Below are 121,896 nucleotides of genomic sequence, written 5' to 3' on the forward strand. Positions count from 1 at the left end.
CACTGTAAAAATTGTACTAGACTGTATTCCCGTCATTCCACTCTTGGAGGTATACCTGACCACTGTAAAGATGTACTAGACTGTATTTCCGTCATTCCTACTGGGAGGTATACCTGACCACTGTAAAGATGTACTAGACTGTGTTTCCGTCATTCCTACTTGGAGGTATACCTGACCACTGTAAAGATGTAATACACTGTTTTCCCGTCATTCCTACTTGGAGGTATACCTGACCACTGTAAAGATGTACTAGACTGTGTTTCCGTCATTCCTACTTGGAGGTATACCTGACCACTGTAAAGATGTACTAGACTGTATTTCCGTCATTCCTGCTTGGAGGTATACCTGACCACTGTAAAGATGTACTAAACTGTGTTCCCGTCATTCCTACTTGAAGGTATACCTGACCATTGCAAAGATGTACTAGACTGTATTCCCGTCATTCCACTCTTGGAGGTATACCTGACCACTGTAAAGATGTACTAGACTGTATTCCCGTCATTCCTACTTGGAGGTATATCTGACCACTGTAAAGATGTGCTAGACTGTATTCCTGTCATTCCTACTTGGAGGTATACCTGACCACTGTAAAGATGCACTAGACTGTATTTCCGTCATTCTACTCTTGGAGGTATACTTGACCACTGTAAAGATGTACTAGACTGTATTTCCGTCATTCCTACTTGGAGGTATACCTGACCACTGTAAAGATGTAATAGACTGTATTTCCGTCATTCCTACTTGGAGGTATACCTGACCACTGTAAAGATGTACTAGACTGTATTCCCGTCATTCCTACTTGGTGGTATACCTGACCACTGTAAAGATGTACTAGACTGTATTCCCGCCATTCCACTCTTGGAGGTATACCTGACCACTGTAAAGATGTACTAGACTGTATTCCCGTGATTCCACTCTTGGAGGTATACCTGACCACTGTGAAGGTGTACTAGACTGTATTCCTGTCATTCCTACTTGGAGGTATACCTGACCACTGTAAAGATGTACTAGACTGTATTTCCGTCATTCCTACTTGGAGGTATACCTGACCACTGTCAAGATGTACTAGACTGTATTTCCGTTATTCCTAATTGGAAGTATACCTGACCACTGTAAAGATGTACTAGACTGTATTCCCGTCATTCCTACTTGGAGGTATACCTGACCATTGTAAAAATTGTACTAGACTGTATTCCCGTCATTCCTACTTGGAGGTATACCTGACCACTGTAAAGATGTACTAGACTGTATTTCCGTCATTCCTACTTGGAGGTATACCTGACCACTGTAAAGATGTACTAGACTGTGTTTCCCTCATTCCTACTTGGAGGTATACCTGACCACTGTAAAGATGTACTAGACTGTATTCCCGCCATTCCACTCTTGGAGGTATACCTGACCACTGTAAAGATGTACTAGACTGTATTCCCGTGATTCCACTCTTGGAGGTATACCTGACCACTGTGAAGGTGTACTAGACTGTATTCCTGTCATTCCTACTTGGAGGTATACCTGACCACTGTAAAGATGTACTAGACTGTATTTCCGTCATTCCTACTTGGAGGTATACCTGACCACTGTAAAGATGTACTAGACTGTATTTCCGTCATTCCTACTTGGAAGTATACCTGACCACTGTAAAGATGTACTAGACTGTATTCCCGTCATTCCTACTTGGAGGTATACCTGACCATTGTAAAAATTGTACTAGACTGTATTCCCGTCATTCCTACTTGGAGGTATACCTGACCACTGTAAAAATTGTACTAGACTGTATTCCCGTCATTCCTACTTGGAGGTATACCTGACCACTGTAAAGATGTACTAGACTGTATTCCCGTCATTCCTACTTGGAGGTATACATGACCACTGTAAAGATGTACTAGACTGTGTTTCCCTCATTCCTACTTGGAGGTATACCTGACCACTGTAAAGATGTACTAGACTGTATTCCCGTCATTCCACTCTTAGAGGTATACCTGACCACTGTGAAGGTGTACTAGACTGTATTCCTGTCATTCCTACTTGGAGGTATACCTGACCACTGTAAAGATGTACTAGACTGTATTTCCGTCATTCCTACTTGGAGGTATACCTGACCACTGTAAAGATGTACTAGACTGTATTTCCGTCATTCCTACTTGGAAGTATACCTGACCACTGTAAAGATGTACTAGACTGTATTCCCGTCATTCCTACTTGGAGGTATACCTGACCATTGTAAAAATTGTACTAGACTGTATTCCCGTCATTCCTACTTGGAGGTATACCTGACCACTGTAAAGATGTACTAGACTGTATTTCCGTCATTCCTACTTGGAGGTATACCTGACCACTGTAAAGATGTACTAGACTGTGTTTCCCTCATTCCTACTTGGAGGTATACCTGACCACTGTAAAGATGTACTAGACTGTATTCCCGTCATTCCACTCTTAGAGGTATACCTGACCACTGTAAAGGTGTACTAGACTGTATTCCTGTCATTCCTACTTGGAGGTATACCTGACCACTGTAAAGATGTACTAGACTGTGTTTCCGTCATTCCTACTTGGAGGTATACCTGTCCACTGTAAAGATGTACTAGACTGTATTCCCGTCATTCCTACTTGGAGGTATACCTGACCACTGTAAAGATGTACTAGACTGTATTCCCGTCATTCCTACTTGGAGGTATACCTGACCACTGTAAAAATTGTACTAGACTGTATTCCCGTCATTCCTACTTGGAGGTATACCTGACCACTGTAAAGATGTACTAGACTGTATTTGCGTCATTCCTACTTGGAGGTATACCTGACCACTGTAGAGATGTACTAGACTGTATTTCCGTCATTCCTACTTGGAGGTATACCTGACCACTGTAAAGATGTACTAGACTGTATTTCCGTCATTCCTACTTGGAGGTATACCTGACCACTGTAAAGATGTACTAGACTGTATTCCCGTCATTCCTACTTGGAGGTATACCTGACCACTGTAAAGATGTACTAGACTGTATTGCCGTCATTCTACTCTTGGAGGTATACCTGACCACTGTAAAGATGTACTAGACTGTACTCCCGTCATTCCACTCTTGGAGGTATACTTGACCACTGTAAAGATTTACTAGACTGTATTCCCGTCATTCCACTCATGGAGGTATACCTGACCACTGTAAAGATTATACTAGACTGTATTCCCGTCATTCCTACTTGGAGGTATACCTGACCACTGTAAAGATGTACTAGACTGTATTCCCGTCATTCCTACTTGGAGGTATACCTGACCACTGTAAAGATGTACTAGACTGTATTGCCGTCATTCTACTCTTGGAGGTATACCTGACCACTGTAAAGATGTACTAGACTGTACTCCCGTCATTCCACTCTTGGAGGTATACTTGACCACTGTAAAGATTTACTAGACTGTATTCCCGTCATTCCACTCATGGAGGTATACCTGACCACTGTAAAGATTATACTAGACTGTATTCCCGTCATTCCTACTTGGATTTATACCTGACCACTGTATAGTAAAGATGTACTAGACTGTATTTCCGTCATTCCTACTTGGAGGTATACCTGACCACTGTAAAGATGTACTAGACTGTATTTCCGTCATTCCTACTTGGAGGTATACCTGACCACTGTAAAAATTGTACTAGACTGTATTCCCGTCATTCCTACTTGGAGGTATACCTGACCACTGTAAAGATGTACTAGACTGTATTCCCGTCATTCCTACTTGGAGGTATACATGACCACTGTAAAGATGTACTAGACTGTGTTTCCGTTTTTCCTACTTGGGGGTATACCTGACCACTGTAAAGATGTACTAGACTGTATTCCCGTCATTCCTACTTGGAGGTATACCTGACCACTGTAAAGATGTACTAGACTGTATTTCCGTCATTCCTACTTTGACGTATACCTGACCACTGTAAAGATGTACTAGACTGTATTTCCGTCATTCCTACTTGGAGGTATACCTGACCACTGTAAAGATATACTAGACTGTATTTCCGTCATTCCTACTTGGAGGTATACCTGACCACTGTAAAGATGTACTAGACTGTATTTCCGTCATTCCCACTTGGAGGTATACCTGACCACTGTAAAGATTGTACTAGACTGTATTCCCGTCATTCCTACTTGGAGGTATACCTGACCACTGTAAAAATGTACTAGACTGTATTGCCGTATTTCTACTCTTGGAGGTATACCTGACCACTGTAAAGATGTACTATACTGTATTCCCGTCATTCCACTCTTTGAGGTATACTTGACCACTGTAAAGATGTACTAGACTGCATTCCCGTCATTCCACTCATGGAGGTATACCTGACCACTGTAGAGATTGTACTGGACTGTATTCCCGTCATTCCTACTTGGAGGTATACCTGACCACTGTAAAGATGTACTAGACTGTATTCCCGTCATTCCAATCTTGGAGGTATACCTGACCACTCTAAAGATGAACTAGACTGTATTCCCGTCATTCCTACTTGGATTTATACCTGACCACTGTAGAGTGAAGATGTACTAGACTGTATTTCCGTCATTCCTACTTGGAGGTATACCTGACCACTGTAAAGATGTACTAGACTGTATTTCTGTCATTCCTACTTGGAGGTATACCTGACCACTGTAAAGATGTACTAGACTGTATTCCCGTCATTCCTACTTGGAGGTATACCTGACCACTGTAAAGATGTACTAGACTGTATTCCTGTCATTCCTACTTGGAGGTATACCTGACCACTGTAAAGATGTACTAGACTGTATTTCCGTCATTCCTACTGGGAGGTATACCTGACCACTGTAAAGATGTACTAGACTGTATTCCCGTCATTCCTACTTGGAGGTATACCTGACCACTGTAAAGATGTACTAGACTGTATTTCTGTCATTCCTACTTGGAGGTATACCTGACCACTGTAAAGATGTACTAGACTGTATTTCCGTCATTCCTACTTGGAGGTATACCTGACCACTGTAAAGATGTACTAGACTGTATTTCCGTCATTCCTACTTGGAGGTATACCTGACCACTGTAAAGATGTACTGGACTGTATTCCCGTCATTCCTACTTGGAGGTACACATGACCACTGTAAAGATGTACTAGACTGTGTTTCCGTTTTTCCTACTTGGGGGTATACCTGACCACTGTAAAGATGTACTAGACTGTATTCCCGTCATTCCTACTTGGAGGTATACCTGACCACTGTAAAGATGTACTAGACTGTATTTCCGTCATTCCAATCTTGGAGGTATACCTGACCACTGTAAAGATGTACTAGACTGTATTTCCGTCATTCCTACTTGGAGGTATACCTGACCACTGTAAAAATGTACTAGACTGTATTGCCGTCATTCTACTCTTGGAGGTATACCTGACCACTGTAAAGATGTACTAGACTGTATTTCCGTCATTCCACTCTTTGAGGTATACTTGACCACTGTAAAGATTTACTAGACTGTATTCCCGTCATTCCACTCATGGAGGTATACCTGACCACTGTAGAGATTGTACTGGACTGTATTCCCGTCATTCCTACTTGGAGGTATACCTGACCACTGTAAAGATGTACTAGACTGTATTCCCGTCATTCCAATCTTGGAGGTATACCTGACCACTGTAAAGATGTACTAGACTGTATTCCCGTCATTCCTACTTGGATTTATACCTGACCACTGTATAGTGAAGATGTACTAGACTGTATTTCCGTCATTCCTACTTGGAGGTATACCTGACCACTGTAAAGATGTACTAGACTGTATTTCCGTCATTCCTACTTGGAGGTATACCTGACCACTGTAAAGATGTACTAGACTGTATTTCCGTCATTCTACTCTTGGAGGTATACCTGACCACTGTAAAGATGTACTAGACTGTATTCCCGTCATTCTTACTTGGAGGTATACCTGACCACTGTAAAGATGTACTAGACTGTTTTCCCGTCATTCCTACTTAGAGGTATACCTGACCACTGTAAAGATGTACTAGACTGTATTTCCGTCATTCCACTCTTGGAGGTATACCTGACCACTGTTAAGATGTACTAGACTGTATTTCCGTCATTCCTACTTGGAGGTATACCTGACCACTGTAAAGATGTACTAGACTGTATTTCCGTCATTCCTACTTGGAGGTATACCTGACCACTGTAAAGATGTACTAGACTGTATTTCTGTCATTCCTACTTCGAGGTATACCTGACCACTGTAAAGATGTACTAGACTGTATTCCCGCCATTCCTACTTGGAGGTATACCTGACCACTGTAAAGATGTACTAGACTGTATTCCCGTCATTCCTACTTGGAGGTATACCTGACCACTGTAAAGATGTACTAGACTGTATTTCCGTCATTCCTACTTGGAGGTATACCTGACCACTGTAAAGATGTACTAGACTGTATTTCCGTCATTCCTACTTGGAGATATACCTGACCACTGTAAAGATGTACTAGACTGTATTTCCGTCATTCCTACTTGGAGGTATACTTGACCACTGTAAAGATGTACTAGACTGCATTCCCGTCATTCCACTCATGGAGGTATGCCTGACCACTGTAAAGATTGTACTAGACTGTATTCCCGTCATTCCACTCTTGGAGGTATACTTGACCACTGTAAAGATGTACTAGACTGTATTCCCGTCATTCCACTCATGGAGGTATACCTGACCACTGTAAAGATTGTACTAGACTGTATTCCCGTCATTCCAATCTTGGAGGTATACCTGACCACTGTAAAGATGTACTAGACAGTATTCCCGTCATTCCTACTTGGATTTATACCTGACCACTGTAAAGATGTACTAGACTGTATTTCCGTCATTGCTACTTGGAGGTATACCTGACCACTGTAAAGATGTGCTAGACTGTATTCCCGTCATTCCTACTTGGAGGAATACCTGACCACTGTAAAGATGTACTAGACTGTATTGCCGTCATTCCACTCTTGGAGGTATACCTGACCACTGTAAAGATGTACTAGACTGTATTTCCGTCATTCCTACTTGGAGGTATACCTGACCACTGTAAAGATGTACTAGACTGTATTTCCGTCATTCCTACTTGGAGATATACCTGACCACTGTAAAGATGTACTAGACTGTATTTCCGTCATTCCTACTTGGAGGTATACCTGACCACTGTAAAGATGTACTAGACTGTATTTCCGTCATTCCTACTTGGAGGTATACCTGACCACTGTAAAGATGCACTAGACTGTATTTCCGTCATTCCTACTTGGAGGTATACCTGACCACTGTAAAGATGTACTAGACTGTATTCCCGTCATTCCTACTTGGAGGTATACCTGACCACTGTAAAGATGTACTAGACTGAATTCCCGTCATTCCTACTTGGAGGTGTACCTGACCACTGTAAAGATGTACTAGACTGTATTTCCGTCATTCCTACTTGGAGGTATACCTGACCACTGTAAAGATGTACTAGACTGTATTTCCGTCATTCCTACTTGGAGATATACCTGACCACTGTAAAGATGTACTAGACTGTATTTCCGTCATTCCTACTTGGAGGTATACCTGACCACTGTAAAGATGTACTAGACTGTATTCCCGTCATTCCTACTTGGAGGTATACCTGACCACTGTAAAGATGTACTAGACTGTATTTCCGTCATTCCTACTTGGAGGTTTACCTGACCACTGTAAAGATGTACTAGACTGTATTCCCGTCATTCCTACTTGGAGGTATACCTGACCACTGTAAAGATGTACTAGACTGTATTTCCGTCATTCCTACTTGGAGGTTTACCTGACCACTGTAAAGATGTACTAGACTGTATTCCCGTCATTCCTACTTGGTGGTGTACCTGACCACTGTAAAGATGTACTAGACTGTATTTCCGTCATTCCTACTTGGAGGTATACCTGACCACTGTAAAGATGTACTAGACTGTATTTCCGTCATTCCTACTTGGAGATATACCTGACCACTGTAGAGATGTACTAGACTGTATTCCCGTCATTCCACTCTTGGAGGTATACTTGACCACTGTAAAGATGTACTAGACTGCATTCCCGTCATTCCACTCATGGAGGTATGCCTGACCACTGTAAAGATTGTACTAGACTGTATTCCCGTCATTCCACTCTTGGAGGTATACTTGACCACTGTAAAGATGTACTAGACTGTATTCCCGTCATTCCACTCATGGAGGTATACCTGACCACTGTAAAGATTGTACTAGACTGTATTCCCGTCATTCCAATCTTGGAGGTACACCTGACCACTGTAAAGATGTACTAGACTGTATTCCCGTCATTCCTACTTGGATTTATACCTGACCACTGTAAAGATGTACTAGACTGTATTTCCGTCATTGCTACTTGGAGGTATACCTGACCACTGTAAAGATGTACTAGACTGTATTCCCGTCATTCCTACTTGGAGGTATACCTGACCACTGTAAAGATATACTAGACTGTATTGCCGTCATTCTACTCTTGGAGGTATACCTGACCACTGTAAAGATGTACTAGACTGTATTCCCGTCATTCCTACTTGGAGGTATACCTGACCACTGTAAAGATGTACTAGACTGTATTCCCGTCATTCCTACTTGGAGGTATACCTGACCACTGTAAAGATGTACTAGACTGTATTTCCGTCATTCTACTCTTGGAGGTATACCTGACCACTGTAAAGATGTACTAGACTGTATTCCCGTCATTCCACTCTTGGAGGTATACTTGACCACTGTAAAGATGTACTAGACTGTATTCCCGTCATTCCACTCATGGAGGTATACCTGACCACTGTAAAGATTGTACTAGACTGTATTCCCGTCATTCCAATCTTGGAGGTATACCTGACCACTGTAAAGATGTACTAGACTGTATTCCCGTCATTCCTACTTGGATTTATACCTGACCACTGTAAAGATGTACTAGACTGTATTTCCGTCATTCCTACTTGGAGGTATACCTGACCACTGTAAAGATGTACTAGACTGTATTCCCGTCATTCCTACTTGGAGGTATACCTGACCACTGTAAAGATGTACTAGACTGTATTGCCGTCATTCTACTCTTGGAGGTATACCTGACCACTGTAAAGATGTACTAGACTGTATTTCCGTCATTCCTACTTGGAGGTATACCTGACCACTGTAAAGATGTACTAGACTGTATTTCCGTCATTCCTACTTGGAGGTATACCTGACCACTGTAAAGATGTACTAGACTGTATTTCCGTCATTCCTACTTGGAGGTATACCTGACCACTGTAAAGATGTACTAGACTGTATTTCCGTCATTCCTACTTGGAGGTATACCTGACCACTGTAAAGATGTACTAGACTGTATTTCCGTCATTCCTTCTTGGAGGTATACCTGACCACTGTAAAGATGTACTAGACTGTATTTCAGTCATTCCTACTTGGAGGTATACCTGACCACTGTAATGATGTACTAGACTGTATTTCCGTCATTCCTACTTGGAGGTATACCTGACCACTGTAATGATGTACTAGACTGTATTGCCGTCATTCTACTCTTGGAGGTATACCTGACCACTGTAGAGATGTACTAGACTGTATTCCCGTCATTCCACTCTTGGAGGTATACTTGACCACTGTAAAGATGTACTAGACTGCATTCCCGTCATTCCACTCATGGAGGTATGCCTGACCACTGTAAAGATTGTACTAGACTGTATTCCCGTCATTCCACTCTTTTAGGTATACCTGACCACTGTAAAGATGTACTAGACTGTATTCCCGTCATTCCAATCTTGGAGGTATACCTGACCACTGTAAAGATGTACTAGACTGTATTCCCGTACCTGACCACTGTAAAGATGTACTAGACTGTATTCCCGTCATTCCTACTTGGAGGTATACCTGACCACTGTAAAGATGTACTAGACTGTATTGCCGTCATTCTACTCTTGGAGGTATACCTGACCACTGTAAAGATGTACTAGACTGTATTCCCGTTATTCCTACTTGGAGGTATACCTGACCACTGTAAAGATGTACTAGACTGTATTCCAGCCATTCCTACTTGGAGGTGTACCTGACCACTGTAAAGATGTACTAGACTGTATTTCCGTCATTCCTACTTGGAGGTATACCTGACCACTGTAAAGATGTACTAGACTGTATTTCCGTCATTCCTACTTGGACGTATACCTGACCACTGTAAAGATGTACTAGACTGTATTTCCGTCACTCCTACTTGGAGGTGTACCTGACCACTGTAAAGATGTACTAGACTGTATTTCCGTCATTTCTACTTGGAGGTATACCTGACCACTGTAAAGATGTACTAGACTGTATTTCCGTCATTCCTACTTGGAGGTATACCTGACCACTGTAAAGATGTACTAGACTGTATTTCCGTCATTCCTACTTGGAGGTATACCTGACCACTGTAGAGATGTACTAGACTGTATTCGCGCCATTCCACTCTTGGAGGTATACCTGACCACTGTAAAGATGTACTAGACTGTATTCCCGTCATTCCTACTTGGAGGTATACCTGACCACTGTAAAGATGTACTAGACTGTATTTCCGTCATTCCTACTTGGAGGTATTCCTGACCACTGTAAAGATGTACTAGACTGTATTTCCGTCATTCCTACTTGGAGATATACCTGACCACTGTAAAGATGTACTAGACTGTATTTCCGTCATTCCTACTTGGAGGTATACCTGACCACTGTAAAGATGTACTAGACTGTATTTCCGTCATTCCTACTTGGAGGTATACCTGAACACTGTAAAGATGTACTAGACTGTATTTCTGTCATTCCTACTTGGAGGTATTCCTGACCACTGTAAAGATGTACTAGACTGTATTCCCGTGATTCCTACTTGGAGGTATACCTGACCACTGTAAAGATGTACTAGACTGTATTCCCGTCATTCCTACTTGGAGGTATACCTGACCACTGTAAAGATGTACTAGACTGTATGTCCGTCATTCTACTCTTGGAGGTATACCTGACCACTGTAAAGATGTACTAGACTGCATTCCCGTCATTCCACTCTTGGAGGTATACTTGACCTCTGTAAAGATGTACTAGACTGTATTCCCGTCATTCCACTCATGGAGGTATACCTGACCACTGTAAAGATTGTACTAGACTGTATTCCCGTCATTCCAATCTTGGAGGTATACCTGACCACTGTAAAGATGTACTAGACTGTATTCCCGTCATTCCTACTTGGATTTATACCTGACCACTGTAAAGATGTACTAGACTGTATTTCCGTCATTGCTACTAGGAGGTATACCTGACCACTGTAAAGATGTACTAGACTGTATTCCCGTCATTCCTACTTGGAGGTATACCTGACCACTGTAAAGATGTACTAGACTGTATTGCCGTCACTCTACTCTTGGAGGTATACCTGACCACTGTAAAGATGTACTAGACTGTATTCCCGTCATTCCTACTTGGAGGTATACCTGACCACTGTAAAGATGTACTAGACTGTATTCCCGTCATTTCTACTTGGAGGTGTGCCTGACCACTGTAAAGATGTACTAGACTGTATTTCCGTCATTCCTACTTGGAGGTATACCTGACCACTGTAAAGATGTACTAGACTGCATTTCCGTCATTCCTACTTGGAGGTGTACCTGACCACTGTAAAGATATACTAGACTGTATTCCCGTACCTGACTACTGTAAAGATGTACTAGACTGTATTCCCGTCATTCCTACTTGGAGGTATACCTGACCACTGTAAAGATTGTACTAGACTGTATTCCCGTCATTCCAATCTTGGAGGTATACCTGACCACTGTAAAGATGTACTAGACTGTATTCCCGTCATTCCTACTTGGATTTATACCTGACCACTGTAAAGATGTACTAGACTGTATTTCCGTCATTGCTACTAGGAGGTATACCTGACCACAGTAAAGATGTACTAGACTGTATTCCCGTCATTCCTACTTGGAGGTATACCTGACCACTGTAAAGATGTACTAGACTGTATTGCCGTCATTCTACTCTTGGAGGTATACCTGACCACTGTAAAGATGTACTAGACTGTATTCCCGTCATTCCTACTTGGAGGTATACCTGACCACTGTAAAGATGTACTAGACTGTATTCCCGTCATTTCTACTTGGAGGTGTGCCTGACCACTGTAAAGATGTACTAGACTGTATTTCCGTCATTCCTACTTGGAGGTATACCTGACCACTGTAAAGATGTACTAGACTGCATTTCCGTCATTCCTACTTGGAGGTGTACCTGACCACTGTAAAGATATACTAGACTGTATTCCCGTACCTGACCGCTGTAAAGATGTACTAGACTGTATTCCCGTCATTCCTACTTGGAGGTATACCTGACCACTGTAAAGATGTACTAGACTGTATGTCCGTCATTCTACTCTTGGAGGTATACCTGACCACTGTAAAGATGTACTAGACTGCATTCCCGTCATTCCACTCTTGGAGGTATACTTGACCTCTGTAAAGATGTACTAGACTGTATTCCCGTCATTCCACTCATGGAGGTATACCTGACCACTGTAAAGATTGTACTAGACTGTATTCCCGTCATTGCAATCTTGGAGGTATACCTGACCACTGTAAAGATGTACTAGACTGTATTCCCGTCATTCCTACTTGGATTTATACCTGACCACTGTAAAGATGTACTAGACTGTATTTCCGTCATTGCTACTAGGAGGTATACCTGACCACTGTAAAGATGTACTAGACTGTATTCCCGTCATTCCTACTTGGAGGTATACCTGACCACTGTAAAGATGTACTAGACTGTATTTCCGTCATTCTACTCTTGGAGGTATACCTGACCACTGTAAAGATGTACTAGACTGTATTCCCGTCATTCCTACTTGGAGGTATACCTGACCACTGTAAAGATGTACTAGACTGCATTTCCGTCATTCCTACTTGGAGGTGTACCTGACCACTGTAAAGATGTACTAGACTGTATTCCCGTACCTGACCACTGTAAAGATGTACTAGACTGTATTCCCGTCATTCCTACTTGGAGGTATACCTGACCACTGTAAAGATGTACTAGACTGTATTGCCGTCATTCTACTCTTGGAGGTATACCTGACCACTGTAAAGATGTACTAGACTGTATTCCCGTTATTCCTACTTGGAGGTATACCTGACCACTGTAAAGATGTACTAGACTGTATTCCCGTCATTCCTACTTGGAGGTATACCTGACCACTGTAATGATGTACTAGACTGTATTTCCGTCATTCCTACTTGGAGGTATACCTGACCACTGTAATGATGTACTAGACTGTATTGCCGTCATTCTACTCTTGGAGGTATACCTGACCACTGTAGAGATGTACTAGACTGTATTCCCGTCATTCCACTCTTGGAGGTATACTTGACCACTGTAAAGATGTACTAGACTGCATTCCCGTCATTCCACTCATGGAGGTATGCCTGACCACTGTAAAGATTGTACTAGACTGTATTCCCGTCATTCCACTCTTTTAGGTATACCTGACCACTGTAAAGATGTACTAGACTGTATTCCCGTCATTCCAATCTTGGAGGTATACCTGACCACTGTAAAGATGTACTAGACTGTATTCCCGTACCTGACCACTGTAAAGATGTACTAGACTGTATTCCCGTCATTCCTACTTGGAGGTATACCTGACCACTGTAAAGATGTACTAGACTGTATTGCCGTCATTCTACTCTTGGAGGTATACCTGACCACTGTAAAGATGTACTAGACTGTATTCCCGTTATTCCTACTTGGAGGTATACCTGACCACTGTAAAGATGTACTAGACTGTATTCCCGCCATTCCTACTTGGAGGTGTACCTGACCACTGTAAAGATGTACTAGACTGTATTTCCGTCATTCCTACTTGGAGGTATACCTGACCACTGTAAAGATGTACTAGACTGTATTTCCGTCATTCCTACTTGGACGTATACCTGACCACTGTAAAGATGTACTAGACTGTATTTCCGTCACTCCTACTTGGAGGTGTACCTGACCACTGTAAAGATGTACTAGACTGTATTTCCGTCATTTCTACTTGGAGGTATACCTGACCACTGTAAAGATGTACTAGACTGTATTTCCGTCATTCCTACTTGGAGGTATACCTGACCACTGTAAAGATGTACTAGACTGTATTTCCGTCATTCCTACTTGGAGGTATACCTGACCACTGTAAAGATGTACTAGACTGTATTTCCGTCATTCCTACTTGGAGGTATACCTGACCACTGTAGAGATGTACTAGACTGTATTCGCGCCATTCCACTCTTGGAGGTATACCTGACCACTGTAAAGATGTACTAGACTGTATTCCCGTCATTCCTACTTGGAGGTATACCTGACCACTGTAAAGATGTACTAGACTGTATTTCCGTCATTCCTACTTGGAGGTATTCCTGACCACTGTAAAGATGTACTAGACTGTATTTCCGTCATTCCTACTTGGAGATATACCTGACCACTGTAAAGATGTACTAGACTGTATTTCCGTCATTCCTACTTGGAGGTATACCTGACCACTGTAAAGATGTACTAGACTGTATTTCCGTCATTCCTACTTGGAGGTATACCTGACCACTGTAAAGATGTACTAGACTGTATTTCCGTCATTCCTACTTGGAGGTATTCCTGACCACTGTAAAGATGTACTAGACTGTATTCCCGTGATTCCTACTTGGAGGTATACCTGACCACTGTTAAGATGTACTAGACTGTATTCCCGTCATTCCTACTTGGAGGTATACCTGACCACTGTAAAGATGTACTAGACTGTATGTCCGTCATTCTACTCTTGGAGGTATACCTGACCACTGTAAAGATGTACTAGACTGCATTCCCGTCATTCCACTCTTGGAGGTATACTTGACCTCTGTAAAGATGTACTAGACTGTATTCCCGTCATTCCACTCATGGAGGTATACCTGACCACTGTAAAGATTGTACTAGACTGTATTCCCGTCATTCCAATCTTGGAGGTATACCTGACCACTGTAAAGATGTACTAGACTGTATTCCCGTCATTCCTACTTGGATTTATACCTGACCACTGTAAAGATGTACTAGACTGTATTTCCGTCATTGCTACTAGGAGGTATACCTGACCACTGTAAAGATGTACTAGACTGTATTCCCGTCATTCCTACTTGGAGGTATACCTGACCACTGTAAAGATGTACTAGACTGTATTGCCGTCATTCTACTCTTGGAGGTATACCTGACCACTGTAAAGATGTACTAGACTGTATTCCCGTCATTCCTACTTGGAGGTATACCTGACCACTGTAAAGATGTACTAGACTGTATTCCCGTCATTTCTACTTGGAGGTGTGCCTGACCACTGTAAAGATGTACTAGACTGTATTTCCGTCATTCCTACTTGGAGGTATACCTGACCACTGTAAAGATGTACTAGACTGCATTTCCGTCATTCCTACTTGGAGGTGTACCTGACCACTGTAAAGATATACTAGACTGTATTCCCGTACCTGACCACTGTAAAGATGTACTAGACTGTATTCCCGTCATTCCTACTTGGAGGTATACCTGACCACTGTAAAGATTGTACTAGACTGTATTCCCGTCATTCCAATCTTGGAGGTATACCTGACCACTGTAAAGATGTACTAGACTGTATTCCCGTCATTCCTACTTGGATTTATACCTGACCACTGTAAAGATGTACTAGACTGTATTTCCGTCATTGCTACTAGGAGGTATACCTGACCACTGTAAAGATGTACTAGACTGTATTCCCGTCATTCCTACTTGGAGGTATACCTGACCACTGTAAAGATGTACTAGACTGTATTGCCGTCATTCTACTCTTGGAGGTATACCTGACCACTGTAAAGATGTACTAGACTGTATTCCCGTCATTCCTACTTGGAGGTATACCTGACCACTGTAAAGATGTACTAGACTGTATTCCCGTCATTTCTACTTGGAGGTGTGCCTGACCACTGTAAAGATGTACTAGACTGTATTTCCGTCATTCCTACTTGGAGGTATACCTGACCACTGTAAAGATGTACTAGACTGCATTTCCGTCATTCCTACTTGGAGGTGTACCTGACCACTGTAAAGATATACTAGACTGTATTCCCGTACCTGACCGCTGTAAAGATGTACTAGACTGTATTCCCGTCATTCCTACTTGGAGGTATACCTGACCACTGTAAAGATGTACTAGACTGTATGTCCGTCATTCTACTCTTGGAGGTATACCTGACCACTGTAAAGATGTACTAGACTGCATTCCCGTCATTCCACTCTTGGAGGTATACTTGACCTCTGTAAAGATGTACTAGACTGTATTCCCGTCATTCCACTCATGGAGGTATACCTGACCACTGTAAAGATTGTACTAGACTGTATTCCCGTCATTGCAATCTTGGAGGTATACCTGACCACTGTAAAGATGTACTAGACTGTATTCCCGTCATTCCTACTTGGATTTATACCTGACCACTGTAAAGATGTACTAGACTGTATTTCCGTCATTGCTACTAGGAGGTATACCTGACCACTGTAAAGATGTACTAGACTGTATTCCCGTCATTCCTACTTGGAGGTATACCTGACCACTGTAAAGATGTACTAGACTGTATTTCCGTCATTCTACTCTTGGAGGTATACCTGACCACTGTAAAGATGTACTAGACTGTATTCCCGTCATTCCTACTTGGAGGTATACCTGACCACTGTAAAGATGTACTAGACTGCATTTCCGTCATTCCTACTTGGAGGTGTACCTGACCACTGTAAAGATGTACTAGACTGTATTCCCGTACCTGACCACTGTAAAGATGTACTAGACTGTATTCCCGTCATTCCTACTTGGAGGTATACCTGACCACTGTAAAGATGTACTAGACTGTATTGCCGTCATTCTACTCTTGGAGGTATACCTGACCACTGTAAAGATGTACTAGACTGTATTCCCGTTATTCCTACTTGGAGGTATACCTGACCACTGTAAAGATGTACTAGACTGTATTCCCGCCATTCCTACTTGGAGGTGTACCTGACCACTGTAAAGATGTACTAGACTGTATTTCCGTCATTCCTACTTGGAGGTATACCTGACCACTGTAAAGATGTACTAGACTGTATTTCCGTCATTCCTACTTGGACGTATACCTGACCACTGTAAAGATGTACTAGACTGTATTTCCGTCACTCCTACTTGGAGGTGTACCTGACCACTGTAAAGATGTACTAGACTGTATTTCCGTCATTTCTACTTGGAGGTATACCTGACCACTGTAAAGATGTACTAGACTGTATTTCCGTCATTCCTACTTGGAGGTATACCTGACCACTGTAAAGATGTACTAGACTGTATTTCCGTCATTCCTACTTGGAGGTATACCTGACCACTGTAAAGATGTACTAGACTGTATTTCCGTCATTCCTACTTGGAGGTATACCTGACCACTGTAGAGATGTACTAGACTGTATTCGCGCCATTCCACTCTTGGAGGTATACCTGACCACTGTAAAGATGTACTAGACTGTATTCCCGTCATTCCTACTTGGAGGTATACCTGACCACTGTAAAGATGTACTAGACTGTATTTCCGTCATTCCTACTTGGAGGTATTCCTGACCACTGTAAAGATGTACTAGACTGTATTTCCGTCATTCCTACTTGGAGATATACCTGACCACTGTAAAGATGTACTAGACTGTATTTCCGTCATTCCTACTTGGAGGTATACCTGACCACTGTAAAGATGTACTAGACTGTATTTCCGTCATTCCTACTTGGAGGTATACCTGACCACTGTAAAGATGTACTAGACTGTATTTCCGTCATTCCTACTTGGAGGTATTCCTGACCACTGTAAAGATGTACTAGACTGTATTCCCGTGATTCCTACTTGGAGGTATACCTGACCACTGTTAAGATGTACTAGACTGTATTCCCGTCATTCCTACTTGGAGGTATACCTGACCACTGTAAAGATGTACTAGACTGTATGTCCGTCATTCTACTCTTGGAGGTATACCTGACCACTGTAAAGATGTACTAGACTGCATTCCCGTCATTCCACTCTTGGAGGTATACTTGACCTCTGTAAAGATGTACTAGACTGTATTCCCGTCATTCCACTCATGGAGGTATACCTGACCACTGTAAAGATTGTACTAGACTGTATTCCCGTCATTCCAATCTTGGAGGTATACCTGACCACTGTAAAGATGTACTAGACTGTATTCCCGTCATTCCTACTTGGATTTATACCTGACCACTGTAAAGATGTACTAGACTGTATTTCCGTCATTGCTACTAGGAGGTATACCTGACCACTGTAAAGATGTACTAGACTGTATTCCCGTCATTCCTACTTGGAGGTATACCTGACCACTGTAAAGATGTACTAGACTGTATTGCCGTCATTCTACTCTTGGAGGTATACCTGACCACTGTAAAGATGTACTAGACTGTATTCCCGTCATTCCTACTTGGAGGTATACCTGACCACTGTAAAGATGTACTAGACTGTATTCCCGTCATTTCTACTTGGAGGTGTGCCTGACCACTGTAAAGATGTACTAGACTGTATTTCCGTCATTCCTACTTGGAGGTATACCTGACCACTGTAAAGATGTACTAGACTGCATTTCCGTCATTCCTACTTGGAGGTATATCTGACCACTGTAAAGATATACTAGACTGTATTCCCGTACCTGACCACTGTAAAGATGTACTAGACTGTATTCCCGTCATTCCTACTTGGAGGTATACCTGACCACTGTAAAGATTGTACTAGACTGTATTCCCGTCATTCCAATCTTGGAGGTATACCTGACCACTGTAAAGATGTACTAGACTGTATTCCCGTCATTCCTACTTGGATTTATACCTGACCACTGTAAAGATGTACTAGACTGTATTTCCGTCATTGCTACTAGGAGGTATACCTGACCACTGTAAAGATGTACTAGACTGTATTCCCGTCATTCCTACTTGGAGGTATACCTGACCACTGTAAAGATGTACTAGACTGTATTGCCGTCATTCTACTCTTGGAGGTATACCTGACCACTGTAAAGATGTACTAGACTGTTTTCCCGTCATTCCTACTTGGAGGTATACCTGACCACTGTAAAGATGTACTAGACTGTATTCCCGTCATTTCTACTTGGAGGTGTGCCTGACCACTGTAAAGATGTACTAGACTGTATTTCCGTCATTCCTACTTGGAGGTATACCTGACCACTGTAAAGATGTACTAGACTGCATTTCCGTCATTCCTACTTGGAGGTGTACCTGACCACTGTAAAGATATACTAGACTGTATTCCCGTACCTGACCGCTGTAAAGATGTACTAGACTGTATTCCCGTCATTCCTACTTGGAGGTATACCTGACCACTGTAAAGATGTACTAGACTGTATGTCCGTCATTCTACTCTTGGAGGTATACCTGACCACTGTAAAGATGTACTAGACTGCATTCCCGTCATTCCACTCTTGGAGGTATACTTGACCTCTGTAAAGATGTACTAGACTGTATTCCCGTCATTCCACTCATGGAGGTATACCTGACCACTGTAAAGATTGTACTAGACTGTATTCCCGTCATTGCAATCTTGGAGGTATACCTGACCACTGTAAAGATGTACTAGACTGTATTCCCGTCATTCCTACTTGGATTTATACCTGACCACTGTAAAGATGTACTAGACTGTATTTCCGTCATTGCTACTAGGAGTTATACCTGACCACTGTAAAGATGTACTAGACTGTATTCCCGTCATTCCTACTTGGAGGTATACCTGACCACTGTAAAGATGTACTAGACTGTATTTCCGTCATTCTACTCTTGGAGGTATACCTGACCACTGTAAAGATGTACTAGACTGTATTCCCGTCATTCCTACTTGGAGGTATACCTGACCACTGTAAAGATGTACTAGACTGCATTTCCGTCATTCCTACTTGGAGGTGTACCTGACCACTGTAAAGATGTACTAGACTGTATTCCCGTACCTGACCACTGTAAAGATGTACTAGACTGTATTCCCGTCATTCCTACTTGGAGGTATACCTGACCACTGTAAAGATGTACTAGACTGTATTGCCGTCATTCTACTCTTGGAGGTATACCTGACCACTGTAAAGATGTACTAGACTGTATTCCCGTTATTCCTACTTGGAGGTATACCTGACCACTGTAAAGATGTACTAGACTGTATTCCCGTCATTCCTACTTGGAGGTGTACCTGACCACTGTAAAGATGTACTAGACTGTATTTCCGTCATTCCTACTTGGAGGTATACCTGACCACTGTAAAGATGTACTAGACTGTATTTCCGTCATTCCTACTTGGACGTATACCTGACCACTGTAAAGATGTACTAGACTGTATTTCCGTCACTCCTACTTGGAGGTATACCTGACCACTGTAAAGATGTACTAGACTGTATTTCCGTCATTTCTACTTGGAGGTATACCTGACCACTGTAAAGATGTACTAGACTGTATTTCCGTCATTCCTACTTGGAGGTATACCTGACCACTATAAAGATGTACTAGACTGTATTTCCGTCATTCCTACTTGGAGGTATACCTGACCACTGTAAAGATGTACTAGACTGTATTTCCGTCATTCCTACTTGGAGGTATACCTGACCACTGTAGAGATGTACTAGACTGTATTCGCGCCATTCCACTCTTGGAGGTATACCTGACCACTGTAAAGATGTACTAGACTGTATTCCCGTCATTCCTACTTGGAGGTATACCTGACCACTGTAAAGATGTACTAGACTGTATTTCCGTCATTCCTACTTGGAGGTATTCCTGACCACTGTAAAGATGTACTAGACTGTATTTCCGTCATTCCTACTTGGAGATATACCTGACCACTGTAAAGATGTACTAGACTGTATTTCCGTCATTCCTACTTGGAGGTATACCTGACCACTGTAAAGATGTACTAGACTGTATTTCCGTCATTCCTACTTGGAGGTATTCCTGACCACTGTAAAGATGTACTAGACTGTATTCCCGTGATTCCTACTTGGAGGTATACCTGACCACTGTAAAGATGTACTAGACTGTATTGCCGTCATTCCTACTTGGAGGTATACCTGACCACTGTAAAGATGTACTAGACTGTATGTCCGTCATTCTACTCTTGGAGGTGTACCTGACCACTGTAAAGATGTACTAGACTGTATTCCCGTACCTGACCACTGTAAAGATGTACTAGACTGTATTCCCGTCATTCCTACTTGGAGGTATACCTGACCACTGTAAAGATGTACTAGACTGTATTGCCGTCATTCTACTCTTGGAGGTATACCTGACCACTGTAAAGATGTACTAGACTGTATTCCCGTTATTCCTACTTGGAGGTATACCTGACCACTGTAAAGATGTACTAGACTGTATTCCCGTCATTCCTACTTGGAGGTGTACCTGACCACTGTAAAGATGTACTAGACTGTATTTCCGTCATTCCTACTTGGAGGTATACCTGACCACTGTAAAGATGTACTAGACTGTATTTCCGTCATTCCTACTTGGACGTATACCTGACCACTGTAAAGATGTACTAGACTGTATTTCCGTCACTCCTACTTGGAGGTATACCTGACCACTGTAAAGATGTACTAGACTGTATTTCCGTCATTTCTACTTGGAGGTATACCTGACCACTGTAAAGATGTACTAGACTGTATTTCCGTCATTCCTACTTGGAGGTATACCTGACCACTATAAAGATGTACTAGACTGTATTTCCGTCATTCCTACTTGGAGGTATACCTGACCACTGTAAAGATGTACTAGACTATATTTCCGTCATTCCTACTTGGAGGTATACCTGACCACTGTAGAGATGTACTAGACTGTATTCGCGCCATTCCACTCTTGGAGGTATACCTGACCACTGTAAAGATGTACTAGACTGTATTCCCGTCATTCCTACTTGGAGGTATACCTGACCACTGTAAAGATGTACTAGACTGTATTTCCGTCATTCCTACTTGGAGGTATTCCTGACCACTGTAAAGATGTACTAGACTGTATTTCCGTCATTCCTACTTGGAGATATACCTGACCACTGTAAAGATGTACTAGACTGTATTTCCGTCATTCCTACTTGGAGGTATACCTGACCACTGTAAAGATGTACTAGACTGTATTTCCGTCATTCCTACTTGGAGGTATTCCTGACCACTGTAAAGATGTACTAGACTGTATTCCCGTGATTCCTACTTGGAGGTATACCTGACCACTGTAAAGATGTACTAGACTGTATTGCCGTCATTCCTACTTGGAGGTATACCTGACCACTGTAAAGATGTACTAGACTGTATGTCCGTCATTCTACTCTTGGAGGTGTACCTGACCACTGTAAAGATGTACTAGACTGCATTCCCGTCATTCCACTCTTGGAGGTATACTTGACCTCTGTAAAGATGTACTAGACTGTATTCCCGTCATTCCACTCATGGAGGTATACCTGACCACTGTAAAGATTGTACTAGACTGTATTCCCGTCATTCCAATCTTGGAGGTATACCTGACCACTGTAAAGATGTACTAGACTGTATTCCCGTCATTCCTACTTGGATTTATACCTGACCACTGTAAAGATGTACTAGACTGTATTTCCGTCATTGCTACTAGGAGGTATACCTGACCACTGTAAAGATGTACTAGACTGTATTCCCGTCATTCCTACTTGGAGGTATACCTGACCACTGTAAAGATGTACTAGACTGTATTGCCGTCATTCTACTCTTGGAGGTATACCTGACCACTGTAAAGATGTACTAGACTGTATTCCCGTCATTCCTACTTGGAGGTATACCTGACCACTGTAAAGATGTACTAGACTGTATTCCCGTCATTTCTACTTGGAGGTGTGCCTGACCACTGTAAAGATGTACTAGACTGTATTTCCGTCATTCCTACTTGGAGGTATACCTGACCACTGTAAAGATGTACTAGACTGCATTTCCGTCATTCCTACTTGGAGGTGTACCTGACCACTGTAAAGATGTACTAGACTGTATTTCCGTCATTCCTACTTGGAGGTATACCTGACCACTGTAAAGATGTACTAGACTGTATTTCCGTCATTCCTTCTTGGAGGTATACCTGACCACTGTAAAGATGTACTAGACTGTGTTTCCGTCATTCCTACTTGGAGGTATACCTGACCACTGTAATGATGTACTAGACTGTATTTCCGTCATTCCTACTTGGAGGTATACCTGACCACTGTAAAGATGTACTAGACTGTATTGCCGTCATTCTACTCTTGGAGGTATACCTGACCACTGTAAAGATGTACTAGACTGTATTCCCGTCATTCCACTCTTGGAGGTATACTTGACCACTGTAAAGATGTACTAGACTGCATTCCCGTCATTCCACTCATGGAGGTATGCCTGACCACTGTAGAGATTGTACTAGACTGTATTCCCGTCATTCCTACTTGGAGGTATACCTGACCACTGTAAAGATGTACTAGACTGTATTCCCGTCATTCCAATCTTGGAGGTATACCTGACCACTGTAAAGATGTACTAGACTGTATTCCCGTACCTGACCACTGTAAAGATGTACTAGACTGTATTCCCGTCATTCCTACTTGGAGGTATACCTGACCACTGTAAAGATGTACTAGACTGTATTGCCGTCATTCTACTCTTGGAGGTATACCTGACCACTGTAAAGATGTACTAGACTGTATTCCCGTCATTCCTACTTGGAGGTATACCTGACCACTGTAAAGATGTACTAGACTGTATTCCCGTCATTCCTACTTGGAGGTGTACCTGACCACTGTAAAGATGTACTAGACTGTATTTCCGTCATTCCTACTTGGAGGTATACCTGACCACTGTAAAGATGTACCAGACTGTATTTCCGTCATTCCTACTTGGAGGTATACCTGACCACTGTAAAGATGTACTAGACTGTATTTCCGTCATTCCAATCTTGGAGGTATACCTGACCACTGTAAAGATGTACTAGACTGTATTTCCGTCATTTCTACTTGGAGGTATACCTGACCACTGTAAAGATGTACTAGACTGTATTTCCGTCATTCCTACTTGGAGGTATACCTGACCACTGTAAAGATGTACTAGACTGTATTTCCGTCATTCCTACTTGGAGGTATACCTGACCACTGTAAAGATGTACTAGACTGTATTGCCGTCATTCTACTCTTGGAGGTATACCTGACCACTGTAGAGATGTACTAGACTGTATTCCCGTCATTCCACTCTTGGAGGTATACCTGACCACTGTAAAGATGTACTAGACTGTATTCCCGTCATTCCTACTTGGATTTATACCTGACCACTGTAAAGATGTACTAGACTGTATTTCCGTCATTCCTACTTGGAGGTGTACCTGACCACTGTAAAGATGTACTAGATTGTATTCCCGTCATTCCTACTTGGAGGTATACCTGACCACTGTAAAGATGTACTAGACTGTATTCCCGTCATTCCAATCTTGGAGGTATACCTGACCACTGTAAAGATGTACTAGACTGCATTCCCGTCATTCCTACTTGAATTTATACCTGACCACTGTAAAGAGATACTAGACTGTACTTCCGTCATTGCTACTTGGAGGTATACCTGACCACTGTAAAGATGTACTAGACTGTATTTCCGTCATTCCTACTTGGAGGTATACCTGACCACTGTAAAGATGTACTAGACTGTATTGCCGTCATTCCTACTTGGAGGTGTACCTGACCACTGTAAAGATGTACTAGACTGTATTTCCGTCATTCCTACTTGGAGGTATACCTGACCACTGTAAAGATGTACTAGACTGTATTTCCGTCATTCCTACTTGGAGGTATACCTGACCACTGTAAAGATGTACTAGACTGTATTTCCGTCATTCCTACTTGGAGGTATACCTGACCACTGTAAAGATGTACTAGACTGTTTTTCCGTCATTCCTACTTGGAGGTATACCTGACCACTGTAAAGATGTACTAGACTGTATTTCCGTCATTCCTACTTGGAGGTATACCTGACCACTGTAAAGATGTACTAGACTGTATTTCCGTCATTCCTACTTGGAGGTATACCTGACCACTGTAAAGATGTACTAGACTGTATTTCCGTCATTCCTACTTGGAGGTATACCTGACCACTGTAAAGATGTACTAGACTGTATTCCCGTCATTCCTACTTGGAGGTATACCTGACCACTGTAAAGATGTACTAGACTGTATTGCCGTCATCCTACTCTTGGAGGTATACCTGAACACTGTAAAGATGTACTAGACTGTATTCCCGTCATTCTACTCATGGAGGTATGCCTGACCACTGTAAAGATTGTACTAGACTGTATTCCCGTCATTCCTACTTGGAGGTATACCTGACCACTGTAAAGATGTACTAGACTGTTTTCCCGTCATTCCAATCTTGGAGGTATACCTGACCACTGTAAAGATGTACTAGACTGTATTCCCGTCATTCCTACTTGGATTTACACCTGACCACTGTAAAGATGTACTAGACTGTATTCCCGTCATTCCTACTTGGAGGTATACCTGACCACTGTAAAGATGTACTAGACTGTATTGCCGTCATTCTACTCTTGGAGGTATACCTGACCACTGTAAAGATGTACTAGACTGTATTCCCGTCATTCCTACTTGGAGGTATACCTGACCACTGTAAAGATGTACTAGACTGTATTCCCGTCATTCCTACTTGGAGGTGTACCTGACCACTGTAAAGATGTACTAGACTGTATTTCCGTCATTCCTACTTGGAGGTATACCTGACCACTGTAAAGATGTACTAGACTGTATTTCCGTCATTCCTACTTGGAGGTATACCTGACCACTGTAAAGATGTACTAGACTGTATTTCCGTCATTCCTACTTCGAGGTATACCTGACCACTGTAAAGATGTACTAGACTGTATTTCCGTCATTCCTACTTGGAGGTATACCTGACCACTGTAAAGATGTACTAGACTGTATTTCCGTCATTCCTACTTGGAGGTATACCTGACCACTGTAGAGATGTACTAGACTGTATTTCCGTCATTCCTACTTGGAGGTATACCTGACCACTGTAAAGATGTACTAGAAATTTATTTCCGTCATTCCTACTTGGAGGTATACCTGACCACTGTAAAGATGTACTAGACTGTATTCCCGTCATTCCACTCTTGGAGGTATACTTGACCACTGTAAAGATGTACTAGACTGTATTCCCGTCATTCCACTCATGGAGGTATGCCTGACCACTGTAAAGATTGTACTAGACTGTATTCCCGTCATTCCTACTTGGAGGTATACCTGACCACTGTAAAGATGTACTAGACTGTATTCCCGTCATTCCAATCTTGGAGGTATACCTGACCACTGTAAAGATGTACTAGACTGTATTCCCGTCATTCCTACTTGGATTTATACCTGACCACTGTAAAGATGTACTAGACTGTATTTCCGTCATTCCACTCTTGGAGGTATTCCTGACCACTGTAAAGATGTACTAGATTGTATTCCCGTCATTCCTACTTGGAGGTATACCTGACCACTGTAAAGATGTACTAGACTGTATTCCCGTCATTCCAATCTTATAGGTATACCTGACCACTGTAAAGATGTACTAGACTGTATTCCTGTCATTCCACTCATGGAGGTATACCTGACCACTGTTAAGATGTACTAGACTGTTTTTCCGTCATTCCTGCTTGAAGGTATACCTGAGCACTGTAAAGATGTACTAGACTGTATTCCCGTCATTCCTACTTGGAGGTATACCTGACCACTGTAAAGATGTTCTAGACTGTATTCCCGTCATTCCAATCTTGGAGGTATACCTGACCACTGTAAAGATGTACTAGACTGTATTCCTGTCATTCCTACTTGGAGGTGTACCTGACCACTGTAAATATGTACTAGACTGTATTCCCGTCATTCCTACTTGGTGGTATACCTGACCACTGTAAAGATGTACTAGACTGTATTCCCGTCATTCCTACTTGGAGGTATACCTGACCACTGTAAAGATGTACTAGACTGTATTTCCGTCATTCCACTCATGGAGGTATACCTGACCACTGTTAAGATGTACTAGACTGTATTTCCGTCATTCCTACTTGGAGGTATACCTGACCACTGTAAAGATGTACTAGACTGTATTTCCGTCATTCCTACTTGGAGGTATACCTGACCACTGTAAAGATGTACTAGACTGTATTTCCGTCATTCCTACTTGGAGGTATACCTGACCACTGTAAAGATGTACTAGACTGTATTCCCGTCATTCCAATCTTGGAGGTATACCTGACCACTGTAAAGATGTACTAGACTGTATTCCTGTCATTCCACTCTTGGAGGTATACCTGACCACTGTAAAGATGTACTAGACTGTATTCCCGTCATTCCTACTTGGAGGTATACCTGACCACTGTAAAGATGTACTAGACTGTATTCCTGTCATTCCAATCTTGGAGGTATACCTGACCACTGTAAAGATGTACTAGACTGTATTCCTGTCATTCCTACTTGGAGGTATACCTTACCACTGTAAAGATGTACTAGACTGTATTCCCGTCATTCCTACTTGGAGGTATACCTGACCACTGTAAAGATGTACTAGACTGTATTCCCGTCATTCCTACTTGGAGGTATACCTGACCACTGTAAAGATGTACTAGACTGTATTTCCGTCATTCCTTCTTGGAGGTATACCTGACCACTGTTAAGATGTACTAGACTGTATTTCCGTCATTCCTACTTGGAGGTATACCTGACCACTGTAAAGATGTACTAGACTGTATTTCCGTCATTCCTACTTGGAGGTATACCTGACCACTGTAAAGATGTACTAAACTGTATTTCCGTCATTCCTACTTGGAGGTATACCTGACCACTGTAAAGATGTACTAGACTGTATTCCCGTCATTCCAATCTTGAAGGTATACCTGACCACTGTAAAGATGTACTAGACTGTTTTCCTGTCATTCCACTCTTGGAGGTATACCTGACCACTGTGAAGATGTACGAGACTGTATTCCCGTCATTCCTACTTGGAGGTATACCTGACCACTGTAAAGATGTACTAGACTGTATTTCCGTCATTCCTACTTGGAGGTATACCTGACCACTGTAAAGATGTACTTGACTGTATTCCCGTCATTCCTACTTGGAGGTGTACCTGACCACTGTAAAGATGTACTAGACTGTATTTCCGTCATTCCTACTTCGAGGTATACCTGACCACTGTAAAGATGTACTAGACTGTATTCCCGTCATTCCTACTTGGAGGTATACCTGACCACTGTAAAGATGTACTAGACTGTATTTCCGTCATTCCTACTTGGAGGTTTACCTGACCACTGTAAAGATGTACTAGACTGTATTGCCGTCATTCCTACTTGGAGGTATACCTGACCACTGTAAAGATGTACTAGACTGTATTCCTGTCATTCCTACTTGGAGGTATACCTGACCACTGTTAAGATGTACTAGACTGTATTCCCGTCATTCCTACTTGGAGGTATACCTGACCACTGTAAAGATGTACTAGACTGTATTTTCGTCATTCCACTCATGGAGGTATACCTGACCACTGTTAAGATGTACTAGACTGTATTTCCGTCATTCCTACTTGGAGGTATACCTGACCACTGTAAAGATGTACTAGACTGTATTCCCGTCATTCCTACTTGGAGGTATACCTGACCACTGTAAAGATGTACTAGACTGTATTTCCGTCATTCCTACTTGGAGGTATACCTGACCACTGTAAAGATGTACTAGACTGTATTCCCGTCATTCCAATCTTGGAGGTATACCTGACCACTGTAAAGATGTACTAGACTGTATTCCTGTCATTCCACTCTTGGAGGTATACCTGACCACTGTAAAGATGTACTAGACTGTATTCCCGTCATTCCTACTTGGAGGTATACCTGACCACTGTAAAGATGTACTAGACTGTATTTCCGTCATTCCTACCTTGAGGTGTACCTGACCACTGTAAAGATGTACTAGACTGTATTCCCGTCATTCCTACATGGAGGTGTACCTGACCACTGTAAAGATGTACTAGACTGTATTTCCGTCATTCCTACTTCGAGGTATACCTGACCACTGTAAAGATGTACTAGACTGTATTCCCGTCATTCCTACTTGGAGGTATACCTGACCACTGTAAAGATGTACTAGACTGTATTTCCGTCATTCCTACTTGGAAGTTTACCTGACCACTGTAAAGATGTACTAGACTGTATTCCCGTCATTCCTACTTGGAGGTATACCTGACCACTGTAAAGATGTACCTTTATCAGATAACCATATCACATTATAATTTTTCTTGGACCCCGTAAGCGATGTGAAGGCATAATTAACAGTATTATCCAGTGTTTAGTAACCTTAATGCGTGATAGAATGTGTATTGGATACCTAGATAATTCACCATAACTCACTGCGTTAATTAATAGTGTTAATTTTAACGCCGAGAAACTTGGTCGCAGGCTTGAAAATGGAAATCTTCAATTCCGTCAAACTGTGTTAGTTCCCATATTTCGGCTTCATATGATAGCATTGTACTTGCTTTCGCATCCAGTATTTTTAAGAGTGAAGAGTAGTTAATATTACCAAGTACAATCAACTGTTTCATAATGATGTGCATGACAGGCCACTGGTGGAACAGAATCCCAAATATTTATAATAGCACTCTAGCTTCATATCCTTAAATGACCAGTTTTCCTCTTTAGACAATTTGTTCAATACAACAATTTTCGTTTTTTTCTCTATTCACAGTTAATTTCCATTTTTCGCAGTAACTTTCAAGTTCATTTATTTGATTCTGTATTCCACTGATCGTGCTTGAAAACAAAACAAGAATGTCATCTGCAATGAACAAGATGATAATATGAATTATATCAAGGTGAAGTTGAATCCCATAGACACAAGTACTTGTCGTGCTAACTTATCTATGGAAAAGGAAAGTAGAAATGGTCTCAGTTTATAGCCTGGTCTGACACCAAGTCAAATGTATCTGAGAAATCATGATTGCTTGTTATTCAGGTCATTTTCATACATATTACATACAAGTTTTCTCTTTTTACCATTGCAGCCACGGGTAAGTGGTATTCGTTGTACTGAATCCAAAGCTTTTGAAAAATCTATAAATACTGCATAGGATTTCCCTCCATTAGAGTTTAAGTACCATTTACTAATACTTTGTACTATAAACATATTATCTAATGTCGTATATCCCAGCTTGCGCTTCGATAATCTTATCCATTGAGTCTCCCAAGTTCTATTCTTTTTATTTATAAAAAAGTGCAGGTGAAGGTTTCACTAAATATACCAGTAGCGTTATGCTTCTGCAGTTTGCATTATTTACGTTACCTTGTTTATGGATAGGGACACCTTCATCTGTGACACCCCCATATATGACACACCCATCTGTGACGCAACAAGGGCAGCAAGAAGTTCATCTGAGCAGTAGATATACTATCTCCTAAAAGAAACGCATAGACCCTAACAAAAAATCTGTTAATTACCTATTGTTTTCAAACAATATGTAACAAAAGTGTTGGTAAGAGTTTACACAACTGAACAAGTAAAAAGTCGATCGTACCTGAAAATGTTGATCTTTATGAGATTTCTTACAAAGATTAGAAAGGCATCGTCATAACGCAACAAAATCACCTTCCAGTTGAAAGTGTGCATCCAAGAGCATTCACTGTCTGGCAATAAAACCCAGATTACGTTCAGAAATTGGCATTCGTTTTGAAGGAATTTCATGGTCAAATCGCTACGTCAGGTCTTGACTCTGTGACACGGAACATCGTTATTGAAAGAGTGCACGCTGGAGATTACCAATCGCCTGTTGCCAGGCATCTGAATGTTAGTCTGAGCAAGATAGCATGGCTTGCAGCTGGTTGCAGTCAAACAGGTATAACAAATGACCGTCAGACCCCGCACAGGCAGACCTCGAGTTACCACTGCAGCCCAAGATCGGTACATTCGGGTATCACCCACAGGTGCAAGATCGTACTGCCACGGATGAGAGCACAACAGTCAGATCGCCTGTATTTCAGAGGATATCCGGTCAAACAGGTTGAAAGAGATTGGTATGAGAGCCAGGAAACTAGACGTCGGTGTCTTGCTACATCGTCACAATCGCGTTTAACGTCTCCGTTATCTAAAAGTATCCACTTGTTTGTATAAACATTACCTTCTTCTAAACTGGTGTAAAATTTCATGCATTAAAGTCTATTTGTGGACGAGTAATACATGTCTGAAAAAACAACATTTTGGCAGCAGATTTCTTGGCTATGCGTTTCTTTTTTGATAGTATATTACATGTTCTTGGTCCATTAACAAATAGACGAACTGGTCCCTGCGATGACGTGTAATGCGATCACGTATTTACGGACCTTTCGGCCTGGGTCTAGTTTACAGAGACATTCACATTTTTACCGTGCAACATATGTGTCGGAGGTATCAACAGTTTTATTGCCTGAGATTCACCATAATGACGTCATTAAACAGGGTACATCATATCCAGTTGAAATAACGCTGTGGAGGAATTTAAGCAAACTGTTGTCCTTTCTATTGTCACTTACCATTTGTCAGTAATGACCGTCTGCTAGTTAACACTGCATGCTAAGTGATAATTACAGGTAAGAGTCAGTGGGTTATGTTCTCAGTGATGACTGTCCACGTCAGAGTGGGGTAAGAGTCTGCGGGTTATGTTCTCCGTGATGACTGGCCACGTTAGAGTGAGGTAAGTGTCAGCGGGTTATGTTCTCCGTGATGACTGGCCACGTTAGAGTGAGGTAAGTGAGTGAGTGAGTGAGTGAGTTTAGTTTTACGCCGCTTTTAGCAATATTCCAGCAATATCACGGCGGGGGACACCAGAAAATGGGCTTCACACATTGTACCCATGTGGGGAATCGAACGCGGGTCTTCGGCGTGACGAGCGAACGCTTTAACCACTAGGCAACCCCACCGCCCCGAGTGGGGTAAGAGTCAGCGGGCTATGTTCTCCGTGATGACTGGCCACGTTAGAGCTGGGGAGGAGTCAGTGGGCTACATTATCAGTGATGATGTGTTGTGTGTGTAAAGTGGGGTGATACTTTGTGGTGATTGACTTTCTCGAAGAGTATAGGGAATTAGGGGATTTTTACTGGTTACCACGGATAATGGTAAGAGTCACCATGACATTGCTTAATGGTGACAGGCTGACAAAGCGAGATAGCAGGTATTGTGTCCAGCTGAATTATGACACATGACTGAATATGAATTAATTGCCCTCGTAGGATGTGTCTGGACCACCTTGTATTAATCACAGCCAGTTTGTCAGAGAATTGACTGCGTATTGTCCGTATGTTCCACTTTAATTTCAACGTTGCTCTGCGACCTCTTCCAACAAGGGCAGAATATGGGCCGGCACTCCTGTCTGAACCTGGCGTTGCAGAAGCTGTAGATGACGGGGTTGGCCGCGTTGCTCAACAGGTAGGAGCGCACGAAGATGTTGAAAAGTATAACGTCAGTGGTGTCAGTTAAAGTCACAAGGAACATTTCACGCTTTGCTCCACGAATCAAGGCAGTGATGAAGAAAGGCAGGAAACTGAGCATAAAGATAAGTGTGATGATGAATAACATGAGGGTAGACTTTGCTGGCTTGTAGGCCGTCTTCCTGGTGTGGAGATCTTTCAGCAGAGCTTGAGCCAGCTTTACGGCGTGTTGGTTGACCCGCGGCGAGGGAGGCCGTAACTCAGTGTCACTTGTAACTGCAAGTGTGTTATTGTCTAAAACACTGGCTTCACTATGTTCTGGGTTTTCCACATACCCTGATATCCGTCTATGGACAGGACTGCTTCGGATACGTTCTTCCTGTCGGTTCCTGAGTATCCTTATCTGTCTTGCAATTTTCACATAAAGTGAGATAATTGCTGCTGCAATAGCAAGAAAACAGATGCAAAATATGGAATAGAATATGACTGGATACCAGGTGTTTTCGTAGTCGTCTTCTATAAGGCAGGTTGTACCGTTCTTTGCACCGCCGATAGTGAGAGTTTTATTTCCGTAGATAAGGAGTGACGGCCATGACATGACCAGTGACAGTATGACAGCCAACATACACATTCTTCTCGCTCTCACTTTGGTAAAACAGACTTTCAAAGGTCTGCACACCTTACAGTATCTGTCTACAGCTATAGCTAATAGTATCAATGACGTAGAACCATTTAGTGTATAGGTTAAAAAACGCGACACCTTGCACCAAACAGGAGCATTAAATGACACAATCCTGAACATTACAGCCATCTCTGTTGGTGCGCAGATCAAGCAGTTTGCAAGGTCAAGAACGGCTAGGACCAGTATGAACTGTTTGGTGACTGTCAGGCGCAACCGGTAACCGTAGACGTAGCAGACAACAATGTTTCCAACCGTTCCTGTCACAATGATCAGTCCGACGTACAGTAATGCCGGCCAGAGGGCCATGTTTCTCTCCTCGTCGGTAGAAGGCACGTCCTGCGCCATCTTGAAATCTCTGTCCTGCTGGAAGCCATAACTCTGTGTTGTTGTGTTCATTGGTGGTAACTGTTACCACGGTAACGGCACGATTCTGTAAATATCAGTGCATTTAACTGGTTAGCAATCTTAAAAGAACATCGCATATACTTTGATGATCTGAAGTCGAGAAAAACGTCAATGGACAAATGAATAAGCATTAAACATCCTCTTGTCCAGTTATCTATTTTGTTTATACTGCATTTTATAAATACTATCAAACTTTCATCGATAGTATGTAGTATGAATAGTATGAAAAATCAATTCAAGAGCAATTGTTACAAAAAAATATTCACTTTCAAATTTCTGATTCTATGACATACTTCCCAACTCTACCAACATAATTCCCAGTTCTACTGACATCCCTCACAGCTCTACTGACACGCCTCACAGCTCTACTGACACCCCTCACAGCTCTACTGACACCCCTAACAGCTCTACTGACAACCGTGACAACTCTACTGACATCCCTGACAACTCCACTGACATCCCCCACAGCTCTACTGACATCCCTCACAGCTCTACTGACATCGCTCACAGTTCTACTGACTTACTTCCCAGCTCTACTGATATCCCTCCCAAATATACTGACATACTTACCAACTCTTCTGACATCCCTCACAGCTCTACTGACATCCCTCGCAGCTCTACTGACATGCTTCCCAGCTCTACTGACATCCCTCACAGCTCTACTGACACCACTCAAAGCTCTACTGACATGCTTCCCAGCTCTACTGACAACCCTCCCAGCTCTACTGACATCCCTCACAGCTCTACTGATATCCTCCAAAGCTCTACTGACATCCCTCCCAAATATACTGACATACTTCCCAACTCTACTAACATACTTCCCAGCTCTACTGACACCCCTCACAGCTCTACTGACATCCCTCCCAACTCTACTGACATACTTACCAACTCTTCTGACATCCATCACAGCTCTACTGACATCCCTGGCAACTCTACTGACATCCCTCACAGCTCAACTGACATCCCTCACAGCTCTACTGACACCCCTAATAGCTCTTCTGACCTACTTCCCAGCGCTACTGACATCCCTCCCAAATATACTGACATACTTACCAACTCTTCTGACATCCCTCCCAGTTCTACTGACATCCCTCCCAACTCTACTGACATGCTTCCCAGCTCTACTGACAACCCTCCCAGCTCTACTGACATCCCTCACAGCTCTACTGACATACTTCCCAACTCTACTAACATACTTCCCAGCTCTATTGACACCCCTCACAGCTCTACTGACACCCTCTCACCTCTACTGACACACTTACCAACTCTACTGACATCCCTCACAGCTCTACTGACACCCCTCACAGCTCTACCTACATCCCTCCTGACTGTATAGTTAGCCTTCCCAGCTCTAATGACAATTCTGCAGTATTCGGAGCCTGTGTGTTTAATTGTGTATATGGGGTGTTCTTAGTACTGTAGATATATATGGGTGGTTTGTGTTTTGTGTTTTGTGTTTTGTGTGTGTTTGAGTTGTTCTGTGTGTGTCTGGTGTTGCTTGTTCATGTGTGCATCGACGGGTAGATTAAGATGTTTTGCGTATTATCGTAATATGTGTATTGAGGCACTGGGCCGATTAAGGTGTTCGTGTGTAATGTGCTGTGTTATGTCAGTGTGTGTATTGTGGTACATTGTTGTGTGTGTGTGTGTGTGTGTGTGTGTGTGTGTGTGTGTGTGTGTGTGTGTGTGTGTGTGTTTTGTTTTATTTTGTATGAAACGTCATGAAATCCTCTTACACGTGCCCCATCTCGTTGATACTGTTCTTCCTGTTATGACATTAGCAGACGGCTCCCATGTTCAGAAGTCCTGTATGTTTCCGCTTTGTTTACGGCGTGACATTCCCCACACTTGATCATTGCCCCCGCTGACAAAAGGCCTGCTCAATGAAGGGCTTTAAATCCTTCACGCACGCTGTCATTGACGGACCCACGTGACCATGACCATAAAGTTGTATCACAACAAAACCAGTCCTGACCCAGGTGTCGATGTGTCTGGGCTTGACCGCGCTAGTGGGCTTACAAACACACATAAACTTGCTCTTTTCTTTCGTGGCATGGCGTATACATTTCTACTCTGTTCAAGACACATAAATACAAATTGTAATCTACCTATTGAGACACGTCTTAGGCATTATAGAACATGCATATCGCATCGTCAGAACGCGCCAGTAACTGAAGATAAACATTGGCAAATAGTCTAACAGTACTTCCCACATCACAAGCAAATTTATAAGACTACATATATACAGGTGTATAAGACTATCTATATGACAGACAGGTGTATAGGACTACCTATATCACAGACAGGTGTATAGGAGTACCTATATCACAGACAGGTGTATAGGACTATCTATATCACAGTCAGGTGTATAGGACTACCTATATCACAGACAGGTACATAGGACTACCTATATCACAGGCAAGGGTATAGGACTACCTATATCACAGACAGGTACATAGGACTACCTATATCACAGGCAAGCGTATAGGACTACCTATATCACAGGCAAGGGTATAGGACTACCTATATCACAGACAGGTGTATAGGACTACCTATATCACAGACAGGTACATAGGACTATCTATATCACAGTCAGGTGTATAGGACTACCTATATCACAGGCAAGGGTATAGGACTACCTATATCACAGACAGGTACATAGGACTACCTATATCACAGGCAAGCGTATAGGACTACCTATATCACAGGCAAGGGTATAGGACTACCTATATCACAGACAGGTGTATAGGACTACCTATATCACAGACAGGTACATAGGACTATCTATATCACAGTCAGGTGTATAGGACTACCTATATCACAGGCAAGGGTATAGGACTACCTATATCACAGACAGGTGTATAGGACTACCTATATCACAGGCAAGCGTATAGGACTACCTATATCACAGGCAAGGGTATAGGACTACCTATATCACAGACAGGTGTATAGGACTACCTATATCACAGGCAAGCGTATAGGACTACCTATATCCCAGGCAAGCGTATAAGACTACCTATATCACAGACAGGTGTATAGGAGTACCTACCTATATCACAGGCAAGCGTATAGGACTACCTATATCGCAGACAGGTGTACAGGACTACCTATATCACAGGCAAATGTATAGGACCATCTGCATCCGTTCATGACCACCGAGGTGTAACATACTTCCGTGCTACAGATGGCGTGTTGATAGTTACAACAGGGAAGTAAATAGTGTCACATATGCTTGCCATTGGCCTGCCATTGACGACTGCCGCCGAGCATCTCTACATTGATCATATACTTAACAAATGATATGATCAAATTATTAAGCACGTTCGAAACTTTACATGAATAAAATGCTTGGAATAGATTGGAAACTGTAACTGCGATATCGCATGTCAAGCGACTGGGTCCGCGAGGATTGTTAACAATAAGTATCGAGCCCGCCTCACCTCACACTACACCGACTCTTACCTTGGAAGTAAGAGGAAAATGTCAGCATACGTACCTCCACTCTCCACCCGTAGCGTTAGGCCAGGACTGGTGTGGCGTAATGTCATACGTAAAGCCAGGCCTGCAAATGTACACAGTTCCTTCCTACACGAGATGGACTCACATGAATCATATCCTGAGCACAGAGCTCACATTCCGATGCTCACAGTTAACCCTTAACACTTACTCTCCACCTATTACTGGGGAAAGAGGGTTGGGTTAACCCTAACACTGTCAAATGTGCATCATACCGGACTCGATGCCTATTGTTAAACTCATCATCGAAACGTAAATAACAGGCCAGTGTTTTTACCCTGGCTTGACCTGAAGGCACGTACCAGGAATGCAGGCTTTGTTCAATGCTCAAACGCAAAGCAATGTCAAGGAACGAAAGGTAAGAACTAGGTAGTAGAAAGGTAAGAACTCGGTAGTAGAAAGGTAAGAACTAGGTAGTAGAAAGGTAAGAACTAGGTAGTAGAAAGGTAAGAACTAGGTAGTAGAAAGGTAAGAACTAGGTAGTGGAAAGGTAAGAACTAGGTAGTAGAAAGGTAAGAACTAGGTAGTAGAAAGGTAAGAACTAGGTAGTGGAAAGGTAAGAACTAGGTAGTGGAAAGGTAAGAACTAGGTAGTAGAAAGGTAAGAACTAGGTGGTAGAAAGGTAAGAACTAGGTAGTAGAAAGGTAAGAACTAGGTAGTAGAAAGGTAAGAACTAGGTAGTAGAAAGGTAAGAACTAGGTAGTAGAAAGGAATGTTAAGTTAGAACTAACTATCGTTCGACATCGAATTAGTTTTGAATGGAGATATGGATGTCACTGTCGATGAACTTGAAAGAGTATGTGATGCTGTTGTATATCAGTCCGGCTTAGAACATCGTTATACTTTAATAGTTTAATCATAATATGTTATTATTGTTTACAGATTACAATTATACGGATGCAACAAAGAGCTCACCACTGCTCATTTAGGCTGGTATGGTTCATCACCTGCCTGTGTCCTCGCCCGCGCCCTCGCCCTCGCCCTCGTTTATCCAATAGGCCCACTCGAACCTCGCCTAGTCGAAAAAAGACCAAGATAAATTTACCCGTCAGGTGTACACTAAATTATGATCGGTTGACAATTGTACTGGATACCATGCAGCTTGTGTTAAATCAGGTTTACATGATTGTAGTTTATCACAGAACTGGTATAGTCAGAATTGCAATAATTTGAATTGGCTCCTCTGTAAAGTTGAACAAATTCTGAGATATCAGTTTGTGATATGAACAATCTTTATCGTTTAATGGTAAAACATAAAATTGTGTAAAACCGGCTTTTGGTGCATTTTATTACCAGATAGAGTTTCACAACCTCTTTTGAAGTTTAGAATTGTTAATACTAGGCTTCCTGCTGAAGTAGGACACTTGCATCACGTGCCTTGTAATGATAGAAAGTGTTTCATGTGTAACTTCGGCGAAGTGGGCAATAAGTACCACTATAGTTACGTCAACTTGATTCAAGTCGCACACTTTGCTATTTCACTATTAGTGCCAACGTGATCCAAGTCGCACACTTTGCTATTTCACTATTAGTGCCAACGTGATCCAAGTCGCACACTGGACTATTTCACTATTAGTGCCAACGTGATCCAAGTCGCACACTGGACTATTTCACTATTAGTGCCAATGTGATCCAAGTCGGACACTGGACTATTTCACTATTAGTGCCAACGTGATTCAAGTCGCACACTTTGCTATTTCACTATTAGTGCCAACGTGATCCAAGTCGCACACTTTGCTATTTCACTATTAGTGCCAACGTGATCCAATTCGCACACTTTACTATTTCACTATTAGTGCCAACGTGATCCAAGTCGCACACTTTACTATTTCACTATTAGTGCCAACGTGATCCAATTCGCACACTTTGCTATTTCACTATTAGTGCCAACGTGATCCAAGTCGCACACTTTACTATTTCACTATTAGTGCCAACGTGATCCAATTCGCACACTTTACTATTTCACTATTAGTGCCAACGTGATCCAAGTCGCACACTTTGCTATTTCACTATTAGTGCCAACGTGATTCAAGTCGCACACTTTGCTATTTCACTATTAGTGCCAACGTGATCCAAGTCGCACACTTTGCTATTTCACTATTAGTGCCAACGTGATCCAAGTCGCACACTTTGCTATTTCACTATTAGTGCCAACGTGATCCAAGTCGCACACTTTGCTATTTCACTATTAGTGCCAACGTGATCCAAGTCGCACACTGGACTATTTCACTATTAGTGCCAACGTGATCCAAGTCGCACACTGGACTATTTCACTATTAGTGCCAACGTGATCCAAGTCGCACACTTTGCTATTTCACTATTAGTGCCAACGTGATCCAAGTCGCACGCTTTACTATTTCACTATTAGTGCCAACGTGATCCAAGTCGCACGCTTTACTATTTCACTATTAGTGCCAACGTGATCCAAGTCGGACACTTTGCTATTTCACTATTAGTGCCAACGTGATTCAAGTCGCACACTTTGCTATTTCACTATTAGTGCCAACGTGATTCAAGTCGCACACTTTGCTATTTCACTATTAGTGCCAACGTGATTCAAGTCGCACACTTTGCTATTTCACTATTAGTGCCAACGTGATTCAAGTCGCACACTCTACTATTTCACTATTAGTGCCAACGTGATCCAAGTCGCACACTTTGCTATTTCACTATTAGTGCCAACGTGATTCAAGTCGCACACTCTACTATTTCACTATTCATGTCAACTTGATCCAAGTCGCACACTGCGGTTCACATAGACGATGGTAAGCAGAACGCCTTCCTTTCAACCACGGAACCTTTAGGCGATTTAAAATGACACGGAGCTTGAATGACATTCCGTTCCTGTACCGTGCAGAAGTACTGAACTTTCAACATCAATATTGGCATTTTGAATATGTCCAATATCCATGACTGTGTAAAGTTCTACTACAGTTTTATGGGCCTCCAGTCAGATGGTGACGATAGCAGGTAGGTATTCACATAATGACTGATGGATATGGACAAGTATTGAAACATCTGAGATTGGTGGCATCTGTGTTACTTTTGTATCATATCGAAGATGTGTTATCAGAGTCATCGGTGTTGTCTGTGCCACCTGCACGGGTTGTTTGATGTATTACCTGTGTTGTCTATATCATCTGCATAGTTTGTTTGGTGCATTACTTGTGTTGTCTATACCACCTGCCTAGTTTGTTTGATGTATGACCGGTGTTGTCGATACCACCTGCCTAGTTTGTTTGATGTATGACCTGTGTTGTCCATACCACCTGCCTAGTTTGTTTGATGTATTACCGGTGTTGTCTATGCCACCTGCACGGTTTGCTTCTTGTGTTACCGGTGTTGTCTATATCACCCGCATAGTTTGTTTGATGTATTACCTGTGTTGTCTATGCTACCTACATAGGTTCTTTGATGTGCCGTCGGTGTTCTCTGTGCCACGTGTATGGTTTGTTGAATGCATTTTGTGTGTTAAATATGTGCATACCTTAGCCATTGACCGTACCTGTGTTACGTGTGGTAACTGTGTACCTCGTTACCTGAATCATCACCTCGAAGTAGTCCCGAGAGCACTAGTTACCACAAGACAGGCCTGCACTAAATTCTCACGGTTGTCCCGACAGCTCTTGTTATTATCAGAACGACCTACACCCTCTTCACCACTATCTCTAGGTTGTCCCTTGAGCGCTCGTTACTACCAGAAACACCTTCACCACTATCTCTAGGTTGTCCCTTGAGCGCTCGTTACTACCAGAAACAAATTCACCATTATCTCTAGGTTGTCCCTTGAGCGCTCGTTACTACCCGAAACACCTTCACCACTATCTCTAGGTTGTCCCTTGAGCGCTCGTTACTACCAGAAACAAATTCACCATTATCTCTAGGTTGTCCCTTGAGCGCTCGTTACTACCCGAAACACCTTCACCACTATCTCTAGGTTGTCCCTTGAGCGCTCGTTACTACCAGAAACAAATTCACCACTATCTCTAGGTTGTCCCTTGAGCGCTCGTTACTACCAGAAACAAATTCACCACTATCTCTAGGTTGTCCCTTGAGCGCTCGTTACTACCAGAAACAAATTCACCATTATCTCTAGGTTGTCCCTTGAGCGCTCGTTACTACCCGAAACACCTTCACCATTATCTCTAGGTTGTCCCTTGAGCGCTCGTTACTACCAGAAACAAATTCACCATTATCTCTAGGTTGTCCCTTGAGCGCTCGTTACTACCAGAAACAAATTCACCATTATCTCTAGGTTGTCCCTTGAGCGCTCGTTACTACCAGAAACAAATTCACCATTATCTCTAGGTTGTCCCTTGAGCGCTCGTTACTACCCGAAACACCTTCACCACTATCTCTAGGTTGTCCCTTGAGCGCTCGTTACTACCAGAAACAAATTCACCACTATCTCTAGGTTGTCCCTTGAGCGCTCGTTACTACCAGAAACAAATTCACCATTATCTCTAGGTTGTCCCTTGAGCGCTCGTTACTACCAGAAACAAATTCACCATTATCTCTAGGTTGTCCCTTGAGCGCTCGTTACTACCCGAAACACCTTCACCATTATCTCTAGGTTGTCCCTTGAGCGCTCGTTACTACCAGAAACAAATTCACCATTATCTCTAGGTTGTCCCTTGAGCGCTCGTTACTACCCGAAACACCTTCACCATTATCTCTAGGTTGCCCCTTGAGCGCTGGTTACTACCAGAAACACCTTCACCATTATCTCTAGGTTGTCCCGGGAGCATTAGATAACACCAGAAAGATCAACACCCTGGCCACGGTCAATCAGTCAGCTCTTCACTGGAGTCGTTACGTTCCCGGTTTGCAAGACACGGGTTTCACTGCTTATTGCTGTCACGGGTAAAGGAATTTAATCTTCCTTTCATGATCACTAAAGAAAATTTTGTTGATGACAGTTGGTTGTGAAATACAGTTACTCGACCGATATATGTGGACAATCATGTCGCATTGTTTGAGACACTTCTTTCAGGTGGATGAATAGGAACCTTTAGTCTGGTGAAACCGTAAGCACAAGTAGCCCAGGTACTGGTATGCAGGTAGAGTCTCTGCCATTATACACGCCGTACACAAAACACTGCTATACAACGCCTTGCACAACAAAAAGGAGACTTGTCAGTTAGATTCAAGGTTTGCAATATATACCATGTCATAGGTGTTTTGTACCCATCAACACAGATCATTTATCAAAGTAATATACGTACCTAGATGACTTGTCAGTCAAATCACCGGTAGTCTGTGAATCGGTCAGTGGTGTTTTAAACGCGATCAGAGCTGCCAAGTCTCAGGGTTTGTCGAGAATCCTGAAGGTTTACTGGCACGGTATTTACAGAAAGCCTCTCCGTGATGGCGGGGAAAGGGCGTCACTTCTCGCTTCTGGTGCTCCTGCTGGGATACATGGGTGCCAACCAAGCATATGTAAGTATACTGATGTGTATGTGTGTGTGTGAGAGAGAGAGAGAGAGAGTGAGTGAGAGAGAGAGAGAGAGAGAGAGAGAGAGCGAGGGAGCGATGGGTTGAGTAGGTATGGGCTCGGGCGGTGTGGATACAGGTAGAAGTAGGAGAGTTGTGGGTTGGGTGGGGATGGTGAGGGTACAAGTAGAGGTGGTGTGGGTGTACGTAGTGGTGGTATGGGTATAGCAACGGGTTGCATGGTTATAGGTGTAGATGGTGTGGGTACAGGTAGAGGTGTTGTGGGTACAGGTAGAGGTGGTGTGGGTACATGTAAGGGTGGTGTGGGTGCAGGTAGAGGTGGTGTGGGTACAGGTAGGAGTGGTGTGGTGGTGTGGGTACAGGTAAGGGTGGTCGGGGTACAATCGGAGGTGGTGTTGGTACAGGTAGAGGTGTTGTGGGTGCAGGTAGAGGTGGTGTGGGTACAGGTAGGGGTGGTGTGGTGGTATGGGTACAGGGAAGGGTGGTCGGGGTACAATCGGAGGTGGTGTTGGTACAGGTAGAGGTGGTGTGGGTGTAGGTGGAGGTAATTGTGGGTAGGTTGGGGGTGGTGTAGTTACAGGTAGAGGTATTGTGGGTACAAGTAGGGGTGGTGTGGTGGTGTGGGTACAGGTGGGAGTGATGTGGGTAAAGGTAAGGGTGGTGTGGGTACAGGCAGGGGTATTGTTGGTATAAGTAGATGCAGTGTGTGTACAGGTGAGGACCGGTGTGGGTAGTGGTGGTGTGGGTACAGGCAGGGGTGGTGTTGGTATAAGTAGATGCAGTGTGTGTACAGGTGAGGACCGGTGTGGGTAGTGGTAGTTGTGGTCTGGGTACAGGCAGGAGTGATGTGGGTGTAGGTAAGGGCTGTGTGGGTGTAGGTAGGGGTGGTGTCCCTACAGGTTGAGGGTGTTGTGGGCACAGGTGGGCGTGGTGTGGGTACAGGTAGAGTTGGTGTTGGTACAGGTGTTGGATGTTTAGATGCAGGGGGAGTTTTTATGAGTACAATGCGTTACATGCAAATGTCCTCAGCACAGGCCTCGCTGGAATTGAGGTACGAGAGCTGAAACCAAATTGTGGTCCCTCTGCTGCAGATCACAGTGACTGAGAAGTTTGGACAAACGCATGTGGTACGAAGCAAGTTCAAGGTGGAGCAGAAACTGTACGAGATCAAAGTCGATACCAATGAAACAAGTTTCTTGTGTACAGAAACCACAACAGAACCAAATTTCAGCATCAAGAAAATTGACCCCGACACGAGTAGGTGGATTATTATTTCATGTCTCACGTACAACAACACGCAGCAACTGTTGTCAGGAACAGATGATAATATCAGGTTATTGATGTCAATGACTGTACTTCAAAATCCGCACACATTCTCCTCGTTCATTTCTTTTAGTGGACAATTGGACCGATAGTGGACAAGTGGACCGATAGTGGACAATTGGACCAATAGTGGACAAGTGGACCGATAGTGGACAAGTGGACCAATAGTGGACAATTGGACCAATAGTGGACAAGTGGACCGATAGTGGACAATTGGACCGATAGTGGACAAGTGGACCGATAGTGGACAAGTGGACCGATAGTGGACAAGTGGACCGATAGTGGACAAGTGGACTGATAGTGGACAAGTGGACCAATAGTGGACAATTGGACCAATAGTGGACAGTTGGATCGATAGTGGACAAGTGAACCAATAGTGGACAAGTAGACCGATAGTGGACAATTGGACCAATAGTGGACAATTGGACCCATAGTGGACAAGTGGACCGATAGTGGACAATTGGACCAATAGTGGACAATTGGACCAATAGTGGACAAGTGGACCAATAGTGGACAAGTGGACCAATAGTGGACAAGTGGACCGATAGTGGAGAATTGGACCGATAGTGGACAAGTGGACCGATAGTGGACAAGTGGACCGATACTACCAATGTAATCATTAGGAACGCTCCTCGAAGTTTCCATCCATTACATCACGTGTGTTCCGAATGTTATGAGGAGCGTCCAAGTTGTGTACTTGACAATGTGTTATCAATATTTGAAATGCTTAATGATTACATCAGAAACCCACCTCCAAACGTAGCCACGTTTTATAACATGAAGTGTATTCCATTACAGACTTCTGGGTTTACTTCGAACCCTCGGAACATCCTGCTGAGTTATCGGCTAACGATTACACCATAAACGCCACTTGCGTAACCGCCGAACCAGACTCCGACTTCGTGTCTGTGAAGGTGTTCGTCCGCAACAACCGGCCCCCAGTGGTGCACCCCGGATCACTAGGTAAACAGGATTTCCAAAGTAGCTTGGTCACGGTATAAAGTTCCACTCTTACAGTCACCGCGCACCTTTGTTTCATTAAAGGGCGAATTTATAACACCTTATATCGTGTATTTGTTAGGGCTTCATATTGATTTTTTCTTGAGTTAACCTCAAGTTAATTTCACCTGACCGTTTGCTGAGTTACCCTTGTTGCAGAGTTAACCTGGACACTGAGTTAACCTTGCTGCTGAATTAAGCTTGTTGCTAAATTAACTTCATTGCTCAGTTGAACGTGCAGCTGAGATGACATGTTTCTGAGTAAACGTTGCTGCTGAGCTAACCTTGTTGCTGAGTTAACAATATTACTGAGTTAACCTTGTTGTTGAGGTAGCAATATTATTTAGTTAACCTCGTTGCTCAGGTAGCCTTGTAGCTGAGTTAACCATCTTGCTGAGGTAACCTTGTTGCTGACTTAACCTTGTAGCTGAGGTAACCTTGTTGCTGAGGTAACAATATTATTTAGTTAACCTTGTTGCTGAGGTAACAATATTATTTAGTTAACCTTGTGGCTGAGGTAACCTTGTAGCTGAGGTAACCTTGTAGCTGAGGTAACCTTGTTGCTGAGGTAACCTTGTAGCTGGGGTAACCTTGTTGCTGAGGTAACCTTGTAGCTGAGGTAACCCTGTGGCTGAGGTAACCTTGTAGCTGAGGTAACCTTGTAGCTGAGGTAACCTTGTAGCTGAGGTAACCCTGTGGCTGAGGTAACCTTGTTGCTGAGGTAACCCTGTAGCTGAGGTAACCCTGTGGCTGAGGTAACCCTGTGGCTGAGGTAACCTTGTTGCTGAGGTAACCTTGTAGCTGAGGTAACCCTGTGGCTGAGGTAACCCTGTGGCTGAGGTAGCCTTGTTGCTGAGGTAACCTTGTAGCTGAGGTAACCCTGTGGCTGAGGTAACCCTGTGGCTGAGGTAACCTTGTTGCTGAGGTAACCTTGTAGCTGAAGTAACCCTGTGGCTGAGGTAACCCTGTGGCTGAGGTAACCTTGTTGCTGAGGTAACCTTGTAGCTGAGGTTACCCTGTGGCTGAGGTAACCCTGTGGCTGAGGAAACCTTGTTTCTGAGGTAACCTTGTAGCTGAGGTAACCTTGTAGCTGAAGTAACCCTGTGGCTGAGGTAACCTTGTAGCTGAGGTAACCTTGTAGCTGAGGTAACCCTGTGGCTGAGGTAACCCTGTGGCTGAGGTTACCTTGTTGCGGAGGTAACCTTGTAGCTGAGGTAACCCTGTGGCTGAGGTAACCTTGTTGCTGAGGTAACCTTGTAGCTGAGGTAACCTTGTAGCTGAGGTGACCCTGTTGCTGAGGTAACCTTGTAGCTGAGGTAACCCTGTGGCTGAGGTAACCCTGTTGCTGAGGTAACCTTGTCGCTGAGGTAACCCTGTGGCTGAGGTAACCCTGTGGCTGAGGTAGCCTTGTAGCTGAGGGAACCTTGTAGCTGAGGTAACCTTGTTGCTGAGGTAACCCTGTGGCTGAGGTAACCTTGTTGCGGAGGTAACCTTGTAGCTGAGGTAACCTTGTTGCTGAGGTAACCTTGTAGCTGAGGTAACCTTGTATCTGAGGTAACCTTGTAGCTGAGGTGACCCTGTTGCTGAGGTAACCTTGTTGCTGAGGTAACCTTGTAGCTGAGGTATCCCTGTTACTGAGGTAACCCTGTGGCTGAGGTAACCTTGTTGCTGAGGTTACCTTGTAGCTGAGGTAACCCTGTGGCTGAGGTAACCCTGTGGCTGAGGTAACCTTGTAGCTGAGGAAACCTTGTAACTGAGGTAACCCTGTGGCTGAGGTAACCCTGTGGCTGAGGTAACGTTGTTGCTGAGGTAACCTTGTAGCTGAGGTAACGTTGTAGCTGAGGTAACCCTGTGACTGAGGTAACCTTGTAGCTGAGGTAACCTTGTAGCTGAGGTAACCCTGTGACTGAGGTAACCCTGTGGCTGAGGTAACCTTGTTGCTGAGGTAACCTTGTAGCTGAGGTAACCCTGTGGCTGAGGTAACCTTGTTGCTGAGGTAACCTTGTAGCTGAGGTAACCTTGTTGCTGAGGTAACCCTGTGGCTGAGGTAACCCTGTGACTGAGGTAACCTTGTTGCTGAGGTAACCTTGTAGCTGAGGTAACCTTGTTGCTGAGGTAACCTTGTTGCTGAGGTAACCTTGTAGCTGAGGTAACCCTGTGGCTGAGGTAACCCTGTGGCTGAGGTAACCTTGTTGCTGAGTAAACCCTGTTGCTGAGGTAACCTTGTAGCTGAGGTAGCCCTGTGGCTGAGGTAACCTTGTTGCTGAGGTAATCTTGTTGCTGAGGTAACCCTGTGGCTGAGTTAATCTTGTCTCTGAGACCTTGCTACTGAATTTGTAGAATTATTCTTGTTGTAGACAGGTTACCCTGTTGACCTACTTTTGAAGTGAACGTTTCTGTTAGGCATTGGAAATTACTTGATATTTGTCCGGCCTTTATTTCATAAAATTGTGTATGTAACAGTGACGATAATGATCCCGGTTACTACGACCAATGGTCAGATTATCGGGAGTGTGAACGCCACGGATCCTGACGGGGATCTTCTCACCTATAATGTCAGTATGCAAGCGGGTGGATTCAACATGGACAGTGAGTAGTCAATAAATTTCAAATGTGGATTTTATAAAATTCCCAATAACATCAACATTATCATTTCACAAGTTGTTTCATTTCTCTACCTGATATTTAGTATTTAGAATATATAATAACTTGATTAAATGAAATGCACCAAACCCTAACCCTGACTGGACGAACAGCAGCGATATTGATGAATGTAAGTTCTTCATTTTGTGTTATATGCCAATTTGGACAGTTTTATTTATTCCAACTGTTGTCTGTTTCAGGTGGAGGACAAATAAGTACCACCAAAAATATGGCGGAACTGGACGCCATATCAGCTGTGATCAGTGCCAGTGTGAGTGATACGGCGGGTCACACCGTAGGCTTCCAAGTCAGGATCACACTAGATAGTACGTGTTACCATTGCTCCATCTGTCTCAAATGCTTGCTGGTGTAATTCATCTTTAATCAATTATTGTATTCTATTGTTTGTGTAACACTTCGTTCGAAGACAAGCTGGATGTTGTATTTAGTCTAGGTTGAAGACTAATCTGGTAGTTTTAGGAAGAACATCTGCATGAACCCGGCGTGATGCTTCAGACACTATAGCAGGGGTAGGTATTTACCTTTACCAAGTATATATATATATAATAGTGACCAACAGCTACTGTTCATCCTGAGTTCCGCAAGCTTGGCGACTGTTGTTAGACCAAAATCAACACTGTTTCTATTGTCGCAATCACTTCCTTTATGCCATATTTGCTTTGTGCTAGAACTGTTTTGCACTGCCAATGTAAGTCCTGTGTTGTAGGACGGTGAGACAGTGTAATGGTTAAAACGCAATGACCCGGGTTCGATTCCCAACATGGGCACGATGTTTGAAGTCTATTTCGGGTGCCGACGCCTTAATACTGCTGAGATTGTGCTAAAATGAGGCGTAGAGCCCTACTCACTTTGTCCTTTGCAGTGATCTGTATCAACCATTGTCAAAAACATTTTCTGTTTATTTGTGGATTTTAGATTAAGTTCTTTTAAGGACAAATATGTGGTTAACTTTGTGTGTCAACATGAAAACCGACATTATCTCACCTGTTTGACACTCCATTTTGGCAATACTTCATGACCTATTTAAAACCCACTCTCCTCTTAGAGCCCTATTTGAGCAATACTTCATGGCTTTACTGAGCCCCTTCTCCAAATACATAGCATCCTATTTAAGTCTCCTCAGAGAGCCCCGCCTTCGCAATGAACGTGATATTTGATAGGTTTTCTTTTCAAAGTACCCCTTCAACCTTATCTCACACCTTCCCCCAAATTCCAGGACATAGGATTTGGAAATCCCCTTATAGTACCTATTCCTCTTTACTCTGCAACTAAAGGGACTATTATGATTCCCTCAACCTTCAACATTCACGTGGTAAAGTATTAACTCATACGTAGTGCTGAACACGAGACCTGTGGACAACACGATTCCTGCCACCAGAAATGTACAGGAAGATGCTACAAGCGGCGTGATCCACACCTTCGACGTCAGAGACACCACCTTGTTCGACACTCTCGGCATTTCCCTCAGGGTCAGTCCCTCTTCCGGTGACAGCAAGTTCAAGATTGAAAGTAAGAGAAGTAATGCTAAAGTCACTCTGGCGGCGGACATCACCTATGGCTGGGTAGGGGTTAGGGATTGAAATTTGGGTGGGGGTCGGGTCGGTTCACTATTTTTCATGGCATTGCACCGTGCTGTATGTAAGTTAGTCAAAGATGTTTATTGCATTTTATTCCTATCTATATTAATGCATTATACAGCAATATACAACTTGAATACACACATGATTTAAACAGTATGTCACGTTTAGACATTGCTGTGTGAAGGTATTGTGATAGTTTCAGGTTGATAAGTTACCATGAGTGGACAGGAATTGTTTAAATGCTACAGTAGGTAACTTGGAGAGGTAACATTCAGGAATTTATTGTTTACGCAATTCTATGTAAGATGAACGAACACATTTAAAAAAGATATTCGTTTTCAATAGATAATTTACTCAGATGCTTTTCGAGTTGGAGTAGGTTTTAAACATTCTGTAGGAATCATACCGTGAGCTATATTCTAAAACAGAATGCCAATCTTTATTAAGCATGTCTGTTAAAAAGATAGTTAAAAGTTAAAACCACAGACCTGTTGTTCTCGAAACGCTGCACGTGTCATATTCGGGGATGTAAGGAAATTGTCGTGTTGTCGTGTGTGTATATGCACATGTTCCGGTGATGCTGTTCTGTATGAATGTTGGATATCTGCATCTGAACCCAGTCTTCTAAATGAACAGTGCGGAATGATTATGGGTCAGGTGCTTTGGCTATTTGATCTGTCTGTTCTATTCTGTGGTGTTGTATTTAAGCGTTTGGGTTACTTATTACATCGATGTGCTGTACTTGTGTTTAAGGCAACCAGATTCAGATTGTTGGGCCATTCGACTTTGATACTGTCTCCACATACAATCTGACGGTTATGCTCAATGACGGCTATAAACGCACCAGCTACGACATCACCGTCAACATCATCGATGCCAACGATCCCCCATCGTGTACCAGTAAAACCTACATTGTTACTGCAGACGAAAACACGGTAATACATTTATATTTACACATATCCCGTATCCATGTATTTGATTGTGGACGAGTAGAAATAATCCAGAAATGCACGACTCATTCATTCATATTCAAGCCCCTTTACTTCAATATTATTCACACCCACCCCTTAAATAAACATCATTCATAGGTTCAACCCCCTACTCCAACATCATTCATACACCTTTCCCCTTACCTCAACAGCATTCACACAACCACCCTCTTACCTCAACATCATTGACACAACCACCCTCTTACCTCAAATCATTCATACAACCACCCTCTTACCACACCATCATTCACACCCATACCCCTTACCTCAACAGCATTCACACAACCAGCCTCTTACCTCAACACCATTGACACAACCACTCTCTTATCTCAACACTATTCACACAAACACCCTCTTACCACACCATCATTCACACCCATGCCCCTTACCTCAACATCATTCACACAACCACCCCCTTACCTCAACATCATTCACACGATCACCCTCTTACCACACCATCATTCACACAAACACCCTCTTACCTCAACTCTATACACACAAACACCCTCTTACCACACCATCATTCACACCCCGCCCCCTTACCTCAACATCATTGACACAACCACCCTCTTACCTCAACATTATTCACACATCCATCCTCCTTACCTCAACATGATATGCAATTAATGCGTTGTGTATGGATTCTTCACAGCTGGATCCAATCTCGATCAGTGCGTTCGGCATCAACGACGCCAGCGGACAGACTCACACTCTGACCCTTTCCAACACACTGTTCAGCGTATTTCGGAATAAGGATCCCATGCAAATAAAGCCAAACGTCGGCCTTGACTGCGAATCAAATACGCCCATTCCAAACCCTGTGACCGTCAACATTACCGTTACCGACAACTTCGGCGCTTCTGGAACGTGCGCCGTCACTATTCAGTGTAACGACCTCAACGACAACAGTCCTGAGTTTGTGACATCATCGTACAGCTTCCTGGTGGCGGCTGACATGGCAATCGGTGAGCTTGAAACACGCCAGTAACACCTAGAATAGTGAGAGGTTGAGAAATAGAACTGGGAACAATTTTCAGAATATATAGCTTTATGTCATCTGCAATGAGGGTACATTGTGGTGCGGAAGCAAAAACAACGAAAGATACAACAGACAGAGAATCTACACGTGCTTTATGCTACTCACTTTATCCTCACCGCGCATACAGTAAGTCTGATGACGTCACCCGGGATGCGTAGCAGCATGGATCAGTGTGACAGTTGGCAGGAGAGGGGGGGAAAAGGGGAAAAGGGGAAGTAGCAAATATTTTCTGTCGGTCACGTTGTTGTCCACAGTTCGGGCCCATCTCATTCTCATACGACGAACTGAAAGTTACAGTGCAAATAACTGTCCTTTTTACGCCTCGCCTGGCCGTCTGTCGCCTGAATATAAATCGATGACGTAACGTGAAGGAATCGATTCCAATACATTCAAAGTATGAAAAGTACTGGTCTTCATGGGTCTTCATCAATGACCTTGGGTCTCCCTTGCCCGTCTGTTGTGTGCCCACTCTGTCAGTAACACTGCGCAGTAGATCCACCATTACACGAGCAACTAGTCATACCCTGGGCCATCTCGGGCTGACAGGGACAGCATTTCACTGGCGCTGTGTGTGTCTCACATGCCGCACGTTACGTGTATAAGACAGTCAGGGAATCAAATGTCAAAAGGATAAAGGGCAATTTGGAGAAAAATAAAAGTGTAATACAAAGCAACGAAAGTAAGTATACTTCTACAAAACTGTTGATTCCACAATGGCAAACGTGTAGGTTTGGACTGAGAGCAAACACTCGGAAACAAAACAGTTGTAACAAACTTAAGAAACTCTTCATAAATAACGAAGAGCACTTTTTCATACAAATGGAAACGAATGGTGATGGTGAGTATGATAAACAGTTTTCCGTGGATGCCAATGATAGGTTCTTGAAACAGTTGTACCTGACGGTTGTAACTTGAGGCACCATGGGTTTGTCTGTTACATCTCACCAGATGTATAAACAATGTTACCAAAAGGCCCAAATCCGTTTTGTCTAAACACCATGATGCTACTCGACACGGACGATGTTCTTCTATCGTTAAAAAGGAGTCATGAGTGATCCGACAAGCGTCCGCCTTGTCACATGCTTGAATACACATTATAAAATATTCGCAGGGTGTTTGACCAGTCTCATGTCACCATACTGCTCTTCCATTAATATAATTTACAGAGAGCAGAGGGGGACAAGGAAGGGATGTTGGGGGTGCAAGTATCAACGTATTGTTTTCTGATGCTAACTGTATTTTTATCTTTTTTAATACCAATACGTACAATGTTCCCGTGGAAGTGTATCATTATTCCTTACAAAGCGTTGTGTTGGATTGAACGGTGACGTTTATAGTTTAGTTGAATTTAGATTTCACTATTTAATATTTTCTAAAATGATACATTTGGTCGTGACTTTATATAATGAAACTACTTGGAAGGTTTTATCAATGTTTCTTCCATCGTTGTTCCTCCATTCTTCTCCGTGTTGCCAGGGACGTCTATCGGCAAGGTAAGTGCTACTGACAAGGACATCACAAAGACGACGAACGGCATGGTGGAGTACAAACTAAACATGTCAGATCCGGTGGGGGTTGTAAAGGTGCTACCTGATGGGGACGTCTTAATCAACACCGACATCTCCGGCATGTACGGCAACTCGGTGTCCGGGGAGATCGTGGCGACAGATAAAGGGGCTGGATCCAGACAAAGCACCGCGACTTTCTTGTTTAAATGGGTAAGTTATTTGTTGGTATGACAACTCAAATGAATCGATACATGTGCTTGTCATACGTCGACAGGACATCGATGCATATACACTTTATACGTCAACTGGACATCGATACATACTTGTTATACGTCAACTGGACATCGGTACATACATGTTATACGTCAACTGGACATCGATACATACATGTTATACGTCAACTGGACATCGATACATACATGTTATACGTCAACTGGACATCGATACATACATGTTATACGTCAACTGGACATCGATACATACATGTTATACGTCAAGTGGACATCGATACATACATGTTATACGTCAAGTGGACATTGATACATACATGTTATACGTCAAGTGGACATCGATACATACTTGTTATACGTCAAGTGGACATCGATACATACATGTTATACGTCAAGTGGACATCGATACATACATGTTATACGTCAAGTGGACATCGATACATACATGTTATACGTCAAGTGGACATCGATACATACATGTTATACGTCAAGTGGACATCGATACATACATGTTATACGTCAAGTGGACACATGGGTCCAGAGTAGGGTAAGTGAGAAGACACACGTGCCCAGCCCAAAGACAGGATGGAAGACACAAGTGCCCAGTACCAAGGCGGGATGGAAGACACATGGGTCCAGAGTAGGGTAAGTGAGAAGACACACGTGCCCAGCCCAAAGGCGGGATGGAAGACACATGGGTCCAGAGTAGGGTAAGTGAGAAGACACACGTGCCCAGCCCAAAGACAGGATGGAAGACACGTGCCCAGTACCAAGGCGGGATGGAAGATACATGGGTCCAGAGTAGGGTAAGTGAGCAGACACACCTGCCCAGCCCAAAGGCGGGATGGAAGACACATGGGTCCAGAGTAGGGTAAGTGAGCAGACACACCTGCCCAGCCCAAAGGCAGGATGGAAGACACACAGGTCCAGTGCCAAGGCGGGATGGAAGACACACGTGCCCAGTACCAAGGCGGGATGGAAGACACACAGGTCCAGTGCCAAGGCAGGATGGAAGACACACGTGCCCAGTACCAAGGCGTCATGGAAGACACACGTGCCCAGTACCAAGGCGTCATGGAAGACACACGTGCCCAGTACCACGGCGTCATGGAAGACACACGTGCCCAGTACCAAGGCAGGATGGAAGACACACGTGCCCAGTACCAAGGCAGGATGGAAGACACACGTGCCCAGTACCAAGGCGTCATGGAAGACACACGTGCCCAGTACCAAGGCGTCATGGAAGACACACGTGCCCAGTACCACGGCGTCATGGAAGACACACGTGCCCAGTACCAAAGCGTCATGGAAGACACACAGGTCCAGTACCACGGCAGGATGGAAGACACACGTGCACAGTACCAAGGCGTCATGGAAGACACACGTGCCCAGTACCACGGCGTCATGGAAGACACACGTGCCCAGTACCAAGGCGTCATGGAAGACACACAGGTCCAGTACCACGGCAGGATGGAAGACACACGTGCCCAGTACCAAGGCGTCATGGAAGACACACGTGTCCAGTACCAAGGCAGGATGGAAGACACACGTGCCCAGTACCAAGGCGTCATGGAAGACACACGTGCCCAGTACCAAGGCGTCATGGAAGACACACGTGCCCAGTACCAAGGCAGGATGAAAGACATGTGGGTCCAGTAGCATAGCAGGATGGAAGACACACGGATTCAGTGCCAAGGTGGGATTAAAGAATCGTGTTCAGTGCCAAAGAAGGTTGGAGACACACGGATTCAGTGCCAAGGTGGGATTAAAGAATCGTGTTCAGTGCCAAAGAAGGTTGGAGACACACGGGCTCAGTGCCAGGGCGGATTGGAGGATACAGGTCCAGTACCAAAGCGTAATGGAAGACACATAGGCACACTAACAAGGCTTGTTGAAGACACACGAGTCCAGTGGCAAGGATAGCAGATACAGGTCCAGTCGAATCATTATGCATACAATCAAGAAATATTAATGACAAAGATACAGAACACTGTGTGCCTATTGATACCGATATATGAAAATGTCCTTACATACTAGCACGTAAAGAATTAAACCAAAATCTATTTCTGCTGTTATGTAGAACTTAAAGTGTTATTTCAGAACGAGGCTCCCGATATCACCAATCTCCCGACATCGGGTAGCATATCGGAAGACACAACCGTGGAGTTGCTTATCTTGGAACTCGTCACCACTGACCCGGAAGGAGACGCGGTCATGTGTCGTACTGGCACAATCAGTCAGGCCGGAGCGCCATTCACAGTGAAGCTGGTCTCCCCTGGCAGTAAGTTGACATAACAAGCAGTGTGATGACACATATGGAGCAGATTAGTTTCTGGAAAACAACATCTTGTTTAATACATAGAGCGTCGTTTCAGTGAAGACTCAGATGTGAGGACTCGTTGTCAGATTAAGAGTGATTACAACAACTTGGTGATAAATACATAGAATATTATGGTTAACAACAGACTTTACCAACAGCATGTAATTGGTAACACAATGCCGACTAAACATTATACATGTACATAGAGTGTCATCAGGTATTAGCCTCTTTTTGTGCTTTGTGGAATTAGCATACAGCTCTCCAGTTTGACCAGGCTAACTGTGACTGGAAACACGTTGGTGTGAGATACATTAGGGTATACACTCCATCCCTGTGCATGCCTTGAACAGATGTCCGCTACCATGGTGTGTGATACCTGGGACATGTAGAGGATCACTAGGGCAAACAAGCAAGTAGTGTTGTCGTGAAACAGACAGTTCTAATGATATCATGATGATGATCTGCGTTTTATTGGTAGAAATGAAACATTTCACGACCGCGTGGTTAATGACTTCGAATGTGAATACCCAATGCCATTTGAAACGTGATACATTTGGGACAACAATTTTTCAGTAAAGAACAGTGCTTCTAGTGCCTTTGTTGGGTTGAGTTCCACCCTCAGAGCCAGGCACCCAATAGCTTCAGAGCCGTGCCAAAAGTACTTCGACGCACAATTTGTGACCTAGACTATCAGTCCAACTTATGTTTTTGTGGCAACTGCTGCGGCTGAGTGGGTTAGATGGTTGATCTTGTGTGCTTGCCAGTTGATGCCTGGCACTTAGAGTATGGGCTAGGATGGGACTCAACTCAACAAAAGTACTTGAATCTGTTCTTTACTGAGAAGTTGTAATCCCAGCTATCTTACCTCACACATGAATGTCGTTTTCCGACTGGGGAAACGCTCTTTTATCGATTTTTCAATGTACCCCACTTACATGCGAGGTACATTGCAATGTACCCCTGGCAACCTATTCAGTACTTAGTGGTACTACTTCCTTATCTCGAATAACAATGGATCACGCATGATGCACGGAAAGTACTGATGTCTTTGCAAATGCAAATCGACGTAGGGGAGATAACTCTAAGTTTGTTTTTGTTGTGACGTGTGTAAAATCAAGCGATGTACATCATTATGTACTGGGACATATAGTTGAAATCAAGGATCTATATAGAGGATACTGAACGACCTTCAGTGTAATACCATTTTTTAAACGAGTTAATGATTTGGTATCAAACGAGTTTAATGAAAATGGTATTTCACGGAAGCGAGTTTAGTATTCTGTTTATTACTCGCCAACATAAACTGACAGAAACTGCGGCGAAATTGCCTACAGTGTGAGGACACTCAGCTTTCAAGTCAAGCAAGGTCTAGTAAAATCGAGACATCAACTTTAGCATTGTGACGTCACAACGTTGAACCATTTTGACGTCATACGTCAAGCGGTATTACACTAGTGTAATATTGAAGTGAAAATATTACACTGCAGTATCTTCAACGGGCGAGTAATAAATCATTATATACTTCAACATATAGATGTGACTAAGGATGTATATCATTCTATACTCTAACATATATCCTCAGATTCAGAGTATACGCGGATATTCATTTTGCAGAATATGGCATTTACTATACCCAGTCCGTGCAACTAAATTCACTTCCGGTAAAGACTATTCAAATTGGAGTTATTTGCGAGGATGGAAAAGGCGGCTCTGTTGTGAAGAACTACGACCTGCAGCTACAACCTAACGAAAGGCCACAAGCTACGTGCTCACCAACCGGTAAGTAAGGGAACAACAGACAGACATTGAGAATAGTTGCACAGATCGACGGTAGTGTTGCTGTTGTCGGTAGAGACAGAGATTGAGAGGAGTGAGGATGTTGTATGGAGATACAGAGATCGAGAGCGGTGATGATATTGTATGGAGATACAGAGATCGAGAGGGGTGATGTTGTTGTATGGAGATACAGAGATCGAGAGGAGTGATGATGCTGTATGGAGAAACAGAGATCGAGAGGGGTGATGATGTTGTATGGAGATACAGAGATCGAGAGGGGTGATGATGTTGCATGGAGATACAGAGATCGAGAGGAGTGATGATGTTGTATGGAGATACAGAGATCGAGAGGAGTGATGATGCTGTATGGAGATACAGAGATCGAGAGGGGTGATGATGCTGTATGGAGATACAGAGATCGAGAGGGGTGATGATGTTGCATGTAGTGACAGAGATCGAGAGGGGTGATGATGCTGTATGGAGATACAGAGATCGAGAGGAGTGATGATGTTGTATGGAGATACAGAGATCGAGAGGAGTGATGATGCTGTATGGAGATACAGAGATCGAGAGGGGTGATGATGCTGTATGGAGATACAGAGATCGAGAGGGGTGATGATGTTGCATGTAGTGACAGAGATCGAGAGGGGTGATGATGCTGTATGGAGATACAGAGATCGAGAGGAGTGATGATGCTGTATGGAGATACAGAGATCGAGAGGAGTGATGATGTTGTATGGAGATACAGAGATCGAGAGGGGTGATGATGCTGTATGGAGATACAGAGATGGAGAGGGGTGATGTTGTTGTATGGAGATACAGAGATCGAGAGGAGTGATGATGCTGTATGGAGATACAGAGATCGAGAGGAGTGATGATGTTGCATGTAGTGACAGAGATCGAGAGCGGTGATGATGTTGTATGGAGATACAGAGATCGAGAGGAGTGATGATGCTGTATGGAGATACAGAGATCGAGAGGGGTGATGATGTTGCATGTAGTGACAGAGATCGAGAGCGGTGATGATGTTGTATGGAGATACAGAGATCGAGAGGGGTGATGATATTGTATGGAGATGCAGAGATCGAGAGGAGTGATGATGCTGTATGGAGATACAGAGATCGAGAGGGGTGATGATGCTGTATGGAGATACAGAGATCGAGAGGAGTGATGATGCTGTATGGAGATACAGAGATCGAGAGGGGTGATGTTGTATGGAGAGACAGAAATCTAGAGGAGTGATGATGTTGCATGTAGTGACAGAGATCGAGAGGGGTGATGATGCTGTATGGAGATACAGAGATCGAGAGGAGTGATGATGCTGTATGGAGATACAGAGATCGAGAGGAGTGATGATGTTGTATGGAGATACAGAGATCGAGAGGGGTGATGATGCTGTATGGAGATACAGAGATCGAGAGGGGTGATGTTGTTGTATGGAGATACAGAGATCGAGAGGAGTGATGATGCTGTATGGAGATACAGAGATCGAGAGGAGTGATGATGTTGTATGGAGATACAGAGATCGAAAGGGGTGATGATGTTGTATGGAGATACAGAGATCGAGAGGAGTGATGATGTTGTATGGAGATACAGAGATCGAGAGGAGTGATGATGTTGCATGTAGTGACAGAGATCGAGAGGGGTGATGATGTTGTATGGAGATACAGAGATCGAGAGGGGTGATGTTGTTGTATGGAGAGACAGAGATCGAGAGGGGTGATGATGCTGTATGGAGATACAGAGATCGAGAGGGGTGATGATGTTGCATGTAGTGACAGAGATCGAGAGGGGTGATGTTGTTGTATGGAGAGACAGAGATTGAGAGGGGTGATGATGTTGCATGTAGTGACAGAGATCGAGAGGGGTGATGATGCTGTATGGAGATACAGAGATCGAGAAGAGTGATGATGTTGTATGGAGATACAGAGATCGAGAGGAGTGATGATGCTGTATGGAGATACAGAGATCGAGAGGAGTGATGATGTTGCATGTAGTGACAGAGATCGAGAGCGGGGATGATGTTGTATGGAGATAAAGAGATCCAGAGGGGTGATGATGCTGTGTGGAGATACAGAGATCGAGAGGAGTGATGATGTTGCATGTAGTGACAGAGATCGAGAGCGGTGATGATGTTGTATGGAGATACAGAGATCGAGAGGAGCGATGATGCTGTATGGAGATACAGAGATCGAGAGGAGTGATGATGTTGCATGTAGTGACAGAGATCGAGAGCGGTGATGATGTTGTATTGAGATACAGAGATCGAGAGGGGTGATGATGCTGTATGGAGATACAGAGATCGAGAGGAGTGATGATGTTGTATGGAGATACAGAGATCGAGAGGAGTGATGATGCTGTATGGAGATACAGAGATCGAGAGGGGTGATGATGCTGTATGGAGATACAGAGATCAAGAGGAGTGATGATGTTGTATGGAGATACAGAGATCGAGAGGAGTGATGATGCTGTATGGAGATACAGAGATCGAGAGGAGTGATGATGTTGCATGTAGTGACAGAGATCGAGAGCGGTGATGATGTTGTATGGAGATACAGAGATCGAGAGGGGTGATGATGCTGTATGGAGATACAGAGATCGAGAGGAGTGATGATGTTGCATGTAGTGACAGAGATCGAGAGCGGTGATGATGTTGTATGGAGATACAGAGATCGAGAGGGGTGATGATGTTATATGGAGATACAGAGATCGAGAGGAGTGATGATGTTGCATGTAGTGACAGAGTTCGAGAGCGGTGATGATGTTGTATGGAGATACAGAGATCGAGAGGAGTGATGATGCTGTATGGAGATACAGAGATCGAGAGGAGTGATGATGTTGCATGTAGTGACAGAGATCGAGAGCGGTAATGATGTTGTATGGAGATACAGAGATCGAGAGGAGTGATGATGCTGTATGGAGATACAGAGATCGAGAGGGGTGATGATGTTGCATGTAGTGACAGAGATCGAGAGCGGTGATGATGTTGTATGGAGATACAGAGATCGAGAGGGGTGATGATGTTGTATGGAGATACAGAGATCGAGAGGGGTGATGATGTTGTATGGAGATACAGAGATCGAGAGGAGTGATGATGTTGTATGGAGATACAGAGATCGAGAGGAGTGATGATGCTGTGTGGAGATACAGAGATCGAAAGGGGTGATGATGCTGTATGGAGATACAGAGATCGAGAGGAGTGATGATGCTGTATGGAGAGACAGAGATCGAGAGGGGTGATGATGCTGTATGGAGATACAGAGATCGAGAGGAGTGATGATGTTGTATGGAGATACAGAGATCGAGAGGAGTGATGATGCTGTATGGAGATACAGAGATCGAGAGGAGTGATGATGCTGTATGGAGATACAGAGATCAAGAGGAGTGATGATGTTGTATGGAGATACAGAGATCGAGAGGAGTGATGATGCTGTATGGAGATACAGAGATCGAGAGGAGTGATGATGTTGCATGTAGTGACAGAGATCGAGAGTGGTGATGATGTTGTATGGAGATACAGAGATCGAGAGGGGTGATGATGCTGTATGGAGATACAGAGATCGAGAGGAGTGATGATGTTGCATGTAGTGACAGAGATCGAGAGCGGTGATGATGTTGTATGGAGATACAGAGATCGAGAGGGGTGATGATGTTATATGGAGATACAGAGATCGAGAGGAGTGATGATGTTGCATGTAGTGACAGAGTTCGAGAGCGGTGATGATGTTGTATGGAGATACAGAGATCGAGAGGAGTGATGATGCTGTATGGAGATACAGAGATCGAGAGGAGTGATGATGTTGCATGTAGTGACAGAGATCGAGAGCGGTAATGATGTTGTATGGAGATACAGAGATCGAGAGGAGTGATGATGCTGTATGGAGATACAGAGATCGAGAGGGGTGATGATGTTGCATGTAGTGACAGAGATCGAGAGCGGTGATGATGTTGTATGGAGATACAGAGATCGAGAGGGGTGATGATGTTGTATGGAGATACAGAGATCGAGAGGGGTGATGATGTTGTATGGAGATACAGAGATCGAGAGGAGTGATGATGTTGTATGGAGATACAGAGATCGAGAGGAGTGATGATGCTGTGTGGAGATACAGAGATCGAAAGGGGTGATGATGCTGTATGGAGATACAGAGATCGAGAGGAGTGATGATGCTGTATGGAGAGACAGAGATCGAGAGGGGTGATGATGCTGTATGGAGATACAGAGATCGAGAGGAGTGATGATGTTGTATGGAGATACAGAGATCGAGAGGAGTGATGATGCTGTATGGAGATACAGAGATCGAGAGGAGTGATGATGCTGTATGGAGATACAGAGATCAAGAGGAGTGATGATGTTGTATGGAGATACAGAGATCGAGAGGAGTGATGATGCTGTATGGAGATACAGAGATCGAGAGGAGTGATGATGTTGCATGTAGTGACAGAGATCGAGAGTGGTGATGATGTTGTATGGAGATACAGAGATCGAGAGGGGTGATGATGCTGTATGGAGATACAGAGATCGAGAGGAGTGATGATGTTGCATGTAGTGACAGAGATCGAGAGCGGTGATGATGTTGTATGGAGATACAGAGATCGAGAGGGGTGATGATGTTATATGGAGATACAGAGATCGAGAGGAGTGATGATGTTGCATGTAGTGACAGAGTTCGAGAGCGGTGATGATGTTGTATGGAGATACAGAGATCGAGAGGAGTGATGATGCTGTATGGAGATACAGAGATCGAGAGGAGTGATGATGTTGCATGTAGTGACAGAGATCGAGAGCGGTAATGATGTTGTATGGAGATACAGAGATCGAGAGGAGTGATGATGCTGTATGGAGATACAGAGATCGAGAGGGGTGATGATGTTGCATGTAGTGACAGAGATCGAGAGCGGTGATGATGTTGTATGGAGATACAGAGATCGAGAGGGGTGATGATATTGTATGGAGATACAGAGATCGAGAGCGGTGATGATGTTGTATGGAGATACAGAGATCGAGAGGAGTGATGATGTTGTATGGAGATACAGAGATCGAGAGGAGTGATGATGCTGTGTGGAGATACAGAGATCGAAAGGGGTGATGATGCTGTATGGAGATACAGAGATCGAGAGGAGTGATGATGCTGTATGGAGAGACAGAGATCGAGAGGGGTGATGTTGTATGGAGAGACAGAAATCGAGAGGAGTGATGATGCTGTATGGAGAGACAGAGATCGAGAGGAGTAATGATGCTGTATGGAGATACAGAGATCGAGAGGGGTGATGATGTTGCATGTAGTGACAGAGATCGAGAGCGGTGATGATGTTGTATGGAGATACAGAGATCGAGAGGAGTGATGATGTTGCATGTAGTGACAGAGATCGAGAGGAGTGATGATGCTGTATGGAGATACAGAGATCGAGAGGGGTGATGATGTTGCATGTAGTGACAGAGATCGAGAGCGGTGATGATGTTGTATGGAGATACAGAGATCGAGAGGGGTGATGTTGTATGGAGAGACAGAAATCGAGAGGAGTGATGATGCTGTATGGAGAGACAGAGATCGAGAGGAGTAATGATTGTTGTATTGAGAGACAGAAATCGAGAGGAGTGATGATGTTGTATGGAGAGACAGAAATGGAGAGGAGTGATGATGTATGGAGATACAGAGATCGAGAGGAGTGATGATGTTGTATGGAGATACAGAGATCGAGAGGAGTGTTGATGCTGTATGGAGAGACAGAGGTCGAGAGGAGTGATGATGTTGCATGTAGTGACAGAGATTGAGAGGAGTGATGATGTTGTATGGAGATACAGAGATCGAGAGGAGTGATGACGCTGAATGTAGTGACAGAGGGTGAGGGTAGTTGAAAGGATTATATGTCGAGACAGTTGCGTTGATCAGGTTCCATGTTCTGGTGGTCAAATATGATATAAAAAGGAACACGTGGGCATGTTTTTTTTTCAGCAACAACGCAAGTTAGCGCCAAAGCCATCAAAACTAACGACGTCGTCTACGCCATTCCCGTCACAGACAAGGAAAACAATCCGATATCGGTGGTGACATTTTGTACTCCGGATTTGGGACTGTTCGTTTATGACTCTGGTAAGTGAATACGTTAGGTTAGGTCTGTCAACCGCGAGTCGCTGTACACAGAGTTTCCACCAGTCATTATGTTTTACTTTGTATGCTAGGCGACTATGCTTGTCGTAAGAGGCGACTAACGGGATCGAGTGGTCAGGCTCGCTGACTTGGTTGACACATGTCATCGGTTCCCAATTGCGCAGATCGATGCTCATGATGTTGATCACTGGATTGTCTGGTCCAGACTCAATTATTTACAGACCGCCGCCATATAGCTGGAATATTGCTGAGTGCGGCGTAAAACTAAACTCACTCACTCACTCACTTTGTATGCTTGCAGACACTGTATCGTTACAGGATGTCCACCAGTCATTATGCTGTGTTGGGCATGGTGGGCGAGCTGGCTAAGGCGCCAGGCTAGTGATCCAGCGAGGTTTCGGTTTCGGGATCGAGCCCACCTGTGACCGGGTGTAAAAACCTTGGAGTCAACTTTGTGTGCAGACTCTTTCAGTGTTGTCACAACCCCTAGTGTACAGTACGCAACCCTGTGCACTTAAAAGAACCCACGAATCCGTTGGTATATTACCAGATGGTGGCCACATGAACACGTGCATACACCTAGTTGAAGGTACAGCAACGTGCAGTAAACTTGGACAAAGTGCTGTGACTATGTGTCCCAGTACCTCGTTAGGATGAGAGAGCCACAATAAACTCGGTGCGCCTAGTGGCAGCAAGAGTTGTATACTCCTCAGGGAGTTGAGATTGAAATACGACGTGCTGTTGAGATTGACATCCGGTGATCAAGGGAAAAATACCAGCGCCTTGAGCATGCACTAGTGCGTGGATATGTGCGCTATGTAAATATCCAATGTATCTATCTATCTATCTATCTATCTATCTACCTATCTATCTACATTGTATGCTTGCAGACACTGTATCGTTACAGGGTTTCCACCAGTCATTATGCTGTTTTACTGTGTATGCTTGCAGACACTGTATCGCTGAAGGCGACAACATCGTTCCATGGTGTGACTCAGTCCAGCATCACCTGCACCTTGCGTATTAGTGATGGTAAACATCCGCCCATGGATGACGTAACCTGTTTTGTCACTATCACCATTACAGGTAAATAGACCCATCCGGATCACAAGTAGGCATGACCGAGTGGATCAGTAGTGGGTCACTAGTAGATATAGGCGGCACATGGGTCAGAGGCTGTAAACTCAAGTGGACCGCTAGGAGACACGGCAATGGTGAATTCCACAAGACATGTCCCGTTACTAACGGTCTACATTCAAACTGTTTCGAGGGTTCCGTAACTAACGGTCTACATTCAAACTGTTTCGTAGGGTTCCGTAACTAACGGTCTACATTCAAACTGTTTATGTCACATTACTAACGGTCTGCATTGAAACTGTGTCTTTTGCGGCATTTAGAAGTTGGTATGTGCAATGAAACGTCCATTATGAGTTAATTAATTGGTCCCACGTGCTTGTAAACGACGAGAGGCGGCAGAAATTCGGACACACAAACTGGCCATAGATCGAAAAAGATTTCTACCTGCGAAGCACTTGGGACCAATTAATTAACTCTAATGGACGTGTGAAACACCCATTTATTCATTCTGAGAAGTAATTAACCATTATTGTGTAATTAGTTATTACTGTGTATTAATGTTCAAGTTTTAAATATAGTATAAATTTATCATAGCTTTCAAATCTAGTATTAATGTTCAAGTTTTAAATATAGTATCAATTTATCATAGCTTTCAAATCTAGTATTAATGTTCAAGTTTCATAGTATAAATTTATCATAACTTTTTCTTAAAAAGTTATAACTACACTTATGTTGTACCCGTCCCTGTGTTTGTGATGTCACATGCATTGTGACGACATGGCACAGTTATGACATCGTAGGGTCGACGTCATAGCATAACTGTTAGGTCACCAGGGGCCCGTTTCGCAAAGCCCTCTTACCGGTCCGACCTCGTAAAGCAGGTCGTAGACCACCTCATACTTTTAAAACCCCTTTTCACGAAGACCTCGTACATTTACACTGTGTCGTAAACAGCCCAAAATTTAGGACCCCGACTGACCCGTGCTTTAACCCCCTGGATGCCACAGGGACATATATGTCCTTCCTCTACATACCTCAATTGGAAGTCCAATAAAATTCTAAATATACCTCGCATATATAAATACTTCACAGTTTTGGATTCTGTGGCAAATTCCCAGTTTCTTGATACCATCCACTATTATCCCAGACCAAGGTATAGTGCTTAAAAGCCTTTCAAAATAGGCTTCATCGTAAATGTCGCCATTTTTCAAACTGTACAAAATCGAGATTCACAGCGTTATTTGCAGTATGTTTTCAAATGTGAAAATCGGATAATTAGTGGGAGTAATGAATTTCAAAAATAGCATATTAATGATCACTGATATCAAGTTTTCATGTAACCAGGAATGATAATTCTGAAACGTTACCGATGTACCCAAAATCGGTTGGGATGCTTTCGAAAATACACTTACACGAACGCCGAAGTGCGCTTTCCGCCATATTGGATCGTGTTTACAAAATCACGTTTCGAGAAGGCCGGTATTGAGAAGCCTATTACATCATGTATACTTCATAGTTAGCTGCGACAAATGCATCATTGAACTCCCTAAGCATCTTAGAATCAAATTACAAATGGTCTTTGTCACCAATACCAACTGTCCAGACAAAACGAAACGAAATGTACTTTGTATGAAAACGAACGCTGTGCTCGAAAGACAGCGCTCGACTGAAATGTAAACAAAGAAAAATTCCAATTTTACACTGCCTAGCATTTTCGGAAATTTTCCAACATCCAGCCCTCTAATCATTGCTTACAATGGCTCAATACGCTTAGTATATTCAGGGGGAGAGTATCGTGGCAAAAAATAGCAAATTGAAAATAGATACAATGAAATAATTTGGTAATTCATAAGAAACTGTCAAACTTTTAGTGCAGCGTGACGCCATGACTGACGCAAAATCACGCAGAACGACAACGGTACTTATCGGCATTTCTGGCTCCTTCCGTCATTTACAATGTAAACGATAAGAACATATAACAATACACAGATTGTCAGAATAATTCTGATTACTTACATCTCACATTTATATACAAAATATCCCTGAATCAAGCAAAAAGTCCTCGCAAAATCCTGTGTACCCTTCTCAGCGAAGCCGCCATTTTGAAAGAAATCGGTCATCGGTAGTGATGTCACACGTCAACATTGTTGCACATATTAGGCAATTTCTTTGACGTGAAGGTCGGTTGCAAGAGTAAACACAATGCCCATACCAGTCCGATTGCACTTTTAGTATTGTGATGTATATTTTGGGCATCGTTCAGATATTTTTTCATGAAATTGATTTCAGTATCTACATGTATCCATGTTCAACACCATATCATGTGTGGATATAAGGTATCCGTTTTTATTCTTTGAAAGCTTTTGATTGTTTGAATAATATTTACATAGGAAATTGACTCAGTAAGTGTATTATACCACATTTTAAGCCTCTACACAAGTGTTGGAAGATCACACGTAGCCATTACTGCAACATGTGCTTTAGTTCCCGTCATGTGCAATATTCAATACGTTGGTACAAATATTGCAGTTTCATATGAACAGGTTCATAAACAGCGATTTAATTCCAACTTATAAGTAAAACGGATAATATTAATGAAAATGATTTGTACATTTTATCAAATGTAGGAGCACACATACTACTATTTAAAGGAATTGTCTTGTTCATTGTATTGGATTGTGTCGTTTTTATAGACAAAACAATTATGAATATTAATTGACCAGGTGCGAGTTTGTCAAAACGTTTCATGATTCATTATCATTGTTTTTCGATAATAAAGTCAATTCAAATGCGATTTAATTATATCTGATGGCACAATGTCTAACTCAAACAATATTTATACGGAAATTGTTAAAAATATATAAATCAGGTCAAGTCTTAATTTGGACAAGCCTTACGTCCATTTTCTACTACTTCTTTACTGAAAAAGCGATCTCTTTGTACCTTTCATTGCCTACTTATGAAGGGAATTGATTTCATAATCATGAGAAGAAAAGTCTATTTCCTAAATGAATACTCAATGAATATTCAGGTGTTGTGAAATTTTCATTTACGCTAAATTGTTGCTAGGCAGGTGTACGTGTTGCTCACAATAAGATTTGTAGTAAAACCGTGTAATTGTTGATATATTCAGGACACTATTTCAGTGGTAAAACCATTCATTTCATATTTTGGCTAAAAAGTGTTGAATTCTGACACAGAAGCCGAGATCTTTTACACATTGAGTGGAAATTAGGTTAGATATATACTAATCAGCAAACAGAGTAGTCTTTTTCCGAGGTCACAAAATGCACAAAACATGCCGTGACGTCAACTAAAATGTCGCATTATTTTCAGTTATTTCATTACGATTGAAAATGTGGCTGTTACTACGTTGATAATGATGGAATATTAATAAAAACACATGAAAAAATATCTGAACGATGCCCAAAATATACATCACAATACTAAAAGTGCAATCGGACTGGTATGGGCATTGTGTTTACTCTTGCAACCGACTTTCACGTCAAAGAAATTGCCTAATATGTGCAACAATGTTGATGTGTGACATCACTACCGATGACCGATTTCTTTCAAAATGGCGGCTTCGCTGAGAAGGGTACACAGGATTTTGCGAGGACTTTTTGCTTGATTCAGGGATATTTTGTATATAAATGTGAGATGTAAGTAATCAGAATTATTCTGACAATCTGTGTATTGTTATATGTTCTTATCGTTTACATTGTAAATGACGGAAGGAGTCAGAAATGCCGATAAGTACCGTTGTCGTTCTGCGTGATTTTGCGTCAGTCATGGCGTCACGCTGCACTAAAAGTTTGACAGTTTCTTGTGAATTACCAAATTATTTCATTGTATCTATTTTCAATTTGCTTTTTCTTGCTACAATACCCTTCCTCTGAATATACTAAGCGTATTGAGCCATTGTAAGCAATGATTAGAGGGCTGGATGTTGGAAAATTTCCGAAAATGCTAGGCAGTGTAAAATTGGAATTTTTCTTTGTTTTCATTTCAGTCGAGCGCTGTCTTTCGAGCACAGCGTTCGTTTTCATACAAAGTACATTTCGTTTCGTTTTGTCTGGACAGTTGGTATTGGTGACAAAGACCATTTGTAATTTGATTCTAAGATGCTTGGGGAATTCAATGATGCATTTGTCGCAGCTAACTATGAAGTATACATGATGTAATAGGCGTCTCAATACCGTCCTTCTCGAAACGTGATTTTGTAAACACGATCCAATATGGCGGAAAGCGCACTTCGGCGTTCGTGTAAGTGTATTTACGAAAACATCCCAACCGATTCTGGGTACATCGGTAACGTTTCAGAATTATCATTCCTGGTTACATGAAAACTTGATATCAGTGATCATTAATATGCTATTTTTGAAATTCATTACTCCCACTAATTATCCGATTTTCACATTTGAAAACATACTGCAAATTACGCTGTGAATCTCGATTTTGTACAGTTTGAAAAATGGCGACATTTACGATGAAGCCTATTTTGAAAGGCGATTTTAAGCACTTTACCTTGGTCTGGGATAATAGTGGATGGTATCAAGAAACTGGGAATTATACGCAGAATTCAAAACTGTGAAGTATTTATATATGCATGGTATATTTAGAATGTTATTGGACTTCCAAGTGAGGTATGTAGAGGAAGGACATATATGTCCCTGTGGCATCCAGGGGGTTAAGAGGTCGGAAACACTACTAGTACAAAGATAGCGTCAACGACTATGGTACTGCAAGTGATTAAAACACGCTAACTAATAAGACATTGGAAATTTTGAGACAGGTCGTACGTGCTCGACACTATGGATGATATTGGCGTGTTGTTTTCTCTCTATGCAGAACGTTAGAGAGCCACCATTTTTTACACAATACGAAATCATGATTCACAGCATTATTTGGTGTACAGTATGCATGATTTCAAATGCGAAAATCGGATACTTACTATTATTTAATTTACAAAATAACATACTAACGATCACTGATGTCAGTTTTCCATGTAATTACCAATGATAAATCTGAAACGCAGCCGATGAACCTAGAATCGGTTGGGATGTTTGAAACTATACTCACAAGTGTGCTTTCCGCCATATTGGATAGTGTTTACAAAATCTCGTTTCGCGAAGGCCGTGTTTTAGACGCCTATTACATCAGGAATATTCCATAGTCAGCTGCGACAAATGCATCACTGTATTACCGATAAACATTAACATGATATTACATCTGGACTTTGCCACCGATACCAACAGTCTAGAAAAAAATAAAACCAAACATACTGGGGATGAAAACAAAGACTGTGCTAGTTTGAAACGTAAACAAACAAAAATTCCGATTTTACAGTCTGTAGCACTTTACAAAAAAGTCCGACATCCGACCGGCTCTTCGTTTCTTTGAATGGCTCTTTACCTGTATGCATGGAAAGAGTATCATAGCAGGAAAGAGGAAATTAAAACCAGTTGCAATTCAAAGATTTGATACTTTGATAAGTAATTGTCAAAATTTCCGTGTAGCGTGACGCCATAACAGAAGCCAAATCACGCAGAACAGCGGAAATTATCAGCATTTCTGACGTCTTCTGCTGCTTACAGTGAAAACGATGAAAGCATATAACAATACACAGACAGTCAGAGTCATTCTGATTACTTACATATCATGTTTATGCTGAAACGATCCATGAATCGAGGGAAGACTCCTCGCAAAAATCCTGTGTACCCTTGTCAGCGAACTCGCCATTTTGTAAGAAATCGGTCATCGGTAGTGATGTCATACGTCAACATTGTTGTACATATTAGGCCATTTCTTTGAGGTGAGCGTCGTATGGACAAGAGTAAACAAAAAAGTTTCCGATAACACTTTCAGTACCAAGATGTATATTTTGCGAATGGTCCTGATATTTTTTTCATGAAACCAATTTCAGTATCTGCCTTGTTCAATGTCACATCAAACGTGGATATAGGGTATACGTTTTCATTCTCTGACACATCAAAGAAATGGCAATAAGATGTACAACAATGTTGACAATTGAGTCATTCAAGGCAACAATGTTGTCGTATGACATCACACCCGATGACCGATTTCTTACAAACTGGCGGCTTTGCTGACAAGGTTGCACAGGGTTTTGCGAGGAGTCTTCCCTCGATACACCTGTGAAGTATCAAATCTCTGCATTGTATCTATTTTTAATTTCCCCTTTCCTGCTTTGATACTCTTCCCATGCATACAGGTATTGAGTCATTCAAGGCAATGAATAGCCGGTTGGATTTTTTTTATAAGAGCTACACACTGTAAAATCGGAATTTTTGTTTGTTTATATTTCAAATTAGCACAGTCTTTGTTTTCACATCCGGTATGTTTCGTTTTATTTTTTTCTAGACTGTTGGTATCGGTGGCAAAGACCAGATGTAATATCATGTTAATGTGTATCGGTAATACAGTGATGCATTTGTCGCAGCTGACTATGGAATATTCGTGATGTAATAGGCGTCTCAATACCGGCCTTCGCGAAACGAGATAAACACTGTCTAAGGCGGAAAGCGCACTTAGGCTTTCGTAGGAGTATATTTTCGAATGCATCCCAACCGATTCTAGGTTCAACGGCTGCGTTTCAGATTTGTCATTGGTAATATAATGAAAAACTAATATCAGTGATCGTTAGCATGTTATTTTTAAAAATCAAATAATCATAGTACGTATCCGATTTTCACATTTGACATCATACTGCACTCCAAATAATGCTGTGAATCATGATTTCGTATTGTGTCAAAAGTGGTGTGACCTTATTAGTTAGCGTCCTTTAATCACTTGCAGTACATAACCGTTGACGCCATCTTTGTACTGAGTAGAGTTTACGACCTCCTAAAGCATTTACGACAGGTCAGTCGGGGTCCTAAATTTAGTGTAAATGTACGAGATCTTTGTGAAACGGGGTAAAAAATGTACTAGGTGGCCAACGACCTGCTTTACGAGGTCGGACAGGTAAGAGGGCTTTGTGAAACGGGCCGCTGAGGAAGGGGTCTGGAAAAGACCTTGAAACGTTGTGTTTGAAGAATTGAAAAGAAGTTTAATCCATAACATATCTTGGTCATACATTCAACCTGTTTCGAGGGTCCCGTTATGTCCCGATGTCTAATGATAGATGCATGTCAGGGAGGAAAGGTTTAGAAACGTTTGTCCCTGGAGTGGAAAGCACATGACTGTATATCCCCCTGTATTTCAATGTACCCACAGACCAGAACCAAGCCCCGGTAATAAACAACGACAAGGAACTGGTGAAACACAGCGAGCTGACAAAGCCAGGCGTCGAACTCTTTAAGTTCGACATCACCGACGACGACACAGTCGACATTTCGTACGAAGTGGACCCTGTGGCATTCACTTCCTACTTCAACGTCAACGCCTCTAGTTAGTCCATGTCTTGGAAAGTTTGATCATGTACACTATGTAAAATTATTTCATATGTCTTTTTTTAGTATTAATCGGATATTTTGGGTCTTAGAACTGCGTTCCATTCACTATAGTCTCTTGTCAGAATCATCTGTAGGAAGCATTTACGGGACTGCTGGTTCCTTTCACCATAACATTACAAAGGATTGATGCACCGTAAATACATGTAGATTATTACCCGTACCCTATATTACATAGATATTCAATGCATTGTGTGATCTTCATACCACTAAGGTATTGTCAGAGATGCCTATACTTAACCCTATAAAGACATCTACTGGATTATGTGTATTGACAGAATTGTCATTTCCTTACAGGATCAAGGCTTCTCAGGGTTATGTGAACCTAACACCTAAAACTGATTTTTCTCCGCAGCGGGATCAGTAACGTTACTGAAGTATCTTGATTTTGAGACACTGCCAAAAATATACACCATCACCATCGTCGCTGATGACAGTGTCCTAAAAGCAACAGGGACTGTAACAGTGGAGGTCACAAACGACAATGACTCCCCGGTTTTCGAGAAAAATATGTACATAGTGTCTCTCAATGAAGGGGAAGTAAGTCAATGGCACAAAACAGACCTGTGCCAATGTTTTACTATAGATAACGCGATGATTTCAAACGTAACACAGTTCTTTTTAGAATGGTGAAAACATTATTTACTCTGATTTACAGCCCTTGAAACAGAGCGTCGTTTTTATGTTCATGAATTTTACTGTAAATGGCCAAGGAAATAACTGCAAGAATATTTATATGATGCTTTTGAAAATTTAAAACAACCCATGTTAATGATATCACCTTAGTATGTAATATGTGTATGAGTATTCAGTTGCACAACCGTGGCTGTTTTTTGAGAAATAAACTTGCCTGACTGGCTGGCTGACCTGGATTTTAGGTGCGCGTGTGTTTGTGACCTGTTTGTTTTAGGCCCTGGCATCCAGCGTGGACTTGGGTCTGAAGGTGATGGACACCGACGTTGGGGACACGCACTCCTTCCGCGTCCTCGCTCCACATAGCAGCACGTTCACCATAGACGGAACTACACTGAAGAATCTGGTGCCAATTGACCTGGACGCAGCGGGTTCCCAAACAACGTACGATATTGTGGTAGGTTCAGGATACACTTAGCTGCAATTATGACCATTCTGGTTGGTTATGTTTCCTAACTACAAGTTAGTACCTTCCATTCACCACGTGTTTCCTTACTACAAGTCAGTAACCACCAGTCATCATCTGTTTCCTTACTACAAGCCACTACCAGTACCTTCCACTCACCACGTGTTTCCTTACTACAAGCCAATACCTTCCATTCACCACCTGTTTCCTTACTACAAGTCAGCATCTTCCATTCACCACCTGTCTCCTTTCTAGAGGTCAGTATCTTCCACTCACCATCTGTTTCCTTACTACAAGCCAGTACTTTCCACTCACCACGTTTTTCCTTACTACAAGCCAGTATCTTCCACTCACCACGTGTTTAATTACTGCAAGTCAATGCCTTCCATTCACCACCTGTTTCCTTACTACAAGTCAGCATCTTCCGTTCACCACCTGTCTCATTTCTAGAAGTCAGTACAAGCCAGTTTCTTGTAGTCACCACCTGTTTCCTTACTACAAGCCAGTACTTTCCACTCACCACGTTTTTCCTTACTACAAGCCAATACTTTCCACTCACCACGTGTTTCCTTACTACAAACCAATACCTTCCATTCACCACCTGTTTCCTTACTACAGGTCAGCATCTTCCATTCACCACCTGTTTCCTTTCTAGAAGTCAGTATCTTCCACTCACCACGTGTTTCCTTACTACAAGCCAATACCTTCCATTCACCACCTGTTTCCTTACTACAAGTCAGCATCTTCCATTCACCACCTGTCTCCTTTCTAGAAGTCAGTACAAGCCATTTTCTTGTAGTCACCACCTGTTTCCTTACTACAAGCCAGTACCTTCCACTCACCACCTGTTTCCTTACTACAAGCCAGTACCTTCCACTCACCACGTGTTTCCTTACTACAAGCCAATACCTTCCATTCACCACTTGTTTCCTTACTACAGGCCTATACCTTCCATTCACCACGTGTTTCCTTACTACAAGCCAATACCTTCCATTCACCACCTGTTTCCTTACTACAAGTCAGCATCTTCCATTCACCACCTGTCTCCTTTCTAGAAGTCAGTACAAGCCATTTTCTTGTAGTCACCACCTGTTTCCTTACTACAAGCCAGCATCTTCCATTCACCACCTGTCTCCTTTCTAGAAGTCAGTATCTTCCACTCACCACGTGTTTTCTTACTACAAGCCAGTAACTTCCACTCACCACGTGTTTGCTTACTACAGGCCTATACCTTCCATTCACCACCTGTTTCCTTACTACAACCCAGTACTTTCCACTCATCACGTTTTTCCTTACTACAAGCCAATACCTTCCATTCACCACCTGTTTCCTTACTAGAAGTCAACATCTTCCATTCACCACCTGTCTCCTTTCTAGAAGTCAGTATCTTCCACTCACCACGTGTTTTCTTACTACAAGACAGTAACTTCCACTCACCACGTGTTTAGTTACTGCAAGTCAATACCTCCTGTCACCACCCGTTTACTTACTACATGCCATGACCTGTCTGCCATTACATAACTTGGTATCTGCTTTGTAGGTTGAGGCCGATGATAACAAAGGTGGTGTTGCTACAACAAACGTTAGCATCATTCTCCAGCCAATCAACGACAACACCCCCTACTTTGAAGCCAATTCTTTCAGCAACTGCGTCATTGGAGTGTCGTTACCAACTTCGACTGAAATATGCTCAGGCACGGCTAAAGACGACGACGCAGGTGCGTTATGCACAGTAGGTCCGCGCACGGACACATACATTCATCAGTTGCAATGGTGTGGATTTTAGCCACACCGAAGGTGGAAAACGCCATTCAGTATGTGACTATATCTAGACAGAAGTAAGAGAAAGCATGATTGTCAGGGCATAGCATATAACATTACACGCATGCAAATGCACGGAGCATTTGTTTTCAGATTTCGTACTACATGAGAATTGGCGAGAAAAGAAACATACATTTTCATATGCATGACAACTTCTTGATGATTGCATAGAACGGCTTTTCGAAGTAGAAATATACGTAATATGTTTTGACAAATGCAGATTAACATTAACAGTACCATGTAATTGAAACTTAGCTGATACATAGTTGGCAGAGGCAACGGTTCATGGCAGGGAAGGCAAACATCGTGACGCTTCTCCGTTCATTGAGCGTAGCAATGTTGTGGCTGATGAACACGTTTTATCTCTCGCTTGTATAAATTGATAAGTAAATAACTCATCATCATGACGCATGTTTATATTTATGTACATTTGTTAATTCTGTATATTCTTTGCTGTTGTACCACCGATGGTGGTTAATGAGAGAAAAGAAGTTGAAGTTAAAGTATAAAGTTCTAAAGAAGGGAAGATTATAATTGTTTTGAAAAGAATGCTCTCTTCTCCCGGTATTTGTTATGCTTGCCGGCCCCATACCTTTAGCTTTGGCGGTAATCCCCTCATTAGCTCTCCCGGGAAAACCGCAATATACATTTTAGCCTTCGCGGGATATCTGAAAAATAAATTTAAGTCTTACCAATACGACACCGAGGCAGCTGGGAACTAACAACAGCCAATAAACTAGGGGGGTTAAGAATAAGAACAAACTGGTATGTTGTTTTGAAAGAGTCTATGGTTTGATTAATTTGCCAGTGGCCGATGGTATGTAGTTTCCTTGGTCCCTGTTGATCAAAGGTTTGTGGCGGCGGATTTCGATGGCCTTCAAAGGTATCTTCCCAAAACGCAGACCTCCCAAAACACAGACGCTTAAAAATTTACATTTGTTATGGTTGGCTGTAGATCAGCAGATCTGATGATTAGTCAGTCTCTCCTCCAACAAAGTCCCCAGTAACAACATGTAAGTTCTTTCGACAGTATGACCACAAACAGTTACTGGTTTAATCAGGTTTGAAAATAAGAAACCGTCATATGCACCAAGGGCTGTGAATTAGGGCAGTGATAAAAGCGTTCATGTTCAGGTAGTTTATTAAGACTCCGCAACACATTCACCCACTAGTTACACTTGCAAGTTTGAAATATTTACAGTACGTTGAAGTATATCTATCACAAACGATATGTATAATACCTTTGTCGAGAATGGAGGTGTAATTGGAGAATATCAAGGGCGGGTTAGAAAACATCATATAGCAGCTGAGAACATACTCATTCTTCAATCTATTGTTCAAAAGCATATCACTCGATGAAACGGCAGAGTCATCTCAGCTTTCATGGCTTTCAATAAAATGTTTGTCATGGTTAAACAAAATAATTACTTTACCCTCCTTTAAGAAATGGTCTGCATGGAGAAATATTTCGTTTTCTGCAACATTTGAATGAAAGCGTGAACCAAAATATCAGTTTACCATGACGTGTTTTATATAATCGGCTTACACAATAAATAAAGAATTTACAACAACCAAATTTTACACAGGGTTAGGCTCATGTGTCCTCTACTACAAACAGCCATTTAGCATTGTGACAAATCAGTTCTTGGTGTGACCACCACGAGCATCGATCACGGCGATTCTGATGATTTGCACTGATACTCAACGAAGTCCAGGAACATTGCTGGCTGTGTATGTTGCACTGATTGTCCGGTTGTGCAGATGCAACACCCGGATGGAGCGGTCCTGCGCCGGAGTTGTGAACTTTGTGGAGTCTGTAGCGCTGCCACAGACGATAGATGGCACTCTTCCTCATGTTGAAGTGCCTGGCTACTGATATCTGACTGTCTCCAGCTTCCAGACGTCCAGTGGCTCTGTTTCTACACTCTTCATTCAGTCTTGGCATCTTAGAGTAATTCGCATAGGGACTGTCACATTTTTATACCCATTGGTATGAAGCTTTAGTACCCGTATTTAAACGTGCAACACGCTTACAGCTTTTTCTCCAACTCCCATTTTTAAATCAAGGCGCTGTATTTTGGCGACAGCGAGTTAGTGTACGGGCTGTATTCACAGTTAACAATGACACTTATATTGATTACAAGCATTATTTAATAAAACATTCTACTCAACCCCCCCCCCCCCCCCCCCCCCCCCCCCCAGATTTTAGCTATGCGTTTCTCTTTTTTGCCCAGTATACATTAAAGTGTGATTCAGACCGTTCATTAATTAGGGGGTGACCAGCGTGGCCAAACTAATTAGTGTGCATCTGAAATTCGGGATGTCTGCGATATGGGAGCAAACTAGTTTTACTTTGAGAAGTCCTGGTTCTTGGTAGGTAAGATTTCGAATTTGTCAAATTTTATTTGGTGGATGGGGAGTTTATGTTGGCTGATCTGAAATATACATAAGAGTATTTTAGAAGGTGGTCTCCGGCCATTGGCTTGGAAGATGGTCCTGAGTGTATGTGGAGAGAGAGTGAAACTTAAGCAACTCCCGTAAAACACTGTCTGTTGCGTTTGTATTGATACAGAACTGGTAAACTCAGACAGAGCTTTTTATGAATGTTGTTTACACAGCCCTCCAGGACAAGACTCTGACATACTCTTTGGGCGCCTCCAGTCATCCCGGAGTGTTCAAGATGGTCGGCAATGGCATCTTCCTGCAAGAGGCGCTTCAACAAGCTTACTATGGCCAGCTAATGAGCGTAGAGGTCGTCGCCACAGATGCAGGCACCAAACCCGGGAATCTGTCAGGCTCCGTCAATGTCGCTTTCGAATGGGTGAGGGAAAATCTGAAACCTCAATCATACTAATATGTTGGAGTTGGCATCCGCTCTCTCACAAACTGAAACCCTTCCTCCAGAACGCTAAGCCTTTCCATCACTCTTCCTTTATACAAAGAGAACAACTGACACGTTCTCGGACCCTAGAATCAATTGCTGTATTCATGTTGCAGTCACCTATCATCTAGCCAAACAAACTCCCTCCCGCACATCACGCACAGACCTGAATCGGTGTTAGAACAAACCGCCCACTTATACTGCTCCTGTCAATCTGTGTCTGAATCTGTGTCTGTGTCTGTGTCAGAACAAGCCGCCCACTTATACTGCTCCTGTCAATCTGTGTCTGAATCTGTGTCTGTGTCTGTGTCAGAACAAGCCGCCCACTTATACTGCTCCTGTTAATCTGTGTCTGAATCTGTGTCTGTGTCTGTGTCAGAACAAGCCGCCCACTTATACTGCTCCTGTCAATCTGTGTCTGAATCTGTGTCTGTGTCTGTGTCAGAACAAGCCGCCCACTTATACTGCTCCTGTTAATCTGTGTCTGAATCTGTGTCTGTGTCTGTGTCAGAACAAGCCGCCCACTTATACTGCTCCTGTCAATTTGTGTCTGAATCTGTGTCTGTGTCTGTGTCAGAACAAGCCGCCTACTTATACTGCTCCTGTCAATTTGTGTCTGAATCTGTGTCTGTGTCTGTGTCAGAACAAGCCGCCCACTTATACTGCTCCTGTCAATCTGTGTCTGAATCTGTGTCTGTGTCAGAACAAGCCGCCCACCTGCCCTACTCTTGTGGGACTTCAGCTTGCCGAGGATGCCAAAGCGCAGGACATCCCCGGGTCGGACATAATGGCCACGGACCCCGAACCAGCCGACACCGTCACCGTCTCCATGACATGCTCGCCTGGAAGCACAGAGTTTTCAATACAAAGTGAGTTGCTGCGTTGACACGGTGGGAAATCAGAGAAAATTACCAGTCTTCCTAAATGCGCGCGAAGTCAAGCAAAGGTTAGTAATGTACTTATCTCGGATCAGTTTGAAAAAATGCTCAATGTCAAAACGTATATAGAAATGTCATTGCCTACAGTCCCTTTGGGTTCAAACGCGAACGATGAAATACCTCGAACTACGGATTAGTGCATCGATCACGGAAACAGCTGATTGAGAAACTAACGAGTTACTTAATCATTCACCGTTCTCATTTGAACCCAAACGGACTGTAATTTTACCATTAAACTCTTGAAGATTATTTTATCTACCGTCGTTATTGTTAGAATTGTCGTAACATTCTAAAAATACTTCCGAATAGCGGGCGAATGAAAGTAAGGCAAGTAACTTTCCACATTGCCGACATGTGATTCATTGAGTATATTTAGAGTTAATTCCCATGGCCAGCTGTTGTCGGAACGTTTGTAGCCGAAAGAACTTCTTAAACCCATTTTTAACACTTTGGCTACGATCAAATTTATGAAATCGTACGTTTCGAGAATACGGACCCCGTTCCACCGCACTGTTGAACCAGAACATGGCAGAGGAAATGGTGGCGCAAACGACTTGATATGCCACGAGCAACGCTCAAAATGTTGAAAGCAATATATTTTATGTGAGTAATTCTTAAGCATGAAGTTGGAAATCTGAGAACAGATGTACCTCATTCTAGACCTTTTTGATAGATATTTTTGGAACCGATGCGAGAGACGTACGTTGCCAGTCTTCGCTTGCTTCGCTTACATATAGGAAGGCAGGTCAATTTTGTCTCTTTTGCGCAACCGCGACAATTTGCCTATGGCCGAAGTCAGTGTCTGAATTCTATCCACGTCCAGAGGCTTTCCCCTCTATCGCGTGTGATAAACGACAACTGTGTTGTATGCTACCAGACAAGAAGTCTGTTCTATCGCGTGTGATAAACAAGAACTGTGTTGTATGTTACCAGACAAGAAAGTCCACTATTCGGGCACTCCTGCGTTGTCCTTCAAGAACACCCCCAGCTACACATGTGTTTTGACATGCGCGGATGGTAATGGAGGAACGGACGAGAAGAACTTTACAATCACCATAACAAAGAACAAACCACCAAATCCGTCTTGTAGTGCACGTACGTACATTGCGACTAGTGCTTTTTAGCATGGTAGAATTGCTTCTCTTGTGCTACCTGATCCTATTGCTGTTCTGGTCTGTTATGATCCAATGCTGTATTTTTTCTCTATGACTAACTGGTCTCGACATTGATAGATAGATTACTGGGAGGTTTCATATTTGCTTGGACGTTTGTATGAACATCAAACACCGCAAACGGTAAATGATCCAGGTTTAAACTATGACCACCTCCAAACATCTAAACTGCTGATAAGACTGTCCCCTCCAGAATGATCACTGGTGTATATGCGTCTGTTGGACTGTCCCCTCCAGAATGATCACTGGTACCTATGTGGTTGTTGGACTGTCCCCTCCAGAATGATCACTGGTACTTATGTGGTTGTTGGACTGTCCCCTCCAGAATGATCACTGGTACCTATGTGGTTGTTGGACGATCACTGGTACCTATGTGGTTGTTGGACTGTCCCCTCCAGAATGATCACTGGTACCTATGTGGTTGTTGGACGATCACTGGTACCTATGTGGTTGTTGGACTGTCCCCTCCAGAATGATCACTGGTACTTATGTGGTTGTTGGACTGTCCCCTCCAGAATGATCACTGGTACCTATGTGGTTGTTGGACGATCACTGGTACCTATGTGGTTGTTGGACTGTCCCCTCCAGAATGATCACTGGTACTTATGTGGTTGTTGGAATCTTCCCACCACAATTATCACAAGTACATATGTATCTGTTGGACACTATCTCTCCCCCGAAAGAACTACTTTGTCTGTTGGACTCTCCCTGTCAAAATGACTACTGATACATATGTGTCCGTTGGACTCTCCCCGCCAGAATGACTACTGATACATATGTGTCTGTTGGACTCTCCCTGCTAGAATGACTACTGATACATATGTGTCTGTTGGACTCTCCCTGCTAGAATGACTACTGTTACATATGAGTCTGTTGGATTCGGCCTGCTGGAATGACTACTGATGCATATGTGTCTGTTGGACTCTCCCTGCTAGAATGACTACTGTTACATATGTGTCCGTTGGACTCTCCCTGCTAGAATGACTACTGTTACATATGAGTCCGTTGGACTCTCCCTGCTAGAATGACTACTGATACATATGAGTCTGTTGGACTCTTCTCGCCAGAATGACTACTGATACATATGAGTCTGTTGGACTATCCCTGCCAGAATGACTACTGATACATATGTGTCCGTTGGACTCTCTCTGCTAGCATGACTACTGATACATATGAGTCTGTTGGACTGTCCCCTCCAGAATGATCACTGGTACCTATGTGGTTGTTGGAATCTTCCCACCACAATCATCACAAGTACATATGTATCTGTTGGACACTATCTCTCCCCCGAAAGAACTACTGAGTCTGTTGGACTCTCCCTGTCAAAATGACTACTGATACATATGTGTCCGTTGGATTCGGCCTGCCAGAATGACTACTGATACATATGTGTCTGTTGGACTCTCCCTGCTAGAATGACTACTGATACATATGTGTCTGTTGGACTCTCCCTGCTAGAATGACTACTGATACATATGAGTCTGTTGGATTCGGCCTGCCAGAATGACTACTGATACATATGAGTCTGTTCGATTCGGCCTGCCAGAATGACTACTGATACATAGGTGTCTGTTGGACTCTCCCCGCCGAGAGGATTAACGGTACATATGTGTCCGTTGGACTCTCCCCGCCAGAATGACTACTGATACATATGTGTCTGTTGGACTCTCCCTGTCAAAATGACTGCTGATACATATGAGTCTTTTGGACTCTCCCCACCAGAATGACTACTGATACATATGAGTCCGTTGGACTCTCCCCGCCAGAATGACTACTGATACATATGAGTCTGTTGGATTCGGCCTGCCAGAATGACTACTGATACATATGAGTCTGTTCGATTCGGCCTGCCAGAATGACTACTGATACATAGGTGTCTGTTGGACTCTCCCCGCCGAGAGGATTAACGGTACATATGTGTCTGTTGGACTCGGCCTGCCAGAATGACTATGTGTCTGTCGGACAGACCCTATCAAAAGGATAAATAGTGCATATCACAAGTGCACATGTGTCTGAAGGACTCTCCGCACCAGAATGATCACAGGTGCATATGCGTCTGTTGGACTGTCCCCACCAGAAGAATCACGGGTACACATGTGTCTGTTCGCCCCTTCCCACAGATTGAGCACCGGTACATATTCTGTGACCATTTCAGACGCCATATCAGTAAATGTTGTTCAGTAATAATTCCATTGCATACAAGTTTGTTTACATTATGTCAGCAGAAATAATGTCAGCATCCAATCTGAGAGATCACTACATACATATATATCCGTAATGGCTTATGACACTCTCATCCAACACTGTCTTGTTGGCATATTTCTAGCCTGAGATGACTGAAAGTTACAGTGTTCCGATGAATTAATGTTTCCTCCAGTAAAATAATATGCTGCCAAATATTGTTTGGTTTGTTTACGTTTATATTCCACGATAGGCAGTGAGGCATAGGAACTATTTCTGGTACCATCATGTAACATATATGTTTATCGATATATGGCCAGTGTGTTACCAAACAGTAATGAATATGTCTGTGGGTTTCATATTTTGTCTTGTTCATGTTCTCATATTTCAGGGAACTGCTTTCATTAAGAAATTGTTCCGGTTTTACACATGAAGATTGCCGATGTTACTGTTTTAGTGACAGCAACGATACCAGACGCTTTAACAGTGAACAAGGGGGCGACCATTCTGACTTTCCCTGACGACGACCCCGAGAACGACGACATCACATACTCTATTCTGATGAGTCCCGCTTCTGCACTGTTCCAGGTCAATCCAGGTGATTTCTATGATTTCCTCCATTCATGTACCCGTCCTGACACCAGCTTCCCCACCCATGATTTCCTCCTGACACCATCATCCCCATCCATGATTTCCTCCTGACACCAGCTTCCCCATCCATGATTTCCTCCTGACACCAGCATCCCCATCCATGATTTCCTCCTGACACCAGCTTCCCCACCCATGATTTCCTCCTGGCACCATCATCCCCATCCATGATTTCCTCCTGACACCAGCTTCCCCACCCATGATTTCCTCCTGACACCAACTTCCCCACCCATGATTTCCTCCTGACACCAACTTCCCCACCCATGATTTCCTCCTGACACCAGCTTCCCCATCCATGATTTCCTCCTGACACCAGCATCCCCATCCATGATTTCCTCCTGACACCAGCTTCCCCACCCATGATTTCCTCCTGGCACCATCATCCCCATCCATGATTTCCTCCTGACACCAGCTTCCCCACCCATGATTTCCTCCTGACACCAACTTCCCCACCCATGATTTCCTCCTGACACCAACTTCCCCACCCATGATTTCCTCCTGACACCAGCTTCCCCATCCATGATTTCCTGCTGATACCAGCTTCCCCACCCATGATTTCCTCCTGACACCAACTTCCCCACCCATGATTTCCTCCTGACACCAGCTTCCCCACCCATGATTTCCTCCTGACACCATCATCCCCATCCATGATTTCCTCCTGACACCAGCTTCCCCATCCATGATTTCCTCCTGACACCATCATCCCCATCCATGATTTCCTCCTGACACCATCATCCCCATCCATGATTTCCTCCTGACACCATCATCCCCATCCATGATTTCCTCCTGACACCATCATCCCCATCCATGATTTCCTCCTGACACCATCATCCCCATCCATGATTTCCTCCTGACACCATCATCCCCATCCATGATTTCCTCCTGACACCAACTTCCCCATCCATGATTTCCTCCTGACACCATCATCCCCATCCATGATTTCCTCCTTAGACTAGATCCTCTTTGTGCCGACTGGCGACGTCAGTGTTTTGGCACTTATGGAAGCCCATGGTGGCTACACTATCTGTTGATGAGTGACTCTTGTCTTGGTATGTGTCCCATTTTTGCACGTTTTAAACGAACTCTGATTTGTGCATTTTTTCTTTGTGATCCGTTGACTCTTTCTTAATGAATTTTGGCAAATGCCCGACCAGCATAACAATGAATTTTCAGTCTGATTATGGGAAAATTATTTCTGATTCTGAAACAATTATCATAAATCACACATGCGTCTGTTTCTATTAGTTGGTCAAGTAAAGTCGTTGATAACGTTCATTTGCCTATTAATCTAGGAGTGGATTGGCATTTTAGAAGTTGGCGAGCAATAAGAAAGCAAGATACTTTATGGATGAGAATAAGTCTTGGATGAGAATAAGTCTTGGATGAGAATAAGTCTTGGATGAGAATAAGTCTTGGATGAGAATAAGTCTTGTTTGACAAAGGTATATGAATCTATGCCGACACGTATATGTAACAAAGAGGTTGTTATCCATAAAGTATCTTACCTTCTTAATTTCATTTGCACGCTAGTTTATAATTACACAGCTACTCAAATACACCGTTGGTACATTCTGCAGACACCGGGGTGCTGTCGGCTAGTGCCGACCTGAAAGAGCAGAAGGCTGATTTTGTAGAGGTTACGGCCACACTCAGAGACCCGTATGAAAACACGGCCGTGTGCAAAGCTTTCATCACTATCAATAGTAAGTATTATTTTGGAGTAGAATGTGGTATCGCTTCAGTTTAGGATATCAGAACTAGAGGTGGACTATGTGGCCAACACAGGTACATGCTGACATGGTCTCCACTCTAGGGGATGATGCTCCTTCATTTTCCACAGTAAAGAAGTGGGCTGCAGAATTTAAGTGTGGCAGACAAAGCCTTGATTTTGTGGTACGATTTGTAACCATGGATGAAACCTGGATACATCACTTTCAACCAGAAACAAAACTACAGTCAAAACAGTGGAAGCATCCTGATTCACCAGCTCCGAAGAAAGCCAAGTCTGTTCCTTCAGCTGGAAAGGTGATGGCATCAGTCTTTTGGGATTCCAGGGGTATTCTGCTCATTGATTATCTTGAAAAAGGTCAAACTATCAACGGCAGATAGTATGCTGATCTACTGAACCAGTAGCGAGAAGCAATCAAAGCCAAACGACGAGGGATGATCGCTAAAGGTGTCCTCTTCCACCAAGACAATGAGCCTGTTCACAAATCAAGAATTTTTATGGATGATCAACTTCTTTATTGCAGGGTAGCGACGTTTCGGTATAGATTCTTATACCGTTTTCAAGCGTGTGGGGAATGGCAGGGGGAGTACAATATATATACAGCAGAGATGAGCATGTGATGACAATACAACAATAACAGGATTAACAATAACTATTTGAGGTAACAATACATTAGAGAAGTGTTGAGGTAAGCTGATTAAGGACTGAAGCCAGCGGGGGGGGGGGGGGGGGAAGAGTAGTAGTGGGTTTGGGAGGTGGGTTGACAGTGGAGTTAATGACACGGTTAACAAGTTGGGGAGGGTAGTTGTTTAGTTGGGTGAAGACATGCTTGAGATGGTTTAGTTCGGGTTGAGGAGAGACAGAGGATAGGTTTAGGGCACGGCGGGTGAGGGTAGAGATGATGCCCGTTTTAGTTCGGAGTGAGTGGTTTGAGTCAAAGTGGAGGTATTGGTCAGTGTGAGTGGGTTTACGATAGACAGAGGTTTGGATGGTGTTGTCAGTAGTGCGGGTGACGAGAACGTCAAGGAAGGGGAGTTGTGAGTTGCTTTCAGTCTCAAACGTGAACTGAATGCGGGGGTGTTGCTGGTTAAGGTGCTGAAGGAGAGCGGAGGGGTCGTTAGCTTGGGGCAGAATGACAAAGGTGTCGTCAACCTTCCTGAACCAGCAGGTTGGTTTAATTAGTGAGGAACTGAGGGCTTGGTGCTCAAAGGAGGTCATGTAGATTTCAGAGAGGATGGGAGAGAGAGGGGATCCCATGGGCAGACCATGGATTTGCTCATAGAGTTCATCACCCCAGGTGAAGTATGTGGAGGTGATGGAGGCATCTCACTACCATACACCGGCAAAACATCACACCAGAAGTTGATCATCCATAAAAATTCTTGTCATCTTTATCTCAGCAACTTCTAGAATGCCTCTCAAACAGTTTACCTGGGAGAGTAGCTGTGTGTGTGTGTTACCTGATAGAGTAGCTGTGTGTATGTGTGTTACCTGGAAGAGTGCTGTGTGTATGTTTTACCCGAGTGTTTCTGTGGGGGGGGGGGGGGGGAGGGGGGGTGGGAGCTTGTAAGTGTGTATGTGTGTTACCTGGGAGAGAAGCTGTGTGTATGTATGTTGCCTGGCAAAGGGCGGCTGCATATGAGTTTCTGCTGGATGAGAGATATATACAGGAATTATGTGATACGCAGTGAAGAGGTATGAGGTATATACCTTCTATATGTTTAGATGTAAACAAGAAGCCCGTACTGAAGCAGGCCAACACCAGAGTGTTTGTCAAAGAAGATGCTGCGGACGGCGATGTGATGTTCACCCTGGACATCGAGGACCCTGACACCCACGTCGCGACCTATGTGGCGACCATTAAAACACTACCTGAAGAGGCAGCCGCCAATTTTGAGGCTGAAGTGGCCGGCAAAGGTAATCTTGGGTCTTCGGAAGAGGAGTGTTTTAAATACTACAACAAATATTGAATTTCAACTTTCTTGTGCTTCACAATGTAGACTATTGACTCGAAAGTGAGAATGTTTATCTTGGATTCCGTACTATTGAAAGTCGTGCAGGTCCACACTGTGTGGCCCATGTGTTAATAGTGTTGACGTTCTCCCTGTTAGCAGTAGCAATACTGGTCATCAGACCTTTATAGTAACAGTGTGGACATTGTACCTGATAGTAGTAACAATGCTGGTCATCAGACCCTTATAGTAACAGTGTGGACTTTGTACCTGGTAACAGTAAGAATGCTGGTCATCAGACCCTTGTAGTAACAGTGTTGACGTTCTACCTGGTAACAGTAACAATACTGGTCATCAGACCCTTGTGGTAAAAGTTTTGGCGTTCTACCTGGTAGTACTAACAATATTGATCATCAGACCTTTGTAGTAACAGTGTGAACGTTGCACCTGGTAGTAATGACAATACTGGTCATCAGAACCTTATGGTAGCAATCTGGACATTGTACGTGTTAGTAGTTACAATGCTGGCCATCAGACGCTTATGGTAACAGTGTTGACGTTCTACCTGGTAGCAGCAACAATCCTGGCCATCAGACCCTCATAGTAACTGTGTGGACTTTGTACCTGGTAGGAGTAACAATACTGGTCATCAGACCCATATAGTAACAGTGTGAACGTTCTACCTCGTACCTTGTAACAGTAACAGTACTGGTCATGAGACCCCTGTGATAACAGCGTTGACGTTCTACCTGGTAGCAGTAACAATGCTGGTCATCAGACCCTTATAGTAATAGTGTGGACATTGTACCTGGTAGCAGTAACAATGCTGGCCATCAGACCCTTATGGTAACAGTGCTCACGTTCTACCCGGTAGTAGTAACAATATCGGCCATGAAACCCTTGTAGTAACAGTGTGGATATTGTACCTGTTGGAGTAACAATACTGGTCATCAGACCCTTTTAGTAACAGTGTGGACGTTCTTCCTGGTAGTAGTAACAATACTGTTCATTAAACCCTTGTAGTAAGACTGTGGACGTTCTACCTCGTACCTCGTAGCAGTAACAGTGCTGGTCATGAGACCCTGGTGGTAACAGTGTGGACATTGTACCTGGTTGCAGTAAGAATGTTGGCCATCAGACCGTTGTACTAACAGTGTGGAGATTGTACCTGGTAGCAGTGACAATGCTGGTCATCAGCCTCTTGTGGTAAGAGTGTGGACGTTTTACCTGGTAGTAGTAACAATACTGGACATCAGACCCTTGTAGTAACCATGTGGACGTTCTACCTCGTACCTCGTAGGAGTAACAATACTGGTCATCAGACTCTTGTGGTAACAGTGCTGACGTTCTACCTGGTAGCAGTAACAATGCTGGCCATCAAACCCTTATAGCAACAGTGTAAACATTGTACCTGGTAACAGTAACAATACTGGTCATCAGCCCCTTGTGGGAACAGTGTTGATGTTCTACATGGTAGTAGTAACAATACTGGTCATCATACCTTTATAGTAACAGTGTAGACGCTCCACGTGGTAGGAACAACAATACTGGTCATCAGACCCTTGTAGTAACAGTGTGGACATTGTACCTGGTAGCAGTGACAATGCTGGTCATCAGCCTCTTGTGCTAAGAGTGTTGACGTTCTACCTGGTAGCAATAACAATACTGGTCATTAGACCCTTGTAGTAACAATGTAGACGTTCTACCTCGTACCTTGTAGCGGTAACGATACTGGTCATCAGACCCTTGTAGTAACAGTGTGGACGTTCTACCTGGTAACAGTAACAATACTGGTCATCAGACTCTTGTATTAACAGTGTGGACTTTGTACCTGGTAACAGTAAGAATGCTGGCCATCAGTCCCTTGTAGTAACAGTGTTGACGTTCTACCTGGTAACAGTAACAATGGTGGTCAGTAGACCTTTATAGTAATAGTGTGGACATTGTAACTGGTAGTACTAACAATGCTGGTCATCAGACCCTTATAGTAACAGTGTGGCCATTGTACCCGGTAACAGTAACAATGGTGGCCATGAGACCCTTGTAGTAACAGTGTTGACTTTCTACCTGAAATTCTTCAAAGGCATTTAGAAGTAGGTGAGGTAATACAAGACACTATTATGGATGACAACTTCTTTAATTCTTTTAACACGACGTTTCAAGGCTAATTCTTGCCCCTTCGTCAGGTGGATAATGAACATAGGTAACATTGCAGAATTTATACAGGTATACATGAAGCCAGAGAGGTAAGATGTATATACAAGCACATAAATGTAATTAGGTATGTACATGGAGATGAAGCAGTCCGACTCCTCAACTTCAACTCCTCTCTCAACTCTAAGATCTTCAAGACCAAGAACCACCTCACCTTCCTACTCCGCTGCAGAGACAACAACATCGTACCTAATGGACTCAAACTCCGATCTCCCATCCAGACTGACAACCCATCTATCTCCAAGATCCTACATCAAGCCAGTAGCAGAATCCTCAAGGTCCAAGTACAACAACTCAACGGAAGAAAGCATCCCTGGAGAGTAACCTTCGCCAGACCTCAGCTGACTTAGAGTCCACCCTCAGCCCTGACCTCCTACAGAAAGTCCAGTTCCTGACTACCATCAACAACGCCTCCCTCAATGACAAGATTAAACAACGCCAGACTACAAAGTTCAACAACCTCCAGCAGCAGACAGCATCCAAACCCATCGGCAAAACCATCAGTCATGAAACCTACACCAAGAAAACTGTCATCAACCTGAGCTCCAAACAACTGACCGCTGCCCAGACATCCCTCCTCTGTAAAGGCCTGAAGTTCGTCCCCACCTGCTGTACCATCAAGACTGACGAGTACATCACCGGCATCGAGAGCGGCCTACAACAACTGACTCCCAACGGCAACATTGACTACCTCCGGCACCAGATAGCAGACCTCATTAAACAGTCTCCTAAGCAACGCAGCAACCTGTCACCACAAGAGAGGAAAGCCATCAACGAGCTCCGCAACGACAAGAACATCACCATCACCGAGGCAGACAAGGGCAAGGCAGCCGTTATCATGGACACTCCTGATTTCCATGACCTTGTGAACAAAACTCTCAGTGACACTTCGACCTACAAGATCCTGCCAAAGATCCCACCGCCAAACTGGAACGCCAGCACAAGAAAACTCTCAAACCTCTCCATGACAGCAACCAGATTAATGACAGTGTGTATAATAAGTTAAATCCCATCAACTGCCAATCTCCATATGCTCGTGCAACCGTTAAAATTCACAAACAACCTGTAAAAACTAGAATCCTTGTGTGTTCCAGAGGGTCAGTCTTCTATAACACTGCCCAATTCGTTGCCAGATTGCTTGCCCCTTTGGGGAAGGAAGGTAAATCCTTCATCAGTGACTCCTCATCCTTTGTGAAAAAACTCTTGGACGCTATGTTATCTGGCCGTATGGTCAGCTATGATGTTGTTGATTTGTTCACTAACATCCCTCTACCTGAAGCTCTTGATGTTCTCCGTGCTAAGTTAACTAGTTGTATTGACACCCTTGACACCAAACGCACCACTGACAGTATCATCAACCTTGTGTCTGGCTGTTTCCAGACCTCGTACTTCACATGGCAGAACAGCATCTACCAGCAGATCCATGGTCTACCCATGGGCTCACCTCTCTCTCCGCTGATAACTGAAATCTTCATGACCAGCTTTGAAGAATCTGCCCTATCTACATCGCCATTCCAACCCTTATGTTGGTATAGGAAAGTTGATGACACTTTCACTATCCTAGATCCCAACCACAACCCTGCAGAACTCCTTCACCACCTTAACAAACAACACGCCCGCATCCAGTTCACGATGGAAGTAGAAGCCCAACACAAGCTGCCATTCCTAGACGTATCCCTTGACAACTCATCCGAAAAAATCGTTCCCACTGTCTATCGAAAGCCCACCCACACTGACCAGTATATCCACTACCTATCCAACCACCATCCACAAATAAAGCAAGCCATAGTCTCCACCCTAGCCAGACGTGCCAAAGCCATCTGTGACCCAGCCCACCTCCAAGACGAAATTGACCACCTCAAGAGAACTTTCATCACCATCAATGGATACCCAAAACAACTTGTTGACCAGACTATAGCCACAACTCTCCAGCATCAGAACGACCGCCTCCCTAAACCTGAGCCTGCACCCATCCGAGTCAACATTCCATACCAAGGAAAGATAAGTCATCAAATCAGCCGACTCCTCAGAAAAACTGCCAGTGTTGATGTGACCTTTTATTCTGATAAGACATTGAAAAACATCCTTAGAGCAAATGGAAGAGGAGGCAGTGATCAAACCAACCCCAACCCCAGAGGCTGCATCTATAAGATAAACTGTGATTGCGGCAGCAGCTACATAGGTGAAACTTGCAGACCATTCAACATCAGACTCAAAGAGCACCAAACTTCAGTAAGAAAATTAGATCTGAAATCGGCCCTCTCTGAACACGTCGTCAACTATCCAAACCACTCCATCAACTGGAAAAACACCGAGATCCTGGCTTCCAACATCAGTGATTGGCGGAGAAGGAAGCTTTGGAAAGCAATCAGCATCAGAAGATTAGAACCTCAGATCAATAGAGATCAAGGCGTGTACCTACCCTCTGCCTGGTGTGTCAACAAGGACTCATAGACTCTCAATCTATCAGCTGTGTAAACAACTATGTACTGTTAAAACTTTCCTCCTTTCATCTCTCCTCTGTGATTGTACATACCTAATTACATTTATGTGCTTGTATATACATCTTACCTCTCTGGCTTCATGTATACCTGTATAAATTCTGCAATGTTACATATGTTCATTATCCACCTGACGAAGGGGCAAGAATTAGCCTTGAAACGTCGTGTTAAAAGAATTAAAGAAGTTGTCATCCGTAATAGTGTCTTGTATGACTTTCTACCTGGTAACAGTAGCAATACTGGTCATCAGACCCTTGTAATAAGAGTGTGACATTCTTCCTGGTAGCAGTAACAATGCTGGTCATCAGACCCTTATAGCAACAGTGTTGACGTTCTACCTGACGTTCTCATGAGACCCTTGTGGTAACAGTGTTGACGTTCTACCTGGTAGTAGTAACAATACTGGTCATCAGACCCTTGTAGTAAGAGTGCTGACGTTCTGCCTGGTAGGAGTAACAATACTGGTCATCAAACCCTTGTAGGAACAGTGTTGACGTTCTACCTCGTACCTCGTAGTATTAACAATGCTGGTTATCAGACCCTTATAGCAACAGTGTTGACGTTCCACCTTGTAGCAATAACAATACTGGTCATCAGACCCTTATAGTAGGAGTGAGGACATTGTACCTGATAGTAGTAACAATGCTGGTCATCAGACCCTTATAGTAACAGTGTGGACTTTGTACTTGGTAACAGTAAGAATGCTGGTCATCAGACCCTTGTAGTAACAGTGTTGACGTTCTACCTGGTGACAGTAACAATACTGGTCATCAGACCCTTGTGGTAAAAGTTTTGGCGTTCTACCTGGTAGTACTAACAATACTGGTCATCAGACCTTTGTAGTAACAGTGTGAACGTTGTACCTGGTAGTAATGACAATACTGGTCATCAGAACCTTGTAGTAACATTGTGGACATTCTACCTGGTAACAGTAACAATACTGGTCATCAGACCCTTGTAGTAACATTGTGGACATTCTACCTGGTAGCAGTAGCAATGCTGGTCATCAGACTCTTGTGGTAACAGTGTGGACGTTGGTCATCAGAGCCTTATATTAACAATGTGGACGTTCTACCTTGTAGCAGTAACAATGCTGGTCATCAGACCCTTGTGGTAACAGTGTTGACATTCTACCTGGTATCAGTAACAATGCTGGTCATCAGACCCTTGTGGTAACAGTGTTGACATTCTACCTGGTATCAGTAGCAATACTGGTCATCAGACCCTTGTAGTAACATTGTGGACATTCTACCTGGTAGCAGTAGCAATGCTGGTCATCAGACTCTTGTGGTAACAGTGTGGACGTTGGTCATCAGAGCCTTATATTAACAATGTGGACGTTCTACCTTGTAGCAGTAACAATGCTGGTCATCAGACCCTTGTGGTAACAGTGTTGACATTCTACCTGGTATCAGTAACAATGCTGGTCATCAGACCCTTGTGGTAACAGTGTTGACATTCTACCTGGTATCAGTAGCAATACTGGTCATCAGACTCTTGTGGTAACAGTGTGGACGTTGGTCATCAGAGCCTTATAGTAACAGTGTGAACGTTCTACCTTGTAGCAGTAACAATGCCGGTCATCAGACCCTTGTAGTAACATTGTGGACATTCTACCTTGTCGCAGTAGCAATGCTGGTCATCAGACTCTTGTGGTAACAGTGTTGAGGTTGGCCATCAGACCCTTATATTAACAATGTGGACATTCTACCTGCTAGAGGTAACAACACTGGTCTTCAGACCCTCAATACAATCTTACCTCAGCACCTTAACTGAAATAGCCCTCAACAGAAGCTTATTGTAGCAACAGCAAATAGTATTATTCGCCCAACCCTCAACACAAACATATTTCAACACCAGCAAACACCTTTAATCAACCAACCCTCCACAGAAGCATATCTCAGCACCAACGAACAGCTTAACTCAACCAACCCGCAACAAATGCTTATTCGAGCACCAACAAACGGTATAACTCAACCATCACTCATCACAAGGTTATCTCATCACCAACAAACAGCTTAACTTAACCAACCTTCACCACAAGCATATCTCAGCACCAACGAACAGCTTAACTCAACCAACCCGCAACAAATGCTTATTCGAGCACCAACAAACGGTATAACTCAACCATCACTCATCACAAGGTTATATCACCAACAAACAGCTTAACTTAACCAACCTTCACCACAAGCATATCTCAACACCAGCAAACAGCTTAACTCAACCAACCCGCAACAAATGCTTATTCGAGCACCAACAAACGGTATAACTCAACCATCACTCATCACAAGGTTATCTCATCACCAACAAACAGCTTAACTTAACCAACCTTCACCACAAGCATATCTCAACACCAGCAAACAGCTTAATTCAACCATTACTCAACACAAGCTCATCTCAGCACCAGCAAACTGCTTAACGCAACCATTTCTCAACACAAACTTATCTCAGCACCAGCACCATCTTAACTGAACCAAAACTCAGCACAAGCTTATTTCAGCACATGTAAATGTTCCGTTACTGGAAGATTCCCTCATGGATTATTACGTTTTTCTTCCAGTTATTTCAATAAAACTACGTGCTGGCAGAAAGCTGGATTACGAGACACTGAACAAGTATACTTTCTTCGTTAACGTCAATGATGGCTGCTGGACGTCCGACGACATCGTCACGTATATGGACATAGATGACGTCAATGAGGCTCCGGGCATCACTAACGGGTTGAAATACTCTGCTCAGTTTCAAGAGGTGAACCTATTTTCCGCTTATATGTCTCATTCGGAAACTAAAAATTGCATTAGTGAATTTAATCCCAGTTTTCACTACACATGACCTTCGTGACATCGCTGACATTGTGCCTTCACTATACGTTACATTTTTGATATTTTGTCCTCACTACACCTTACCGTCTTCATGCTGCGTCTTCAAGACTGCCTTCTTGGCATTTTTGACTAGACTAGACACGTTATTTTCTTTCTCTTGTTTCTTCACTACTCCTTTACGTCTTTACATAGTGCCTTCACTGTGCATTGCATTCTTGCCCCTTTGCCTTCACTGTGCATTCCATTCTTCACATCTCCTCAAAATACCTTACCTTCTTCACGTGTCTTCACTATATGTTCAGGTCCTGGCAATGTGTCTTCGCTACATTTTACCATCTTGACATTGTGTCTTCACTCTATGTTACAGTCTTGGCATTGTTTTCACTGTATGTTACTTTCTTGACATTGTGTCTTTACCATCTACGTGACCATCTCCACAGTGTGTCTTCATTATATGGTACCTTCTTGACATTGTGTCTCCACTACATGCTACCGTCTTCACTAAACGTCTTCACTAAACGTCTTCACTAAACATCCCCTTCATGACATCTACATTTCAGGATCAAGTGAACCACTGTGTGAATTTAGGCTGCGGTGGCTTCGACCCCGACATCGGCGATGTCGACAAATGGAAGTGGACAATCACTGATCCTGCCAAGTACAAGGACTCCTTCACAATCAGTGGTGCTGACTGCACGCTGTGTCTGAGGGCAGCGATTGAGCTTGACCCGGAGCTGCGAGACAGGAAGGCAGACAAGGAACTGATTGATCTCAAGGTCGAGTTCGTAGATAAAGGGGACCTACCTACAGCTAAGGTCAAGTTTGACGTTGCAGTGACAGTATTGGAGGTAGCTGCGATTTCATAAGATTGCACAGCAATAAGTCTCAAATACAACCAATTGACATTGATTAGAAGGTTACGTTATATGGACTATATACATCCAGCGATTGAATATTCCAACGGCCCTTTTTTCAGTACAGCTGCGGTCCAGTACATGCCATGTTCTTTGTCCAGGTCAACGACAATGACCCCATATTCGAGAAGGCAAGTTACTTCGGACAAGTGTTTAACACCGATGTAGAGGGGAAAGAGATCCTTGCCATGGTAGCTGACGATCTGGACGCTCTGACAAACGGTATGTTCACGTGCAGAGAAAAGCGATGCGATGCCGCGCTGGATGGATATATCACTATCGGCGCTGACTGCAAAGTCCGACTATCCAGCTCGATGGCTACTGGGTTTGTTGGAGGGCAGAACTTTAAATGTGAAGTTGAAGTCGTTGATAATGGGAATCCTCAAAGAAAGAGCGAGACTAAGGTAAGCTGTATTGCTAGTTTTAAGAAAATGATAATACCAGTAAATACAGGAGAAGATCAAAATGCGATGGGCTTACTTTTACTAGCGCAGTATCAGACAGTATGACAATTATAATTGCAATAGTCAGTGATAATAGTGTTCCTCTGGAGACAAAAGTGCTCAAGCAATCAAAACAGGCCCGAGCCCTAGGGTGCTAGGCTGCGTTTCACAAAAGCCCCCTAAATGTAACAGGTCGTAGCCCATACGACCTTGTTTACGACCTCCTTAACGACGTCGTATCCATGTCATACCACTGGGTCCTAAATCCATGTCGTACATCGTTTAAGAGGTACGCTGTTGCATATCAACGCATAAAGCGAGACCAAACAGGCAGCTGCGTATGTTGTTATTCCCAAAGTATTTCAACATAGAAACACAGTTTCGGTAACAATGCAAATGTCATGTTTTTAATTGAAAGTACAGGTTATCTTATCGTAATAATTGGATTATTACTAAAAGTTTAAATTCTGAATTCACTAATTCTAAATTCCTTTGAAAATTACAAGATACATTAATATTTCAATAATATTATCAGTTTCGTATAAGGTTTAAATTAATCGCTGTCCATCAACCTGTTCATATAAAACTGCAATATTAGTCCCACTGTATTGAATATGGTACATCAGAGGAACTAAAGTACATGTTATGTCTGCGTTTGATCTACTAACACTTCCGTAAAGGTTTAAATATGGTCTAAATGTTTCAACATCTTTTATTCAACCAATCAAAAACTTTCAAAGAATAAAAATGTATACCCTATATCCACGTATTATGTGATATTGAACATGGCTAAGGGTATACACTGAAATTCGTTTCATGCAAAAATATCTGGACCATGCGCAAAATATACACCATAGTACTGAAAGTGTCATCAGAAGCCAATTGAATCCACTCTTGTTCATCCGACCTTCACCTCCAAAGAAATGGTCTAATATGTACAACAATGTTGACGCATGACATCACTACCGATGACCGATTTCTTACAAAATGGCGGCTTCGCTGACAAGGTTACACGGGATTTTGCGAGAACTCTTCCCTTGATTCAGGGATCGTTTGAACATAAATATGATATGTAAGTAATCAGAATGACCCTGACTATTTGTGTGTTGTTATACGATTCAGCGGTTTCATTGTACGTAAGAGAAGAAATGCTGATAATTTCCGTTGTTCTGTGTGATTTTGCTTCTGTTATGGCGTGACGCTGCACGGACATTTGGACAGTTACTTATGAAGTATCAAATCTTTGCATTGTATCTATTTAACCTCTGTATTTAATAACCTCTGTCCTAGATTTTCACATTTGAAATCATGCATACTGTACACCAAATAATGCTGTGAATCATGATTTCGTATTGTGTCCAAAATGGTGGCTCTCTAACGTTCTGCATAGATACAAAACAACATGCCCGTGAAATGTATAATCTCGACGTCATGTCAAGATCATTCAGCGTGTCGAGCACGTTCGACCTGTCTGAAGATTTCTCAGGTTTTATTAGTGTTTTAATCACTTGCAGTACCATAATCGTTGACGCCATCTTTAAACTGGCTGTGTTTACGAGGTCTTAAAGCATTTTAGGGGGTCCTAAATTTGGGGCTGTGTGCGACACAGTGTAAATGTACGAGGTCTTTGTGAAACGGGGTAAAAAATGAAGAGGTGGTCTACGACCTGCTTTACAAGGTCGGAGTGGTAAGGAGTCTTTGTGAAACGGGCCCTGGGTCATCATGTGAGGTGATAGAGTGGATGTTTTGCCCCTTATACTGTACTGAAAACAGAAATGTCAAGACTATGCTGGATTGTTCAGTGGTTTGATGATTCCATATCATCTATGGCTCTCGAAGTGTCTAATGTAGCAACCCCCCCACCACATTGTGCCCACATGCTCACTCCAGAATATCCGCAGCAGTATTCTTAGAACACATTTGATATGACATGTGATGTTCCATATGTCATTTTCACCATTCGGATGAAAGAGGTGACTTTTTCCAAACTGTCGACAAAATCAGAGATGAAAAAGATTGAATATTATGTGATAATTATAAGGAATGTTTGCGAAAATTCAGATTGGGTTGACAGTCAGCTCATGAAGTTGCATCAGTAAAGCTGCTGTAGTCTTTTGTAAGTTTAATGTCTAAATCAAATTTTTGCAAACCTTCAGCGCTTTAGGAGATGTTCATTTTCTTCATCTCGTGAAGCCAATACATGGACCGACCTACGGCATGTGCGCATTGAACCAGTCTTTAGAAACAAGCACTAATCCTTTTTATGCGTTTATCCCACCTCTCTGAATGAATGGTGGTTTAGTCACTGTGTTCTCCGGCGCTCTCGTGAATTGACAGTAGTCATGTAGTACCGTTTGTTGTTCATGGTATCAATACAAGTACTGGGAATTTTACTCATAGTTATGTCCTGCTTCTCTATGACAGATATTTAATAAAATGGGAGGATACATACTGGAAGGTTACTGGAACATTCCCTAACCATGTGGCAGGTACTGATAAATCCATTTGCCTCATAAGCTGAGGCCAGCTCAAATTGCTGACACACAATGGTAGACTTGTTCTATCTATGCGGTCATTTACTATTGGTTTAAACTCAATTTGAGAAGTCATGTTACCCGTTTCGTGTGTTTACTGAATCTGGAGCATCTCCCAGTAGCTACCTCCAGTATCAGAGGACAAGGTAGACGCCAATCACGACCACTTGCTTCAATAATGTAACTATCAAGCTGTTGTAGTCCCAGATAAAACCAGTTACAGCTAAACATGGTGGCACTGCGCTTGTGCCCCCATCTGCGCTAGTGGAAACGTTTGTTGTGGAAACATACCTGTAACTATGGAAGCATTGCTTGTTGGTATCTGAAAGTATATAGCTGTAAATATTGACACATGTTTTGTCAGTATCTACCTGTAACTATGAATCCATTTTGTGGGTATCTAGCTGTAACGCTGGACGTGTTTCATGTTGGTATCTAGCAGTAACGCTGGACGTGTTTCATGTTGGTATCTAGCAGTAACACTGGACGTGTTTCATGTGGGCATCTAGCAGTAATGCTGGACGTGTTTCATGTTGGTATCTAGCAGTCACGCTGGACGTGTTTCATGTTGGTATCTAGCAGTAACGCTTGACGTGTTTCATGTGGGCATCTAGCAGTAACGCTGGACGTGTTTCATGTTGGTATCTAGCTGTAACGCTGGACGTGTTTCATGTGGGCATCTAGCAGTAATGCTGGACGTGTTTCATGCGGGCATCTAGCAGTAACGCTGGACGTGTTTCATGTGGGCATCTAGCAGTAATGCTGGACGTGTTTCATGTGGGCATCTAGCAGTAATGCTGGACGTGTTTCATATGGGCATCTAGCAGTAACGCTGGACGTGATTCATGTTGGTATCTAGCTGTAGCGCTGGACGTGTTTCATGTGGGCATCTAGCTGTAATGCTGGACGTGTTTCATGTGGGCATCTAGCAGTAATGCTGGACGTGTTTTATGTGGGCATCTAGCAGTAACGCTGGACGTGTTTCATGTGGGCATCTAGCTGTAATGCTGGACGTGCTTCTTGTGGACATCTAGCAGTAACGCTGGGCGTATTTTATGTTGGTATCTAGCTGTAATGCTGGACGTGTTTCATGTTGGTATCTAGCAGTAACGCTGGACGTGCTTCTTGTAGGTATCGAGCTCTAACTACGAACGTGTTTGTTGTGGACATCTAGTTGTAACGCTGGACGTGCTTCTTGTGGGTATCTAGCTGTAATGCTATACGTGTTGCTTGTGGGTATCTAGCTGTAACGCTGGAGGTGTTTCTTGTGGGTATCTAGCTGTAATGCTGCACGTGTTTGTTGTGGACATCTAGCAGCAACGCTGGACGTGCTTCTTGTGGGTATCTAGCTGTAACGCTGGAGGTGTTTCTTGTGGGTATCTAGCTGTAACGCTGGAGGTGTTTCTTGTGGGTATCTAGCAGTAACTATGGAGGTGCTTCTTGTGGGTATCTAGCAGTAACTATGGAGGTGCTTCTTGTGGGTATCTAGCAGTAACTATGGAGGTGTTCATTGTGGGCATCTAGCTGTAATGCTGCACGTGTTTGTTGTGAGTATCCAGCTGTAACTATAGAAACATTTCTTGTGGGTATCTAACTGTGGTTACGGGCATTTGTTGTTGGTAACTAGTGAGTATCTAGTCGTAACTATGGACATTTGTTGTGGGTATCTAGCTATAACTCTGGACGTGTTTCTTGTGGGTATCTAACTGTAACTATGGACATTTCTTGTGGGTATCTAACTGTAACTGTGAATGTTTGTTGTAGGTATTTAACTGTGACTATAGAAACATTTCTGGCTGCTTCTTGTACTTGTTGATGCATTTCTTGTAAGTGTATAGTTCTAACTATAACTGCAGGTATGTAAACATTCCTCTTGAGTATCTACCTGCAATTACTGACATGGAAGCATTCCTTGTGTGTATCTAATACTTTGTTTTGTGAGTATCTAGATGCAACTATGAAAAAACATGTTTTGACGGTATATATTTGTATCTGTGGAATGGTTTGTATTCGGTATCCAGCTGCAACGAAAGCAGTGTCCTTAGCGGTAAGCAGCGGTAACAATGATAGCGTTGCTAGTCTCCAGTTGTATTCATGAAACAATTCAATGAGTTTCGCCAAACACACGTTTGTTTGTGCATCTGAACCTGAAATCATATTTGTGTATTGTTTGTACTCGTGGATCTAAAAGCCACACTTGTTTGTGTCTCCCGACTCAATACCAGTCGTGTGTTGTCTGTTTCTCTCGGGCTGAAATCACACTTGCATTTTTGTGTCTGTGGAGCTGAAACTACACTTATATTGACCCTGGCTCTGAACCTGAAATCGCACTTGTATTGTTCGTGTCCTTTGACCTGAAATCACATTTGTATTGTTCGTGTCTCTCGAGCTGAAAACAAACTTGCGTTGTTTGTGTTTATGGAGCTGAAACCACACATGTATGGTTCGTGTCAGTAGAACTGAAACCACACTTGTATTGTTCGTGTCTGTGGAGCTGAGACCACACTTGTATTGTTCGTGTCTGTGGAGCTGAGACCACACTTATATTGTTCGTGTTCGTGTCTGTGGAGCTGAGACCACACTTATATTGTTCGTGTCTGCGGAGCTGAGACCACACTTGTATTGTTCGTTCCTGTGGAGCTGAGACCAAGCTTGTATTGTTCGTTTCAGTGGAATTGAAACAACACTTGTATTGTTTGTGTCTGTGGAGTTGAAACCACACTTGTATTGTTTGTGCCTCTCGAGCTGAAACCGGAACTGTATTGTTCGTGTCTGTGGAGCTGAGACCCACACTTGTATTGTTTGTGCCTCTCGAGCTGAAACCGGAACTGTATTGTTCGTGTCTGTGGAGCTGAGACCCACACTTGTATTGTTCGTGTCTGTGGAGCTGAGACCACACTTGTATTGTTCGTGTCTGTGGAGTTGAAACCACACTTGTATTGTTTGTGCCTCTCGAGCTGAAATCGTACTTGTATTGTTCGTGTCTATGGAGCTGAAATCACACTTGTATTGTTGAAATCACACTTGTACTGTTTGTGTTTGTTGAACTGCAACCGCACTTGTATAGTTGTTTTATCTCCCTAGCTGAAACCACTCTTCATTTGTAAATGTGAAATAAGTACTGTTTGTCCTCAAGTGTAAACATGGTATCATTTCTGGTTTTAACCACGACAGGTTTTTTTTTATAAATCTTCATTTGTACACATGGCACTATACTTGTGTGTATTCATCTGCAAAATAGTGGCATGTCTTGCGTGTCACTATCTGAAAATGATACTATGCTAAAGAGACGCAAATCAAGATTTTGCTTCCAATCTTCAGAACCATTAAATTTGAAAAATGCTTCAAATTATAAATTTTACAAAAGCAGTCATACAGTGGTCAATATCACAAAGCAGCATAGCGCACCGCTGTCCCTGATGTTAGGAAACACGGATGCTGAACGATATAACCGGAAACGAGACCGAACCATCCTTCAATATAATTGCTACCACATTGCCGTGCTGTTAAAACGACCCCGTGAACAGGAAATCTTGCAAGAAGTTCTGCATTTCTTAATAGGTACTTTATTGTTTGAACCTATACCTAGTATGCTGGATGTAGTAGTGTCTCGGAGATGACGTACCGGCCCCGTCGTCTGGTTACCCCAATCTGGGGCGGTCACGGGTTGGTCTTTGATTTTGATACCGGTTCCACAGCCTTCTTATGGTGCTAAGGGACATGTTTCAGAATTCTCGTTTGCATCAGCATTTGCCAGTCAATTGAACACCCCACACGTTTTTGTGCTAATGCATGCACGTTTTAGGTGCAGTTCATGGATGTGACATGCTTAGCATGTGGCCGCGTGTAGTCAATTTTTTAATTTGTTCTCTCTAAACAGTTCTGAAGAAAACTTACATCTGATCAGAAATGGCAGTTTATACCGATACTAAACAAAAAACTACCTATCTTGTAGAATACAATTTAAATATACACTGAACCGCAAAAAACGCCACTCCCTTTTCGCAATCGGCAATCAGTTTCATTCAATCACATATAATCGGCACAATGATTATCGGAAAGATTTCAGAACTGACATGTTTCATCGTCAAAACGTAAAGACGAATTTCAGACAATTACAAGTCAAAATGAGGAAAGGTGGTGCGACAGTGCGATCCGAAAGTCCGAAACGTGTATGACTCCATGGTCTTTGACAACAGTGTTGCAGCATTAGTACATGGAATGGATGAGATGGTTGATGAAGGTCACAGGAACTTACGCCCAGACTCAGTGATACACCACCTCGCCGAGCTGCAGTTGTCGGCCTTGGTCGCTCATCATTTAGCCTCCTCTGAATCTTGTCCCACAAATGTTCTTTCATGTTTAAGTCTAGACTGAGGACAGCCATGAAGAGTTTGTATGCCGGGTTTGTAAGTCTTTAGTTGCTCTGGCAGTATGGGCACATGCGTTGTCCTGCTGCATCAAAATGTAGCATGAAGAAAGGTTTCAACGTTTGATCAATGTAGCAGGCAGATGTTACAGCATTTCCTCCACCAGGACCAGTATCCTGGAACACCATAGAGACGAGTTTGTGATTGAGAGCAATAGCTCCCCACACCATTGTGTTCCCCCCGAGGCTCTCTCTCTGCCATCAGCCGTCGAGAAGCAATACCGGCATTCGTGGGAGAAGACTACAGCTCGCCACTCCTGGTGACGGCAGTAATGTGTTTCCCACAGGAGACGAGCACGACGAAGTCGAACACTGAGGATCGGAACCCGGTAAAGCCCGCGACATCTGACGTTTCTCTGCCCCAAACGCGTCTGCATCTGTGAAATGGTAATATATGTTGTGTGTCTGCATCTGTGAAATGTCAATATATGTTGTGGTTCGGCATCTCTCTCCTGTGTCCCTATTATGCATAGTTAGGGGTAAAAGCATACGGCAACATGAAGTTATAAACGGATTCGTGATTGGGTATCGGGGATTCTTTGATTCGGGATGATTCAGTTGCCTAAACCCGAATGTGAAGAAAACTTAGGGGAAGGGGATTTCAGTCAAAATCTCTACTGTGAAATGGACATTTCTGAAATAGATTTCGAAGATTTATTTCGGAATAGCCCGAGAAAGTGAGTGATGAACTGGCAGAGGTAACGGGAGGCGAACTAGCATATGTGAAGTTCTTTATGCTTTGAAGAGCATGAAGAATGTGAAAAGCCCCTGTCCTGATGGTTTCACTGCAGAATTCTTCAAATTCTTTTTGCTGGATCCAATGAGTATCTTATAGAATCGCTAGATTATGCTTACAGAAACGGATCTTCACTAAATACTCAAGTTCAGGGTGTTATCACATGTATTCCAAAAGACGGCAAATCCCAAAGTTAGCAAAACCTATTTCATTAGTTAATATCGTGTACAAAACTTGCCTCTGCAGCTGTAGCAGACAGAATAAAACACATTTAACCACATATTAATCACATTCCATTTCCATCTATTGACAATGTTCGATTTCTAGTTGGTTTCAGCATAAAATTATTAACCGAATTCTTCCGGTCGGAATTGTGAAACAGTGAACTCTGGATTGAATTCCCAAATTGGGAAAACACCAAAACGGAAATTGATATACAGCTTTCCTTCTGAACGAAATAACCCTTCAAACGCAATTTTCAAAGTTTATCTTAAACGAGGATAACTTTCGGTTGTTTCAATTGAGAGGGAGTTGACAAATCACTATAACATGACAAAAAACATTGCTTACTCAAAGTGTGATTACAACAAATTTGTTAAACTTTGGTCCAGTTGCCAACAGCTGTTTGTTTGAACCATTCTATTCCCTTACTCTTTTCGGTGAACTTGTGTCGATGTATGCGTCACATTGGACTAGTTGCCATAAGCTGGTTTGAACCATTTTATTCAGTTACCATTTTCAATGAAAGTTTGTTTATCGATGTATGACATTTGTTCAGTTGCCACAGGAGGTTTGTTTTGAACCATTCTATTCGATTTCCCTTTCCGATGAAACTTTGTTTCTCGAGTCATAACACTGGTCCAGTTGCCATACGTTTGTTGTTTGAACCATTCTATTCAACTGCCCTTTTCTATGAATCTTTGTTTTTAGGATTTATGACATTGGTCCAGTTGCCATGGGCAGTTTTAGTGGGCCATTCTTATTCAATTACCTTATTCAGTGAAATTATCAATTCAATGTATTGCATTTGACCAGTTGTCAAAAGCTGTTGGCTGAACCATTTTGTTCAGTTACCCTTTTCAGTTCACCTTTTTTAATTGCTCTACGACATTATTTGAATTTTCAATGAACTATATGCTGAAATGACATATTATGACATATATGATTTGCTGTACAACAAAAAGTGGAATAAAAAAGTATCTCTGCATCTGTTAAATGGTGGCATATTTCGGGTGTCTGTATCTGTGAAATGGTAGCATATCCTGTGTCTGCATGTGTGAAATGTTAGCATACCTTGTATCTCTCCAGGTGGACATCCAATACGTGCTTGTCACTACCGTGCAACCACCACCTACTCAGACACCAGATCCAAATGCAAACGCAAACGCAAATGCAAACGCAAACTCAAACGCAAATGCTAACGGTAATGCAAATGGCAATATAGCTGGAGGAGCCAATGGAGCTCTCAACCTTCTGTCCAACTCAGCGGGGTCAGGCTCAAATGGATTCTCTTCGTTGAGCCCGGGGGCTATGGCTGGTTTAATCTGTGGCGCTGTTGCCATAGGAGGCGCTCTGACGGCCGCTGCGGTTGTCGGTGGGATCCAGGCGAAGAAGCGATGTGCAGCCAGGAACAGTAATAAGCAGAATACACGAACATACAAAGTCAGCTCGTGAGTACATAGTGTTTTATTATAGTGAATTGCCCAGAAACATAACTGAGATATGGTATTTATGGAAGTGAAGCTGACATCAATGCGAGGAGCCCATTTCATTATAACTCTCTGAATATAGCTACTTACTGCTGTTACATTGTGTGAGTGACACGTCCCACGTCCAATTTTACCGATACTTCCAGGCGAGAGTCGAACATCAAGAACAACCGTGTCAGCACTGCCTCCAGTATCAAATTCAACATGTGTAAGTACTCTCCAGATGCATCTGTATGATTACCATTGATCTGTGTGATTGTGATGCGTCTGTATGAATACAGTTGGTCTGTGATTAAGATGCATCTGTATGGTTACCATTGATCAGTGATTAAGATGCGTCTGTATGATTACCGTTGATCTGTGTGATTATGATGTGACTGTATGAATGCCATTGATCTGTGTGATTATGATGCGTCTGTATGATTACCATTGGTCAGAGATTAAGATGCGTCTGTATGATTGCCATTGATCTGTGATTATGATGTGCCTGTATGATTACCATTTGATCTGCGTCTGTATGATAAGCCATTGGTCTGTGATTATGATGCGTCTGTATGATTACCATTGGTCTGTGATTGTAATGCGTCTGTATGAATACCATTGATCTGTGTGATTGTGATGTGCCTATATGTTTACCATTGGTCTGTGATTGTGATGCGTCTGTATCATTACCATTGGTCTGTGATTGTGATGCGTCTGTATGATTACCATTGGTCTGTGATTGTGATGCGTCTGTATAATTGCCATTGGTCTGTGTGATTATGATGTGCCTATATGATTACCATTGGTCTGTGTGATGCGTCTGTATGATTGCCATTGGGCTGTGATTATGATACGTCTGAATGAATACGATTGGTCTGTGATAATGATGCGTCTGTATGATTACCATTGGTTTGTGTAATTAAGATAGGTTTCGTCTGAATGACTGCCATTAGTTTATATGATTATGATACGTCTGTATGATTATCATTGGTCTGTGTAAATATTTTGTGTGTGTATGATTACTTGTCTTGTTGATTAAGAGCGATTAATTTAAGTAGCACTGTTTGTGTTTCCAGTGATGTTAGGCTAAGTCCTTACTTGGTTATTTTTCAGTGAATGATCCAGGAGTCAAAAAGACCCAGATCACCCCTGTCTACTACCGCTAGCCGAAGACATCATTGTCGGATGTGTTATGTGCAGTCTATCGATCTCCATGTTGCCTGACTATATTAACATGTTCATTACAATTAGTCATCTTACCTTTGGCAAGAGTAATGGTTTGTGCATTGTGTGCCATCGCTGGCAATTACAGTTGTGTTAGTACCTCCACACCTAGTAAGTAGGTACTTGTATCATATATCTTTCATATATACTCTTGATCCTACGGCTCTCTGCCTTCGGAAATTCTTTCGCCTTGCCTACTCTTACGAAAAGGAAATGAAATGGAAGTTAGTCTAAACAGCTTGACTGAAGCAGCTTGTCACTGAGATTGTCAAACTAACATACAACGTGGTTCTCATTAACATACCAAGAGACTCTAACTAAAAACCACGAGGCTCTTTCTATGCAACATATCACGAGGCTCTGACTAAGTAACATGTCATGAGGCTTTGTCTCATTAAAGTATGCTGAGGCTCTGTCTCACTAACGTGTGATAAGAATCTGTCTCACTAACGTGTGATAAGGATCTGTCTCACTAACGTGTGATAAGAATCTGTCTCACTAACGTGTGATAAGAATCTGTCTCACTAACGTGTGATAAGGATCTGTATCATTAACGTATGCTGAGACTCTCACTAACGTGTGATAAGTATATATGATGAGGCTCTAACGTATGATCTTGCTCTGTCTAAGTTTATCATTCGGTCTGCCCTTGGGCAGCATATTGTTCAGACTGAAGCTAATTCTCGCACTATCGTACAGATACACGCTCTGTCGAGATATGTAGTGGATAGGCAGGTGGAGGTGAGGGGCGTTTCAGAAAGTAGATGTCGAAGCCAGACGATGAAGGGATTACCAAGAAATTCTTTGAATAGTGCTGTGTTTCATACTGTATTGTCTTTCACGTAGTCGGTCAGAATCAAGCGAAGTAAATACTATGTAAATACAACCTGGTTTAAAGAAATACTTAACATCCCTTTTGAAATTGCTTTAAAACCTTCCAGGTTTATATGTATACAGATAAATAATTTCTTTATATGTACAGTACGAACATCTTTCATACGAAGGTTACTTCTGATATGTGCCAAAGAAGGAGACTGTGGTATCTTTACGTTTTACTGTGCTCATGATACCTGACATATTTACGTTGTCTCTCAACACATAGCTGGCATGCATGATACCTGACATATTTACGTTGTCTCTCAACACATAGCTGGCATGCATGATACCTGACATATTTACGTTGTCTCTCAACACATAGCTGGCATGCATGATACCTGACATATTTACGTTGTCTCTCAACACATAGCTGGCATGCATGATACCTGACATATTTACGTTGTCTCTCAACACATAGCTGGCATGCATGATACCTGACATATTTACGTTGTCTCTCAACACATAGCTGGCATGCATGATACCGGACATATTTATGACGTCTTTCTAAACATAGTTCCCATGCATGAATCCTGGCGTGTTCCTGTTTACGATGTAACCAAAATTTCCCTTGGGATAATAAAGTATTATCTCTTATCTTATCTTAAGACTGGGGGACATGCTGCATTTATCTGGAAGACAGGAAGACATGCTGCATTAACTTGGGAACAGTCGGATGTGCTGCGTTTAACTGGAAAACTAGAGGACATTTTGTATTTATCAGGAAGGCAGGAGGACATGCTCCAGCTGCATTTATGTGGAAGACTGGTGGACATGCTGCATTTAACTGGAAGACAGGACGACACGCTGCATCAACTTGGGGACAGACGGATATGCTGCATTAAACTGGAAGACTGGAGGGCATTTTGTATTTATCTGGAAGACAGGAGGACACGCTGCATCAACTTAGAGACGGACGGATATGCTGGAGGGCATTTTAGGTCAGAAGTACCTGTTGTGTTAAACTGAAAGACGGGAGTAAATGCAGCATTAATATGGAGAGAGAAGGCCATGTTGCATTAAACCTGAAGACTGAACTAGATACTGTCTTAACCTGGGGTCAGCGGGAGAAGTGCATGCCAAGGTCGTCCATCAACACAGTATAGCATGTGAAGGTCGTCTATCAAACTCTACGAACCATCTAAAGGTCGTCCATCAACACAGTATAGCATGTGAAGGTCGTCTATCAAACTCTACGAACCATCTAAAGGTCGTCCATCAACACAGTATAGCATGTGAAGGTCGTCTATCAAACTCTACGAACCATCTAAAGGTCGTCCATCAACACAGTATAGCATGTGAAGGTCGTCTATCAAACTCTACGAACCATCTAAAGGTCGTCCATCAACACAGTATAGCATGTGAAGGTCGTCTATCAAACTCTACGAACCATCTAAAGGTCGTCCATCAACACAGTATAGCATATGAACTTCGTTGAAAGGCATTTTAGATGAAGGAAAAATCTGGTTCTATGGGTAGTCAACTTTATTATTGCAATGGGTGCGACGTTTCGGTGCAGGTACTAATACCCTTTTGTGTCTTGTAATCACAACCAAGCAACCTCCTCCTTTCACTTGCACCTATGTGTATATTCGCCATGCTACAACTCTATTTAACGATAACGGTGATAGTACCTGCACCGAAACGTCGCATCCATTGCAATAAAGATGGTGACTATCCATAGAACTTGGTTTTCCTTCCTAGCATGTCAAGTTCGTTCATCAACACAACATGTCAATGTCGTCCATCAACACAACATAGCATTCAAGGTCGTTCATCAATAAAAAATAGCATGTGACGGCCGTCCATCAAGACAACATATCATGTGACGGCCGTCCATCAAGACAACATAGCATGTGACGGCCGTCCATCAAGACAACATATCATGTGACGGCCGTCCATCAAGACAACATATCATGTGACGGCCGTCCATCAACACAACATATCATGTGTAGGTCGGCCATCAACACAACATAGCGAAACAACATAGCGATTATGTGTCTGACTCTGAGGTGTAGGTTGAAATCCCGAATGGGACTCAGCTCACTAGAATTTGTACTTTACTAAGAAAGTGTGATCCGAAATATAACATCTGTTACATGGTACACGTTGATGGTAAACACGTGACAAAACGCATACCAGATAGAATATTTTAGACTTGATGTATTATGCTGGTTGTGAGAGGATTTCATGTACCTTTTGTAAATGCAAATTGGCTGAGGATCTCGGGTCAAAGTGACAAACAGTGGCCTAGATGCCATCTGGAAATAACATACCTGTGTCCGTCCCACGTTTATACAACATGAGCCATTACAGATCAGGTATGCTTAGTTTGGTATAGATTCTAATGTTTCATTTTGGTTGAGTTCTATCTGGACACGGACCTACACTCTCATAGACATGGTACAAATACCTAAAACATTCTTTTGCAGCAGTGACTTAGAATAGATTTTTCTGCCACATAACACCCATCCCTTATGAAGGAGGAAAGTTCTTTGCTAAGAATATGCTCAAACAAACAAAGAACTAGACACTAGTCAAACTAAATCTTGCAACTGACTTCAGGTAACACTGAAGTTGTGTATGTATTATCATGACAATAAATGTGTATTATACTGTTATCAACCAGGTAACACTAACGTTGTGTGTATTATGATGCCAATAGATGTGCATCATACTCTCACCATCCAGGTAACACTGACGTTGTGTCTATTATGATGCCAATAGATGTGTATCATACTCTCACCATCTAGGTAGGACTGAAGTTGTGTGTATCATGATGCCAGTAGATGTGTATCATACTCTCACCATCCAGGTAACAATGACGTTGTGTCTATTATGATGCCAACAGATGTGTATCATACTCTCACCATCCAGGTAGAACTGATGTTGTGTCTATTATGATGCCAATAGATGTGTATCATACTCTCACCATCCAGGTAGGACTGAAGTTGTGTGTATTATGATGCCAGTAGATGTGTATCATACTCTCACCATCCAGGTAGGACTGAAGTTGTGTGTATGATGATGCCAGTAGATGTGTATCATACTCTCACCATCCAGGTAGGACTGACGTTGTGTGTATTATGATGCCAGTAGATGTGCATCATACTATCACCATCCAGGTAGGACTGACGTTGTGTGTATTATGATGCCAGTAGATGTGCATCATACTCTCACCATCCAGGTAGGACTGACGTTGTGTGTATTATGATGCCAGTAGATGTGTATCATACTCTCACCATCCAGGTAGGACTGACGTTGTGTGTATTATGATGCCAGTAGATGTGTATCATACTCTCACCATCCAGGTAGGACTGACGTTGTGTGTATTATGATGCCAGTAGATGTGTATCATACTCTCACCATCCAGGTAGGACTGACGTTGTGTGTATTATGATGCCAGTAGATGTGCATCATACTCTCACCATCCAGGTAGGACTGACGTTGTGTGTATTATGATGCCAATAGATGTGTATCATACCATCACCATCCAGGTAGGGCTGAAGTTGTGTGTATCATGATTCCAGTAGATGTGTATCATACTCTCACCATCCATGTAGAACTGACGTTGTGTGTATCATGATGCCAGTAGATGTGTATCATACTCTCACCATCCAGGTAGAACTGACGTTGTATGTATGATGATGCCAGTAGATGTGTATCACACTCTCACCATCCAGGTAGGACTGAAGTTGTGTGTATTATGATGCCAGTAGATGTGTATCATACTCTCACCATCCAGGTAGGACTGACGTTGTGTGTATTATGATGCCAGTAGATGTGTATCTTACTCTCACCATCCAGGTAGGACTGAAGTTGTGTGTAGATGCCAGTAGATGTATATCATACTCTCACCATCCAGGTAGGACTGAGGTTGTGTATTATGATGCCAGTAGATGTTTATCATACTCTCACCATCCAGGTAGGACTGAAGTTGTGTGTATGATGATGCCAGTAGATGTGTATCATACTCTCACCATCCATGTAGAACTGACGTTGTGTGTATGATGATGCCAGTATATGTGTATCATACTCTCACCATCCAGGTAGGACTGAAGATGTGTGTATGATGATGCCAGTAGATGTGTATCATACTCTCACCATCCAGGTAGGACTGAAGTTGTGTGTATCATGATGCCAGTAGATGTGTATCATACTCTCACCATCCAGGTAGGACTGACGTTGTGTGTATCATGATGCCAGTAGATGTGTATCATACTCTCACCATCCATGTAGAACTGACGTTGTGTGTATCATGATGCCAGTAGATGTGCATCATACTCTCACCATCCAGGTAGGACTGACGTTGTGTGTATCATGATGCCAGTAGATGTGTATCATACTCTCACCATCCAGGTAGGACTGACGTTGTGTGTATCATGATGCCAGTAGATGTGTATCATACTCTCACCATCCAGGTAGGACTGACGTTGTGTGTATTATGATGCCAATAGATGTGTATCATACTCTCACCATCCAGGTAGAACTGACGTTGTGTGTATCATGATGCCAGTAGATGTGTATCATACTCTCACCATCCATGTAGAACTGACGTTGTGTGTATCATGATGCCAGTAGATGTGTATCATACTCTCACCATCCAGGTAGGACTGAAGTTGTGTGTATCATGATGCCAGTAGATGTGCATCATACTATCACCATCCAGGTAGGACTGACGTTGTGTGTATTATGATGCCAGTAGATGTTTATCATACTCTCACCATCCAGGTAGGACTGACGTTGTGTGTATTATGATGCCAGTAGATGTGTATCATACTCTCACCATCCAGGTAGGACTGACGTTGTGTGTATTATGATGCCAGTAGATGTGTATCATACTCTCACCATCCAGGTAGGACTGACGTTGTGTGTATTATGATGCCAGTAGATGTGCATCATACTCTCACCATCCAGGTAGGACTGACGTTGTGTGTATTATGATGCCAATAGATGTGTATCATACCATCACCATCCAGGTAGGGCTGAAGTTGTGTGTATCATGATTCCAGTAGATGTGTATCATACTCTCACCATCCATGTAGAACTGACGTTGTGTGTATCATGATGCCAGTAGATGTGTATCATACTCTCACCATCCAGGTAGAACTGACGTTGTATGTATGATGATGCCAGTAGATGTGTATCACACTCTCACCATCCAGCTAGGACTGAAGCTGTGTGTATTATGATGCCAGTAGATGTGTATCATACTCTCACCATCCAGGTAGGACTGACGTTGTGTGTATTATGATGCCAGTAGATGTGTATCTTACTCTCACCATCCAGGTAGGACTGAAGTTGTGTGTAGATGCCAGTAGATGTATATCATACTCTCACCATCCAGGTAGGACTGAGGTTGTGTATTATGATGCCAGTAGATGTTTATCATACTCTCACCATCCAGGTAGGACTGAAGTTGTGTGTATGATGATGCCAGTAGATGTGTATCATACTCTCACCATCCATGTAGAACTGACGTTGTGTGTATCATGATGCCAGTATATGTGTATCATACTCTCACCATCCAGGTAGGACTGAAGATGTGTGTATGATGATGCCAGTAGATGTGTATCATACTCTCACCATCCAGGTAGGACTGAAGTTGTGTGTATCATGATGCCAGTAGATGTGTATCATACTCTCACCATCCAGGTAGGACTGAAGTTGTGTGTATCATGATGCCAGTAGATGTGTATCATACTCTCACCATCCATGTAGAACTGACGTTGTGTGTATCATGATGCCAGTAGATGTGCATCATACTCTCACCATCCAGGTAGGACTGACGCTGTGTGTATCATGATGCCAGTAGATGTGTATCATACTCTCACCATCCAGGTAGGACTGACGTTGTGTGTATCATGATGCCAGTAGATGTGTATCATACTCTCACCATCCAGGTAGGACTGACGTTGTGTGTATTATGATGCCAATAGATGTGTATCATACTCTCACCATCCAGGTAGGACTGACGTTGTGTGTATCATGATGCCAGTAGATGTGTATCATACTCTCACCATCCATGTAGAACTGACGTTGTGTGTATCATGATGCCAGTAGATGTGTATCATACTCTCACCATCCAGGTAGGACTGAAGTTGTGTGTATCATGATGCCAGTAGATGTGCATCATACTATCACCATCCAGGTAGGACTGACGTTGTGTGTATTATGATGCCAGTAGATGTTTATCATACTCTCACCATCCAGGTAGGACTGACGTTGTGTGTATTATGATGCCAGTAGATGTGTATCATACTCTCACCATCCAGGTAGGACTGACGTTGTGTGTATTATGATGCCAGTAGATGTGTATCATACTCTCACCATCCAGGTAGGACTGACGTTGTGTGTATTATGATGCCAGTAGATGTGCATCATACTCTCACCATCCAGGTAGGACTGACGTTGTGTGTATTATGATGCCAATAGATGTGTATCATACTATCACCATCGAGGTAGGGCTGAAGTTGTGTGTATCATGATTCCAGTAGATGTGTATCATACTCTCACCATCCATGTAGAACTGACGTTGTGTGTATCATGATGCCAGTAGATGTGCATCATACTCTCACCATCCAGGTAGAACTGACGTTGTATGTATGATGATGCCAGTAGATGTGTATCATACTCTCACCATCCAGGTAGAACTGACGTTGTGTGTATTATGATGCCAGTAGATGTGTATCATACTCTCACCATCCAGGCAGGACTGAAGTTGTGTGTATTATGATGCCAGTAGATGTGTATCATACTCTCACCATCCAGGTAGGACTGACGTTGTGTGTATCATGATGCCAGTAGATGTGTATCATACTCTCACCATCCAGGTAGGACTGACGTTGTGTGTATCATGATGCCAGTAGATGTGTATCATACTCTCACCATCCAGGTAGGACTGACGTTGTGTGTATCATGATGCCAGTAGATGTGTATCATACTCTCACCATCCAGGTAGGACTGACGTTGTGTGTATTATGATGCCAATAGATGTGTGTCATACTCTCACCATCCAGGTAGAACTGACGTTGTGTGTATCATGATGCCAGTAGATGTGTATCATACTCTCACCATCCAGGTAGAACTGACGTTGTGTGTATCATGATGCCAGTATATGTGTATCATACTCTCACCATCCAGTTAAGACTGAAGTTGTCTGTATCATGATGCCAGTAGATGTGTATCATACTCTCACCATCCAGGTAGGACTGAAGTTGTGTGTATGATGATGCCAGTAGATGTGTATCATACTCTCACCATCCAGGTAGGACTGAAGTTGTGTGTATCATGATGCCAGTAGATGTGTATCATACTCTCACCATCCAGGTAGGACTGACGTTGTGTGTATCATGATGCCAGTAGATGTGTATCTTACTCTCACCATCCAGGTAGGACTGAAGTTGTGTGTAGATGCCAGTAGATGTATATCATACTCTCACCATCCAGGTAGGACTGAGGTTGTGTATTATGATGCCAGTAGATGTTTATCATACTCTCACCATCCAGGTAGGACTGAAGTTGTGTGTATGATGATGCCAGTAGATGTGTATCATACTCTCACCATCCGTGTAGAACTGACGTTGTGTGTATCATGATGCCAGTATATGTGTATCATACTCTCACCATCCAGGTAGGACTGAAGATGTGTGTATGATGATGCCAGTAGATGTGTATCATACTCTCACCATCCAGGTAGGACTGAAGTTGTGTGTATCATGATGCCAGTAGATGTGTATCATACTCTCACCATCCAGGTAGGACTGAAGTTGTGTGTATCATGATGCCAGTAGATGTGTATCATACTCTCACCATCCATGTAGAACTGACGTTGTGTGTATCATGATGCCAGTAGATGTGTATCATACTCTCACCATCCAGGTAGGACTGACGTTGTGTGTATCATGATGCCAGTAGATGTGTATCATACTCTCACCATCCAGGTAGGACTGACGTTGTGTGTATCATGATGCCAGTAGATGTGTATCATACTCTCACCATCCAAGTAGGACTGACGTTGTGTGTATTATGATGCCAATAGATGTGTGTCATACTCTCACCATCCAGGTAGAACTGACGTTGTGTGTATCATGATGCCAGTAGATGTGTATCATACTCTCACCATCCATGTAGAACTGACGTTGTGTGTATCATGATGCCAGTATATGTGTATCATACTCTCACCATCCAGGTAGGACTGAAGTTGTGTGTATCATGATGCCAGTAGATGTGTATCATACTCTCACCATCCAGGTAGGACTGAAGTTGTGTGTATGATGATGCCAGTAGATGTGTATCATACTCTCACCATCCAGGTAGGACTGAAGTTGTGTGTATGATGATGCCAGTAGATGTGTATCATACTCTCACTATCCAGGTAGGACTGACGTTGTGTGTATTATGATGCCAGTAGATGTGTATCTTACTCTCACCATCCAGGTAGGACTGAAGTTGTGTGTAGATGCCAGTAGATGTGTATCATACTCTCACCATCCAGGTAGGACTGACGTTGTGTATTGTGATGCCAGTATATGTGTATCATACTCTCACCATCCAGGTAGGACTGAAGATGTGTGTATGATGATGCCAGTAGATGTGCATCATACTCTGACCATCCATGTAGAACTGACGTTGTGTGTATCATGATGCCAGTAGATGTGTATCATACTCTCACCATCCAGGTAGAACTGACATTGTATGTACCATGATGCCAGTAGATGTGTATCATACTCTCACCATCCAGGTAGGACTGAAGTTGTGTGTATTATGATGCCAGTAGATGTGTATCATACTCTCACCATCCAGGTAGGACTGAAGTTGTGTGTATTATGATGCCAGTAGATGTGTATCATACTCTCACCATCCAGGTAGGACTGACGTTGTGTGTATTATGATGCCAGTAGATGTGTATCATACTCTCACCATCCAGGTAAGACTGACGTTGTGTGTATCATGATGCCAGTAGATGTGTATCATACTCTCACCATCCAGGTAGGACTGAAGTTGTGTGTATGATGATGCCAGTAGATGTGTATCATACTCTCACCATCCAGGTAGGACTGACGTTGTGTGTATTATGATGCCAGTAGATGTGTATCTTACTCTCACCATCCAGGTAGGACTGAAGTTGTGTGTAGATGCCAGTAGATGTGTATCATACTCTCACCATCCAGGTAGGACTGAAGTTGTGTGTATCATGATGCCAGTAGATGATATCATACTCTCACCATCCAGGTAAGACTGAAGTTGTGTGTATCATGATGCCAGTAGATGTGTATCATACTCTCACAATCCATGTAGAACTGACGTTGTGTGTATCATGATGCCAGTAGATGTGTATCATACTCTCACCATCCAGGTAGGACTGACGTTGTGTGTATCATGATGCCAGTAGATGTGTATCATACTCTCACCATCCAGGTAGGACTGACGTTGTGTGTATCATGATGCCAGTAGATGTGTATCATACTCTCACCATCCAGGTAGAACTGACGTTGTGTGTATCATGATGCCAGTAGATGTGTATCATACTCTCACCATCCAGGTAGAACTGACGTTGTGTGTATCATGATGCCAGTATATGTGTATCATACTCTCACCATCCAGTTAAGACTGAAGTTGTCTGTATGATGATGCCAGTAGATGTGTATCATACTCTCACCATCCAGGTAGGACTGAAGTTGTGTGTATGATGATGCCAGTAGATGTGTATCATACTCTCACCATCCAGGTAGGACTGAAGTTGTGTGTATCATGATGCCAGTAGATGTGTATCATACTCTCACCATCCAGGTAGGACTGACGTTGTGTGTATCATGATGCCAGTAGATGTGTATCTTACTCTCACCATCCAGGTAGGACTGAAGTTGTGTGTAGATGCCAGTAGATGTATATCATACTCTCACCATCCAGGTAGGACTGAGGTTGTGTATTATGATGCCAGTAGATGTTTATCATACTCTCACCATCCAGGTAGGACTGAAGTTGTGTGTATGATGATGCCAGTAGATGTGTATCATACTCTCACCATCCATGTAGAACTGACGTTGTGTGTATCATGATGCCAGTATATGTGTATCATACTCTCACCATCCAGGTAGGACTGAAGATGTGTGTATGATGATGCCAGTAGATGTGTATCATACTCTCACCATCCAGGTAGGACTGAAGTTGTGTGTATCATGATGCCAGTAGATGTGTATCATACTCTCACCATCCAGGTAGGACTGAAGTTGTGTGTATCATGATGCCAGTAGATGTGTATCATACTCTCACCATCCATGTAGAACTGACGTTGTGTGTATCATGATGCCAGTAGATGTGTATCATACTCTCACCATCCAGGTAGGACTGACGTTGTGTGTATCATGATGCCAGTAGATGTGTATCATACTCTCACCATCCAGGTAGGACTGACGTTGTGTGTATCATGATGCCAGTAGATGTGTATCATACTCTCACCATCCAAGTAGGACTGACGTTGTGTGTATTATGATGCCAATAGATGTGTGTCATACTCTCACCATCCAGGTAGAACTCACGTTGTGTGTATCATGATGCCAGTAGATGTGTATCATACTCTCACCATCCATGTAGAACTGACGTTGTGTGTATCATGATGCCAGTATATGTGTATCATACTCTCACCATCCAGGTAGAACTGACGTTGTATGTACCATGATGCCAGTAGATGTGTATCATACTCTCACCATCCAGGTAGGACTGAAGTTGTGTGTATTATGATGCCAGTAGATGTGTATCATACTCTCACCATCCAGGTAGGACTGAAGTTGTGTGTATGATGATGCCAGTAGATGTGTATCATACTCTCACCATCCAGGTAGGACTGAAGTTGTGTGTATTATGATGCCAGTAGATGTGTATCATACTCTCACCATCCAGGTAGGACTGACGTTGTGTGTATTATGATGCCAGTAGATGTGTATCATACTCTCACCATCCAGGTAAGACTGACGTTGTGTGTATCATGATGGCAGTAGATGTGTATCATACTCTCACCATCCAGGTAGGACTGAAGTTGTGTGTATGATGATGCCAGTAGATGTGTATCATACTCTCACCATCCAGGTAGGACTGACGTTGTGTGTATGATGATGCCAGTAGATGTGTATCATACTCTCACCATCCAGGTAGGACTGAAGTTGTGTGTATCATGATGCCAGTAGATGTGTATCATACTCTCACCATCCAGGTAGGACTGACGTTGTGTGTATCATGATGCCAGTAGATGTGTATCTTACTCTCACCATCCAGGTAGGACTGAAGTTGTGTGTAGATGCCAGTAGATGTATATCATACTCTCACCATCCAGGTAGGACTGAGGTTGTGTATTATGATGCCAGTAGATGTTTATCATACTCTCACCATCCAGGTAGGACTGAAGTTGTGTGTATGATGATGCCAGTAGATGTGTATCATACTCTCACCATCCAGGTAGAACTGACGTTGTGTGTATCATGATGCCAGTAGATGTGTATCTTACTCTCACCATCCAGGTAGGACTGAAGTTGTGTGTAGATGCCAGTAGATGTATATCATACTCTCACCATCCAGGTAGGACTGAGGTTGTGTATTATGATGCCAGTAGATTTTTATCATACTCTCACCATCCAGGTAGGACTGAAGTTGTGTGTATGATGATGCCAGTAGATGTGTATCATACTCTCACTATCCAGGTAGGACTGACGTTGTGTGTATTATGATGCCAGTAGATGTGTATCTTACTCTCACCATCCAGGTAGGACTGAAGTTGTGTGTAGATGCCAGTAGATGTGTATCATACTCTCACCATCCAGGTAGGACTGACGTTGTGTATTGTGATGCCAGTATATGTGTATCATACTCTCACCATCCAGGTAGGACTGAAGATGTGTGTATGATGATGCCAGTAGATGTGCATCATACTCTGACCATCCATGTAGAACTGACGTTGTGTGTATCATGATGCCAGTAGATGTGTATCATACTCTCACCATCCAGGTAGAACTGACATTGTATGTACCATGATGCCAGTAGATGTGTATCATACTCTCACCATCCAGGTAGGACTGAAGTTGTGTGTATTATGATGCCAGTAGATGTGTATCATACTCTCACCATCCAGGTAGGACTGAAGTTGTGTGTATTATGATGCCAGTAGATGTGTATCATACTCTCACCATCCAGGTAGGACTGACGTTGTGTGTATTATGATGCCAGTAGATGTGTATCATACTCTCACCATCCAGGTAAGACTGACGTTGTGTGTATCATGATGCCAGTAGATGTGTATCATACTCTCACCATCCAGGTAGGACTGAAGTTGTGTGTATGATGATGCCAGTAGATGTGTATCATACTCTCACCATCCAGGTAGGACTGACGTTGTGTGTATTATGATGCCAGTAGATGTGTATCTTACTCTCACCATCCAGGTAGGACTGAAGTTGTGTGTAGATGCCAGTAGATGTGTATCATACTCTCACCATCCAGGTAGGACTGAAGTTGTGTGTATCATGATGCCAGTAGATGATATCATACTCTCACCATCCAGGTAAGACTGAAGTTGTGTGTATCATGATGCCAGTAGATGTGTATCATACTCTCACAATCCATGTAGAACTGACGTTGTGTGTATCATGATGCCAGTAGATGTGTATCATACTCTCACCATCCAGGTAGGACTGACGTTGTGTGTATCATGATGCCAGTAGATGTGTATCATACTCTCACCATCCAGGTAGGACTGACGTTGTGTGTATCATGATGCCAGTAGATGTGTATCATACTCTCACCATCCAGGTAGAACTGACGTTGTGTGTATCATGATGCCAGTAGATGTGTATCATACTCTCACCATCCAGGTAGAACTGACGTTGTGTGTATCATGATGCCAGTAGATGTGTATCATACTCTCACCATCCAGTTAAGACTGAAGTTGTCTGTATGATGATGCCAGTAGATGTGTATCATACTCTCACCATCCAGGTAGGACTGAAGTTGTGTGTATGATGATGCCAGTAGATGTGTATCATACTCTCACCATCCAGGTAGGACTGAAGTTGTGTGTATCATGATGCCAGTAGATGTGTATCATACTCTCACCATCCAGGTAGGACTGACGTTGTGTGTATCATGATGCCAGTAGATGTGTATCTTACTCTCACCATCCAGGTAGGACTGAAGTTGTGTGTAGATGCCAGTAGATGTATATCATACTCTCACCATCCAGGTAGGACTGAGGTTGTGTATTATGATGCCAGTAGATGTTTATCATACTCTCACCATCCAGGTAGGACTGAAGTTGTGTGTATGATGATGCCAGTAGATGTGTATCATACTCTCACCATCCATGTAGAACTGACGTTGTGTGTATCATGATGCCAGTATATGTGTATCATACTCTCACCATCCAGGTAGGACTGAAGATGTGTGTATGATGATGCCAGTAGATGTGTATCATACTCTCACCATCCAGGTAGGACTGAAGTTGTGTGTATCATGATGCCAGTAGATGTGTATCATACTCTCACCATCCAGGTAGGACTGAAGTTGTGTGTATCATGATGCCAGTAGATGTGTATCATACTCTCACCATCCATGTAGAACTGACGTTGTGTGTATCATGATGCCAGTAGATGTGTATCATAATCTCACCATCCAGGTAGGACTGACGTTGTGTGTATCATGATGCCAGTAGATGTGTATCATACTCTCACCATCCAGGTAGGACTGACGTTGTGTGTATCATGATGCCAGTAGATGTGTATCATACTCTCACCATCCAAGTAGGACTGACGTTGTGTGTATTATGATGCCAATAGATGTGTGTCATACTCTCACCATCCAGGTAGAACTCACGTTGTGTGTATCATGATGCCAGTAGATGTGTATCATACTCTCACCATCCATGTAGAACTGACGTTGTGTGTATCATGATGCCAGTATATGTGTATCATACTCTCACCATCCAGGTAGAACTGACGTTGTATGTACCATGATGCCAGTAGATGTGTATCATACTCTCACCATCCAGGTAGGACTGAAGTTGTGTGTATTATGATGCCAGTAGATGTGTATCATACTCTCACCATCCAGGTAGGACTGAAGTTGTGTGTATTATGATGCCAGTAGATGTGTATCATACTCTCACCATCCAGGTAGGACTGAAGTTGTGTGTATTATGATGCCAGTAGATGTGTATCATACTCTCACCATCCAGGTAGGACTGACGTTGTGTGTATTATGATGCCAGTAGATGTGTATCATACTCTCACCATCCAGGTAAGACTGACGTTGTGTGTATCATGATGGCAGTAGATGTGTATCATACTCTCACCATCCAGGTAGGACTGAAGTTGTGTGTATGATGATGCCAGTAGATGTGTATCATACTCTCACCATCCAGGTAGGACTGACGTTGTGTGTATGATGATGCCAGTAGATGTGTATCATACTCTCACCATCCAGGTAGGACTGAAGTTGTGTGTATCATGATGCCAGTAGATGTGTATCATACTCTCACCATCCAGGTAGGACTGACGTTGTGTGTATCATGATGCCAGTAGATGTGTATCTTACTCTCACCATCCAGGTAGGACTGAAGTTGTGTGTAGATGCCAGTAGATGTATATCATACTCTCACCATCCAGGTAGGACTGAGGTTGTGTATTATGATGCCAGTAGATGTTTATCATACTCTCACCATCCAGGTAGGACTGAAGTTGTGTGTATGATGATGCCAGTAGATGTGTATCATACTCTCACCATCCATGTAGAACTGACGTTGTGTGTATCATGATGCCAGTATATGTGTATCATACTCTCACCATCCAGGTAGGACTGAAGATGTGTGTATGATGATGCCAGTAGATGTGTATCATACTCTCACCATCCAGGTAGGACTGAAGTTGTGTGTATCATGATGCCAGTAGATGTGTATCATACTCTCACCATCCAGGTAGGACTGAAGTTGTGTGTATCATGATGCCAGTAGATGTGTATCATACTCTCACCATCCATGTAGAACTGACGTTGTGTGTATCATGATGCCAGTAGATGTGTATCATACTCTCACCATCCAGGTAGGACTGACGTTGTGTGTATCATGATGCCAGTAGATGTGTATCATACTCTCACCATCCAGGTAGGACTGACGTTGTGTGTATCATGATGCCAGTAGATGTGTATCATACTCTCACCATCCAAGTAGGACTGACGTTGTGTGTATTATGATGCCAATAGATGTGTGTCATACTCTCACCATCCAGGTAGAACTCACGTTGTGTGTATCATGATGCCAGTAGATGTGTATCATACTCTCACCATCCATGTAGAACTGACGTTGTGTGTATCATGATGCCAGTATATGTGTATCATACTCTCACCATCCAGGTAGAACTGACGTTGTATGTACCATGATGCCAGTAGATGTGTATCATACTCTCACCATCC

At 43.0% G+C, this 121,896-nt stretch overlaps 2 protein-coding genes across 2 annotated transcripts; one reads left to right on the forward strand and one right to left on the reverse strand.

Annotated features, from left to right (window-relative positions):
- Nucleotides 1–32,144: 32,144 nt before the first annotated feature.
- Nucleotides 32,145–37,194, reverse strand: LOC137277190 (orexin receptor type 2-like). Its single transcript, XM_067808866.1, has 2 exons — nt 37,078–37,194; nt 32,145–33,606 (listed from the first exon to the last, which is right to left on the reverse strand). Exon 2 carries the CDS (start codon nt 33,570–33,572, stop codon nt 32,337–32,339), a length of 1,236 nt encoding a protein of 411 aa, XP_067664967.1. The 5' UTR covers nt 33,573–33,606; nt 37,078–37,194; the 3' UTR covers nt 32,145–32,336.
- A 5,270-nt stretch (nt 37,195–42,464) lies between these two features.
- LOC137277191 (protocadherin Fat 4-like) lies at nt 42,465–105,512 on the forward strand. The gene is made up of 29 exons (XM_067808867.1): nt 42,465–42,536; nt 43,643–43,808; nt 44,673–44,837; nt 47,337–47,462; nt 47,717–47,842; nt 48,873–49,046; nt 49,871–50,052; nt 50,759–51,071; nt 52,622–52,863; nt 54,984–55,164; nt 56,818–56,982; nt 62,937–63,074; nt 64,044–64,178; nt 71,406–71,579; nt 71,997–72,181; nt 72,552–72,731; nt 74,281–74,458; nt 77,180–77,382; nt 78,146–78,311; nt 79,314–79,475; nt 82,191–82,331; nt 83,959–84,084; nt 85,836–86,027; nt 93,338–93,525; nt 94,160–94,447; nt 94,615–94,917; nt 103,964–104,325; nt 104,511–104,572; nt 105,460–105,512. The coding sequence occupies exons 1-29, from the start codon at nt 42,465–42,467 to the stop codon at nt 105,510–105,512; spliced, it is 5,148 nt and encodes a 1,715-aa protein (XP_067664968.1).
- The last annotated feature ends 16,384 nt before the right edge of the window (nt 105,513–121,896 follow it).

Source organism: Haliotis asinina, chromosome 3 (genome assembly GCF_037392515.1).
Source record: "Haliotis asinina isolate JCU_RB_2024 chromosome 3, JCU_Hal_asi_v2, whole genome shotgun sequence".
Classification (NCBI taxonomy): domain Eukaryota; kingdom Metazoa; phylum Mollusca; class Gastropoda; order Lepetellida; family Haliotidae; genus Haliotis; species Haliotis asinina.

What these genes read in the sequence shown, in the direction of transcription:
- LOC137277190 (XM_067808866.1), bottom strand. Translation starts at nt 33,572, where the DNA reads ATGAACACAACAACACAGAGTTATGGCTTCCAGCAGGACAGAGATTTC.
- LOC137277191 (XM_067808867.1), top strand. Translation starts at nt 42,465, where the DNA reads ATGGCGGGGAAAGGGCGTCACTTCTCGCTTCTGGTGCTCCTGCTGGGA. An exon ending in CTTCAACGTCAACGCCTCTA is followed by an intron (nt 71,580 to 71,996) that starts GTTAGTCCATGT and finishes TTTTCTCCGCAG; the next exon opens with CGGGATCAGTAACGTTACTG. An exon ending in GGCTGAAGTGGCCGGCAAAG is followed by an intron (nt 86,028 to 93,337) that starts GTAATCTTGGGT and finishes TTTTTCTTCCAG; the next exon opens with TTATTTCAATAAAACTACGT.